At 36.3% G+C, this 143,688-nt stretch overlaps 2 protein-coding genes and 1 pseudogene across 7 annotated transcripts; 2 read left to right on the top strand and 1 right to left on the bottom strand.

Annotated features, from left to right (window-relative positions):
- Positions 1 to 31,610: 31,610 nt before the first annotated feature.
- Positions 31,611 to 36,505, bottom strand: FBXO48 (F-box protein 48). 5 transcript variants are annotated; one of them, XM_074332086.1, is made up of 4 exons: positions 36,381 to 36,484; positions 34,759 to 34,808; positions 34,010 to 34,351; positions 31,611 to 33,556 (listed from the first exon to the last, which is right to left on the bottom strand). In XM_074332086.1, exons 1-4 carry the CDS (start codon positions 36,436 to 36,438, stop codon positions 33,353 to 33,355), a joined length of 654 nt encoding a protein of 217 aa, XP_074188187.1. In that variant the 5' UTR covers positions 36,439 to 36,484; the 3' UTR covers positions 31,611 to 33,352. The 5 variants fall into 5 exon arrangements, with proteins under 5 accessions (XP_074188187.1, XP_074188188.1, XP_074188190.1 ...); XM_074332087.1 differs by lacking the exon at positions 36,381 to 36,484 and adding an exon at positions 36,002 to 36,374; XM_074332089.1 differs by lacking the exon at positions 36,381 to 36,484 and adding an exon at positions 35,373 to 35,987.
- A 194-nt stretch (positions 36,506 to 36,699) lies between these two features.
- APLF (aprataxin and PNKP like factor) lies at positions 36,700 to 119,085 on the top strand. 2 transcript variants are annotated; one of them, XM_074332091.1, is made up of 11 exons: positions 36,700 to 37,015; positions 49,296 to 49,367; positions 58,859 to 59,031; positions 63,672 to 63,819; positions 64,129 to 64,261; positions 72,061 to 72,242; positions 81,007 to 81,344; positions 87,920 to 88,045; positions 103,655 to 103,701; positions 103,951 to 103,985; positions 113,206 to 113,339. In XM_074332091.1, the coding sequence occupies exons 1-10, from the start codon at positions 36,920 to 36,922 to the stop codon at positions 103,956 to 103,958; spliced, it is 1,323 nt and encodes a 440-aa protein (XP_074188192.1). In that variant the 5' UTR covers positions 36,700 to 36,919; the 3' UTR covers positions 103,959 to 103,985; positions 113,206 to 113,339. The 2 variants fall into 2 exon arrangements, with proteins under 2 accessions (XP_074188192.1, XP_019573872.2); XM_019718313.2 differs by lacking the exon at positions 103,951 to 103,985 and having other exon boundaries at positions 113,206 to 119,085.
- On the top strand, positions 88,121 to 90,795 carry LOC109443124 (large ribosomal subunit protein eL31; annotated as a pseudogene).
- Positions 119,086 to 143,688: the final 24,603 nt, after the last annotated feature.

Here is a 143,688-nt window from a genome sequence, read left to right on the forward strand (position 1 = left end):
GAAAATGAGGTTAATAATATTACCCAAGAGCCCTGAGCTGGTTGCCCGAGGAAACGCAAACCCAGTTCTGCCTGGCTTCTGCATTCCACGTGCTTAAGTGCTCAGCTCTGTCCTGAACATATTTGGTTCTTACCATTTTTTTGGCTATCTATATTGTTGCCAAGGGAACGCCCTGCTTCCTGCACTCACTACTTATGCCCTATCAGCTGCAGCAGCATTTCCTGTTAGGCCACAGTCAGCTACAACACTGGGCATTTCTTTGTTAAAGGGAAACTTCTATGGGCAGATACAGCCTATGCAAATAGCTCTGCCCTGCGGATACTGGTTTGAGGATTCTGAGAATTTTCCTGATCTGATTAGCATATCTATATCTCTATGTGTGTGTGCACTAGTATATGTACTTAAAACATTTTAATCTAACTTTACTGATATTATTGGGTATATGCACAGGAAAAAAAACCTGTTGTGTGATCAAAGGTCACGTTTTGTCAATAATAAGAAAACAAACAACATCATAAAGGGGGGGGTATTGAAGAAAATGCATGGTTGATAAAAGAAAGCACATGAAAAGATGCTCAACATCATTAGTCATTAGGGACATATTTATTACGTGTTAAAAAGATACTGTTTTCAATATAGGGGATTGAATACAAGATACTCTTAAAAGTAATTTCATCTGCATCTTCTTACTATTTAAAATATGACTATTAGAAAATTTAAAATTACGCATGTGACTTGCATTTGTGGCTTGCATATTATTTTTATTGGATAACGTGGTTCCAGATAGTAGTTCCTCTATCAGTCTTAGTGGTTTCTAAAGTGAGGATGTTAAACATATGAGGCAGATCCTACACCCAACCTACAACGGATGTGTACTGTGAGCAAGAAATCAATGTTTGTTGTTTTCAGCCATTGGGGTTTGGGGTTGTTTGTTAATGCAGTATTCATACACTAACTATCCTGATGGGGATCGAAATGGAACTTCCTGGTTATCCTAACCTTTGAAATCTCCATCAATGTCTACTTTTCTTCTTTAGGTTCCTCATCTCTATGATCCACAACCAGACATGTCAGAATCTTTTATGATTTTCCTTGTCCTTCTAAATGGACTCTGGTCTAGTAGTAATTGACAAGGAGAATGGCAAATCCAATATCACTGTGTGGCTTTTTCTTTTTTTTGTCAGTGTCTTGACACACCAGGAAGATAACTTTTTGGTTGCCTTGTCTTTGGGTTAGTAAATGATGTCAAAATAAAGCCAGATGACTCACTGCCCCAGTTTGGTCATTTTTTTTTCTGTCACAGTGAGTGACCTAGTTGGAAAGGCAGTGCACTCTTTCTGTTATGCCTCCCTTCCTGTTTCTCTTGCTCTGTGGGCATCTCTACAAAATATCTGCATTAGTGTTTTACAAGAGAATTCTGACCACAGTGTGGAGAGTACTTAGAGCTGGGCATCCCTGGGAGAACAGTGGCAGCCAAGCCTGTTGTAATCCACGTGGTAGACGGCAGGATCACAGCAGTGAATGTGAGGCTGGTCAGAGTCCCTTTCAGTTAACAGCTGAACAAATATTTATAGAAGGTCCATCAGATGTCAGGAACTGTGCTAGGATGAGAAGTAGTTAAGCGCTACTCTCTGCCCTCAAAGAACCCCTAAACTGATGCTTCAACATCCTGTGATAACTAAGTGCTATAATGGGCAGATAAAGAAGGGGAATTGGACCGTTCAGTGAACGCTTCCTTAGAGGTAGTTACAACTGAGTGAAGCCTTGAAGGATGGATAGGATTTACCAGGCAGAGAGGTTTGAGGGCCAGTTTGAAACATATTTAGCAAAAATAACAAGAGAGAAGCGAATCTAAGATGATTTCCAGTCTAGGACTTAGTGACCTGGAAAATGATTGTTTCATTGATAAGTATAAGAAATACAAAAAGAACAGCCTAATTAGTGGAAATGGTGATGCATTTAGATAGACAAATACTAAATTTAAAGTTCTAGGTAGGAATCTAGAAGGGACTTCCCAGGAGCAGGTAGGGATCCAGGACTGGAGCAAAGAAGAAAGGTCAAAGTGGAGTTTTAGATTTAGAAGTCAGGAGCTTGTCTGTGGGTATTTGAAGTCATACTAATGGATCAGAATGACCAGGGTGAAGAAGAGCCCATGCATTCATTCACTCACTCATTCAGTATTTACTGGGAGCTCTTTACTTGTATGTGTTAATTGAAGAAAAGTGAGATCAACCTGGGTAAGTGCATACTTTAAAGACAAACAGAAGTATAGACTCTTCTTTCAAGAAATTTGACTGTGTGAGAAAAGAGATAAATAGCTGATAACTAGATGAGATAGGAAACCAAAATACTTTCTAAGGATGAGAGAAACTTTCTGGAGTTGAAAATTTAGTTGAATTTCACCTACACTTGAAAAAAAATCTTTTTGCTAATGAGAGAATTATAACTTAAAAATTTCAGTAGATTGTACACATAGCTGTTAATGTTAAAATTTGCAGAGATTTCAATCGCATCTATTAAGGTAATCATTCACTTCTATCTATTAGCTGATTGTTCTGCTCTGCAAATAATAGACTTAGGAGACTTATGCTTCAAAAGAAATTGATTGGACAAACTTTAATTGGCCATCTCCTGAGCTAGGTGTTTTGTAGGTGCAGAGAAGTCAAGACCCAATTATGTTCTCTGGGGCTTAGCATCTGTTTATAAAGATTAATGCCAGTGAACTGTATAGATGATCACTGTGATGAGATTATACTTCCATTTCTAGAAAATACCTTAGACAGTAAGAAAGTGAAAATGGTGAGGAAAGTCTAGAAAACTGGCTTGAGGCTCTGCTTGTGTTGAATAAATAACTGAAGAATTTGAGTTTTCCTTTTTTCCTTGTAGGCAATGGCTATTTGTTAATGGGGGCCTAGAGCCTGGTAGCTTGGAGGAAGGTGACTCAAGGGACAGGGAAATTAAACTGTAATTTATCTGTATAGGAGGTAATAGAGTGTCAGTAGTGAAAATAAGGACGAACACAATGATTTCAGAGGAGGAAACCACAGATGGTACTGATTGAATAAGATGGTGAGAGTTAAGGCATACTCAGAGAGGACTCTAGAATCTTGATCCTCTGAGAACGTTTCCTTAACAGAAAAAGGAAAGTCACAGAGTGAGGGTGGGTTCGGCATGTGAACTTGAAGGTAAAGAAAGAGAGTAGGGATCAGGTGGCTTTTTAAACTCATGGGCAAAGAAGTCAAAGCTGAAGTCCTAGGAGATGTGTTCACCGAAGAAGAATATGTAGAATTAAGAAATTAACACAGAATTAAGAAATTAAGAAATTAAGACAAGATCCAAGAATGGAGATCAACAGCAGGAAGAGGAGCCAGCAAATGGGTTTGTAAAGATGTGGTCTATAAGAGAAGACTCTCAGAAGCCTGAGGAGAAGTTATTTCTCCAGAAAAGGGAAGTGGTCAACAACGTCAAATGCATAAGAGGATAAGGAAGCTGAGGCCTCAAAAAGACAGTTGAGTTTTATTGGTAAAGGACTACCGTGACTTTCAAGGGAGCCCTTTCAGAAGGATGGTGAGGGTAAAAGTCATAGCACAGAGAAAATTGTGGGTGTAGTGAAAAGGGGAAGCAGTGGTTATAGGCTATTATTCATTCTAGAAGTTTGTAAGAGTGAATTATAGAGAATTGGTTTATAGCTTCTAGGAGTAATAGGGTAATTCATTCATTTATTTGCTCAATAGCTTCATATGTTTTGGAACCCACTAGGTGCTTGTTCACTGTTAGGTGAATAAGGCAAGTCAGATCCCCACTATTAAGGAGCTTGTATTCTAGCGTGGAAGGACAGTCTGTGAACAACGAAGACAACTTCAGACATTGAAAGTGCTATTGATGAAAATAAGGCGCAAAATAAACACATTGCAATCCAGGGTTCGAAAGAGAAAGCACATAGGTCCTGAGGTTGGATTGAGTGCCTCAAGGAACAAAAAGAAGGCCATTGTGTCTGGTACTTGACAGACTAAAACGAAAGTGATAGAAGATGTCAGCAAGACAGAGAAGAAGTTTGGGTCCTCAGATTTACAACTTTTGAATCTTCTTTGGCTTCTTTGTGAAGAATGGATCATAGAGGGCAAGAGTTGAAGCTTGGATATGTGATGGGAAGCTGCTGAATAATTCATGCAAGGGATGAGAGTGGCTTAGGCCAGTCTGGTAGCACTGGAAATGGAGAGAAGGGGTCCGATATAGGATTTGTTTTGCTGGTAGAATCATCAATTAAGACCTGCTGCATGACTTTGGGATAAGAGAGAAAGACAAGTGAAGGATGACTCTTAGGTTTTTTGACCTGAGTGACTGGATAAACACTGGAACCATTTGCTGCTATGGGAAGCCTGAGTGAGATGCAGATGTGGGGTGTAGGAGGGTGGTAGCAATCAGGGGTTTCGTTTTGCTATGTGTGACATATTTTGACTCATCCAAGTAGAGGCAGGGTTCAGAGGAGTGGTCAGAACCAAGTGAAAGATTGTTTTCTTAGTGTAGAACTGAATATTTGTAAATTGTAGATTGAGCATAGGAATACACTGGAGAGGAGAAGAAAGGAGGAAGATGATGAAGGAGGGTTTTGAAGGAGATGAAGAAAGATGGATGACTGGCCCAGACAGAGAGTTGCCATGGAAACCTAGCGGGACATCACTGATGTGAAAACGGAAATACAGATGTAGAAATAGAATTATTTTGCGGTTAAGAGGAAGAAAGACGGTAGGGCTTATGCTAAATGCCCTCTGCCATCTCTCTAAAGTAAGAGGTGAGGTCACCTTCTGAGGGGGATTTGGGTGAGAGGAATAGTTGGGATCTTGAGGAGAGAGGTTAGGAATAGATGTTTTGGAGACTCTGTTGAGAGCAGAGAGCATCAATCTCAGTGATGCAAGGAGTGAGAACAGTCCCTGACACTTTTCAGCAGTCCTTAGCAATCCAAAGGCAAGAACGAGAAATCCAGTGGCAATGACCTGGACACACAGGTTGGGCGGCAACTCTAGCAATAGATTAAGGATGTGTTGTTAGACTAGATTAAGGGCCTTAGTGTACTGAGTGGGGCTAAGGGGTTAGATTCCTGGCTCAGGTAAAATGCCAGGTGTGTTTGCTGCGGCACAGAGATGTGAAGGTGTTGCGGCTAAACGTGTGGTTCACATCCCAGCAGCAGCTGCATCCCCTGAGAGTCTGTTAGAAATACAGAAGCTGGGGTTCCGACTCAAATCTCTGAGTCAGAGTGTGCATTTTAACTAGATCCCCGGGTGGTGTTCTATGCATATTAAAATTTGTAATGAGTGGCTCTAGGGAATGAGGCGTTCAAAAGTTAAAACTTAAAAAAATAAAAACTGTGTATTTCTTCTGCTAAAGATCAGAGGATCTTACTTATACATTGGTTTAATATATTTTACTTTTTAATTTATCTTTATGTTTTCCTTATTTAAAGAAAAAGGTACACTTGTTTCAAAAGTGGAAAATACGCACATGTATAAAGAATAGACTACTGTCCAGCCACATTCATAGCGCCCTTTACAATATTATAAGGAACACAATAATGACTATGAGGGTCTCCCCGAAGTTTAGTTTCTCTCAGAGAGTTACCACTGCGAAGTAATTTAGTAGCAGTGCAGCTACTTCTTGGTTAGATGACCTTCAGCCAGTTACTTCACCTAGGCTCTGTTTCTTTATCAGCAAAATGGGTGTGCAAAGAATAATCTATAGTGTTAATGTTAGTATTACATTAAAAATTCACATAGATAACTTAGGGCAGTTCCTGGCATATAACACAAGCTCAAAAATATTATTATTATATATTAGGACTGTATCTGGGTGAGAAATCACTAAGCAAAGAAAACTTTGAACACAATGTCATAGCTGCTCCAGTTTGGAGGGCTTTGGGCCACTTCTGTATAGACTACTGTCTTGAAGGTACTCATCAGGCATGACAGATAGTTCAGGGGAAGAACCCTGGCGGACTGAGGAGGCACGATACATCCCTGATCTGAAGGGGCTGGTCAGGGAATGGAAGCCAAGACCTAGGCAAAGGGAACAAGACGGGAATTAGAAGCCACAGAGAAAAAGCCCAGGTACAGGAGTGGAGTACAAGGTTGTCCAATTCCACTTTTGGTGTTACATCTTTTCTCTTTGTTACATAAGTCCACAGCAGAAATGCAATTGCTTTTGCAGTATCACAGCTACAAATGAAATCCATAAAAACCAGGAAATAAATATCTGAGCTGCCCTCAACTGTCCCTGACTAGAGGTTAAGAAATGTGGAAATCCCCCACTTTCTGATGGTGGCTTGCCCGCAAATTTAAATGAGCCCTGATGAAACGTGATAAGTGTTCAGCATAATGACGTGTAAGGTTGTTTGCAATGTTTAATGTTTTTTTGTTTGTTTGTTTGTTTTTCTGGATTTTTCCCCTGTTCTTTTATTTGGGATGCATTTCTTTTGTTTCCTCATTTTGGCTGTCTCTCTGTGTTTGTTTCTTTGTATTAAATAGATCTGCTCTGTCTCCCAGTTTTGGCTGGGTGGTACAAGTTCTATGGGGCCCAATGGCATAGTCTCCCTGGTCACCTGAGCCGGTGCTCCAGGAGTGTCCCTTGTGAGGATTGTGTATGCTGTCCTGTTATAGATGAGCCTTTATTGCTATTGGTACACCAGTGGGTAGGATTAACCCTCAGGCTGACTGGCTGTGGGGTTTGGCCACGTCCACAGCTTATGGGCTGCTATGCGGGGGGCTTACCCCATTGAGTGGGATTTGCTCTAATGGGCTCTGGTGCCTGTTGAAACCACCCCTTTTGTATACCACTTCTGGGGCTAATTGGGCAGTGCTCGGCTATGGTCTGAAGCTAACCGCCAGGTATGTTGGTTCTGGGGCCTCTTGGGAGGGGCTCTGGTGCAGACTCAGGTCAGTCACTGCCTGTGACTGTTTGGGAAATATCTGGTAGAAGCTACAAAGCGATCCACAGTCATTCATTGACTGTGCTAAACCTAGAGGCACATGGGAGAGGCCACACTGAGAATGGAGGACGACTGCCAACAGTACCAAGCCTGGGGTAATTCCACAAAAAGTCAGGACACCTGGAGGCCTGCTCTCACCTGCCAAATCCCTTAAGGTTCAGCCCCTGATAAAGCCTTATGTGGTATGCGAGTTGGGTAAGGCAGGGTTTCAGGGAGTCACTAGAGTGGGAAGAGTTGTGGTCACAAGGTTAATGTAGATTCTGCTGTGGTGCCAGTTCTGAGCCTGGAGCGACTCAGCAAAAGTCTCAGAGCACACCAAGGCCAGTCGCTGCCTGCCTGGGACCTGTGGACTCTGATAGTTCTACAAGAAGTAGTGCAATGCAGGAGGGGCTGGCTGTTGGCAGAGAAAGTTGGGTGGGGCAGGATTCAGCTGAGTCAGCAGTGGGGAGCAGCAGAGCTCACCAGGCCAATCAGATTCAGATTTGGCCTGTGGGGGTGGGCTCAGCATAGGAAAAATGGCGCCCGACTGCCGGCTGCACAAAAGGTGCAAATTGCCGATTGTCCTCCAGTTCTCCCCCTTAAGCTGCACACCTCAGCCTGCCCCTTCGCATGTCTCTGAGTCCCCCAGAGTCACTGTCTTTCTGCTGGAGCCCACGGTGAGTGCCTATGAGCAAGTGAGTCTGTGTGCAGGGCCGTCTGGGTTTCTTGCAGCCTTCCATCCCACCCAAACGGTTGGAATCCACACTGTTTTTAACAGCCAGATGTTGTGGGGGCTCCTCTTCCAGGCTGGGGAGGCTGGTGTGGGGTTGGGGTCCCTTGCTCCTCTGGGGGGAACCTCTGCAGCTGAGATATCTATCCTGATTCTCAACCACCACAGGGAGGTTTGGGGCCCATTCCACGTCTCTGCCCCTCCTACCAGTCTCAACGTGCCTTCTTCTTTATATTTTTAGTTATAGGACTTATGTTTGGCTAGAATTCAGATGGTTCTCCAATTTGGTTGTTCTATAATTTAGTTGTGATTTTAATGTGTTTATGGAAGGATGCAGGCACAGTGTTTATCTACTCTGCCATTTTGGATCTCTCCCGAGTCAATTATTTTAACTCTAAACACCACCTGGGATGAAGGATTCTTGAAGCTTTAATCCTGCCTACCTCCCAAATCTCAGCCTCCTCTCTAACCATTCCCTTGCTTAAATATTGTGATGATCACTAACTAGTGAACTATAGGATGCCCTCGTTAGTCAAACACTGGTTATTTCAATCTGGTTGTACAGGAAATAAAACCTGTATAACACAAATGTTTTACTAAAGCAAAGCTTGTTTATTAAATTATGCCCCTCTCAAACATCCCTCCCACTAAATACCAATGTCTGTGGCCTCACATCACATGAGTGGATTGTTGGTCAGTATTCAAGATTCAAACTCAGGGCTGTTCTTCTGCCTCCTCCCAAAGGTGATGTGTGCTTGTATGAGGGGAGTGTGGTGTTTATGTAACATCATAGCAGTTGGGAGACGTATTTGATCTGTGTGGATTTTTATAAAAGCCTTTCCTGTATTTCAGAAAATGTCCTTACATATTCTACCCTTACGCTTCTCTAGTGTCTACTTAACTTTTAAGTGAATTCTATCTAGTCCTGCAGTTTTGGCTCAATTGAACATAAAAATCCTTTCTTCTCCCAATAAAACTTAACACTTACTAATGAAAACATCACCTTTCATACCTATTATCTCTAAAATGGGTATCAAAAGCCTCATTTGGAACCAAAAACTGAACATTTTTTGTTGTTGTTGTTGGGTTCTGCTCAGCCCCCTGAAGAGGCTGAGGGAGGAATAAAAATTGCCAGGAATAAAATGTACTTCTGATAATATTTCAAATTATTACCCTGTATGGATTAATTTCATAGATATTATACTGCATGGAAAAAACCAGCCCCCAAAGAATAAACTGTTTGATTCCATTTATGTGTGGTTTAAGATCAAATAAAATTAATGTTTAAAAAAGTCAAAATATCGATTACTTTTGGGGGCATGTTATATAATCTGGGAAATTGCAGGAGGGAATCTTACAGGATACTGGAATGTTCTATAACTTTGTCTGGGAGTTGTATATTACATGGAAGACAAATTTTTGATGTCTACATTTAAGGTTAGTGTGCTTTGTGAATTTAATTGTATATTGTCTTTCAATAAAAATTTATTGCATTAGCTTCCTATTGCCCTTGTAATAAATAACCACAAATTTGGTGTTAAAACAGCACAATTTTATTATTTTATAATTCTGGAGGTTAGAAGTCCAAAATGGGTCTCACTGGGCTAAAATTAAAGTGTTGGCAGGATGGTATTCTTTGCTGGAGGCTCTAGGGGAAAACCCTGTGTTTTGTTTTGTTTTGCTTGTTTGAGTTTCTAGAGGCTTTTCACGTTCTTTGGCTCAGATCCCCTTTCATTTTCAAACTTAACAGTGGCCGACCTGTTGATGCCATCTCTCTGGTGCTGAGTCTTCTGCCTCCCTCTCCCCCAGTATATACCCTGGTGATTATAGTAGACTCACCTGAATAATCCAGTATAACCCAGTATAAACTAAAATCCAATTTAAGGTTAGTGATTAGCAACCTTCATTCCCTCTTGCCACATAACCTAACACGTTTACAGGCTCCAGGGATTAAGATCTGAACATCTATTTTTTGGGGGGGCGGGGGGGATGAGGGGGTGGGGGGTGATTATCCTGCCTGTCACAATTATTCTGTTATATAGTTTCTTAATTTATAATTAAAGATTTCAAGATAAAGTCCCAACCAAAAGAATTTAAAAACTATTAACAAATAACATTTTGATCCCATTTTCAAGTGACATCTCCCCAAATGGGCTTTTCCTATGAGCAATTATTCCTGGATAAGAGGGTCCTCTTCCTCTAGTGCTCCATGATGATCCAACTTCCTGTCCTGGCCATTCTCTGAACTATAATAGAAAATTCAGCTATAAAGAATATAAAATACCTGCCCTATATTTAATTAATATCTTCAGTTATGTCTCAAATACTCAAAGATGTACATTCCCCTATAATTTAAGAAGCAAACAATAAAACAACATTAATTGGATTCATGTTTTCCCTTCCAATTATCTATCCTATTCTCCTCAGACTTTGAATAAGCTGTAGAGACCTTTACTTCCATGTCCTCACCTTTCATTATAAACTGTTCATACTTCAAACTGGCTTTCACGATTCTATCTATTCCAAAAGAGATGTCTTCAAAAGTCACCAGTGGCCTCAGAATTTTAAATCATTAGTTTTCAGTTCTCATTGGGAAGCATTTATTGAGTACTTACTAAGTGAAAGATATCGCGCAAAGCTATGTTTGGAAATAAAAGCATGGATATAAGAGAATACCTGCTCTCAAGTTGCTAATAATTTCTGCTGTATACATTAGATGTTTAGTTTTCAGATGTTTTTTGCTTATGTCCTGGAAGCCTGGATCAACCTGTGCTGTTCATAGGACAACACTGCTGTTATATGTTTCTGATGTCGGGTCTGAACCTGACAACTTCTGGACTGGATCTTAAAAATTAGTAGACATCTCAGGTCCTCCCTTAATCAGACCTGAAGTTCCGAGACTGAAAACAGCAGACCACATACTAAACTTCTCATTCCAGAGTGCTCTGGTTTTTACATTAGTGTCCAAATTTTATGCAGACAATACCTGGTATGGTTGTGCTGTGTGAGAAGGGTTGCATTATTGTGGTGTTTATTTTAGTCATTAAACGCCAAATGTGGTTTATCTGCTGTCAGTTTTGTCTTTAAATGGAAAGAAATGCTTAGTGGTGTTGATAATGAAAACTTTATTGATTTTTGTTTCATGATTATTAAATGCAAAGGGTGAATGGAATCTCTGAGAAAAAAAACCACTATGAAACAAGTTTCTGTGGAAAAAAAAAGGCAAAATGCATATCAAGAGAGGGGGAAATAAAAGATCAGTTGTGACTTTCATTAAAAGAAACACCAAGTCAACTCACCTCTCCAATAGTTTCATTTTTCTTTTGATGGAGAAGTACCTTTTCAGAAGCAACAATACGCCACCTTTGCCGCTGTCTACTTAAGCAACCGAGGAGGCTGGCTCTGTTAGGATCAGCTGGGGCCTTTGTTTTCTGGAAGTTCTGCACTTTGCCTGTTGTGCTGCTCTCCTGGTGAGATAGTCTAGCAAATATTATGCAGTGTTAATGAGCCAGTGTATGTGTGACATATTCTAAACTTTTAGACAATATTTGTACAAAACACTTTCTGGGTAGGACAAGGCACACAATTAAGGTGGTTTGTACTGCTTTTAATTTTAAATAAGGTCAACTAGTCAGTCCCCCTCTTTTTTTTTCAAGTGTGTTTTTCCAGGACCCATCAGCTCCAAGTCAAGCAGTTGTTTCAATCTAGTTGTGGAGGGCGCAGCTCACAGTGGCCCATGCAGGAATCAAACCAGAGCCTTGTTAAGAGCACTGCGCTCTAAACAACTGCCCTAACTGCCCCCCGCCTCCCCGCCCCCATCCTCATTTTCTTAACTGCTACGTAGGCTCTCTTATGTTTCCTTGGTAAAGCACTGCAATTATGACACTGGAGTTGATGGAGCACTAAACTACTGGTAATTTTGTAATCCTGTGCAATTTATAGGTAGAAAACCAACGTGAAGTTTTATCACAAAGAGGGCAGTGGAATGAAGGCTGAAAAAAATACAAAGGTTAGATTTGTTTTGTTTGTTTTTTTAAAGCAAAAGAGCTTATGATATAAAGATGGACGTTTTTAAGCAGAGAATGTGATATTGATTTTTCCAGGCATTATCATTGTGAAATTCAAGAACATGGGAGAAAAAAGAGAAACAAAATAGGGCACACACAGGGAACCGGAAATGAGAATGTTATTTGACTCTTCATTAGCAACATTGAAACTAGAAGACAACAGGTCAATGCCTTCAAAACTGAGAGCAATTTATTTTTTACCTAGAATTCTCTATTTGTCTTCCTTAGGCATTGCTCCTTGAATTCCTGACCATTCTGGACTTCCACAACTTGCTTCACCTAGATTCTTTTTGATATCTCTTCTTGCATGTACTGTAACTGACTTCTCTCTTCCTCTACTAAACCATTTCCCATTCCTCCACCCACTTTTTCTTTTCATACTGTGTTTCAATTATATACCTCCTAGTCACATTGAAGACGCAATTTGTGTTGCTGTTTCTTTTTCTTCTTGTTGTGTTGGGATAATCTGCAATTAGATATATAAAGGCCTTCTCCTTGCTCCCTTAAAATGGAAAGTTTCTTTCCCCTTGTTTTACCCATTCATTTAATCTTTCAACAAATATTATGGATTGCCTACTCGCAGCAAGCCTGAGAAAGTAAAAGTAAGCCCCTAATGATTTCTATTACAACTTCTTGACAATTCTAATTCCACCCTTTTCTTCCTGTGCAGGTAGATTACAAGGTCAAGTTTTTATTCTCAGGAAGGCAAAAGAATAAGTTGCATTCAAATTGTTAACACTGTCCTATTACCTGTACATTTTATACACATTCGTGTGTCTACCATTATGCATTCATGCATCGGTTCTAGGCGTTCTTGCTCTATATGGATCCTTCTTCAGGGCACTGGAAATTGGAAAATACCTTCACAGTTGATTCCTCCCCACATTCTCTCCAGCCTCACTCTTTATTTGCATTTGCCTGTGAATTTCTTGTCTTTGTCAAATGAGTCAGCAAAGATGTAACTGCTACCTTATTTGACTTGTTTCAATATATTTAATGTCATATTATAAAAAGGTGCCAAATATGCTGTTCCCAAGTCCGTGGTCTGTGGTGTGCACCCGTAAAGGTGTCTGTTTATCATTCCTACTCCATCTGGACACCCGGATGTTAGCTACAAATGCTACTTGCTTGAAGCCTTTGTATACTTTATCTTATAAAGCCTGAGGGTTTTTTCAAGCTGAAATTACTAAAATCAATAAAAGGATTAGTTAAAAAGTGAAGCCTCAAGATATGGGATATATAGTTTATTAAAGAGCTAATTTGGATAAATTATTTTTTTAAATGGAAGAAAATTTAAAGTAATATATAGGTATTGTTATTATCATGAGTCTTCTATTAATTAGTGTGCAAACAAAAGCTTATACAGCATATATTTTTAAATTAATTCAAATGAAGCCAGAAACTTCAGAAACAGTTGTTGCTGGAGGGTATGTAGAGAATAGGAAAGAATCTACACTAGAGCTTTGAAGAGAATGTGCTCATGTAGCCTTTTATATCTCATCAGATAAAAGTATGCGTGTGTGTGTGTGTGGTGGGGGGGCGGGGGGTTGCAAGACATTTGCCTTGTAGACTAAAACTATGTCCCTTCATCAAAGTTGGGGTTTCATGCTTCTCAGGAGAGTAATAATTATGTTGTATCTACTCATTGTGAAAATATCCAGGGCCAGTTGTTTTTCATTCATTTCATTTCTTTATTTACTATTTATTCAAAATATGTATTGATTAATCACCATATGCCAGGCACTGTTTTAGCTGCTGATCTTGTTGAGTTTATATTCTTGTTAAATGGATAAATCATAATGTGATAATTATTACATTAAAAAGTCACATAATAGGAATAAAAAGTTGCAGCTAGTGGTGCTCTTTAGCAAGGGTCGTCAGGGAAGTCTTTTCTAACAAGACGACATTGGAGCAGATGCCTTAAGGAAGAGAGTGAGCCATGTTAGTATCTGGAGGAAAAGCATACCAGACAGAGAAAACCGGGCAAAGGTCTTGAGGTGGGAGTGGGCTTGAGGAACATCAAGGATGCCAGTCTGGCAAAAGCAGAGAATGAATGGGAGATGGGGTGAAGGGAGAAAACGGGTGTAGGCAAGACCACAGTGGCAGTGGAATTCAGGTCATACAGGATCCTTTAAGGAAAGGCCACAAATAAGCAGAACTGTCCATGCAATGTGTCCTATAAGTTCTCAGGCATTTTCTCAACCCCTAAGCAACAATATTTCCAATTAGATGTCTGTATGCAGTAAATTGTATCTGTCAGTTTATTAGACAAATAAATAACCTCCACATTGTCAAAACCAGTGGTTCCAGAAGTCCTATTATTTGATCCATCAGTGGCCCCTGCTGTCATTGATCCCTTCTGCATCCTTAAAGCATTTCATTTACTTCCTAGTTTTCCCTCTACTTCATTTCTCAGTCTCTTTGGCTGGCTCCTCTTTGTCCTCTTCATCTCTGGGTGATGGAGTGTCTCAGGTCTCAATCCTGGGACCTCTTCTTTATCTCCTTAATCCTGTGTTGTGAAAAGTCTTGAACATTTTAATATAAACTGAGCAAAATTATCGTGCTCCTGCGATGATTGGTGTTAATGCTGGACCTGTTACAAAACTTAAGTCCAAAGATAAAATATTTTGTAAGGCGATAATACATACAAGTGTTCATTACAGAGTCCCCACGAATACTCGGTCCTTAAAATAAAATGTGAAAAACACTATGGCCTGTATCATGATGAACTAAATATGGTCCATTGCTTAATACCCAGACAGTTCTATGTTTCGCTTGATGTTGGCCACAATGTAGTAGCAGCAATTCAATGATCTAATTCTGCAAAATGTTTAAGAGCTGGCTTGAAATGTAAAAACGAAAAAACCCAACTTGTGTTATAACATTAAAAAAAAAAAATCCCTGCAACATTGGATCAAAGACTGGGTCATTTGGTTGACATTTGAACTCATCATACTGAATATAACCCTGCATGGACACTCATAGATGACATAAACATATCAGATAAGCTACTCCTTCCGAGTGAAATTGTGTCTTCAGGAAACTCAACTGGTAAATAATAATCTGACCTACTTTACTAAACCAAAGTCAGTTTCCAAAACTAGAAATCATAGCAAGTGTAACTGTGAAGCTAAGAACTAAATTTCACAAAGTTCCCTGATTTAAAACTTTATGAAAATCGACTACAACTATCCTTTTTACCATCTAACTGAATATTGATAGGGTGGAAATTGTTACAAGGGGAAGTTACTAAACTGCAGTTAAACAAGATAGCAAAAAGAAAATTATTTCAGAAGAGCAGAATTTTATAAATATCTTCAGTGGTTAGTCTAGATGTGAAAACCATGGTGCAAAGATTGTATCCATATTTGGAAGTACCTATATTTGTCATCAGCTGATTTCATTATGAATAAAAATAAATGCTTCTCTTACTTAGAGGACTTATGGCTTAATTCTGCACTCAAACTGTAACAAGAAATATAAACCAGACAGTGACATCTTAGTAAGGAAGAAAATGCATGAGATTTTAGTTCCAAATTAAAGGAGTAACCAATTAAAAAAGGAAAATTTAACAGAGGTGACTTTTATCTCATTTATTTTATTTTAGTTTTTTGATAGCAAAAGTAATACATTTATTTTATTTTTGAAAATTTTTATTAAATTTATTGGGGTGACATCGGTTAGTAAAAGTATATCAGTTTCAAGTGTACAATTTTTAATACATCACCTATCTATTTATTGCATTGTGTGTGTACCACCCAGAGTCAGTTCTCTTTCCCTCACTATATATTTGGCCCCTTCTAAGCCCCCGCCCCCCAACCTCCCCTCTGGTAACCACTAAACTGTTGTCTGTGTCTATAAGTTTTTATTTGTTTGTTTGTCTTGTTCGCTTATTGCTTTCAATTTTATATCCCACATAGGAGAGAAATCATATGGTTCTTGACATTTTCTGTCTGCCTTATTTCATTAGCATGATAATCTCAAAATCCATCCATGTTGCCGCAAATGGCAATATTTTATCTTTTCTTATGGCCTACAGAGGTGTTATTTAGAGAAAAGTATTATTGTACGTTTCCAAGTAAGGGACAATCTCTCTGGTTCACCCTGGGGAAGATTTGTTTCTATTACAGAAACAATGTGAGATGAGAATAAGGTGATACTGCTTTTCAACATTCTTTAAGAAGGCAATAAGCTTTAAACCCAATTAATGGTGAAAGAGAAAAGTTTTTTTCAGGATCTGAAAAAAAGTTTTTTTTCAGGATCTGTTTTCAGATCTGAAAACAGATCATAGAATTAATGTAAAGAAGAGACTCCCACCGGAATGGCTAGGGGAAGAGGCAAGAGCACAGAAAACAGTGGTGGTGGTGGAAACATGCCCATCCCAATTACGGGGTTTTGGGTAAAGGCAGAGAAAAAGAATCAGGAGGGAGACAAGTGTGTTGTAATTTTCCATCTTTGGGCCTTAGTGTGGAGAGTGGGAAGAGTCAGATACACTGAAAAGAGGGAGCTTTTCCTGCTCACAGTTTGAGATTCTGGGGGAGACTCATTTATTGAGGCTTCATGCAAATATGGGGTGAACCAGCACAGCCAAGAGAACTGTTGGGGACATGGCCAGGAAGAGAGTAGCTTCAACTGAGGCACCAAGCCTCTCTTGGTTTCATACTAAGAGCCTGGGGGTTTGTCATCATGCCTGTCATTGTAGGAGCAAGTTGCCCATAGCAGATATTGGAGGGAGACTGACTAGCTATGAGACTGCAAGGAGGACCTAGAAGAGATTCAGGTCTACAGCCAAGCAATGGTTAAGGGTCAGTCTCATTAGCATGAGGCTATAGAAAAGGCCGTGTATGCATCAGATGTAAGTCAGCAGTGGATGCCAATAGAAAGTCCCAGGAAAAAACCAGCTAACTATGCGTCAGCAGCCAGGACACCAGATGCCAGAAGAATAGATGTCACATGACTTCTTCTAGTACAAAATCATGTGAATCCCTTTGCCCCCAGGAGCTCTTCACCATTTTGAATGAGAATAGGTAGAAAGCAACAGAAATACAAGGTGATGAGCATTTTTCTTAGAAATCTGGTATTTAATAATATGTTGTATTATTGGATTGGTCTAAGGTTTGAAATGAATTGAATATTAAATCTTTCCCCTGCTAGAACCCAGAGGATGGGGGTTGCAAGAAACATTTGATCAGTTAATTATATCAGCTGAAATCAAATTACTCTTCAGAAACTCAAAACGGAATACAAAGGAAAGAGAATAAAAAAAGCTTACACACTAAACTCTCACACTAAAAGGATCTTTTAATAATTCCATGAAAAATGGACACAAATCCAATTTAAAAAACATGGAAGTAAGTTTGTAAAGAATGGGTTTAGCTCATTCTATAGTGGTTTTGGGGAAAATTATACACTATATGATTCCTTATAAAAGTAAGCCTGAGTTAAAGTTAAGGGTACTCCCTTTTCCTTCCTTTCTTTTCTTTCCTTTCATTCTCCCTTTTTTCCTTCCTTTGTTTAACAAATGTGTGTCAGGCTCAGTGCTAGGCACTGAGGATAACAGGGAATAAGACAAGCAGGATAGCACTTATGATGCTTAGACATTAGGAAAGGAGACAAAGGAAAAAACAGGTAAAAATATAGACAAGGTAAAATAATTGCAAAATGCAGTATGTCCTCTCTATCAAAGGAAACAGGATGTTGAAATGAGGACAGATGAGCATTTGGGTGGGGAACCTGCTATGGATATCACAGGCAAGGGAAGTGTTACTGAGGAATGCTACATGAAAGCCAAGACTTGAAAGTAGGTGATCAATTTGACCCAGGTTGCTCAGGAGTTTCCTGGTTTTAAAACTAAAAGCCCCATCACCCTGGGATCCCTCAGTCTCGGGTAAGCCAGAATGGTTGGTCACCCTACTTGAATGATGAGAAAGAATCGGCTTTGCACATCATAAAGGAACAGGCACTCCTGGAAGAGGGAATTGCATGTGGAAAGGTGGAGGTGGGAAGGAGCTTGGCATAGTCAGAGAAGGGTCAGTGCAGGGAGGAAGTTCTGGGAACAGGTGAGGAGGAAGAGCTAGACAGGGAGCAGGTCGTGAAGTGGAAGCTCTGGTAGAGTTCTGATTGATTGGAGGTACAATGGAAAGATATTGACAGGTTTTATGTAGGGAATGATATGATTTGATATTTTAAAAAATCACTTTAGCTGCTGTATGGAAAAAGGATAGAGGGGGATCCAGATTAGCAGCAAAGTTAGGATTATATGGAATTAGCCCAGGTGAGCAATGAAGCTGTCAAATATGGGACACATGGAATGACAGAACTTGCTGATCGATGTTTCATGGAGTTCTGGCTTGAGCAGAGGGATACATGGTAACTGGAAGAAGAAATACTTTCTGCCTAAATCTCCACTCTTTATATAGACTAGCGATATATGTCAGAGACCATAGATTTTAGAACATGTAATTTCTTACAAAGGGCACTCATTGCAGGATTTCAAATATGCAGCCTACATCAGTAGGAAGCTTAGCGCCGTGCAAAGGAGTTGTTATCCCCGAGTCTCTGGTATAACCCAGTTAATATCTATTTTTAGAGTAAAACACTGATAGAGACAGATGATCTGCCAAGCAGAGCGGGAGGGGTAAAAGCCCAGAGATGGCTACAAGGCAAAAAAGATCCAGTGTTCGTTCCTGTTTGTGGTGTGGGCTGCACCACAACTGTGTTACTTCTAGACCCATAAATCCTGCCTGCCATTATTGCTTGGGCATGAAAAAAAAGAAAAAAAAGTTTTTAAAAATTATGATGGACAAAAATATTCATTTAAAAAGAAACCATGTGCAGAAATTTAGGTTAAAAAATTTGACAAGGAACTATAACTACAAGGACTGAGCCAAGAATGATTCAGATCATAAAAGTAATAGATTTGGTTAAAAAAAAAGTTTAAAAGAGACCTAATGAAAAAGTTAAAGAAACACTGCTGAAGGGGAAAAATCAGGGCTAACTAAAAAAAGATGTAAAAAGAATAAAATTTACATTGTAAAGTAAAGAATAGATAGGGGGAAAAGTGAAATCTGTAGACCCCAAGATGTAGAAGGATGAAATCTGTCAAAGCTAAAATAAGCTGAAGGATAAATATAGAGAACAAAATAGAGAGGTGACAAAGACTAAAGGAGGAAGTGCACAAAATCAAAATGTTAAAACCTGTTAAAATTAAACTCCAAATCCTCAAGTATTTGTGGAATGAAGCTCTGGAAAAATAAGCTCTCGTTATTTATAAAGAAACAAAACTGACAAGTCACATGAATTACTAAGAGCAATCTCTGGGCTAAAGTAACTCCCATGGGTTGGGGGGCTCCAGAGAACTTCTTGAGGGCAGAGACGGCCTGAACTGCCAAGGTGTAGGATTTCTGAAGTGCCTCTTTAATGCAGGCCTAGTGGCAGGCCTATAGGTCAACAACAAGAAATCAGCTTGGAGCATCACCACTAACTAGTATTAATGTTTCTCCTGGCCTATCTTGGTTCCCATTTGTTACTGCACAAAACTGTGTAATACAGAAAATACCGGAGGGATTATATTTCTTGCATATGAATGTATTGTTCATGCCTTCTGCAACTTTAGCTACAAAAGAGATATACTTGAGGCTGAGATTGGTAGGGAAGACAGCCCAATCATTCAGAAGGCTTCCTCTGAGACAGTTTTCTCTTTTTTATGAAATACTTCCCCAGCTATAGTAAGGTTAAAAGCGATCCTTCTGGAACTCAGAATAGTCAAAACAATTTTTAAAAAGAACAAAGTTGGAGGATGCACACTTCCCGATTTCAACACTTAATACAAAGCTAGTGTAATCAAGACACGGGAGTCCTGGCATAAGAAGAGATAGATCAATGGACTAGAATTGAGAGTCCAGAAATGAACCCATATATATCTACGGTTAAGTGATTTTCAACAAGTGTGTCAAGATCATTCAATGGGGAAAGAAAAGTTTTTCAATAAATGGTGCCAGCACAACTAGAGAGCCACATACAAAATAATGAAGTTCCCTACCTCCCATCACATGCAAAAATTAACTTGAAATGAAATGTCCAGAATAGGTAAATCTCTGGAGATAGAAAGTGGATTAATAAATAGCTGAGGTAGTGGTGGGGTGATGGGGAGATGTGACATGACTGCTAATCTTCAAAACAGTTCCACGAGGTAGATTCTTTTGTAATCTTCATTTTACAGATGAAAATCTGAGGCACAGATAACTTGCCAACATAGTTAATATGGGGAAGTGGCAGGAATGGATTATCTCCAAGGGTTGGTGGGAGAATATCTTCTACGTAGTAACCACTCACCTTACGGTAGTTATTATTATCTATAGACATTGATCTTGAGTGGTAATGTTTTTTTTAAAGTTTATTGGGGAGACAATTGTTAGTAAAGTTACACAGATTTCAGGTGTACAATGCATTCATCTGTATTTCACATCGTGTGTTCACCACCCAGTCAGTTTTCTGAGTGGTGACTTTTGTATCACAAATATACTGTGCTTTAGTCAGGGTTATGATAGTAGGGTAAAAACGTAAGTCATGTTGAGCTAAAACTGTACATCATACTAGGGTACATTTTGCTTTCCATTTTGAGATGTAGATATTGTATACGTAATAAAGTTTGTAATCCAGGAGGTGAATTTCAAAGTTTACATGTGATAAGTTTATTTTTAAATGAAGTGGAATCTTGCATGTGAATTTTGATCGTCTTGCTCAACTCCCCAAGGCTCCTGGCTCACTCTTTCTGCGTACACACGTTTCAAAGGGAAATAATAAAAACGTAATTCTAGAAGTATTTTCACCCCTGGGTGAATTCCTTTTATTGTCTTTTCATATAAAGGATTAGATATTCACAAAGTTCATAAAAGGGTGAGAAATTTCTTTACATTTGAAGATTGTTAAACCATAAATGTCTAATTCTAAGCTTTTGGATCCAACAAACTCAGAGCTCACATCTGTTACTTCAGGAGAATATATTCACACTTACAGCCCAATGTAGTAAAATTACAGAATCAGAGGAGACACTGGGATGAAGATTTAAAGAACAAATCTGTGGAAAATGAAATAATACCCCTGTGGAAAAAATCATCGGCACAGAATAATTGGACATTCTATTTGGACAAAAGTGGAAAATTGAATTCATATGTTCTTAATTATGCTTTTGGAGATTAAGGAAAAAATCTATTGGGCAGTCAGGTCAGAACTGAAGGGCAGTGGGGATTAGGAATTTTCTTCATTGGAGTGTTATATTCCCTGGCATCTTCAATTTGTAGCTGTAGAGGCTGTTTTTCATTTTTGGGTTATAGTCTATGTTCTTTGTAGGAACTCAGTCCACTCTCAGTCCAACCCTCCCACCTGGAGGTGAAACTGATTAGTTTCAGTTCTGTAATTTGTAGCTAAAAGGGTTCAGACAAATTCTGACTTCTGAGATTTTCCAATCAGCAAACGGGGCTGGAATGAGGAACTCTCACACTCAAGCTCTTGGACAGAGACATTGCTCTCTCTGCTGGCAGCTGGTTAGCATGTACCAGGTCTCAAGGATGGTGTGGCAGAAACTGCTTCCCAGTGTTGGAGTCTCTCTTCTCCAAGCACAAGCTGTTTGACCTTGCTCAAGTTACTTTATATCTGCCAGCCTCAATTTTTGCATCTTTAAAATATTAATGTTAAAAATCTACCTTTTGAGACTGCTTGATAAGGTAAGTGGCTACATAAAAGGTACTTAATCAATGGAAGATGTAATTATTATCTGACAGTTTGGGGGAAGAAAGCCAGCCTGTTCAAGTTATTCAAGATTGCAAAATATGATCTTTAATATTGTTGGTTTTCTAGATGTGACAAAAGTTACGTATATGATGTCAACCTAAGAAGTTATTGTCATGGAGTATAATTTAAAACACTACTCAAAGACAAATGAAAATATTCCTTGGTCTTGGATACAGTAACTTGACTTCAGCAAGATGTAAATTATCCCTAATTTAACAGTACTCAAATACAATTTCAACAAGTATTTTTCCTGAAACTAGACAAATTGTTCCAAAGTGCACATGGGAAAATAAACACACATGCATATTTAGGAAAACCTGGGGGGAAAGAGGATCGATGAGGGTAGACAACCCTATTAAGTACCAATAAACTTTAAATCCTCTGTAATTAAAACAGTGTGGCATGAATAGATAGACAGATCTGAAACATAATTGAAAATTCAGAAATAGAACCATGTAATAAGAACATTTATTAATGAATAAAGTGGCATCTCAAATCATTGGGGAAAAGACATGTTGATAAAACAGTGTTAGCACACCTATACAACTATTTGAAATGATAATTTTGGATCCATAACATACATGACACTCCAGAAAAAACTCCAACTGGAAAAAATGAGCCATACAAGTTCTAGAAGAAAACTTAAGTAAATTTGTTTATAATCTTGCTGTGGGAAAACTTTAAAAATGCCCATCATCCAGATACAATAGCAGAAAAGATCAATTTGACTATATTAATAAAAAGAAGATTTGTGAAAAAAACACTGTAAGTAAAATCAAAAGACAAGTGGTAAACTGGGAAAAATATAAATGCAACACATATCCCCTATTTAGAAAGCACTCAAAAATTGAGAAAAGCAAAGATTCATACACACCAAAAAATATAAGCACCTTTAAATGTGTGAACATTATGACATGCAAATGAGACATGCAAAAGAGACATGCAAATTAAACTTACAATGAGAAAGTTCTTTCACTTTACTATATGTTTGAAAAGTTAAAATCATTGGAAAAAGCTACGTTAAGATATTTCTCACCGTCAGATTGGCAAGCATTCAAAAGCTTGAAGCACACTTTCTGTGATCAGTTGAATGACATTTGGATCTGAGCTGGATGTTAGACGATATCATTATTAAATAATAATTAAATTATTAAAGTTAAATTTCTTGGGTATGATTATGGGGCTGTGGTTATATAGGGGCATGTGCATGTTCTTATGAAACACATACTATGATATTTATGGATAAAATATCGTGAGGCCTGAAAGTCGACTTTCAAATACTTCAGCTCAGTAAAAGTGGTTTTGTTATAGACCAGTGGTTCTTAAAACCTTTTTGCTGTGACGTTTGTCTATAGTCGAATGGTATTTCCATGCCTCTGACTGCGGCGTTCGACTTTACCGTAACCAAGAGCTCAGTGTTCCAGAAAGAAAGTTTAGGAAAGCAGATGTCCATTTTTCTATATTTTTGTGTTTTTTCAAGAATGAAAAACAATAGGGAATTTTTGTACTTTAAAGTAATCATTTATTTTAATAAAATGTAGCACCTTAACTATATTTAGTTAAAATATAAATACTGTAATTATTTTCTGTGGATTTCTGGCACATTTTGGAGAACAAACTTGAAATCAATTAATGCACTGAAAAGGTTAACCAGGGATATTTGGCAATGTGTGGAGACATTTTGGTTCTCACAAAGGAGAGGGTGCTATCGACACCTAATTAGTAGAGGCTAGGGGAGCTGTTAAATACCCTACAAAGTACAGGACAGTCCCTTAAACAGCCCAAAATATCAATAGCGACAAGGTTTAGAAACCTGGTATAGACAGATCGAGATAAAGCAAATGTGGCTAAAGTTAACAACTGGGTAATGTAGGCGATTACATAACTATTCTGTTCTTTCAAGTTCTCTGTAAATTTGAAAATTTTCAAGACAAAACATTTAGGGAAAAAGTAAATTTAAAAATATATAATAAAAGGAGTTGAAGGAGAGAAAAAAGAAGCTGAACTGATAAAACAATAGGCCATACATGGAAAGAAAACAATGGTAAAATGTCTTTTTTATTATTATTGACTTATAAGAATAAAAACAGAAAATTCTGCCTAGTCTGTTTATTGGCAACAAAAGACACAGCCACCCCATTAAGTCGAGACACTTTCAAATGTCATTTTTAGAAAGCTTTGTTTATGATCTTATGTATTTTCTACCAGGCTTTTACTGTGTGATGATCAGACATAATTTTGTCATATTAAAACTAAAGCAAAATGAGCAAACTGGGAAACCAGCAGTTGTTTTCTTCCCCACAGGGCTCAGAAGACCCATAGTTCTGAAAAATAGGCCGCAGAAAATGGTTATTGAAAAAATTTCCTTGATAAATTCATGTTTATAGTAACATAGCATAACTGATACGGTTGCAAACTCCAGTTTTATCATCCATTATGCCCTGACTGCATAGGGATTGGGAGGTGTTGGAAAAGGCAAAATAGGTTTACTAAGAAAGTGGGTTTTATTTCAGGTAGGGCTGAATTATAAGAATGCTGAACTTTTACCAGACCTGACTCACATCCCTTGCTTTGTACTATGACCTTCTTTGGTCTTGTTCAATTTCTGCTTCTTTCTAGTCCTTACTCTTTCTTTCTTCTCCAGCACTGTTTTATTGTGCAGAGTAGTAATTGAATAGGTTAACATTTTTGTAACACTTTCCACCGTACTTGCCATCCCAGTAATTCTTGTTTCTCTGCAGCTCTCCATCTGTGAGGGCAGGTATCCAGAGCTTTGTGGAGATGGTGGATATAGCTAAGAATAAAGGAGTCAGAGCTCAGCTTGGAATTGCAAAAGGCTAAAAAAGGCATGGAAGAAACAAGTTTTCACCATCAGGCTTTCAATGCAAAGATCCATGCACCTGAGAAAGGAAAAGGTCTTCTGAATTCCAAAAGATTCACTTTAAATAATCTAGAACAGTGATTATTAAATGAACCACCATAAAATAGGAAGGATGCAAGACATGATTAAAATACAGCATTTCCACCCAAAAAGAGAATGAGATGTTTGCTAGTTGATGAAAAGAAGAGAACTGAGAAGACAAAAGAAGGGTTACATGGGGTGCCTCTGAGTGGGTCCTGCCCCCCAGACACGTTTGAGGATTTCATAGCAGAACATTCTTCATTCCTCCTGGAACATGTGAGAAGGAAGTCCTGTAACAGCACATGGCAACTGCTGCAGAGTAGAAATGGGCGTGCTGGAGGGTGTTTAGGCAGAGTGAGCCTGAGCAGAGACTTAACTTACAATGTCACCACTTGTCAGCAGCCCTTTTCTGGTCCATGAGGAGTGTGGGGTTGGGAGGGGGATGGGACACTCTGTAAGACTTAATCTTGCTTATTAGGTGATTGGATAAAGAAGATGTGGTACATACATACAATGGAATACTACTCTGCCATAAAAAGATGAAATACTGCCATTTATGACAACATGGATTGATTTTGAGATTATCATGTTAAGCAAAATAAGTCAAACAGAAAAAGCCAAGAACCATATGATTTCACTCATATGTGAGATATAAAACTGAAAGCAAAAAAGGAACAAGACAAACAAATAAAAACTCATAGACACAGACAAAATTTTAAGTGGTTACCAGAGAGTAAGGGGAGGGGAGGTAGAAGAGGGTAAAGGGAGTCAAATATGTGGGGCAGAAGGAGATTTGACTCTGGGTGAACACACAATACAAGATACAGATGATGAATTATAGAATTGTACACTTGACACCTATATAATTTTATTAACCAATGTCACCCCCATGAATGTAATTTAAAAAGTACTCCAGTTGTTAACTCAGGCTTAGCACATTGCTCAGTCTTTTGGGATTAGGGTTGCCATGTAAATTTGAATTTCAAATAAAACAATGAACTTTTTTTTTCAGACTAAGTATGTCCCCTGCAATATCTGGGACATACTTATACAAAAAATATGATTTGTTACCTAAAATTCAAATTTAACTGGGAATCCTGTATTTTTATTTGCTAAGTCTGGCCACCCTAATTGGAGTTCCTCCCTTCTTTTTCCTCTTTCCTTCCCCTTTCCTGGCATCCAGGCAGAGCAGGAAACCTAAGTAACAGCATAACGTCAGAAGTGAAGCCTGCAGCCCTCTATTCCTAACAGCCTTTCCTGAGCAGCCTCTTTCCAGTTTGGGCAGTAGCCACTCGTCTCAACTGCCTTTGTCCCTGTAATTTGCAGTCTATTCTCTTGGCAAGATCAGGACTCAGGGCATGTGGTCCTCCTGACTCTGGCCCACCTCAAGTCGCACTATCCTGGAGTGCCCTAACTCTGCAGCATCTTGTTTTTCTCCTGGTTTTGGCTGTCAATCCCACGGCTTCTGCTTTGGGGTCTGTTACCTTATTTCTCAACTATTTCTATAGCTCTCTCAAAGGGCATGGAAACTTTCTCAGACCTCCTGCATGTCCCACTGAGCTGAAAGAAACTTGGGGTTACCTCTCTCTCCATCCCTTTTAGAAGTCCAATTATGAATATATTAAACCTTTGCAAGACACCTCGTTTTATGGTGCTTTATTTTATTGCACTTCACAAATGTTGTGGTTTTTTTACAAATTGAAGGCAAGACCTTCCACCAGCAAAAAGATCACGACTAACTTTATTGCGACACTCGCTTTATTACGGTAGTCTGAAATTGAACCCACAGTATCTCCAAGGTATGCCTGTATTCTGAACTGTAGTCTCTAAATCCTTTTTAAAAAATTCTTTTTTCTCTCTGTGCTTCAGCTCCAGCATTTTTCTATTGTTCTCTTTCCCAGCTCACAAATGCTCTTTTCTGCAGTGTTCTAATCTGCTTAAACCTATGTATTGAGTTTTCTTTTCTGTTACTGTACTTTTTAGTTGTAGAATTTCCACTTAGTTCATTTTTAGCCTCTAATTTTCTGGTAAAATTCTCCATCTTTATCTGTTTCCTTCATCTTTTCCTACATTTACCTGGACACATTAATCATAGTTATTTTGAAGTCCTTGTCAGCAAACTGCACTGACTAAATCCTGGTGACTTTGTTTTTCTTTCAGTCATTTAGTTCTGTCTTTTAGCATGCCTGCTGGGTTTTTATTGGATGCAGACATTGTATAGGAAAAAGTGCAGAGGCTCCCGGTGATGTTATCTTCCTCTAGAGGTGATAAAAGCTCTGCTCTACACAAGGCAGAGGGATTTTTTTTTTTAGTTAATTTTCAAATAATTTTTCTACATCAGCATTTTATTTATTTTTAAACATTTTTTATTAGTTTAAGGTGCACAAAACAATGTAATAGTTAGACGTTTATCATTTATATCCCTCACACAGTGAAACCTCCCTTCCTTCATCCACTACCCTTCTGACATCGCACACAGCCATTACATTTCCACTAATGCTGTGAATGTAATCAATAATGTCAGGATTTTGTAGGGTATCCGATGTACACCTGTCTCATTAGAGAGACCACCTCAGGGATGATGTAGATGCCTGATCACTGCACTGTACACCTGAAACTGAAGCTGAAGAATAATGAATGTCAACTACTATATATATATACAAGAGGCAGAGGGATTTGTTCACCGTAGTCAAATTAGGGATTTAGCTGAATTGAGGCTGGTGCCCTCCAAGGGTTTCAACTGAGACCCTAGGTTCTTCACCTGGGCCCCTGCTTCTGGTGGGTGCTCAGTTCTAATCACTGTCTCCTCAGCAGAGTGAGACTATGTACAAACTCCACTCTGCTTCTCAGAGCCTCTCTGCTTAGTTTCCTAGCCTCCAATCCCTCAGAGCTTCAGAATTTGGCAAATGTCTTAGGAATACTAGCCTTGTGTCAGACTTAGTTCTCTACCTCTCCCTTCTGGTTGAGCCCTGAAGTCTTCAACATTGTCTCTCCAGCCCTCCCGAAACCACCACAGTTTTCCTGGATTCCCTTTCCCTCCTTCTGGACAAAGCCCAGATTCTCAGTTTTTTTGCATCACGCCTGGAATTGCCAAATGCTTCCAGGGAAAAGAAAACTACAGAATATCAGGTCATCGCTCCAGGTTCATCTTCTCCAGAATCTTGGTCCCTCTGGTCCTGGTGTGTCCACAGCAGTCCAATACCTTTAAGCAGATGTTTTCTGTTTTATGTATGGTTTTTCTACTTGTTCGAAGCAGTAGCATTGCTCTTATATATCCTTACTGTTTTTTTTCTATCAATTGCTGACAGAGGTGTGATTAAAATCTCCCACTGTGATTTTGAATTTCTCTACTTGTTTTTGTAAATTATGTGCATATTTTCATGCTATTAGATTAATATAAATTTGAAAAGCTATTTTAATTTTCATGGTGAATTGTGTCTTTCATTATTGTACAGTTTTAAAACATCTCTAGTAATGTGTTCTCCCTTAAAGTTAAATTTGTCTCATATTAATTAGATATGCCAACTTTTCTTTGGTTGGTGTTTGCATGGTATATAGTTTCCATTCTTTTACTTTAAACTTTTCTGTAGCCTTAAGTTTTGATGTGTACCTTATAAAATGAATATAGTTTTTTTTTTTAAATCCCTTTAACTTTTCATTGGAGCATTTAGTGTATTTATATGAAATGTTGTTACAGATACATTGGGTTGCAATTGCCCATCTTACTATTTATTTTCTATTTATTCTGCTTGTACTATATTGCTTTCTCTGTCTTTTCTTGTCTTCCCTGCATTATATTTTATTACTTCATTTTACCTTGGTTGTTGTATATTAGCTTGGTAGTTATATATTCCTTTACTATTCTTTCAGGGTTTACCATAGAGATTACTTCAGATACCTTTAACTTTTTGAAGTACATCATTAATTGGCTCTTTTTACCCTCTTCTCAGACAATGCAAGAACCTTGAATTTTAACTCCATTTATCCCCTCCCTACTTATATGCCATTGTTATCCTGTATTTTAATTCTCTCTCTGTGTTAAACCCCACAGATTTTATTACCTTCTACTTGATATTCATTGAGATTTGTCCACGTATTTACCACTTTTCTTGCTCTCTGTTCTTTCCTATACTCCAACCAGATGAAATCTGGGAACATATTCCTTTTACCTTTTAAATATATTGAGTTCAAGTTTGTTAATGAAGAACTCTCCTTGTTTTTGTTTTCCTGAGCATGTCTTTGCTTCACTTTCCTTCTTGAAAAGTATTTCCCCTGGGTACAGAATTCTAGGTTGTTAGCTTTCTTCCTTTGAAAGTTTCTTTAAAGATAACATTTTTGTATTTTGGGTTCCATTATTCTTGTTAAGAAATGATTCAATTTAATTATTGCTCATCCATAGGTAGTCTCTTCGTTTTCTTTGACTGCTTTCATTTTTCTGTCTTTACTTTTCAGCAAATTTAGCTGATATAGCTTAGTAATGTATCTTCTATATGTCATATTTGCAGGTTGTATGGCATCTTGAACCTGTGATTTGAGGCCTTTCATCATTAAAAAGTTATCAACCACCATCGCTTCAAAATTACTTCTGCCTCATTCTATTCTTCCTCATTTTCTTGGACTCTAATTACACATACATTAGACCTTGTCATTTTATTATTAATGTTTTCCCACTGTCGTCTCCTCTGTATTCTTCATTCTTTTTCTCTCTTTGCTTCATTCTGGATTATTTTTTTTTTGTATCCATCTTCAGACTAATGTTTTCCCCTTTCTTCAGCTGGGTTTAATCTGCTTTTAAACCCATCTATTAATTCCTTAATATATCATTTTATTTTTTAGTTGTAAAATTTCCATTTGGCTCTTTTTATTATTTCAGTTCTCCGCTGAAGTTCTCAACATGCCTCTTATTACACTGATAGCCTTAAGCTTTGTTATTTTGGAGACTTCATCTGATAATTCCAACTGTAGATCTTTTCTGTCATCTGTTTTTCTGTTTGTTTCTGTTCGTTTTTCTATTGTTGTTTTCTGTTCATGTTATCATGCTTTCTTGTGATAATATGTTTGTAGAGATAATGTAAAACCTGAAATGTTGATATCTTCTTCCAGGGAGGTTTTTTGTTTGTTTTTTGCATCTGGCAGGTGTCTAGGGCATTAGTATTTGGGGTTTCTCTCAACCCAGTTCCAAAGATTGAGATGTTTTTAAGGATTTTCTATGAAGTCTTATGTATTTCTAGGTCACTCCCATCCCCAGGGTGCAGCCTTGGGTCCCAAACGTCAAGAAGGGAGATTATTAGGGTTACCAGCTTGTCTTAGTGAGTCCTGGATTCCACTCACTGTCCTTGTAGCTTGAGAGGCTTAAATAGATTTCAAAATCTATTTAATCTCTTAGATGCTCTCACAGAAATTGGCAAATGCACCCATGCAAGGTTCACCTCAATCATGGGTTTACCTCTCAAGTTCTCTTTCTTTTCCCAGATGCCGATCCAATATTTCTTTACTATCTTGTTAGCTCTCTGATGCCTTCAAGTAGATTAATTATTTTTCTGAGGTTTTTTTAAGTTGTCCTAAGTAGGAAGGCTTGTCAGAATTATCTGTTCTGCCATTAGCAGAAATGTAAGTTCTATGCATTTAATATTAATTTCCCCCCGAGTTTCCAGACATTTGTAATGGAAGACCCTCCTTGTTAGTCTTAGTCCTTCTTGTTGCTTCAATGTAAGAACTAACTGTCAAAATTATAAAAGGCATTATACTGGTTAAAAGCTCGACTAGTTTCTGAAGTCAAAGAGATTTGGGTTTAAATTGTGGTTTAACATCTTTTTGAAATTTATTTAATTTTAGATTGCCTGGAAAAGAATTTGGAGATGATTTTCCTGTGTTCTTTGAAAGTGTAATTAATTGTGAAGATGAAAGAAAGTAATGTCTATAAAACATTTGGGATAGGGAAATACTCTAGAAAAGGTTGTTGAAAAAAGAAATCTTGGCTTTATGGAAAATTATCCTTCTCAGTGGAGAGATTTGATGATTACTACCTCAGTCAAATATTCAGACTTACCCTCTAACACAGTAGAGCAATCAGACATTATGTGCTTCTTAATGTAATGCAATAAGAAGTATATTATTACATCACCTATGTAGAATAATTGCTAACTATGTTTTAACTGAATCAAATCATGAAGAGACAATCAGACAAATCAATTACAGAACATCCCATACGATAACGAACTTGAATTCTAACAACAACAACAAAAAAGGCCATGTCCTGAAAAACAAAACCAAAGGCAGGGACACTTTTGCTTAAAAGAGATTAAAGGTACATAAAAAAATATAGACATGTAAATTTTGTTTGGATCCTGAATTGGAAAAAAATAAACTATAAATCAACTTTGTCTATTGTTGATCTACTTTCATCTATTTGATGTTTTTGGTCTTTCAACTCTAAATAAAAATGTGTCATTTTCAATCTTATGCATTATTTTTTCTAATCCATATCCTGATGTTACTCCTCATCTCATTTTTGTTAATATTATTAGGGCATTTGAAGTTTTGGAGAGAGATATTATATAATGTCAAAGCAATGATGAAATCAAAATGGTTAGGGTATGTTGTATTTTTCAAATTAGGCTTATATATGTGAATATTCTAAGGTCTAAAGTTTATATTCATATATATTTTATTGATTATTATGTACTGGTCTAAGATTAGGTTATAAACCAGAAACAATTAAAAAAGAAGTTTCTAACTTTATTTTTAAAAATAATAGAACTTGAATTGATTCAATATTAAAAAAAACACTGGAAATTCCATGATACTCTATTCCAATAATCTTGCCTCTTTTACAAACTGTGTATACTCAACATACTATTTTATCTATGAGTAAGAGCACTCCTTTCATGCTACTCCACCCACTCACGTGCTCAGATGCTAATGGTTTGGTCTGATAAATATACATTTAATTCTAAGCCTATACCATAAAATTTATCACTGAGTTCCAAAACTTTCCTTTCAGCGTAGACTGTGCTTTTAGTCCATAACTTATAATACAAAGAATTATTTTAATGCAATACTACTACATAAACCAAACTAAAGATTATTCATATAACTTGTAAAAGTAATTATTGAGGTGACCCAATAATTGCAGGTAATAAGTGATACTTTTGGGTTAAGTGCATTTTCAAATGTTTATTAAAAAAAATAAAACAAAACATTCCTACTTTCCTATTTTTCTCTTACAGCTTTTGAGAAGACTAGAACAATTATTCATATATTAGCATTAATATTAAGTATCCCCATGTAGCTTATAGGTTGTACATTGCATTTCAATACAATCTTACCTTAACCATTAGTAATACAGTAAATTATTTTGTTATTATATAGTCTGGGTAAAATTAAAATAAATAATGCACAAATAATTTAATAAATCTTTATAGAATACCTACTATGTTCCAGACTTTAGAAACACAAAAATAAATAGTCCTTGACATTAAGAAGCTCACAGTCTTAAAGGGGACACAGACAAGTAAAGCAGACAATTTAATGTAGTATGACAGCTTTGAGAGTGGTAGGTACAAAGAACTGCAGGAACCTTAAGGAGGCCACTTAACCCAGAACGGTAAAAGTTAGGGATGGTTTCCAGGTCAAGATGATGAGTTTTACAAAAAAGACTGCCAAGAAAAGAATTAATGTTGGTGAGAGGAAGAACATTCCTATAGAGGGGAGTGCCAAATAGTCCGGAGACTGGACTGCCTGATCTTTAAGGCTTCTTCCAACTCTAAGAAAATAGTAAGACACAATCAATCACCTGCTTGAGACTACAAAGGAAATTTGTAGAGAGCGGGGCATCTTTTTGATAGTTGCTTATTTATTAAATACTGGTTTCCTGGATTCTTATTTTTCATGCTATACAGCATAATTTAAGAAGAAAATCCCATACTAACTAAAATGTTTTGTTGACACTTTCTACTATAGTGCTGACCACAGATTCAGAATGAACAATCTGGTATAGTGAATACTACTATATCGTCTACTTTTAAGAAAAAGAGAACAAAAGCTAAAATAAAGGTTCCTGGAAAGCTATAAACTTTAATACAGTCAGGTTTTTAGGGTTCTCTAAAACAATATTTTTCTTTTGAATATAGGGAAAACAAAAAAGCTGTCCTTTTGGGTATCCTTCAGTAGGACACTAGATGGTGCTACGAGGCTGTCAGAAAGAAAGTGAGGTTTACTAAGAAAAATAGTGCAGTTCTGATGTAGTTAAGTGTTCTGAAAACTCTCCATATATTTTCAGTCCCTGAGAGCAATGCCAGGTCTATTGGCAAATAATGGGATCCTTAATCTCACAAATTTTAGCCCTATGGTCAGGTTAATTTGAAACTAAATCACAAATTTAGCACATTTTAAAATGGTTTCAATGTTTGACAATTCCATCTAATTCCACTGAAATGGAAATTTTAGTTATTTGAAATAGAAATTTATTATACATTTAAACATATTGTTATTAATTTCATTTAAATAAGTCTCCCCAGGAGCCTAGTTATACCTACAACTTAAAGAATCTCTAAGTTAATTTCTTCAAATGGGTTCCAAAATTTTTGAATTATCATTAAGCAGAAAATACCAATCAAACTCTCTTATTATTAAAGCACCACAATATATTAAAACATATACATGAAATAATACATTTTGGAATTACTCTATTAGCATTGTATTTCTTATATAAATAATATTTCATGATTTTTTCACATTACAGTAAAACCAGAAAAATACTTTTTTCTAAAGTGTCAAGTAAAAACAGACTTTACTTTTATAATATTTTCTACTTAGTTTTCTTTTAAATGTTAAATATTTAAAAAGGTGAACAAAAAAATGAATAAAGCTGTATCTTTTGCAATCTCAGAGTCATTTTAGTTTTAAACTCTCAAAGTTATGAGATCTGCTTGTGATTTTTCTGCATATCTTTTCAGTTCTGCTTCTAGAATTTCCCCCCATGTTTCTACATCCATCGGGTACATGATTTTTTCTGGTAGGCTAACAGGAGAACATATGTTGCTGTATCTTCCACTTAGCCATTCAAGTTTCACTTTACTCTTCTGGTAATTCCTCAGTAGTGTGTCCTGAAAGAGGTAAAACCATCATCGTCAAAGAATGTAGTAGGTGGTTGGTTAGTGAGTTTGCTTGAAACCAGAGAAGCTGATTGACAGGGCTAAAAAGATTAAGTATTTTGATATGCACATATACTAATAAATGTGTGTGTGTGTGCGTGTGTGTGTGTGTGTGTGTGTGTGTAGCACTAGAGTTTGCTGGGGTTTTGGATAATGTGGAGTGAAAAGAAGTAGCCACTATCCTTCTGATTAACAGACAAAAATGCCCAAATTTAGGATTTAAAAAATGTAAAAGATAGATAGTGTGTTTTGCAGGAACAGAATAATTCACCAAGTTCAAAAGCCAACACACTCTGTATGTCATTCTGTTTATGAAATCCTAACTCTTTCAAATAGAAGGTAGAGTTGGTTCAAACCTACCACCAGATTGTTAAGAACACTGCTGACCACAAAAAGGAAACTTACCCTCCAGGAAAAACCACTTTTTCGATCGTCATCTATTTCTCTTTTGCACACAACTCTCACAGCCAAGCAATGAGGCTCCCATAAGGAGTCATTGTCTCTTACTACGGAATTCCACCTCTTGCATGTCATTGAAGCCCTGCACAAACTCCGCATGTCCAGCTGACTGAAAATTTGTACGTAAAGCTCATCGGGTAGCTGTTCAAAAAACTTATTTTGATACTCTTTGTTTTCCTTCTCAGCATCCAAAGAGTTCAATCCTATGTCAGAAACTCTTGAATTATTGTTCCTCTTCAAGTTCTTCTGCATAGCTTGATGTTTTAGTAAATTATCCTCATATGTAACCTAAAATGCAGAGTTTAAACATACTTAGTCTCTTCAGGTAAGATTACAGAACCCACTTTCTGGGAATGATTTAAAGAACTTTAACTTTCTCTACTTGAGATTCTCAATCTGTAAAATGGGTCCAATGATACTCCTCTTGTGTGCTCTTGCAAGGATTAACAGGGGTAACATGTAAACCATCTACCCTCACATCCGAATTACACATTGGAGGCACCCAATGCATGTTACTTCTCTTCTTTTTAAACGTATTTTTAGTAAAAGGGTTTGTCTCTAAACATTAGCTTTTCCGCTCCCAAAGAACATTGTCTAAAAAAGAGAAGTGATTCTTCACAGACTATAATTTATCGAGTTTAGTAGAAATGACTATTGTGAAAACACATTTGACTCCAAATATTTATTGAAAATACCTTTGGAATGCAGACTGGTGCAGTCGTTATGGAAGGCAGTGTGGAGGTTCCTAAAAAAATTACGAATAGAATTACCATATGACCCAGCAATCCCTCTCCTGAATTCAATTCTATTAAACTCCTGAACACTTGGTGTCTGTGGGAGCTGATGCCTTGTCATTAAGTTCTTTATCTGCAATTTGTGATTTAATCATAAACCTGATGGACATTTAGTAGTTTATATAAGAATTGTGTATATATTTGTACCTAATGGGTAGATGCAAACCTTTGACATAAACACTATCTGAAATGGACAAGAGGTTGAGGTCAGTGTCATAATGACACAAAGTCTCAAATATTCTATTCAGTTATAAGATTAGCGTTTTAGAAATAGCCTCTTGAAGCTACCTACATACATAGTTAATTATGAACCAAGGATAATAGTCACTGAGAGCATCAAGCAACAGTAACTAAGAGCTATAAACAATGTTTATAATTCAAAAAGGTGTAGCATTTGACTAAAGATTTAAAGTCCCGTTTCAGCTAATTTACCTAAGGTACATGGTGTAGGCTTCTGAAATCAATGGAAAACATGGAGCTATTTTTGCACATAAAGATAGCTTATACTTACTTACAATCAGTTTATTCCATTTTGCACTTCCTAATAGGGAGTGGTGGTTTCGGAGGAGGAGCTTGAGATACAGCTGAAAACTTTTAACTTAGCTCAGGACAATTCCCCTCTCTAGATTAGCTCCTCAACCTGTATTTCTGGATTTGCCAAGACCAATTGCTCCCATTCATTTGGTTGTGCATGATCCAAATTAACTATGGCGGTTGGAACTTTAATGTCTGTCAGTGTTCATCAGAGGACTTCCTCTTGAGGTTTTGGGGGAGACAGCAAACTGTACAAACAAGTTCATGAGTCAACCGCAAGTTTTTGCCAGGCACCGCCCCTCTCTCATCATCAATACAAACCAAAGCCAAACTACCATATTCTTGAAAAGACTCCTTTTAGTAGAACGTTATTGTTTGTTTGTTACTACTCCCATGATCTCAGTGGGGAATAAAATTCGTCCTCTCCGTTACAGTTACTCCACAGAAGACAGATGAAGGCTTTCGAATCTAACAATCGGGGGTGCCTTGGTGAGGTTCCTAAAACCCCAGTGGGCATCTTTCTTCTTCTAAATCCAATTTTGCCTGGATGCCTGCAAAACTATCCCTCTTCTGTCTCTTTTTTAGGAACCAAGCCGCGCTGCCAAATTACCTCTAGTTAGGGAAGAGCTCGCCCCAGGTGTCACACGGAGGGAGGGATCCGGAGGTAGCTCAGACCTGACCGCGGGGAGGTCTGAGGAACCGGAGGCAGCTCGGACCTCCCGGCTCTCATGGGGCCCCTAACCTGTCCAGACCCCTCAGGTCGGAAAGAATGACCCCGAGTCCCATCTGAGCCACCCTTCTTGCGTGCGTCGCCCAGGCTGCAGCTGTCGGAGTTCAAAGAACACGGGGCACTGACAAATGAACAATAACAACTCTGAACACCGACTGTCATTTCAGGTCCGCGCCGCTGAGCAGAGGTTGCAAGGGCGCTGGGTCCGGGCCCCCGAGCTTGCCAGCCCGATGTCAGCGGGAAGGGAAGACCCTCCTACCTGCTGGGCTCTGGCAGCCTCTTCTCCGGCGATTTACATCCTCTGGCTTTTGAGTCATTCCACACACACAGTCCCTCTGATTCCACCCACCCTAGCCCCACCTCTTGTTGACTCAGATTTCGCGCAGGCGTAGAGAGCAGCGCGCATTTCCTTTTGGGTTTGGTAGTTTTACTAGGGGGCCTCAGCTCGGCAACGGAGGAGAAGGAAGGCGCTATGGACTACAAGGTCCGGCGTCCTCCAAGCCGGGAGGGCGGGGAGAATGGTGGGGGGTGGTCTTAACCGGGGCTTTTAAACATTAGTTTGCGGAAGTGTGATAGGGGAATCCCCGAGTGCGTCACGGGTCCGAGTGGAGGGGCGGGGCTGGGGAGCCGGTCGCTGGGGTTCCCTACTGCGCCGGGACTCCGCGAGCCCGAGCCGAATCTTTGCTCTCCTCCCCTTGTGTTTTTCCCGGGCGCCTTTGTAGGCCCCGCGCGTGGCCAGGGAAGGCGGAAACGGTTGCGGGGATCGTCTCCTTGCGAAGGGGCCTAAGCCTCGCCGCCATGTCCGGGGGCTTTGAGCTGCAGCCGCAGGACGGCGGACCCCGGCTGGCGCTGGCGCCCGGGGAGACGGTGATTGGCCGCGGGCCGCTGCTGGGAGTAAGTGTGGCAGGGGGCTGGGCAAGACCCGCAGAGCCGTGCAAGGCCCTTGCTGGCTCCTGAGGCCCAACTCCCCATCCTGGCCCGATTCCCCACCACGCCAGCCCTGCCTGTCTGGATTTTAGAAGTTTGGGGGCTACACGTTTTTCACTCAACTTGAATCAACTCACAAACGTTTCCTTATGTTGCTTTTACAAAGCAACTGATCAGTGTTATCATCATTATAATCTTACCCAGAGGTGGGCAAACTTGGCCCAAACCAGCCTGCTTTGGTATGGGCCCGAGTACGAAGAATGATTTTTAACTTTTAAAATGTAAAGGAAAACAACAACCTATTTGCCTTTCATGGAGAATAATTGCTCCACAGGCGGTGAATATTGTCCGTTGGCCTGACAAGCCACAATATTTACAGTAGTATCTGGCCCTTTACAGAAAAAGTTTGCCAACCTCTGATTTTATCTTTTATAGAATACTTTCTTTTAAGCTTTTGGCCTCTTTTGTCGGAATGCACGGCCTTACTTTTATTGTAATAGTCTTTTTGAGTCATATCAGTAGCTAACCCTTATGTAGTGTGTAGTAAAAACCATGAGTTAGGTCATTGTTCAGATGAGAAAATTGAGCTACAGATGGGTTATTTAAAGGGCACACATAAGCTTTTGGACACATAGTGCCACTAGGCTATGTATTTATTCTCTACCTTCTTTGGCATGTTTAGTAGGAGTTAGGAAGTTGGCCTGTTTAAGTTTGGAGTTTTATAGATCTGTCTATATATGTATATGTATATTGTTTTCTTGACATTCAGCATTTCTTTTTCAGTGCCCAGTTTGTGCAACACGTTTGTAGATCCTAGCACTGTGGGGCATGCAAATATGAATGAGACATGGGTCCCAGCCCTCTAGGAGTTTTCTCTTGGACTGTGGAGACAAATCTGTAGTGAGCTAATGACAGGGAGTAAGGAGTATGGACAATTTATTATCCTGGTTCACAGCAGTGTCTAAATGGAACCATTGGTGTTAACCTTGGGATCCTTCTCTAAGCAGGAAAAGGAGTGGGCATTCAAAGTTGTAATTAGGAAGTCAGTTCTAAAGAGGGGTGTGTGTGTGTGTGTGTGTGTGTGTGTGTGTGTACATATATGTATATGTAGTAAGGTTAATTAAGAAAGTTGAAGTATACCTGCTATTTATTTATTTTTTTTGCTGGGCAAGTAATTACTTAAATGTTTAAATAACATTATGATTTTTCTCCTGAACATTTGAAGGAACTGCCTGGGGCGGGGTGGGAGGCGGTTTGCTTTCTCCTCCCTTCCCTTTCTCTCTCTTTATCTAAGTTAGAAACTTAAGTATGTGCTTCATCTAGAAATCTTTTGACTGGTGACTAAAAAGTTTTGATTTGCTTAACAAATTGTATCACCAACACAGAGTACTATAGATCTGGTTAAAAGATCAACGTTGTAGGCTTATGTTTTATCAACATGCCAACAGGTTCTAGACCTTTTTATTATTTATAGCTTGATCTTTTGTGTTACAGGTTTGTTAGTGTGAGATGAGCCTATTGGGTTTCTGGTTTTGAAAATGGTAAGGACTAGAAAGTCAAGTATCTGGTCTGGATTTTGCTTTTCCTTTTCAAATAATCATTCAGTGATGAGATTCTATTGCCAAGTTTGGCAGATATTAGAAGTGGTTATGAACAATACCCTCCACACATTGAAGGAAAATTTTGAAGTGCAAACAAATCATCTTGAGGTTTTTAAGAATTTGGAGCTGACAGAGGTATGAGTTTCTTCTCTGCAGTGGTTAAACCCAACATGAGGGCGGTTTTTTCAAACAACAGCAATTTCAGTCAGGATTCTTTTTCTTTTCTTTCTTTTTTCTTTTTTTGGTAGGGTGAGAGAGAGCAAAGACTTAGTTCTAAGTGGGAAAACTCAGGAATTTCATTGTAAATTAGTATCCATCTGAAATGATTAATTATAATAAGGATGATTTTTGAGCTCTTACTTAACTAGCCATGTTTTTTGGAGACAAGTTTCACAAAACTATGGCCCCACAAGCATACAGGTTTATAATTTCAACATGTAAAACAGTCTTAGTGGTAAAACAATTTGACAAGGAGAATGTCTTTATGTCTTTACAATGGCAGGAAAACACTTATAGATAACAGAGCAGAGTGAGTTTAATTTTACTGTGCCCTTTGCTTTAGTGTGAGTCATCAGCAAACCCAAGGTCATTGTTTACTTACTAGGTTGTAATTCTGTCATGATCTGTACAATTAAAAGGGTTTACAGCAGGATGAATCTCCAGGGAATTATTATCCTGGGTGAAAACAGCCAATCCCAAAGGTTATGTATTATATGATTTCATTTACATGACATTATTGAAATGACAAAATTATAAAAATGGAGAACAGGCTAGTGGTTGCAGGGGCTAAGGAAGGGGGGAGGACAGCAGGAGGGAATTGGTATGGCTATAAAACAGCAACCAAGGGGATTTTTGTGGTGATGGAAATGTTTATAGCTCAACCTTACAATATCAATATTTGATTGTGATAGTTTTGCAAGTTGTTACTGCAGGAGGAAACTGGGTAAATGGTGTGAGAGATCTTTATTATCTATTTCAACTAGATGTGAATCTACAACTATCTTAAATAAATTTAATTAGAAAGAAGATTTTTACAATATAGCATCTCAAGCAACAGAGTACCTTTAGGCCAAACTATTGCTTTATGGTTTTTCTTTAATTAAAGCTGAAAAGTTATTATGCTCTTAAGTGAAAACTACAGTTTCTGATTTCAAATTGTCCTCATTCTGTTTTGGTAGCAGGGATTATATGACATTCCTTTATGAGCTATTTTCCTTGAAGGAACTAGGACAGTGCCAGGTGTCTATCTAGTATCTTCCTAAAGGCAGGTGCTGTTGAATCTACTGCTTTAACTAAAAAGAGAAGACGCCCTGTTAGGAGTGGGTTAGTGACGAGCTTTCATATGGACTCTTCAGGTGGCTTCAGGTCACCACTTGCTGTAAGTGTCCCACAAAGTTTGCGCAAAAAAAAAAAAAAAAAAAAAAATACATATATATATATATATATATATATATATAATTTTTCCCTCTAAATCAGTGTCTCCAAATTACCATCTGCCATGTACTACTTAACCTGAATATGCCATTTTTTCATATGCCTCCATACCTCTGTCCTAGCTCCTTTCTCTGGTAATTTGATTCTGTAGGTAATATCTGGATATCTCTATTTTTAAAAGACTATTTTGAATATCTGTATTTTGAAGACGATTCTGTTGCAAAACCAGAGTTAAAAACTACTTCTAGACACACTATGAAGAATGCCTGGCACAGAATAGGTCTTTAAGAAATGTCTGCTGAACTGGACAAAATAAGTAACCATTCAGACAATAGAATTACCGAAGTCCCAAGTGGGGATTTAAACCCAGTTTTGGTTTTCCTAAGCTCTGCTATGTTTTCACTCACTATGTTGTCTCTATCATAATATATTAATGTTGAGGATGATGTTCTCACATGTGTGTTGTGTGGGTTATGCGAGCAGCATTGCAAGACAAACAGGTTGGGTGAGTTGAAATTTCCGTGGCATGAAGTTAGTACAATGCATCATATTTGGCTAACAATTCAGCAACCTTGAATTAGGAGCTCAGAAGTATTGGATTTTACTTTTAGAAATCTGATCCATATTTCATCAGTATTGTGGATTAATAGGTGTCTGTGAGGTAGCTTGATAATCTTAGTACAATTTACACCATTATTCTTACGGGAAAGTATATTCACAGATTTCAAAAACCACTTCATGTCTAGTATATTAGTAACCTTTTCTTCTTTTTAAATTGGAGTCTGCCTGGAGAGCCTCTGGCTAAAATCAAGTTCATTTCTTCAAACTCATTCTTTCTTAATACCAGAAATTGGACTTTGGTACATTCCAAGTGTAGTAATAGACAACTTGTATCAACTAACTTTTGCTCTATTAAGGAATAGGACCAACTTAGTACTGTCTAATGTTATGGCAGAGTCTCAGTGTCGCTGATTTGAGCTTTGGAGTGTATGTTGGACCTGATACTGGTAAGCACTCTAGACAAGAACATTTTATGGTTTGTCGACTGATTAGCAGTAACCAGTCTCTATTCAATTCAGCTCTTAATTTTAGATTTTATTTACTTTACACACACACAAAGTTTGAGGAAATAATTTTATGCAAATTATGCCAAAAATAGATCCCATGCTTCTTTAGTTTGTGCATTTTCAAATAATACAGCCTCAAATCCCATACCAGATGATTTTCTGTTTTTCTCTACCATGAAAGTTCAAATTTGTCTATTTTTTATTTGTTGCCGATAAAGCAAACTAGATAATCTTGTGTGAAAGCACTATACATTGTATTACACAAGAAGATTTTTATTATCTTAGCCCTTGGTGTATTATGTAGTTTATACTGAAAAAACAAACAAACAAATCTTACCTCTTCTCTGAAAAAACAAACAAATCTTACCTCTTCTCTGTTTTTACATTTTTCAGTAAATATTATATATAGGCAAAAATGAAATGAAAGACACCATTCTGTTCTGTTTCGGAATCCAGTAGCTTTTCTGCTTTTCCTTTATTCAGGTTTGTTTTTTATTTTTAGAATTTTGGAAATAATAAATCGGTTAGAGACTTTGATTCAAAACCTTTAAACATTTTTGCTAAGAATGTCTTCATTTTGTTTGATGTCAATAAATGCCAAAAATAAATATTTGGCAAAGAAATCACAAACACTTCTTTTATGTTTTCATGTCTTTATCTTCTGGCACAAACTTCATGTCTTAAAAAATGGGGGAAAGATTTGAACATACATCATAATACATGGAACATTCAATTCAAACCCAGAAAATCCAAGATAAGGGATCCACACTGTGTCAATACAAAAGTGTTATAAAACAGAGAGCTCTGTCCCCATTCAAGAAACAATATGAAGAATTCAAGTAAAAGGGTATTTTTCTGTAGTGTCTGAAGAAAAACTGCTACTGTCTTACCTGCTGCTGACAAATATAGGAGTGATTTCACCATTATCTTTCAGCTTATGTATTCTTCAGGGTTTCTTTTCTGAATTCTATCCATGTGATACGAAATTCTTTTAATACTAAAGGAAGTTTTTGTTGTTGAGTGCTCAATGTAGTTAGCATTTGTGTTTAATATTCCTTCTGTAACTGGCCAAGCATCAATTAATTTGTTACTAGGTGTCCAGGATCAATATAACAGTTGTTAGAGTAATGGGTATTAATCATAATTATTTTTGGCTGCAAGTAACAGGAATGTGCTTATGGCAGCTTAATCAGATAGATTTGTTTCTTCTGTAATAGAGAATCTCGGGCCATCAGTCAGGGCTGGCACAGCTACTCAAGGAATGGGCTTTTCTGTGCTCCTCCATGGTCATCCTTTGCATGTGGCTCTCATGTCTGTAGTCATAAGAAGGCTATGTAACTTGAGATGTCACATTTACTCAGGAAGTTAAGAAAGGCAGAGGGCAAAAGGTGCGTGCCAGTTGAGCGCAGTCCTTTTTATCAGGAAGATGATAATCTTTCCAGAAGCTCTACTCTGTTTTGAATGTAGATGTTGTTGTTTTGTTCAGGTATAGTGAGGGCAACCAATCAGGAGATGATTGCCATGGGAAAGATAATTTATTCCTCACAGTTCCCGAGAGAGAAGGACATACCATGCAGGGTCACACCAGAGAACCCTGAGGTGGGAGAAGGCAGAAGGAAGAGAGGGCTAGAGGAACTGGTGGGAAAGCCTTTACTGTGGTTTTCTCAGGAATGCATGGGCAAGGCAAGGTGAGCAGGTTTAGGATGGTCTAGTTTGAATAATTTTGTTGTACTCTGATCTGTGGGGTCTTCCCCTGGTTGTCTGATGCCTAGCTCTTGGGTGATTAGGGCAATATAAGAGCCAGGTAAAGCCATGGGATTGAGGGTACGGTTTGGGATTGGTTAGTTTACACATGAAGGGTGTACTTGCAGGTGAGTCAGTTACTATCTCTGAGAATGGGGCAGAAGATACAGAAACTAGATTAATATATAGTCTCTCTTACATCCTTTGCTAGAACTGTGTTACCTGGCCATCCATAGCTACAAAGAATTCTTGGTAGTTGTATATTTTTTAACTGGGCACATTGTTACTCTAACAAACTGGAGTACTATCAGCAATGAAGAAGAAATGAATTAAGCAACTAGTAGCATTTGGCCCACAGTGGCACATGTGAAGATTTAGCATCTAAAAAGTATAGGTGTAGTTTAATGATGAGTTACAAATTCAAATACCTGCAGAGGCCAGGTGTGCAATAAAGGGTGAAGTGGTTTCAGAGGAAGATTATGGGGAGTGTTGGGGATTCTGGTGAGAGGGAGGGCACGTATATTCTTTAAAGTAAAAATGAAAAACAAAAACCAAAACACTGAATGATCAGTTTGTGGTGCCTAGTCTAAATCAAGGAAATTAAAAAAAAAATTATAACTAAATAGAGGCTCATTAATTTTACTGAAGAGACTATAAATAGAATTCTACTTCATTTTTGTTATTGAGCAGTCAGGTATACTACTTTTTCTAGATAAGTTGATAACTCTTTTAAGTACCAACACTTTTGAAATTTTAACATTTTTTCCTGAACTTTTCATTTTGAAAGATTTCAGACCTGCAGAAAAATTGAAAGAATAGTACAATGAACACATATGTATCCTTCACTTAGGATAACTAATGGTTAACATTTTGTTATATTTACTTTCTCTCTCTCTCTCTTTCTCTCTCTCTCTCTCTTTCTTTTCTCTTGAACCCATTTGAAAGTATACTGCATGCATTATGGCGCTTTATCCCTAAATATGTCAACACATATCACCTAAGAGCAAGGACATTTCTATAAATAGTAAATAAACAAGTACGTCTCCCCCCCACACACACACTCATTTATCACACTCAAGAAATTTGTAACTGCAATAAATTTTAATATTCCATATTCAGGTTTACCCAACATTTCCAATAATGTCCCTTTTAGCATTAAAAATATTTAGGATCCAATCAAATATGTCTTCTCTAGTCTAGACCTGTTTTGTCTTTCACGGCAGTGATGCTTTTAGAAGTCCAGGCCAGTTGTTTCATAGAATGCCCACAAGTTTGATTTGTCTGATTATTTCTGCCTAATTAGATCAAGTGAAACATTTTGGACGAGAGTATTCCATAGGTGACGTGAACTCAGAACAGCTTTTCAGGAGACCTAGCTATCAGTTTGTCCTGTTGCTGGTGATGGCGTTAGTGCAATTACTTGGGGAAGGTGGTGTCTGCCAAGCTTCCCCCACTGAACACGTCATTCCCTTTGTGAGTAATCTGCAGCGTGATGCTTTGAGACTTCATGAATCTTGTTTTGCATCAATCTTTCACCTGGATATTGATACCCACTGAGCCATTACTGAATCCACTATTATTTTGGTACTTACAAAATAGTAATTTTCTGGTTTCATCATTTCTTCTACATTAGCAGGCACTGTTTTATAAAGAAAGTCTTTTCCTCCTAGCCCTGGCCTCAGCCCCTTTCTTGAAATGAGTATGAACTCATGGATTATTTTTGTATTCAATGTGTTATATTCCATTATCATTATTCATGTTGATGCCCAACTTGTTCCCAATTTAGCTGGACCTCTGAACTACTGGATGTGAGATGTGTTTTCAGCATTTCCCATTAAGGTACGATTTCTTTTCTGCGAGAGATCGAATCTGTGTCCCACCGCCCCCAGGTTCTCACTCCCTCTATTCTCTTTTCCTCCTAGTTGCCCTCTGACTTTCTTTTCCAGCATAGGTCCTGAAGCTTGATCTCTCTGCATTTCGTGTTTCTTTCCCCTCTTACATGTAAATTAAAGTTTGTGGCAATCTGTTTCCTAGTGCTTTAGATCAAGCTGGGATTAGATGGTTTCATTTGTTTGATTTATTGATCTCTGATTTTTTTGGAGGATGTGTGGTATGATTAGAATTTAGGCGGCTACAGTTATTCTGTATGAAACTGGAATTCCTAGATTTTAACTATTTTTATGGCTAAGATGCAAAATGTCTGACTTTCGAATGAAGTTTTCATTTAAACCTGGTGACGCACGGTAACCGATAAGCAAACTTGGGTAAGCCATTAATTAGTACCTTTTGAAGGATGTTATGTCAGTTGTCCCTCCCTACTCTCAGTAGTCCCTAGCTGACATAGTCTTTTTGAATCCTTGGGTTTCTTTGCTTTTCTATAGCCTTTCTCTTTCCATTTGTAGACCAACATCAGTCATTCCCCTCCTCACCCATTGTTAATGCATTGCTTACTAAACCCTATCCACTTTATTCTCTACTGTGAATAGAGAATTAGAAATTTAGATAACACATCTTGTTATATGTGGATATGATATTAGGATAAACAGGACCAAATGAAAGCCTGCAGGCCTCTTGGAGCTTTATTTAGAGTTTGAATTTTCTCAGAATGTCTACTTGCTTATTAAATAGCCATTCTGTTTTATTTCCAGTTCTTCAGTATGTTCTAGTTCGGACAGTTAAGCTGCTGGTAGATAATCTAAAAAATGATGTTTTATGTAATGATAATGAGGGACACAGTGCAGGGCTTAGAGTAAAGGTGTCTCTAGAATCAGATTCTGTGGATTCAAATCTGGTTCCGCTGCTTATGGGTTACGTAATTTAAGGAGTTGCTTAACGTCTCTGCTCATTTAAGTAGTTGCTTAACATCACTGCACTGTCATTTCTCACCTATAAAAATGAAAAATGTCTTCACTGTTTTAATGAAATTTAAAAAGGAATTCATGATGAGTATAGAACAGTGGCTTGGTCTTGATAAGTAATTGCTGTTCCAGTTAATATATTAATAAGAATGTGTCGATACTTACTGTGCACAAGGAGCAGTGATCAGCTGTTAAATAAAGCAGGTCCTGAGACCTGTAGGATCACCTATTGTGACCCGCCCTCCACCTACCACCCGCCATTCTCACCCCATCCTGGAATTAAAATAAGCTTTAATGATAATCTTAAACGTTTAAGCTTTCCATCGAAAGCATAAATCATTTTTTAGCTTACTTATTATTTAGAGGTATGGTTTAAAAGGGACAATTATAGCTAAATGGCTGAGTGATGTTAATTTCAAAGACTTTAAAAACAATTATTTATTTTTGTTTTCAGTTACAGTTGACATTCAATATTATTTTGTATTAGTTTCAGGTGTCCAACATAGTGGTTAACATTTATATAATTTACGCAGTGATCCCCCAACTGGTCTAGTGACCACCTGGCACTATACATAGCTGTTGCAACATTATTGACTATATTGTCTATGCTGTACTTTACATCCCGTGACATCATACATACTTAATGGTTAGAAACTTGAAGCTTTCCTGCTAAGATCAAGAGCAAGGTAAGGCTGATCCCCACTCTCACCGCTCCTGTTCAGCATCATACTGGATGTCCGAGCTAAGACAAAAAAGGGAATAAAAGGTATGCAGACTGGGGAGGAAGAAATAAAACAGATGACTCTTAAAAACACTTTTTTGGTATTCTATATAGAGATGCACAGCTTGCAATGGAATTACACTGTTGTGGAATCATGTGACCACTAGAGGTCACATTATACTTTTATATTATTTAAAAAATTTTTTTTGCTAGTGTCACTGAAGTCTACTTCAAAGAAAGGCTAAGATAGGAAAAGTCCATTATTGCTTCCTGCAAAATGTATAGTTTGGAAGAAAAGAAAAAAGAAACCCACACCAGACTATCACAGGAACCATCATTATATGTCATGGTATTATATTTGACAGTCGATTACACCATTGGTTAGCAAATTGATTTGTGTTATTGAAGTTAACAATGAGATCTTAGTACCCAAGTTAGAAATAGAAACTTCTTACTCCAAGCCACAGAATAATTTGCATTGCTTGAAACTATGTCTGAATGATTGCATGTAGGTGTAGGGGCATATGAATATTTTTCTCACATTTTTTAAAAAAGTTAATAAGAATATAGGTTTGGAGTGCAACCTACTCAAACAGTAATCTACACAACTTACTTAAATCCTCTGGACTTTCCATTTCCAAATATGTAAAATGTGAATAGCTATAACAGTATTATGGTGAATCTCAACATTTTAAGTGAAAGTTCTATGCAAATAATTAAATCTATGCAAATGGTAAAGTGGGTTATCAGATACCTGCTGTTGTTTTTCATCCACTAAGGCACATTATGGGAAAGATTATAGGAACCTCTAAATTTCTATCCTTTTCTGATAGAATAGATTATTAGTTTATATTTACTTTTCTGAAATAGCTATTGTAGCTAATAGTAGATATATTTTAAATGGACTACATTTAAGCTACTTTGTTTTACAAAATGTCCTAAATAGTAATTTGTAACTGTGGAAAATTCATGTATGTGAAATTCATTCCACTGTGATGCTTAATGTTACTATTTTTATTTAGTCACAGCTTTAAGTGTGGAACTGCTCTCTGATTAAATAACATGAGTACTGATTCTTGGCAGTTTCACATTTTTGCAAGGTTTTACAGAACTAATGGGTGTAATTGAATTTAGGCATTGCTGTAGTCTGCTTTCACTTATTATTTTGGTCATGATATGGATAATATTAGAGTTGAAGTGATAGATGTTAAGGTAACCATGAGATGGATCAAATAATTATGGTGTTAAGTTGACGCTTAAAATGTTTTCATTATGTGTCAGCCACAAATTACAAAGCTAATCTTTTTTTTTACTAGTTTCAGGTGCACAAAACAATGTAATAGTTAGACATTTACACCCCTCGCGAAGTGATAATCCACCCAACCAACTACCTGTCTGACATCGTATATAGCTGTTACAATTCCATTGACTATATTCCCTATGCTGTACTCCTCATCCCGTGAGTCTCTATATACATATTTAATTATAGTTGACATTCAGTATTATTCATCTTCAGTTTCAGGTGTATAGCGCAGTGGTCAGGCATCTACACAGTCTATGAAGTGATCCCCCTAATAAGTCCAGTGCCCATCTGGCACCCTACATAATCTTTACACATTATTGATTATATTGCTCAAACTGTATTTCATATCTCTGTGGCTGTATTGTGGCTACTAATTTGTGCTTTCTAATCCCTTTACCTTCTCCCCCATCGTCCCCTCTCATCTAGCAACCATCAGGTTTTTCCCCCTATGTCTCTGAGTCTTCTATTTCTGTTTTGTTTGTTCGTTTATTCTGTTCTTTAGGTTCCACATATAATTGAGCTCATATGGTATTTGTCTTTATTCATTTGACTTATTTCACTTAGCGTAATATGCTCTAGTTCCATCCATGTCATTGCAAATGGTAAGATGTCATTCTTCTTTATGGCCGAGTAATACTCCATTGTATAAATGTACCACAGTTTCTTTATCCAGTCGTCTATTGATCAGCATTTCGGTTGTTTCCACGTCTCGGCTGTTGTGAACAGCACTGCAATGAACATAGGTAATCTTAACCATTATGTTTATAGCCATGCAGCGAGGGCTTGATTGGCAATTTTAGCATTTAAAATGTAAACAGTTTTTTAACTTTTGTATTTTAACATTTTAAAACTTTTTTTGTATGCAGAAATGATTATGAGCATAAGTAGAACACTGTGGGCTCAAACACAGGCAGCAAATATATATAAAGTAGATGATAATCTCCTCTTCACTGTAAATATTTGATTTTCACTACTCCTCCCACCTTCTTGTGTTAAGTAGGTGCTGACGGCTCAGCTGGCTCCGGAGCTCAGCTGAGGTCTGTCTGACTGGGGTCTGCCTGACCCTGAAACTTGTAGTCCTGCCTGTTACATTTACCAGACTGCTGCTTTTTAAAGCCTTTTTGTCATTATAACCTACATTATATTTCCGGCATTTGAAATGTTTTCTAATAAGTACATATTATATAGAATTTTTTTCTCATTTTATGAATTTTATGGCTAAGAATCCCCACTATATGTCTGTCTTGAAACCATCATGTAAAGTTTTGGGATCTCTTAGATTCCAAGCTTGAGTCTCTGCTCTGACATTTATTTTTCTACAACTTTGGGCAGGTCCCTTAATCTCTGAGTTGTTTTGTTTTTTGTTCAGTGAGGACCGTCATTTTAATACATAGTTGGTGAATGAATAATTTATTTCATATCTAGCCTACTAATTTCAGAAACATTGTTATGGTTTTGTTGTTGTTATTGTTTTTCAGGGAGGTGGCTGTGTTTGAAATTCTTGTTTTTTTCTACTATAGATAACAGACAAGAGAGTGTCCAGAAGACATGCCATTCTTGAGGTGGTGGGTGGTCAGCTTCGAATCAAACCGGTAAATATGTTATTAATGATTTTTAAAAACTTTTTGTCTCTCACCTTTTCAGCTCCTGATTAGAGGGGCTTATTTTCTAAGTTTATGAAAATGGGGAATTAATTCAAAATATATCTTTCTTATTGCCAGGAGATAATTGCGATATAAAAATCAAACTATTTAAACTACCTATTTTCTCACAGGGCAGTGTTATGTTTACATAGTTAGAATTTTCATGAATGATGACTACCAGTTCATGCACACATTATGATTTTGTTCATGACTGGATATTACAAATAAGATCATATAAAAAGCCCATAACTTTGTATTGGTTGGTTTTTTGGGGTCGTGACTAAAGTGACTTAAGTGCTATAGAGTTGTATTTTTTTTAAAGTTTATTGGGATGACAATGGTTAGTAAAGTTACATAGGTTTCAGGTGTACAACTCTGTAACACATCATCTATATATTACATTGTGTGTTCACCACCCAGAGTCAGTTCTGTTTCCATTACCATTTTTAACAAATTACTAATTTGTGTAGAGTTGAATATTTCTAAAATTTAGACCTTGTTCTAGGATTTAAAAATTTTTAATTTGAAAGTTCTTGTCAAGGGCTAGAATTTTAACTGCTTGCGTCGTAGTATAAATGCTGCTGTAGGGACAGCAGTTTCTGAGAACATGCTATGTGATTATGTCTGTTCATTTGCAGAATCTGTTGTGTAGGAGAATAAAATATGTGTATGAGAATTTTGTGTAGGAGAATATTGTGTAGGAGAATGAAATATGTCCATTCATTTTGGACTAGATGTTGTGGTACAATTATTATGGAATGAAATCCATTAATCTATAACATTTAAAAACCTATATGTATTTTCATCTTACGTGTACAACTGCCTGTTGTATTAGTTCTTTCTTTTCTATAGAGAGTCCTTGTATTATCCTATGTTGAACAGCTCCCAAATTTGAGAAATATCCTTTAATTCTAGTATTGGGAAAATTTTTGAATAAAGCTGAATTCACACCATCTCAACCTTGAAAAAATACTTCCAAAAAGGTTTGTATCTCATTCTGCGTTGTCTTAGTGTCTTGAAAAGTGCTAATATCTGAGTAAGCACTCCTGTGGGACCCCCTTTATTCACCATCAGTTATTCATCTCTATTCATCCAACTATCATATTCTTCATAGTGAGACTTACTAGACTATAAGCTCCTTGAGTATAAGAACCCTGACTAATCTTCATATCTCTAGTATCTAGCATAATGCCTGTCACATAGTAGGTAGGTACTTAATGTTTGTTGAATTCATGAGTAAATGCTGCAGGGAGAACTATATGTGGCATTTCTAGGAGTGGGGATATCATAGATTTTTATAAAATTATGTTATTTTCCAGTACTTAAATATCTAACACCATTTCAATGAACAGTTATGGCCTAAAATAAAGAAGTTTGATTTTGTTGTTAGTGAAGCATGTTAAGGTAAAGAATATAGGGATCCTAAATTCCTATCCTGCTTTTTCTGATTGAGCATATCATTAATCATTAGTTTATATTTACTTTTTTTTCAAAATAGCAGTTATGGCCAGTAATACACCTGGCTCCCCAAGTAGAAGACCCATTGACTTAATACTTAACTCTCTACATTATTTAGATTTACAGCTCTATAATTCATATTAATGAAATGAGGAACTTACAGCGAGTGCTTAATTTTTTGACAAGTATAACATTTAAATAGTCCTTGATGATTGGATTTCTAGTCATTTTTGATACCAAAGCTGAGAAACCTCCTGCAGTAAGTTTATAGACCTTTCTAGATTTGTATTGTTAGTATTCAAATCCCATTGTGTTTGTAGATACCACAGAAAATAGTTGTAAACTTTGGGTGGAAGCTTAAATGATATAGCCACTTTGGAAAAGAGCTTGGCATTATTTCCTGAAGATGAAGGCATGCATTCCTTACGAGACAGACCCGCCCCCCCGCTCCCCCCTGCACACTCCAAGAGATATGTACAGGAACACGAATAGCAAAATTGTTTATATAATAGCAAAAAACTAGAAGCAACATAAATTTCCATCAATGGTGGAATTTATAAATATATTGTGATATATTCATTTAATGAAATATACTATAACAGTGAAGATAAATTACAGTGAAAACATGAAAAAACATGGGTTAAAATTAGGAACTAATACTGAATGATAAGCAAGCGTTGGAAGAATATATACAATATGGCTCTACTTATATAAAATTTAAAATCCTACAAAAATATAATATATTCAGGATCATAAACATAGGTGGTAAAACCATAAAGAAAATCAAGGAAGCGATAAACATAGCAATCAGGATAATAATTACCTCTGAGGAAACTGAGAAGAAAATGGGATAGAGAAAGGCTCACAGGGGACATCAAAGGTAACACTTTTTCTCTTAAACTGGGTGGTGGGTTCTTATATAATATCTTACATGTATTATGTCTTTAAAAATTATTATAGGACATTTATGACATGAAAAATGTGCAAAGAATAGCACAATGTACAACAGTTACTTCTGTAATGCCAAATTACCAGACATTGGAAGACATGGAAAAGCATATTTACTTTTAAGGAAATGTACAACCCTAGTACAAGAATTTGACTACTATTTTAGAAAAATATCTAATTTGGTGTTGAATTTTATTTCAGTAATTATATTCACATTATATTAGTGGAAATAAAGCTGCTTCTTGGAGTTGGTGATATATGTACAGGTCTTTTGCTCTATGCAATGCTTGACTTCTTGTTTATATTAATATCATTTTAATAAAGTGCGTATTCCCTTGAAATAGATTTATTTATTTATTCATCTACTTAATGTAGCTGCACCCACAAGGTACATTTTAGATAAATTTTAAAACTGACTTTAATTTTCACTAGAAGTTTTAAGGTCTTGAAAATAATGAGAATGAGATGAACATTTATTTGATGTGCGAAAGCAAGTTATATATACAATTATAATAAATTGTTGAGAGAAATTTTAGCTTAAAAACATTGTAAAATTATATAAGTGAATATAGCAAATATTTTGTTATGATCACTTCTGTATGCTGTATACTCCACTCCCCTGTTTTCCTTCAGTGTAGGAAGCTAATCAAATAAAAAAGTAGCTTTGACTATAATGGATGAATGCGATTAGGACAAATACTGATTAGTACTTTTAAAATGGATGAATTTGTCTTTTCCCCCTCTAATTTCCCTTCAAAAAAAGTCTCTAGCTCAGTAGTTCTTGGAAATAGTGCATGAAGAGAAAATGTTAGCTTTTTGTGTGTCATTTAAATTTAATCTGCAGTCATAACAGCAGGGAGAAAATTCATTGTGAAGGCAAAATGATAATATTTTCTGTAAATGACTGTATCGCCAGTGGTTAGTTATGTCCTCAGGCTGAATTCATAGCTGTAATGCTTTTATTTTATTTTAATAAAAACTTACTCTTTTTGGTTCTTGGTGATTGAGGGAGTTCTTATATAGCTACATATAAATTGTAAAAGATATATTTTTTTGTTCATTTGGTATTGATCCTCAAAATATATGTTTGGGTGACTGTGTTTTTTCTATTGCACAATAAAATTCCTGAATTGTGATTATTTTTATTCCCATGAAATTATGACTTTACTTATAAAATAGCTATAAAATACTGCACTAGCTTTCCTACAACTTTTGTTAGAAAAAGGACAGAGAGAATGCTTTCTGAATTAGAAAGAAAAAACACCGAAAATAAGAGGAACTTCATTTTTGGGTACACATCAATCTTTTTAAAATATTTAATAACTCCAAGAGAAAGCTATAGAAAATTGATTTTTATTTTAATTCCACTTCTTCATAGATAATGCATCCTTTATACCACTTCTTATTATAAATTATAACATAATTTATTTAGATTCACATCTGTAATCCCATGTATATGTTAAAAGGCTCACATCAACGATATGCCTCTCTTATAGACAGCTCATATTTTTTATTCACTGTGGGTTTGGGTTTGCTAGTATTTTGCCTGCCCTTGTCTGCTTTTAAAATCAAAATTAAACTAGCCTTATTAAAGGAATTTGAGAGCCTTCCATCTTTTTTGTCTTGAAAGAGTTTGAATATTCAAAAAAATCTTTAAATCTATTTAGGTCTGGTTTTGTGTGAGATTAGAAAGATTTTTAACTATTGATTCTATTCTGAAAATACAGGTCAAATTCAATCTGCTTTTCTTTTTATAATCAAATACATTTTAAACAAGCCACACACACGTAGGCATATCTGGTGGTTTTTGTTTTGTTTTGTTTTGTTTTTTTAAGTCTGGTGTGTAGTCTTTAAGATAATTGTCAATTTTGGCCATATTTTCAAATCTATTTGCATGAAGTATCTATAGTATTATTTTTCAAAAGTTTTGTTTTAGATGTAATGCTTTCATTGTTTCTATTCCAATTTTTTGTGTGTGTATGTCTTCTCCCTTTTTGTTTATTAATATTGCTAGATTTTTGTCTACTTTATAATTCTTTTTAAAAACTATCTTTGGGATTTCATGTGTGTATGGCTTTTTAGTTTAATGTATATAGTTTGACATAGATTTTTAAAAACTTATTTAATAAGTAATATTTAGCTCTAAGTTGTAGGATCAAACATTATATTTCTTGGAATGTCATTTTTGCACTTAGTTCTGAGATCCCCTGTGTGAATCATTTTAGGACAAGAAAAAGATGATCATGGACCACACATACTGTGGCTGGATTTGCTGAATGCTTGATATTTAACCACCTAAAATCTAAATGTCAGGTGCTTTCACCTGAGGAATAAATGCTCAGACGGAACATTTCTTTCACATTGTGTTAGTGATACCTCTTTAAAGAAATGTAGTTAGTTTCCTTTTTAAAGGAAACTGTTCTACTGTTAGAATTTTTGCCTTGCGTTTAACAACTTAGTCTTTGTAAATTTAGTACTATGCCATTATTTAATGTTGTTTATACAGTCATCAGAGTTTCTCAAATATTCATGAATAAGAACATGGTCTTAGCCTATAAGAGGCAAACCTCATTTAAAGAACATTTAGGGTTCTGGCAGAAGCTAATGTACATTCTTGTTTTGACTCTTGTCCCTCCCATTACCCAACATTCCTGACTCTGGGGACTGGAATACTCAAGGAAGGGGAGGCTTCGCTTAAAAGGCTGAGGAGTATTTCCTGCCACTCCCTTCTTGCCAGCATAGTTTCTGATGAGAAATCAGCTGACAGTCTTATGGGGGCTCCCTTGTAGGTAACTAACTGCTTTTCTCTTGCTGCTTTTAAGATTCTCTTTTTGTATTTAACCTTTGGCATTTTAATTATGATGTGTCTTGGTGTGGGCCTCTTTGGGTTCATCTTGTTTGGGACTCTGAACTTCCTGGGCTTGTATGTCTGTGTCCTTCACCACAAGTGATGAAAAGCAGCAACATACAACCAAGATTGCTCTACCCAGACCCAGCAAGGCTTTTATTCATAATTGAAGGACAGATAAGGAGTTTCCCAGACAAGAAAAAGCTGAATGAGTTCATCACCACCAAACCAGTATTACAAAGAATCTTAGAGGGACTTCTTTAAGATGGGAGGGGGGTAAAGGATGGGTGAAAGGGGAAGGGATTAAGAAGTACTGATTGGTTGTTACACAGTAGCCATGGGGATGTAGGGTATAGCATAAGGAATATAGTCAATAATATTGTAATAACTAGGTATGGTGCTGGATAGGTACTAGATTTATCAGGATGATAGATGGGAATGGGGTTGGGGCAGGGTGAAAAAGGTGAAGGCATTAAGAAATACAAATTGGTAGTTAATACAGTATGGGGAATATAATCAACAATGGTGTAAAGATCATGTAAGGTGCCAGGTGGGCACTGGATTTATCAGGGGGATCATGTCATAGACTGTGTAGATGCCTGACCAGTGGGCTATACACCTGAAGAGCTGAAGTAGAGTAATATTGAATGTCAATTATAACTAAATATATAGGTATATATAGTCACGGGATGTGGAGTACAACAGAGGGAAGATAGTCAATGCTACTGTAACAGCTATATAAGATGTCAGAAGGGTAGTAGCTTGGGGGGTGGGTTATCACTTTATGAGGGGTTTACGTTGTGTTATACACCTGAAACTAATCAAAAATAAATTAAAAAAAGAATTATTTGATACATTGAAAAAAAAAAAAGGCTGAGGAGTTAACAGATACCTATTTCCTAGCCCAGCGGTGTGCACAAGCTGGGAAAGTGGTGGTGCTTTGTCATGCCTTCTTGTGCTCTAAGGTGCTTTGTCATGCTTTCTTGTGCTCTAAGGTGCTTTGTCATGCCTTCTTGTGCTCTAAACCTCTAGCCATGAGCCAGGGAGCCACTTTGGAAGGTAAACTAGGGGGAACTGATAGCATAATGAAAGGGTTTTAAACATTACGTTTAAATTATAACTTGAATGAAAGAAACAAACATTCACAACTCTGTTTGAGGAATATGGTGTGGCACTGCATCTCCATTTTTACAGTCTTGTATATATAGTTTGTAAAATGACTCTGACCGGTAAAATAATTGCCTACCAAATTTGTATAGCCGCTGTTTTTAATTCTTACTTCTACCTTTATCTCTCAGTTTTATTGTACCGCTTTCTCTTAACACTGATGGAAAGGAAATAGAAATGTTTTCAATTGCAGATATACCTTATGGCCAGATCCTCGTGAAATGAAATTGCCAGGACTAGGTAGATTATATTTATTCTAGCTTTTGAATTTGTCTTTAAAAAAAAATGGGCATGTAGGTAACAACTCTTACTTTTCTGGCAGCTTTTGTTTTAATGCCCCCTGTTCTATATTAGTAGCCCCCTCTCCAATTTGGTTAAACATACTGTTTGGACAGTTCAGCTTCCAAAATGTAGTTACTTTCTTTTTACAAATTGAGCTAAATAGTTTCTAGGTTCCTTTCCCCAAATTCCAGTTTTGTAATTAGTTTAAAAGTATAGTGTTATGATTTGATGAAATGAAGTCAGTTGAAGTGACAGAGTTATTTGTGTGATGTTTTTTGGGGGGATTTTGGAAGCCAGTAAGCTTATATGCCCAGATGCTTACCGGAGATTTTTAGAAGATGAAAATGGTTGTTGTTTAAAAATTTAGTTTACCTAATTGTATAGATCATATACATAACTTTTTAAAAAATCACGCAACCCAGTATCTTATAGAGAATGGAATTAAAATGATTTTCGGGGTGAACCTATTTAAGTGACTCAACAGGCAGTGTTTTTAGTAAATACATTACATTTTAAGCCTCACTTCTTATAGTAAACTCTTTGGAACCATTCCTGAGATAATTTACTGATCTCTGACAGCTGAAATATTATTGATTCTTTCTGCTATTAGAGACTTCTCTGTTAGGTACAGGGACCCGTACCCATGGGCCTGACGGTCTAGTGGTGATTTATCAGATGATTATAGGTAATGTTTGAACTGATAGGGACTGGTTCAAAATGTTCAGACAGAGGTATGGTGGGATAAGACCTCTCAGGCTGGAGTAAATCAAAGACCGTTTTGAGACCTCCTTGATTGGGCCAAAGATAGTGTGTGAAGATTTGGGGATATGAAGGTGGGAGATAAGGTTGGAAACCACTGTTAAATTTATGAAGAACCTTCACTGCTGTGTTTTGCTTATATTGCGGCATTATCAGAGGCTTTACACAGATAAATGTGAATGAATAACTTGGAAAGCAGTGAGGTGAATGAAGACAGGGTGCCTTGATGTGATATTAGCCTAAACAAGTAATGCAAGCAGTGGGTATGAGCTTGAACTAGGGAGTGACTGTGCAAATGGTAAAGAGAAATGGGTTCAAGGGATACTTCAGAAGTAAATGATCTGGGACTTGACGTTTGGATGGAATGGGAGAACATTGTAGATGTTCAGTAAGTGTTTGTAGATATTTTGGTGAGTTTTAATATTGAATACAAATTAAATCAGAATATACTACATTTACCCCTGAAAACCCTATTCATTTTCTGTAGAAATAGACTTTTTAAAAATATACAAACAATTGGAAAATAAATTGTAATGCAAAGTAACCTTCCTGTAATGCGAAGTTAGTAATATTGTTTGCTTCATGTTTTATAACAGTATTCTAGACTTGTTTATTTATTACTTAGTTTATATTCTATAAAGGCTTTAGATTTTTAAAAAGTGAAAGTGAGTATATTTAGTAAAAATTTTAACCAAATTTCCTAATGAAGAGAAATTTGTTGAGGGTGAATAAAGAAAAGTGCTGTTACATTTCTAGAATTTCAAAATACATTAAAAATAGGCTTATATAAACTTCCTTAATTTATCTATAGTAAATATTTTTTACAGTAAGAACAGAAGTTTTTACCTACTGCATTTATACTGAATTCTAGTCTTTTCAAACTCAGGGTAAATAAAATATACTTTAATACCTACAGGTATTTTCAAAGGTTAGGATGAGAAAAGGTTTTAATGTATGAAAATATGTTGTATCTCAAGATAGTTTAATGAAGTATAAATAGAAAAACTGGAAGTGTTCAGCATATGTCCAATCCCAGGGTTGTAATTATCTTGCTATACTGGAGAGGTTGCTGAGGTCTCTAGAAAGTCTCATTTAAACTGATGAAGTGGATGGATGGATGGTAGGGGGAGTTGCTCTATGTAAGATTCTATTAAAAAAAAACAAAGATCCGCATTAATGTAGATTGCTTTCGTATACACTAAAGCATATTTATTTTAAACATTTAATCATATTGATAACAAAAAGTCTATTTGACCTTGGGAAATGGCCACTTTCAGCTTTATTCTAGATAGAATTTTGAAGGTGTCTTTCAGTAGGTCTTAGTTTTGGAGGCAACTTCATTATCTTTAACACAGAAGCAATCAGTGGCAAACATAGTTCAAAATAGTAGATACTGTAATAGCTTTGACATTAAGATATATTTACTACTTGCAATTTGAATATGGATGATGATCTTCATAGTGAGAATTTCATTCAAAGTAAGATTCCTCTGTGAGGAGCTGAAAAAAGCTATGTTGTTTGCTTGAGAAATTTGACCAAAATCCCCCTTCTCATAGTTTCTCAGTTTTTAATCATAGTAAGAAATTATTAGGGGAAAATAAGTAGAAAAGAAGGTAACCATTTCCAGCGGATTAAGGAATTTTGGATATCAAAGTTGGGAGACTCAGTTTCCGTCCTGAGAATTATTTTTCATGTTTACCTTTTCAGTTATCTCAAGCAAAACAGAAGTATCTTTTACCAGTTAATTGATAACTTGGCTTTTTGATTCCTAGAGAAATGGGTGGTATATTACAGTTTTTGTCCCCTTTTATATATATAGATAATAATTACGGTATTTGTAAGTACCAGATTTATTAGACTTTTAAGTCTCATTTATACCTAAATTGTTGTTATATTAAAATTTTGTATCAGCTCATATTTAGTTGTATTTTTGTCATAATTTTGAGTTACAACATCGCTGTATTTCTATATTTGTTAGATACACACAAATCCATGTTTTTATCAGTCACCTGAGAAGAGCCAGCTCTTACCATTGAAGACAAATCTATGGCACTGGTTGAATCCTGGAGATAGTTTTTCTCTGTTAATTGACAAATACATTTTCCGTGTTTTCTCTACATATTCTGAAATGGAATCGGGATGTACTTTAAGGTAAGAGTGCCTGATGAAATGAGATTAAATAATGGTATTTGTAACCTAACACCTCAGCCATCCACAAACGGTTCAGTAGAAACCATTATAGTATTAAACTGTATTGGCGATATAGGAGTTACATAGTGTGTGTGTGTGTGTGTGTGTGTGTGTGTGTGTGTGTTTCTAGAAAACATTTGACTTTGGAAACTTATGCCTCAATAGTGATTGTCCTCATATGTGGTGCCTTTTACCATTGTGTTCAGAATGTATTTTCCATCTAACAGTAACCAGGATAGTCAACTTGAAACTGGATACATTTTCTTAATTTTTTTTTTAACTTTAAAAATTTTATTAAGGTATTAACCTCTGGGTTAGACTACATTTGTATAACTTCTCTTTCTTATGAAAAATAACAGAAATGATGGAGTAGTTAAAGTGAAGAAATGAGGTATTACAATAAACATCTGGTGTAAAGTTAAAATGAATATTCTGTTGAGGCAGTCATTAGCAGATGATTTGCTTTTGTTTCAACTTTTAAAATATGGAACACATATGTGTAAACTGGACCTATAAAAGTAGATGGACAAAATTATACAGAGTATGCTCACTAATTGCACTGACATTAAATTGAAATATCGAGAAAAATATCCCAATATTTTGAAATTGAAAACACATTCCTAAATAACTCATTGGTCCAAGGGAAATGATAAGAACAATTAGAAAACATTTTGAACAGAATAATACTGAAAACATAACATAAAAATTTGTGAGATGCAACTAAAGTCGTCCTTAGAGGAAAATTCATAATAAATGACTATATTAGAAGATAAAGCTATAAAACCAATGATCTATGTTTCTGCATTAAAAAGATAGACAGGAACAAATTAACCCCAAAGTAGCTAGAAAAAAGGAAATAATAAGAATTGAGACTAGAAATCAATTAAACAGGTAAATAAAATTAACAAAACCAAAAGTTGTTTCTTTGAAAAGATTAATAAAATTGGGAAAACCTTACCAAGGCTTGCCAAGAAAAGAAAAAAGCTAGAAAACACAAATTATTATCAGGAATAGAAGAGGAGATATCACTACTGATCCTACAGACCTTAAAAGAATAATGAAGAAGTATTTAAAACTTTATGCCAGTAAATTTGACAGCCTAAATGAAAACATAATTTAACAAAACTGATACACCGAGAAACAGAAAATCTGATGAATCCTATATCCATTAAAGAAATTGAGTTCACAATTTAAGAATTTTCCATAAGTACCTTCACTAGTGAATTCTCTTCAACTTTCAAGGAAGAATACCAATATTACACCTTTTTGCCCAAAACAGAAGAGGCTACACTTCCTTACTCATTTTATAAAGCTTCTATAATTCTGATACCAAAATCAGACAAGAACATTACAAGAAAATATATACCCTTACAACAGAATATTTACATATCAAATCCAGCAGTCTGTAAAAAAGATAATACACTTTGACCATGTGGAATTTGTCCAAAAAATGCAAGGTCTATTTATCGTATAAAAATCAATCAATGCAATTCACTATAAGAGATTAAAGAACTATCATTTCAGTAGATGAATAAAAATAATTTTGACAAAATTCAACACCTGATCATAATAAAAAAGAAGGAAGCTTCCTTCCTATAAAAATCTTACACTTAGTAGTGAAATATTATAAGTTCTTCCCCTAAGACTGAGAACAAAACAAAGATGTATGTTTACACAGCTTTTATTTATCATTTATTTGAGGTCCTAACCAGTCCATTAAGGCAAGTAAAATAAATCAAATGGATCATAGTAAAAAGAAGTAGTGAAACTGTTTTTGTTTGCAGATGACATGATTGAATATTTAGAAAATCCTGAGGACTCTACCAAAGAAGCAAAACACAAAACAGTACCTACTGTATGATTACATTTAAATTACATTAAATAAACAGACGATACAGATGGAAATCCAATCAATGGTTATTTGCAGGGGGATTAACTAGGAAGGGGCACACAGGAACTTTTTGTGGTGATGGACATATTCTGTGAATTGAATATGGTGGTTACATGGCTATATGTATTTGTCAAATCATGCACTCTAGGTCTGCATTTTAGAATATATAAATTACATCTAAAATTTTGAAAATAGTAAATGGAAATAAATTGTGTTAGGAAATTGTTTTTTGATTTGGTTAAATGAACTCGATAACCATGGCTTGCCATTTTAAAGTACAAATATTCCTCTTATAACACATGTATAAAGAATGCTATTTTTTAACTAGCTGCTAAAATGAGAAATACAGATAACTAATTTTTTTGTTATAATAAGTTTCCATAGTAGAAGTATGCACTTTTTTCAAAAATCAGGGAAATACACATTTCTACAAAACAAAATATGGTCATTACCTGATAACTTATTTATATTATATGTCAATTTAAATTTAATTTATATCTGTCCAAATTAGCTTGTCCCCTTGGTGTGAAAGATCAGTGTTGTACCTTAAATCAGATTGTGGATTAGTAAATTTTGAATTTTTTTAGTGTTGATAAAACTGAAAATACCACCCACTTTAACAGCATTGTATTTTTTCAGGCTATTAGTTATGAATAATATTATCTGCTATATTGTTGCTATCAAGCTAAATGTGTTGAAAGAGGTAGTAAATATTTTACATATGTTTTGGTAATTGTTTGTGTGCCTACGAGGTTGGACAATTAAGTTTGTGAACTTACCCTAGAAAAAGTGCTACATACCTCACTACTGAATATCACTACGGTCACCTTCAAAGTACTCCCCTTGGGAAGCTATGTACCGATGCCCGCACCTAGTCCACCCTTCGAAGCAATTTTGGAATGCTTTTTCTGGAATAGCCATCAGAGTTGTCATCGTATTACCCTTGATGTCCTGAATGTCATCCAAATGTCTTCCTTTCAATATTTCCTTTCTCTTTGGGTAAAGAAAGAAGTCATTGGGGGCCAGATCAGGTGAGTAGGGAGGGTGTTCCAATACAGTTATTTGTTTACTGGCTAAAAACTCCCTCACAGACAGTGCAGTGTGAGCTGGTGCCTTGTCGTGATGCAAGAGCCATGAATTGTTGGTGAAAAGTTCAGGTTGTCTAACTTTTTCACGCAGCCTTTTCAGCACATCCAAATAGTAAACTTGGTTATCTGTTTGTCCAGTTGGTACAAATTCATAATGAAAATCCCTCTGATATTAAAAAAAAAGGTTAGCAACATTGTTGCAACAAGTTCACGAACTTAATTGTCAGACCTTGTAGTTTAGAGTAACCAAATTAATTGTTTTTATATTAAAAAATTAAATGTTCTGTTTTCAGCTTGGTGTGTAAAATTTCCTTCAGTGTGTTGATTTCACTCTCAGTTCTTTTTCAGTTTGTGATTTAAGAGTTTCCAGATAGTTCCATGATAATGGAATGATTTCTGATGTGCAGTAATCATTTTCATTTTTTTTACTTTGATCCTTATTACTCATGTAGTAACAATAGTTGAAAGACCATTTGCCTAAAGATCAGGTTACCTATAATAGCTATTATTAATTGAAGATGTTTATCACATTTGCATCATTCAATATATGATTCAAAGCATATAGCCTTCCCTTTTAAGCATTTTGGCAATATTACATTAATTTAAGAATGTTTTTACTTTCGTTTGTTAAACATTCAACATTTGAATAGGCAGAATAAAAATGAAACCTGAAATACTGAATACTTTCTTAAAAGGGGCTATGCATTAAAATATATGTTGTCAACCTTTCTCTGTAAAGGACTAACCAGATTGTAATTATTTTGGTTTTGCAGGGCATGTGAACTATGCCCTAATAACTCAAATCTGTTCTTCTAGTGCAAAAGCAACCGTAGACTATGTAAACAAATGCACATGGCTGTGTTTCAGTAACACTTTCTTTATGAAAACAGGTATCAGATTGGATTTTGACTAAGTGTTGTAGTCTGTTGATACCTGTATTATAGTAAAAGCTAAGTTACATAACAGAATTACCCCAAAATGCAGTACTTAAACAAGGTAGAATTTATTTTTCTGTGGCATAATAGTCTAGAGTTGTAGGTGTGCTCTCCTTCATAATGTATCTAAGCTAGTGGAGTAGCTCTGTCATCCTCAACATACAGCTTCCAAATGAGCTGCATCATTGGTGTTTCCAGTTGGTGGGAAGGAAATGAAGAAGAGGATCTGAGACAAGTATCTTGCACATATCACTTCCATTTACACCCCCCCTGAAAAAGATTAGGTATGTGGCTACACTGAGTTGTAAGAAAGGCTGGGAAATGTGGTCTCCAGCCAGGTAGGTAGACAGACACTGTTACATATGCTTACTGATCAGTGCCATTCCAACATGGCTGTCTGTTACGCCAATAACATCCACTTAGCCTCTGATGGTTAAATGCTAACCACTTGGCTCGTACAATCTAGAATCCTGTCATCCATTGATAAGAAGGAGCTCTGTTTTTCTGCAGCTTCTCCTACCACCAACACTGACCTGTAGAGGCAGCTTTTGTTCTGCTAAGTCTGAGAGAAGGAGCAAAACTTAATAGTTAGATGTACTTAAGAAAATCACATTTATAATGACATGGTAGGCAACAGAGGTTCTGGATTTAAATGATTAATAAGTGAATTTTGATTTTATTTTATAGAAATAGTCAAATGCTTGATGAAGATCACCTATTGACTAAAACACCAGAATCTTCCTTGGTGAATTTGCCTGATGAGACAACTGGTGCCCCACAGCTGTCAAGAAGCACAGAAATAACGATGACCCAGACTTCTACCATGAATAGTGCGGTGAGAAATTTAGTATCTCCTACATCTATAACATGTTCCTTAAGTTATTTTAAGGAGAGATAAGAAAACTGAAATTAGACATTTCTTGACAATACTTTTAGTATTTACCTGCTTTTGCTATTTTTAAGTTAAGCTCTAGAGAATATCACATCTTCAACTAACAGATAATGAATTTCTTTGTTTGAGAAATTTGACTCAGTCCAAAGTTGCAAATGTATTTTTTCATGGTAGTTTGCTGCAAAGTAAATAATTTTATAATTTCTTTAAGGATGCATGATTATTTTTAGTAATTAATAGGTGTCTTTTTAGACTTTCCTAGGTGAATGCACAGACTTCACTAAGCAGCAGTCAAACACTGCCCAGAGGAAAAGAATCCTTCCAGCGTGGATGTTAACAGAAAATCTAAGTGATCAAAAACTGTCAGCACCAGTCAGCAGTGGAAGTAGGTTTTATTTCAAGAAAACATTAAGCAGTATTTGAAAGCTTTTTTGAACAAATGGAGATAGAGTAAATAATACTGTAAGCGTATAATGTAGCCTAATATTTTTTTAGATATGTACATGAAGTCTAATTAAAAACGTAAGCTATTATTTTATGCCATTTATCAAAAATCCTGCTAATGTTTTGATTTAACAAGTGCTATTTACCTATGTGTTAGACTTACATTAACATAGATTTTCAAACAAACCTGTTGTTTTTATGTCTAAGATAAAAGGCCAGCATAGTAAGGGCTTTATAAATTCATTAAATTAAATTAAAAAGTGCCAGGCATACAATGGTATGTGCTGAAGGATTTAAAGAAGAAGTGTCCCTTGTGTTAGTATATATAGCTCACTGTCATGGCGGATATCACTATGATTTATGCTATCTGTGGGTATTCCTATTGATTCAAGATTGTTAAAATGTTTCTTGCATTGTCTTATAGTATAGTCAGCATTTTATTTGTAACTTTTCAGTCATCTTAGGTTCAGTTTCTATTGACTGCTTGTTTTCTTTTATATAGGTTATATTTTCCTGTTTATTGTTTTGTCTAGTGACTTTCTATTGGATATTGGATGTCATAAAAGGCATATTGTAGAGACTTTTGATTTTATGTTCCTCTGAATAAATATTTTTGTTCTAATAGACAATTAATAGGCAATATTCTTCTAATAGGCAGTTAATTCAGGCCCCAAACTCTGTTTCCCCTGTGTGGATAGCAGCTGCAGTCTATGATTAGTTCTTTCAGCTTCTAGCTGCTGATTTTCTCTGGTTTCTGGGGCTTTCCCCCATGCATGTGTAGTTTAGTAATCAGCCGAAGATTTGGGTTGATTTTATGTGTAAATTTTGGTTCTTGGCTCTCTGAGGCTTTCTTCCTTCCAGGATTTTATCCCTGACTGTCCACCTGCTCCATGAGCCTCGAATTCTGTCCTCTGACCAGTTAAGCCAGTAAGGCTGCAGCTTTCTGCCACGTCCAAAGTGGGGATACTCTCAGGAAAAAAGCCACAAATTCACGAACTCCACAGTTTGGAGTTAATTTTTCTAGCTTAGACTCTTCTCCAGTCCTGCCTTTTGGGTCATTCTCTAGTGCCTTCAAGTAGTTATTGTTTCTAATATTCAGCATTGTGGTCACAGAAGTCTTCTAAAGTTTTTGGTCAAGTATGTTATGGATAGAATATTCCTCATTTAATGCTAGTTTGGATCAGAGTGATCTCATGGGAAAAAGAGGTTGTATATTATATGTTGAGGTAGATGTGATTTCATCTGGAGAATTTTCATATCTAAACCTGAAATTTCCTGGTAAGAGTTTTATTCCATTACAATGGTTTTTAATCCCCTTTCCCATCGTTAACTGTTTAATATATTTTTATCAGTGATATTTCTCATTTAATGTGCTAATTCCCAATTTGCAGACAGGTGATAGCAAATGGGGGAAGTGGAGAGGGGGCAACCACTTTCCCCCAGTCGAACAATTTCTCTAATATAGAAAGAATAACTTTACTTGACTAAAATTGGACCGATGCAAACTACCTCCCTGCCAAAAGAAGTCCGTTTGTTTCACAGTTTCATGCTGTGATTGCTTCTGTGCTACCACTATTACATTACTTACAGTAGTCCAAAATATGTTTTGCTTCAAATTATAAATAGCTATTAACTTTCACTTGATAAATGTACCACATAAAACATGAAGCACATTTTTAGGTACTTCACCTTGAACATACAGTGAGAGTAATTTGACATTGATTTGGACAGGAACATTATATAGAAAACAATGTACTTAAAATGTGAAAGCTTCAAAATTAGAAAAGTCTTTGGATTCAGGTATACTTTTTGCTATAAATTTAGACTTTGGGGCAGTACCCGTAAGAGCAAAGTTACCTTGCTTAATTCCTTTAAAGACAGGTAGATTTAGAAGTAAATTAGTATTTGAATCCAGCTAATTAAAGATTGGAATAATTCAACTTTTTCTGCTAGGTAGTTCTTATTTTATTGTTATTATTTTGTTTGTTTAAATGATATATTATCCAGGTCAATAGACCAATGCTGGTGATTTTTAAAAATCAATTTCCAGGACGCATTTTAGGCTCATTTAGATGTTAAGTTACTTTCTTACGTCTTTTGTAGCCTTTATACAATACTGTGTTCATTGACATTTATTTAATTATCTGAAACCAACTTGATATTTTGGAACCTTCTGGGTCATTTAAGTACAGGACAGATAGCGTTAATTGATATTAAAATACTTAACCAAGATCACATAATAAATGCCAGAACTGTAATTGAGACCTAGCTCTGCCTGACTTGAGCCTATGCTCTGAACCATGTCACCATACAGCCACCTAAATTCTCTCTCTCTCTCTCTCTCTCTCTCTCTCTCTCTCTCGTGTGTGTGTGTGTGTGTGTGTGTTTTAATATGCCCTTATGTTCTCTCCTAGATCTTTTCTCAGTTTAATTCCTGGTTTAATCCTTAGATAGCCTGTGATCAGGCTATCCTTTCTGTTTTACATGGGTATAGTTCCAGTTTGTTTTATTTTCTGGGTCCCCAGTTACTAGCTTGGATGTTTTCATGAGTTTCTTAGACCTGGACTAAAATTTTCTTCACGTCCCTTAGTGATCAGAAAGTCAGTATATTTGGTCGAAGGCTATCAGAGCCTCCCCTTGCTTGACACCCATTTATCCGTGTTCCCTCAGCCTTCTAGGCCCAGGACAAGTCATAACTCTTAGATTATGACACTCTTGCTAGGTTTTAAAAGGAACTTTTATGTTTCCACTGGTATCATGCTACTCTGTAGTACTTTTCTTTCCCCATCTTTTAACTCTCCAACATGGAGTCATGAAAAGTAGCAGATGCTGATAAAGACTGAAGTAGTAAGTAATCCCCAATCTATTTGGTTTGCATTTAATTTTGTACTGTGATTATTTTCTGTATGACAACTCAATGTATATCATAAATATTGAACTGACTTTGTTTAATTTGACTATAGTTCAAAATTTACTAAAAGTGCTAGTTATTCTGTATATTTACTTTATTTCTAGCCATGCTGCTAAAATATCTAATTAATTCTAATAGTTTTTTCAGCTTCTTGGATTTTCTAGTTGTGCAGTCATATCTACAGAATTATGATACTTTTGGCTCTTCTGATCTATATACTGGTTTTTAAATTTATTGTCTTATTTCAGGGGCCAGACAATAAATGAAATGAATGAATGAAATGAAATTAATTTCATTTCAATGAAATGAAAAATGGGTAAAACTGGCATCTGTGTCCTGCTCCTGATTTTCATAGGAATCCTGTTAGTATTTCAGCATTTAATAGAATTGTTATTCAATTCTGATACTCTTATCATATTTAGGATATTTTATTTTTACTTCTTTTAATAAATGTTGAATTCTTTGAAAATTTTTTTGATATAGAGTCTTGCATTTTCATGTGTTAATGTAATTAATTATGTTGGTAGATTTCCTAATGTACCATGATTATATTCCTGGAATAAACAGCTGGAATAAGTTCAGTTTTATCATAATGCCTTATTATTTTTATACTCTATTAGATTAGATTTGCTAATACTTAGTTTAAAATGTTTGTATCTATATTCACAAGTGTGGTTAGTTTTCTCCATGTGTGCCATCTATGTCAGATTTTGGCAGTAGAGTTAGGTCATCATTGTACATAAAGTAACTTAGGAGGTTTTCATATATATGCTCAAAGACAGTTTGAATAACTGTGTCTTTACAGAACTTTCCCATATCACAATTTGGGTGTGGTGCCTGCTCTTAGTAGTTAATAGTTCTGGCATAGGAAAAGTAAATTAGACCAATAAAAAGGAATGAAATACCTAGAAACAGATCAGAATAACATACATTTAATATATAAAAATTATCAGTTCAAATTGATGTGGAAAGGATGCATTATTATTATAAATGATGTTGGGAAAATTAGCTTTCAATTTGGAAGAAAATAATGATAGAACACTAACTCAGACCATATTCATAAATACATTTCTATTGAATTAATATTTTTAATGTAAAAAATTAAAACTATGAAGTCATTTGAAGAAAATATGGGGAAAATATTTTTATTACTTCTGGGAGGCTTTCTTAAGATGATAGTGAACGTAGAACAAAAAGGGAAAAATTGACAGATCTATCTATATTAAAAATGGAAAAAAATATTTGTATGCAAGAGACACTGTAAACAAATTAAGAGGCAAATACACTGGCAAACGATATGCTGGGAGATATTGTCTGCCATACTTACAAAATAGATAGAAGGTTTTTAATAATTGCCTACTTACCATGTTTCCCCGAAAATAAGACCTAGCCAGGCAATCAACTAATGTGTCTTTTGGAGCAAAAATTAATATAAGACCCAGTCTTATTTTACTGTAATACCAGCTATAATATAATATAATATAATATAATATAATATAATATAATATAATATAATATAATATAATATAATATAATATAATATAATATAATATAATATAATATAATTAATATAATATAATGTAATATAATATATAATACCTGGTCTTATATTAATTTTTGCTCCAAAAGATGCATCAGAGCTGATTGTCTGGCTAGGTCTTATTTTCGGGGAAACACAGTAGTAACAAAAAAGAAGGTAAAAACTCAGTAGAAATTTTGAGCATTGTATATACATACTACAGATGAAGAAATACAAATAGCCAATAAATATATGACTTATATCAGATAGGAAAATGTAAAATGACACCATTTTTTTGTTTTAAGATCATCAAAATCAAAGCAGTTGATAGTAACCAATGCTAACAGAAATGGGTATCATTAAACATACCATGTTTCCCTGAAAATAAGACCTAACCAGAAAATAAGCCCTAGCGTGATTTTTCAGTATGACATCCCCTGAACATAAGCCCTAATGTGTCTTTTGGAGTAAAAATTAATGTAAGACCCAGTCTTATTTTGGGGGAAACATGGTAGTTGGTAGAAGTATAAGTTGGTATAGCCTTTTAAAGTTATTTGCCAGTACCTGTTAAATTTTTAAATACACAGCACATTTTGATATAGAAATTCTAATTTTAGGTATTTAACCCACAGAAATAATAGCATTTATACTTTTAGCCCTGTGTGTGTTTCATATGTATCTTTGTAGATATATTTGCTTAGGCTTAGGAAAAAGTTGAGAAGAATATACATCAAATTATTAATATAACTTAGAAGTGGTTCCTTTGGAGGTTAAAATTGGATGGATGTAATTTTAATGACGTATATGCATATAGTTGAGCTATCATTCATATAGCTTATTAGTATAATAACTCATATAAGTAAATGCAATTAGTAATGTTAAGATAAATAAACTGATTTGTTTTAATAGTTAATTTCTTTTATATTTCTATCTTTAACTGTACCTATCCTGGATTATTTTATACACTCTTTGTGTAAAACCTTTTAACAACAATATCAAAATGGCTTATTTCAATGCAAAAGAAATTAACTCTGGTCCCTAGAAGGAATATTTGTAGTAGAGAATTTGGAATTTTAAAGAATTGAATATTTTAAATATATGTATTTTTAATTTTAGAATTTTATTTACATATTAACACTTGGAATGTGGCAGACTGCCACTTGGACAGAGAAGCTGTGTCTTATTTAACTTACATTTTTTAGATAAACATAGTAAGCACTACCATAGTTGGTTATTTCCCTTGGCTTGACTAATTCATAACTGTTGTAGCATTTGGTCATTTGTTTTACCAAACTGTACAGTCCTATTTCTGATAGTTTCTAAAATGATATGGAATGCTTTCTAATTTAGATTCAAAATAAATATTTAAATAATTTAGGTAAAGTTTAGTTATTAGGTAGTTTATAAGTTTATTTTGATAAATACATTATATTTATATTGGTTTAACTAATGCTCCTGTTTAGTAATATGGACAGTAGTCTATTAATATTTCTTTTCTGAACTTAATGGAGTGTTTTTTTAGGCCACTTGAATATCCTTTAGAACAACTCTGAGCAAACTATAGCCCATGAGCTCACAGCCTGTTTCTGTAAATAAAATTTTATTTTATTTACAAAATGGTCCCAAAGGAGCTCACTGATAAACAAAAGCAAAGGAGAGTGGAAGTTTGCCAAGACCTTTTGAAGAGGCAAGATGATGTTTTGGGCTGTGTTATCACTGGTGATGAAACATGGGTGTACCAATATGACCCTGAAACAAAATGTCAAAATGCACAATTCTCCATAAAGTCAGCCAATTCTCCATGACCAACAAAGTTCCATCAGTCCAAATCAAGAGTCAAAACGATGTTGCTAACCTTTTTTAATATCAAAGTGATTATTCATTATGAATTTGTACCAACTGGCCAAATAGTTAACCAAGTTTACTATTTGGAACTGCTGAAAAGTCTGCATGAAAAAGACAAAAATGACCTGAACTTTTGCCAACAATTCATCGCTCTTGCCTCACGACAAGGCAGCAGCTCACATGGCACTGTATGTGAGGGAGTTTTTAGCCAGTAAACAAATAACTGTATTGGAATACCCTCCCTACTCACCTGATCTGGCCCCCAATGACTTCTTTCTTTGCCTGAAGATAAAGGAAATATTGAAAGGAATACATTTTGATGACATTCAGGACATGTAAGGGTAATCTGATGACAGCTCTGATGGCCATTTCAGATATAGAGTTCCAAAATTGCTTTGAAGGGTGGGCTAGGCCCTGGCATTGGTGCATAGCTTCCCAAGGGGAGGACTTCAAAGGTGACCGTAGTTATATTCAACAGTGAGGTATATAGCACTTTTTCTAGGATGAGTTCACGAACTTAATTGTCATACCAACGTATATCAGGCTCTCAGGGGAATCTTTGACAAATTCGGTTCATGTTCACAATTCACTTAGTCAAACATATTTATTGAGCACCAGTTTTGCATTCTAAGTACTCAAGACAGAAGGGGGGAAACAGTGAACAAGGTACATAAAGTTTCTGTCCTCAGCAAGCCATCATATGAGTGTAGAGGAGAGAACTAGCCATGAAGATTTTCATCTGAAAATAATAGATCTTTCTTCTTTTCTGATTAGACAGTTCATGAATTTGTTAACGAAATATGAGACTGAGCTGTTTCCTAAGTATATTGAACCTTGCGAAGTAAGACATGTCAGCCTAGATTGAGGCCTAGTTTCTTTATCGGTGAAGTTTATGGAGGTCACTCTCCCTTTTGGGTAATTTTGGGTTCTTAATCTGTATTTAAGGTAACTTAAGTTGAATTCCTCACTGTGGATGTTAAGAGCTCCATAAGTATATATAAAATTCATTGGATAGCTATAGGTCAGATTTTTCTGTTAGAGAAATTCAATGCTAAAATTAAAACAATATGATAGCTAACATATATCAGGTACTCTCCTAGAGAGTTTATATATCTTACCTCATTTATTCCTCCTAATAACTCCATGAGTTATTATTATAATTCCCCTTTTCCAGATGACAATACCAAAGTTCAGAGAGGTGAGGTGCAACAGTTAAAGGGGGAAGTCATCCCATTAGCAGCGTCTTGGCCTGGCTGACACAGGGCTGGAGCTCTTGGTTATTGTTCTGCTTAATACTCTTTGAGATTTGCAAATAAGTGTTTTCAAGTTGGCATTAACATAAATGGAACTTTAATTTTACCCTTTTGTCTTTTTCTTTCTTCACTTTTTATTTTTTTGGCGGTATGGATTATTGACATTTGACAGGAGACAATTTTCTTCTCCTCTTTCTTTGTGTGTGTTTTAGATAATAATGTAATCCAGGAAAGTCAAGAAGGAATCTGCAAAGGTAAAACCCAAGGAAACATAACGCAGCGAGGAAGAAAGCGACTAATTTCACCAGGAAGCCCAGAAAGGACATCAGCAGAGCAAGACACAGGAAAAAAGTGCAAAAATGCTCATCAGGAAGAATCTATTATTTCATCCAAGGTGATTTTTTTAAAAACTCATTGTCTGATTGCTTTCTTCATCAAGTGTTCTAGATAGGAATTAATTTTATATTATATACAGAAAGGAAAAACCAAAATTGCTTTATATTAATGTTTCTGAAGTTTATGAAGATGAAAAATAGCCCAGGTTTTTTTTGTTTGTTTGTTTGTTTTTTTGGCTTATTGAAACTAGTCTTTAATAGAGTATTTGCATTGTAGAAAACCAAGCTATTTAATTTAGATATTTTCAAACTGGGAAAAAAGTGGAGACCACTCGACTCTGGTTATAATTGGCACCTCCATTCTAAAAACTTTGTTTCTTCTATTTTATTGACCATTCGCAAACACCTTTAACCACCTTTTTCTCGATAACTGTGAAGAGAAGAACAACTAATGGGCCCATTCTTAATAGTCTGTTGCAGGATTACTTCAGGGCTAACACAGTATTTATAAACCTTCTCTTTCAGGTTTTGGTAACTCACTAAAATGGTTTGGATGATTTATGCATTCTTTAACATTGGGTACTTAAAGAAAATGAGGCCCATATTAGATGCATTTGAAAAGAGAGAGAAGAAAATAAGAGGTAGGCCCAGGGCAGAAAGGCCAAGTATTCTTCCTCTTGGTAGAGGAAGAGGTGCATTAGATGACAGTTTTCACGATCCTGTAGACCTAGGGCTGACCTCCATGGGTCACCATCATTTTAGTCTCTAGGAGAGCCAAAGGAGTAGAATTGGTTTTAGAAGAGTGTGCACTGGAATGATTGAAAGGCTAGAAGCTTGTCAGAGGGTGAAATGTACTCCCCTCACTTTATAGTACTCCCCTCACTCCTGCTTCCTCTCACGTTAGAGCAAATCCAGCTTCTCACTGGGTCCTTCCGTCCAGCTAGAGAAGTGAGATCTAATGACTATAGGCTCAATTCCTTATGGAGTCAAGTTTAATAAATGAAAACAAAATGTTTTCTGACTCATGTATTGGCCATAAAAACTTATTAAGGTAAAACTTGTTTACTTTGAGCCCTAACATGCTCTACTCTCTGAATATATTAATACGACTGCCTTTTTTCCCCCAAGAAGGAGGTTTTTTTTTTCAGAAGAAAATCTATAGTATTCATGTTTTACTATGTTTATTTAAACCCATAAAGTTTGGTAATCACAAGTACAACTTGCAGGAGCATCTTAATTGGTAGAGTATATGAGAGGAGCAGTAAACAGATCCAAAATAATATGAAGTATTTGATATTTTGATGACATCAAGGGAGTATTCAGCCAGGTTCTAGGAATGCCTGAGCTCTACTTGGCCAATTGCTTTTCCTTGTCTTAGGGTTTCTGAGGGAGGTTCACCTCTCATAGCACAGGAAAAATGCCTCAAGGTTTTCCTAACCCTTTTTCATAACCTTTTCATAACCCTTTATGCAGCGCTCTCTGGTAAAGCTGGGCCAGAAATAATGACTTATACTGAGATGCAAACAGGCCTTTCCAAACCCTACCCTCCATTCCCCACCCAGTTTCAGTCTTAACACTGGCTTGCAGCTGGTCCCGAAGGGATGTCTACAGTGCAGAACAGGTGGAGGGAAAGTTAAAAATGAGTGAAAACAAGAGGCTGGGCCCACCTATTTAGTTTAATGGTAGGAGGTTGGCAATTACAAGGGACCAAGAACAGTTCGGCCAGGCCTGCAGAGTGGACTTGGGTCAATTTACTTAGAAAAAATCAGTCACATTCACTGGGAAAGAGTGAGGAAAGAAGTGGAAAGAAAGGGCAGGTACCACCTTACCCACACTGGGTCCTACTCCTGAGATTCTGACTCAGTTGGTCTATGTGGCCTGTGTGTCAGTATGATTTTAAATAAACTCTGTCAATTGTAATGTTCACTCAAAGTTGAGACCTACTGACGTACCATCATTCAACACCTTAAAGGAAACTGAGGTCCAAGATCACATTGCTAGAGGCCTTGGGCCTCAAACATAGGTCTTTTCATTTGGAGCACAATGGATTTTTCTACCATGAGTATTGTGTCTACACAATATGTTCTGTCTGCAAGAGTTTTGTGACTCTAGTAACTTCTGATAATGCCGATAATTCCTCTGAAATAGTCCATTTTTCATCAGTTCTCTTATGTCTTTTTGCAACTACTTACTAGTTACGTAATTGTCTAATTTGAGGGTGAAAGTGAGGGTGCTTAAATCTATTAAATTTAAAGAAAAGGATGGTGTGCTCTGTACACAATCTAGTTAGGACTCTATTGTAAATGACAGAAGGAAGCGCTAACTGAAACAACTTAAGAAAATAGTGCTGTAAAGCATATCAACTGACTACTGCTGGGAAACAAGCTACCTCAACACTCCGTGGCATAACACAACAATCGTTTATTATTTCTTATGATTCTGTGGGTTTGCTGGGCTCAGCTAGGCAGTTCTTTTATGACACTGTTTTGTTGTCAGCTGGGCTGCATTCATCTGGGAGCTTAGCTGAGGCTGGAGCATCCAACGGGGCTTCATTCACCTGAATGGTGCCTCAGCAAGGATTGATGGACTGGCTGGGAGCTGGCTGGGCCTCCCTCTGTCCACTTAACCATTAAGTAGTCCAAACTGAGAATCTTTACCTGATAGCTGGATCTCAAGAGAGTACAAGTAGAAGCTTCCAGGTGTCTTCACTGGAACTGGTATGTTATCATTTCTGCTGCATTCTTTTGGTCAGAGCAAGTTACCATGTCAGTGTAGATTCAAGGGATGGGGAATATACCCCACTTGACTGATGAAGCGATTTGTGTATAAAGGAATGGGAGGGAGTGTTGGCAGCCATCTTAATGACTATCTACCACAAAAAGATGCAGGAATAATTCAGTTTCCAGAATGGAAGGAAAAAACAGCAGGAACTATAGATAACAGGGACCAGCTGGTACCAGGGACTTGATCAAAATCAGGCTGGTCTATGGTTTTCCCATTTTTGCCTCGTGAATCATTCTTCACTACTATTGGCAGGCTTTTTTCACGTGGCATACTACATGGTCACAGCTCCAGGCTCGGCTCGTGTCATCCAGTTTTCTAAATTAAGAGAAAAAAAACAAGAGTTTCTCTATGGTTGCTTCAGTGTTAAATTCTAGGGAGTTGGATTATGGAATCTACACTTCAACCATTCACAGTGGTCAGAAAGATGAGGTAGTATTATTATGCCTTTCTGAGTCATGTGTCTATTCATTATGAGATGAATGGAGGAAGGAAGTCTAGGAAGAAATAAACAGTAGGCACTCCAGGACTTTTTTGGATACTATAGTTAGATTTGGGTAAATTCAGAGAGGAGGAAAAGAACTATAGTTTTCTTAGGTTGGTCAAGATCAACCTAACATATGAGGAGGCTTGGAATGGTGGGGAACATTGGGGTACACCATAAGCGGGGGAGTGGGAAGATGCTTATTTAACCTCTTTCGAAGAAGGTTTTTGAGTTGGGTGTTGAAAGATGGCTGGGGTGGCAGATTAGCAAGGTGGGTTGGAGAGGAGGAGCACTGTCCCTGAGGGCATAGTGTGAGCAGAGGCACAGAGGCAGGAAAGCGTGTGTGGTCCATAAAAGTACATCTCCATGGGACGTCTTGTGCATGCATGCGGGGCTGTGTGTGTGGCTATGGATGGGCAAGATAAGGGGAGGAAGCTACTGAACAAGTCACAATGGTGCTTGAAAACTAGCTTAAATAAGAAATGAGGACTGTATTTTATGTCTTTAGAACTTTTGGAAGGGTTTTGAGTGAGAGTCATGTGGTTAGGAGTGTGTAGCCGCGATATGTAAGATGCAGGCAGAGCCTGCCCAACAAGCTATCACAGGAGGCCACAGGGAATGAAGATCTGAACTAGAATGGTAGCATTGGGACCAGAAAGAAGCAGAGAAATGTGAGAGACACTTCGGAGACAGAATTACCAAAACTGATGACTAACAGAATATGGAGGAAGAGGTATTGAGAATGTTCTTAACAGAGCAGGGGGGAAGCAGTAGATGTGGCAGTTGGGCAAGGGAAGGGAAAGGAAGGGGCAGGAGGGACTTGTTTGGTTTGAGGCAATGGTGGCATATCTATGAAAGCTGTCTCATAGAAATGAAAGTCTGTCTCACAGCGGGGATAAAAATCAGGGATAGAGAGTTCTGTTACATCCATATCATTTAGAAGCAAACTTGCAAACATTTCATTCAGAGTATATGGAGTATACTGAAGTGGATGCTTTGGCAATGAGAGCCATTTCCAGCTATTCTGCCCGCTCTGTCCTGTATATGCAGCTTCCCCTGGTGGTAATAATTGCTGAAGCAAATAAGCTGGCTATTAAGTATCTCATTTCTCTACATACAGATGCCTGCTGTGGAGTCTCTCATTTACCCTCATGGAGGTAGCAGGGGAGATGAAGATTATAACTCTTATTTATACAGCTTTCTCTTAATGAAGGCTGTATCCCCCAGAGCTCCTCAGTATGGGATTACTACATCAAAGAATCTTACACCCTTTGCTCCTGATTGGCCATTTGGGTTAGTACCATTTATAGCACAGCTCTGATCAGTCCCATAGAAACATCTTTTCATTCGTCATTCATTCATTCAATAAGCATTCATTAAGCAAATAGTAGCAATATAGTGGCATTAATTATGCTGTTAACAGCAACAACACCTAGAAAACAAGCAACTATTTAGTGAGTTCTTATCCTGGGCTAGATCCAACACTAAGATATACTTATTTCATTTACTTTTTAGAAAATGCTGGTGATGCGGTTGTTTATATCCCTGGTTTATGGATCAGAAAACCTGAGGTTCTGAGAGTTTAAATCAACTTGTTCAAGGTCAAAAGTTAAGAGATGGCAAAGCTGAGATTCAAAATCTGATTTTGTATTTCAAAGATTATTCTAATAATCATTACACTAAACAGTCTTTCTGTTACATGCAAGGCAGTGTGCTAGAATCTGGGATTAAAAGATGAATAAGACAGGTTTGTGAGGGACATGATTCAAATCATAGAATAATGTCACCACATTGGCTTTTATGGGAGCTTTGAGGAAGACTACCTAAGCCAGCTGGACGATTCCAAGGGAAGGGTTCCTAAAAGAAGTGATCTGAGCTGAATTTTAACAGAAGAGCAGTAGGCATGACCAGGTGCAGAAGAGGTAGAGGTAGGAGTCCATTCCAGGTGGGTGGGCCAGCAGGTCTAAGAGCAGAGGGGATACACATAGTATACTGGGAACTACTGTTCTTAGAATGCTTGGTGCACCGTCAGGCAGCAGTGTTAGATGAGGGTGAAGCCATCAGTGGGGACTAGTTCCTGGAGGGAGGACCTTGAAATGTTCTCAGCTACATAAATAATCCTGGCAGCTCTTCAGAGGAGAGATTGGAAGAAAACAAAGTAAAGTATAGGGGCATGAGGGAGAAGATTAGGGCATCCACATAGTCAAGAAATAAAGAGAATCTGACCCGGGGCAGTAGTATTAAGGACGATGCAAAGGCATTGGATGAGAGACATATTTAGGAAGCAAAACTGCAGGATTTATTGCTTGGATCTAGGGAAAGTGAGGGAAAAATAGACTTTTTAGGTTGTGGCTAGAATGAATGGCTAAATTGTGTTGACCGAACATATGATTCAGAATACAGAGGGAGGATTTCAGTTTTGACATTTTGAGTTTGAGGTGCCTGCAATATTGGGGAAGAAATATCTAGCTAGGGGTGGAATGCTATATGAGTTTGAAGCTCGAGAGTGTATTTGGGGCCAAGTTTAGGATTTTCTGGTCTTTAGTGTGTGGGTGCTAATGGGATTGATCCAGGACTTTTAAGACAATTTATTAACATAGACATTATTCCAAGGGCAGCTTGGAAACAACAGATTACCTCACTGAACTCATATTGGGGGAAATTCTTTATCCTGTCCCTTGTAGTTCCTAAGAAGTTCATATGGTTGAGGGATGAGGGAGGGCTTGTTGGTCAAGTTAGACGATTTCAATAGCCTTAATATAGTACATTCCAGCTGCCTCCAAGCACCAAGGTCACCTTCCGCTAGCTCCATGCTTCTTGATCCCTGAGGTCTCTAGCATGTATTTTTATAGTGTAAGGGATCTGGCCTTTCTATAATGAATCTCTAGTCTCCCGCACTTCATTCTTCACATTTTCAGCTACTCTAAGAAATAAGAAATGTGGATACTTATAAAATACGGAGCTCTCTGCCTTTCCCCTACTTCTTCTAAGTACAGAGCACCTTCCATCTTTCCTGTTCCCTCACTTGCCAGTTCAGTGACTTGTTCTGGCTTATGAGCTTTGTAATTGGCACAGTAAAAATTGATATCTCAGCAAACTTATAAAGATTGCTGCATGTAATAGATTTGGGTGATCATTTATAAATAACTGAAACCATGAATGTCAAATTCTTTAATGCCAAGGGTCTACTGAATATCAATATGTCATGGAGTTCCATGAAGAGCATATGAATTCCAGCTTTTGTGTCTCTTAAAATGTATTTGAGTACCCCGATCCATATATTGGTATCTGTGACTTTATCATTTTTTTCTCTCAGAATAAATTAATATGTGAAAAGCATGCCTTGATATTAAAAAAAAACCAAATCCTTATTTGCATTTCATAGAAGTAGTGGGAGTTGAAATATGATGCCAACCATTTCATATTTTGTATTTTATTTCATTTTCTTTGGTTTGTTTTTCATTTATTAAATGGCGAAATAATACATGCTTGTTATTAAAAAATATTCAGAAGCATGAAGAGTAAAAAGTGAAAATCTTAATTTGCCTCATCCTCCAAGCCTATTGTCCTAATAATGTTTTGATTTGTATCCTTCTAAACCTTTTTGTTTGGATTTACACAAGTAAGGACACAAATAGATATGTAGGGAATATTTTTTAAAAGCTAAATGGAATTATAGTATATATAGTGTTCTTGTTTAATTTCATTTATATATATGTATATATATACATACATATATACACACATACATTATATTTATATACTGATATATCTACCTCTTTCTTTTCAACCTCTGCATAGTGTTTCATGGTAAGAATGTATTCTAATTTATTTAACTGCTTCCCTAGCCATGTCCTTTCTTTCCCCCTATATGTGTGAAGGATGTTGAGTGGGATATGTACTTCTATTGTCCCCAAACTGTTGTTGGGGGCCACAGCTGGGGACAGAAATACTAAGCATAAGTTTCGTGTTTGAAAGGAGCCCCCAGCAGTAAGAGCCAGACCTTTTCCTGTGGGTTTTTTATTGAAAGTATGAGAAGTGTTTCCTGTCCCATCCCCAGGCTTTGTACAAAGAGAACTGAGAGACAAGAAGGTTTTAAGATGTGGCAGAGTGCTATGTTTGGGGGGAGAAGTTATTTTTTCCCTTTCTAAAATCAAGAGAAGAGAGGAGCTCTAAGAGAATTACTTGTGAGACTGGCATTTAATTGGACATCAGCTTAGCCAGTGGATTTGCTGACCTGCCCTATGGGTATGTGAACAGGGAAAAAGAAAACTGGTGAGAGTTAACCCAGGCGGGGGTACTGCCATGTGAGGAGGTGGGTCAGGATTGCCCCATTCCTATCCTAGCGTTCCAGTCGCTGGCATGTGTCGGTCCTATAGCAGAGGGAGATGAAATTGGGGTGTGGTCGAGCAGCTTGGGAGAAAAGTGTGTGTTTTAGAGGACTGTGCTATAAATGCCACCAGCTGAGGGCCAGCTCTAAGAGGTAGCCACATGGTTGCTTTTCCTATAGGTTATTTATAACTACACAAGAAACATAAGACCTAGGTTCCTTTTGCAAGATCTTTGGTCAGTTTGGATAGTATTTTAAAGTTTCTTAAAAAAAAAGAAAAAAAAAGAAAAACACTTAAGTAATTAGTCCAAAAGAAGCCATGTTAATATCTTCTCAAGAAATTAGAGCTGTTGGATATTAAGTAGTAGCCAAAACCAGCTTTTTCCAGATGGCAGCCAGCATACATGAGTCCTTAGGTATCAATGGGGGTGAGCATCACATGTCTCTGCTCTGTGGTCATCACTTCCTGGAAATGGTTTCCACAAGGACTGGAGTTTATCTGAGCAGTGTTTGTATGTCACAGGAAGTGTAAGTAATTAAAAGGTCATTGGACAAGACTACATTTACTCTTTGTGCCGGTGTTAAGTACAAATTAAAACGTTTCTACAGTGCTAATGAGAGTAGTTACTTGGTTCAAAACAGCTCTAATTGGTTAAACTGAAACTTTTATTCAGATCATGTCAAAGGAATCATGTTTATTTTCTGAGTTGGTCATAGCATAGCTTCATGTAAATTTTTCTGTGAGGAAGGAGCAATTTTATCATTCAGCTATAGGGAAAATCATGATTATAGGTAGAAATAAAGTATTGCAGTAACTTACAAGAAATTATTAGGACAATGCATATGAAGAGTGTGACACATTGTTGAACAGGAAATTTAAGAACTTAGTAGGTTTTTGGGGGAAGATTACATTAAAGTGAAAGCAAGTGTATTCTCTTATGTTTCACTTGTTATTTCATATGATTTTTTTTCACTGAATGTTTGACATGATTGTAACAAGTTTGATACAACTCTAAATTTCTTTTCTTATAACTACGTATTGTTTTAAAGTTATTCAACTAAAGATATAGAAAATAGTATTTTAATAACTTTAAATGTAAATCTTAAAGTTTTTAAGATTTACATATTGCACGAATCTTGTAGTTTCATGCCTTTATGCTTAAACTTACATACTTCTTTTAAAACATGTTTCATTTATTTCCGTTTTTTCTTCTGATTTGTCTCACAGGAAATGCCACAGTCATTTCCTGCAATCACAACAAGTGACACAGAGGTGAATAATATGAAGACTAATACACAGAGAAACAAAATCCCAACAGAGGGACTTAGTGAGTTTTCTGAACATAAAATCATCACTAAAGGAACTCCAGATAAAGAAGAGGCAGTGAGCTATTCTGAGAGTTGTGCAAGTGCCCAAGGAAAGTCCTTCCACGCTGAGTCTCAAGGAGCTCGTCCTGAGCCCAGCTCTGATCCCTCAGTTGCAGCGGCAACTGATTCAGTTCCACAAGGTTCTGAAGAAAACAAGGTCAAGAGGACATCATGCATTTATGGGGCAAACTGCTACAGGTAAAATGAAATGACAGGTAGCATATAATTATATTATTTCAATGGCATGTGACTATGTAGATCTATGCTATCCTGTATTAAAAGCCTCATAAAACACATTGACCTAAAGGTTAGCAGCTTTATCATGTATCTACTGGTTTGCACTCTCTCAGTATGCATTACTGCAAATCCTGCTAGAGGCTTTTAAGAATTAAACGTTTCAGATGTAGACACGCTGATTAATGCAAGGCTTGGAACTGGGGACTCTAGACTTGAAAATTGAATCACTCAGACTTAAATACCTGCTTATTTAGTGTCTCATTTAGATATTAGAAAGCTAGCTTTATGAATAGTTGTTGTATGTATTGTAACTATCAAAACAATTTTAGGTTGTGTTTAGGCATATTATATTTGTGCATTTTCCTTTATATTTTTCTAATGATGCTTTTGAATCACCATGATGCCTTCTAAAACAACTGAATATATATTTCCTGGATTGATTGGTTACTTCTATACATACTTCATTTGATTGCGTTGTGCTCTTTTTTCTAATTTTGTATTTTGTGAATTCAAATCGTAATCCCTTAGTTTTAGGCTATAGTTTCATCTATAATGTTTACACTAGAATGTTTATAATTATGCATTCCTATTTCAGAAGTATTTCTTTGCCATTCCAACTTGTGAAACCACATATCTTACTAACACATTTGAGCAGAGTTTGTTGTCTTTTATTCAATATTGTATTTATGTCACATATTCTGTTAGCTTCACATTCATATTCTCTCTCTTTAAAATGCTTTGCCATTTGAATAATAACATTTTTCAACTGTTATAACTTATGTATTAATCAGAATTTTATCTACTTATAATGACCTTAATTCCACATGTGGAACATAATTGGGAAACTTGTAGAATAGAAGTATATAAACCTTATATGAGTTTGGATTCTAAAAAAATCCTGTTTGGTATTTGTATCAGTTCACTAGGGCCGTCATAACAAAATGCCACACAGACTGGGTGGCTTATACAACAGAAATGTACTATTTCACAGCACTGGAGGCTGGAAGTCCAAGATCAAGGTGTTGACAGGTTTAGTTTCTCCTGAGCCCTCTCTCCTTGGCTTGCAGGTGGCCTCATTGTGTCCTCACATGGCCTTTTCTCTGTACACGCACATCCCTGGCGTCTTCCCCCGTCTTATAAGGACACCAGTCATATTGGATGAAGTCCCTGCCCTTATAACCTCATTTAATCTGAATTATCTCTTTAAAGGCTCTGTCTCCAAATGTAGTCACATTAGGGGTTAGGGCTTCAACATATGAGTTTGGAGTGGGGGGGACATAATTCAGTCCATAACAGTATTCGACACGAGCATTTGTCTTTGTTAAATGTGATTGAATGCTTTAGCAAGAGCCTGATGAATTTGTTTATATTTGATGCTGATCCATGTTAGTTAATGATTCAAAATCAGTCATAGCTTATGGATAGTTATTTTAATTTTTCAATAATTGTGATATGCATAATGAGCACTAAGAAATATTACTGCTGAAATCTGGAAAACAAAATATATATTTGTAACAAAGGGCAGAAAATAACATATATTGAGTTCTTGTTATATGTGTACATCATAATCATTTAAATGTATTTCTTCTCCAGCCCCGATGCCACTGCTTTACTTCATGCCATGGTCTCGCTGAGACAAATGAATAATCTAAATCTCCACTTTCCCTCACATTCATATTCCTCATTATTGCCTGAGCGATCTGGCTAAGAAAATAAAAACACAGATTAAAAAAAGAGAGAGAGAGAGAGAGAGAGAAATTCTGACAGTATTTGCTTTCCTGTACAGAATCTTTTAGTGGCTGAAGCCTGGGTTTCTTAGCATCGCCCAGAAGACCCTGAACTGCCACTGATTCTTTGGATGCGTCATGCTCTTTTATGTCCTTTGGAAACACTGTTCCCCTTTCCTCGCCCCTGCCCTGCTTAAAGATCTTGCCTACATTCAACTCCTTTCCAAATCCTTTTCTGACATGCCCATTCTTCCCAAATTACTCATCCTCTATTCTGTGTGACATTTTTCCTCATCCAGTTTCTAATATTTGACATTAAATCTAATATTTAATATCTATTTATTGATTTTTATTTATTTATTTATATGTTCTGTCTCTGTGTATAGAAAATTATTCCTTAAGGGTAGTGTTATTTAATCCCTTGATGTCATGCTATTGACTCCCAAATCTATGGCCTAGCACAGATTTCTTTACTGAATTTTAGATCTAGATAGTCGCCACTGTATCCACAAGCATTTCAAATTCAACCTGTCTAAAGCAATGGCATCTTACTTCAATCCTTTGTGAAATGAAATAACAGCAAAATCGTATTTAACTTTGTTTGTTGGAACTGTTGCTTTCAAAATACAGCCTTTGAAAACTCTACTCTTTTGGGGGTCATTTCGTTTTTCTGTTGAATAGCATAGAGTCCCATTAGTAAATTGGTTTTAAAAATTGGGCAGAAGTTGAAATGTCTCTTACTAGCATATAAGAAATGTATACTTTAATTTAAACTTGTGGCTTTTTATCTATATAAGGTCATATAAATTATCTAAGAGTTAGTAGTGTATAAAATAAGGTTTTCACTTCTGGTACAGGTGAAGTATCTGGTTGAAGACCAAACTTCCCACTGAAAACAGCTAGGAAAGGTGAACACTCATGTTTGAAAACAGCCAAGGCAGCCGGGACTTTGAGGCTTCTTTTCTTCTTCTTGTGACATTTGCCAATTATTTTAGTGTTTCAAGCTGAGGGTTAAAAGGCCAAACAGAGCTTTGGGCAGTCTCATGGGACTTAGGCAACAAAAATGGAGTACAGTATTTGCCAAGCAGGAGAATCCCTGTATGGAAGCATAGACATTCAGGATGGAAAACATGAGCATACGTATAAACTAGTATTGACTACGTAAAGCAGTAATAATTTTTGCTTTGTGTAAAATATATGTGAAATTAAAATATATGAAAATAACTGAACTGTTTGGGGATTAAAGCAAGTAAAATTTGACTACATTATATAAGTGGAATCACACAGTATTTGTCATTTTGTGATGGCTTATTTCACTTAGTATAAGGTCCTTAAGGTTCATCCATGTTGTAGCATGTGTCAGAATTTCCTTCCTTTTTAAAGACTGAATAATATTCCATTGTATGTATATTGTACAATGTTTTATTTATTCATCTGTCAATGGACACTTGGGTTTCTTCCATCTCTTCACTGTTGTGAATGATGCTGCTATGAACATGGTTGTGTAACTAACTCTGAGATCTTGCTTTCAGTTCTTTTGGATATAGGCAGGAGTTGAATTGCTGGATAATATAATAATTCTATTTTTAATTTTTTGAGGAACCACTCTTTTCCATAGAGACTGTACTATTTTACATTCCCTCCAACATGCACAAAGGTTCCAGTTGCTCCACATCCTCACCAACACTTGTTAGTTTCTGTTTTTTTGTTTTGTTTTGGTTTTTTTTGGTGGTAGCCATCCTAATGGTGTGAAGTATGATATACTATTATGTTTTTTATTTGCATTTCTCTAGTAATTAGTTATGTTGAGCTTCTTTCATAGGCTTGTTGGCCATTTGTATATTTTCTTTGGAGAACTTTCTTTTAAAGTCCTATTCCCATTCTAGAATTGGTTATTTATTTTTTGGTCATTGAATTGGAGGAGTTCTGAATATTAACCCCTTATTAAATGATTTGCAAATATGTTCTCCCATTATGTAGATTGCCTTTTCACTCTGTTAATTGTGTCCTAGATACACAGATATTTTTTATTTCTTTTTTAAAAATGATTTATTTAAAGAATTATTACCTTTTAATTCATGGGACATTTGGGCTACTTATTTAAATATGAGGACATTTAAACAGAATTTAAGAATGAAATTGAAAGGACCTTCATTTCTTTAATCTTCACAAATTTTATTAAATTTATTGGGGTGACATTGGTTAATAAGATTATAGAGGTTCCAAGTGTACAATTCTATAATACATCACCTGTATATTGCATTGTGTGTTCTGTCACCATATATCTGATCCCCTTTACCTTATTCTATATCCCTTCCATCTCCCTCTGGTAACCACCATGCTGTTGTCTTGTCTGTGAAAGCCAAGTCTGTCACCATATATCTGATCCCCTTTACCTTATTCTATATCCCTTCCATCTCCCTCTGGTAACCACCATGCTGTTGTCTGTGTATATGAGTTTTTGCTTTTTTTATTTGTCTTGTTTGTTCATTTGTTGCTTTCAGTTTTATATTCTACTTGTGAGTGAAATCATATGGTTCTTGACTTTTTCTGTCTGACTTTTTCACTTAGCATGATATTCTCAAGATCCATCCATGCTGTCACAAATGGCCGAATTTCATCTTTTCTTTTGACTGAGTAATATTCTATTGTATATATGTACCACATCTTCTTTATCCAATTGTCTGTTTCCAGATCACGGCTACCATTTAATTCTGATGTAGTCCAATTTATCTAGTTTTACTTTTGCTGCCTTTGCATTTGACAAGAAATCTTTGCCAAATGCAATGTCGTCATAAAGCTCCTCCCCCACACAGACACCATTTATTTCTAAGAGTTTTATATTTGAGGTCGTACATTTAGGTTTTCATCCATTTTGAGTTAATTTTTTATATAGTAAAAGAGAAGGCTCCAACTTTATTCTTATGCATGTGAACGTCTAATTTTCTCAACCATCTTTGTTGAAAAAACTGTCCTTTCTCCCATTGAATGGTCTTGGCATCATTGTTGAAAATCATTTGACCATGTATGCAAGGGTTTATATCTGGGCTCTCTCTTCTCTTCCATGTGTTTATATGCCTGTCTTCATGCAATACCACACTGTTTTGATAACTGTAGTTTTATAAGTTTTGAAATAAGGAAGTGTGAGACCTCCAGCTTTGTTCTTCATTTTCAAGATTGTTTGCCTATTTGGGTCCCTTGAGAGTCCATATGAATTTTAGGATGTATTTTTCTGTGTCTGCAAAAAATGTCATTGGGATTTTGATAGGAATTTCATCAAATCTGTAGATTGCTTTGGGTAGTATTGACATCTTAACAATATTAAGTCTTCCATTCCATGAACATGGGATATCTTTCTATTTCTTTGTATCTTTTTAAATAGAAATTAAACCAGTGTACATGTCTTTCATCTCCTTGATTAAGTTTATCCCTAAATATTTTATTTTAAAATGTTATTATAAGTGATGTTGTTTTTAAATTTTTCTTCTGGTATTGTTTATTATGAGAGTATAGAAACAACTGTTTTTTGTGTTTTAATTTTGTATATTGCAACTTTGCTGAGTTGGTGTATTACTTCTAACTATTTTTTTGTGGAATCTTTAGCATTTTATGCATATGTAGAAAATGAATAGATATGTACACCAAAAGCAGAATGTTCATAGCAGTATTATTTATAAAAGCCAATTAACTTGAATGCACCCAAAGGTCTATGAATAGTAGAATGGACAAATAAATTGTAGCAGCTTCATGCAGTGGAATTTTACACAATAATGAAAATATAGTACTGCTACATGCAACAACATGGAGTAATCACACAAACATTAAAAGTCATTCTCAAAGTATATATTATATATTTCCAGGCAAAACTAATATGTTGTTTTATAAAGTTGCTTCTCAAAGTATGGTCCAGAGACCCCTGAGAAGTTCTGGTCTCCAGGAAGCTTTTAGGAAATCTATTAGGTCAAAACCATTTTCATATAATATTAAGACTTTGTGTGTGTGTGTGCGTATTCCACTCTCATCCTCTTACAAGTGTACAGCATAATTTCCCAGAGGCTACATGATCCGTGTTAGTGTTAAGGATCGAATGTAGAAACAGATATGAGAATCCACATGTCCTCCATTAAGCCAGACATTAAAGAAATTTCCAAAGTTTAAAACAGCGTCATCACAATTTTTTGGGAGATAGAATTATTTGTGTTAAGATATGTTATTTATGATAATATGTAAAGGGTTTATTATTTTTGAATATTTAAAAAGTTTTCTCATTTTTTATTTCTAACCGGTTAAATAACCCACATAAGTAAGCCCTCTGGAGTTTTAGTAGTTCTTTTTTTTAAGACCGAAATGTTTGAGAAACATTATTTCCTATGATAGTATAGTGGTTACCTTTGGGTTTAATGATTGGAAGAAGACCTGTGGAGGCTTCTAGAATGTTGGTAATGGACTGCTTTTTGTCTTAGCAAAAGGCACATAGGTGTGTTCATGTTATTCAAAGTCTTTAAAAGCTGTGTATGCATATGTGTGTGTATGTGTAACACACACATATAAAATACTAGTTGCAAATTAATCATTGACATTCGTGACCTACCATATGTCATTAGAAATTTATTTTGTTACCATGGAAGTTCTTTACTGACTATGTCAAAACCTTATTTTTAACAATGTAGCACACTAGTTCACATTCTGGAATAATCAGATGTATTGCTTGGTTTCCTGCCATATCTTATTAATTTTTTTTAGTATATCTAGAAATCTCGTAGATCCTATTAATTATTTTTTCTGACAGTATATTTATCACCCTCATAGGAAGAATCCTGTCCATTTTCAACACTTCAGTCACCCTGGTGATAGTGATTATGGAGGTTCACAAGACATGTGTCGAGATGAGACTGACGACAGGCCTGAATGTCCTTATGGATCATCTTGTTATAGGTATATAAACCAGAAACATTTGATTGCGCTCCCTTTCTCTTTAATCTCTGTAATTTATTCATTTATGCATGTAGTTTCTCATCTCGTCTTTAATGTCTAGTTTTTCAACTTGTATAGGTAATAGGTTTTAATTTTGTTAATAGGTAGGATTCTAATTTTTTTTTAAAGATAATTCTAAATTGTTGAGGTTATTAATCTTATAAATGCCTGAAATTGTTCCTCATTTCTAACTTTCTAAAATGCAAATCATATAATTTAAAAGCTGTCGATGCTACCCCATCATGCATTCTATCCAGACTCCTTACGGTGACAGATTTAAATTCAGGATGTTATCTCTGCCTCCTGCAACTCCTACCATTCCACCATTCTTGCCAACATATGAAACTGAACCCTGAAAGAAAAGTAAGAGTGCTTCTCTCTGTTTCTGTAGCATCTTGTGCCCATTTGTGCCATGGAGAGTAAAATTTATCTATGAGATTGTGTTTGTTTCTTAAATGGAACATCTCCTCTAGACAGTAAATTTCTTGACTGCAAGAACTCTTTCATTCTTGTGTAATATCTGCAACTTTGTTTGATGCATGAATGAATTTGAAATAAATCAAACTACCAAAGAAAGAAGTAATGAGTCTACTCTCAGAGAGCTTTAATTCCAGACAGCCATCTTTCTGAAATAATTTTGGAATGCAGGTTACTGAATCTCCTGGACTATTTGAAGTTGTTGCTATTTCTATAACTGTGGTTTTTAATAAAGCGGCAGAATAAGACTCTAGGCTAGAAAGAAAAATGAAAAAGCTTATGCTGTATCATTTTAAAAATAAGGGTTCCGACGCTGCTTTCCCTCTCCCACAATACCTCGCGCTCTTTCTTTCCAACCTGGGCCCGGCAGGATGGCTCCCGCAAAGAAGGGTGGCGAGAAAAAGAAGGGCCGTTCTGCTATCAACGAGGTAGTGACCAGAGAGTGTACCATCAACATTCACAAGCACATCCATGGAGTGGGTTTCAAGAAGCATGCCCCACGGGCACTCAAAGAGATCTGGAAATTTGCCATGAAGGAGATGGGAACCCCAGATGTGCGCATTGACACCAGACTCAACAAAGCTGTCTGGGCCAAAGGAATAAGGAATGTCCCATACTGCATCCGGTTGCGGTTGTCCAGGAAGCATAATGAGGATGAAGATTCACCAAACAAGCTCTATACATTGGTTACCTACGTACCTGTCACCACTTTCAAAAATCTACAGACAGTTAATGTGGATGAGAACTAACTGCTGATCATCAAATAAAGTTACAAAACTGCAAAAAAAAAAAAAAAAGAAAAGAAAAATAAGTGTTCCATTCCAGCAGAACATCATGCAGATAATAATAAAAAGACATTTTCATCAGCTATGTCAATAAACTTGAAAATTTAGGAGAAATGAACAAATTTCTAGGAAATACAATTTTTAGAAACAAATACAAGAAAAAAAGAAAACAGAAGAATCGTTTAACATTAGAGATATTGAATACATAATTAAAAGCCTTCTACTAAAGAAATTCTAAGCCTGTTTGGTTTTAATGGCTAATTCTACCAAACATTTAAAGAAGAAATACTCAATTTTTAAACAAAGTATTTCAGAAAAATTACAAGAGGATATATTTGCCAACTCATTTTATGAGACCAGAATAATCTTGATAGTAAAACCCAGCTAGAATAATGTACGAATAAAAAATTACAGGAAAAACTACTTTTGAACTTAGATATAAATATCCTTAAAAAAACACACACAAAAAAGGTTAGTTAAGTGAATTAAGCAATTTGAAAAAAAATATAACATGACCAAAATGGGCTTGTTCAAGGAATGCATGTTTTGTTTAATATAAAAAAATTATGTGATTTACCACATATCAGAATAAGTAGAAAATCATATAATCATTTCAATAAATGATTTTAAAAACTGACAAAATTCATTCATTTATGATAAAAACTCATTTCAAAGTAGGAATAGAAAGAAACTTTTTAAATATAAACTTCTTTAATATCTACAAAAAGCTTACAGCAAACATCATACTTAGAAGTGAGACACTAAAATTTTTCTTTCTGATGTCAGAAATAAAATAATATTTCTTCCCTTAATTCTGTCAGTTTTACTTAGAAATTGAAAACTCACTCAGAGATGTTCCCTTTTTCCATGTCTTGACTCCCCTCTGGTTTCTGCTTTTGGTAGTAATCCATTGCCTTAAGATTATTGCTTTTAATATTTTTTACAGGGTATAATTCTTTCCTGTGGGAGGTTTGGTCTGATAAGATTTCTTCTGTCATTACCAGAAGTGGAACTTTTACTTTGTGTGATATAATATTGCTGCTTCAATTTTCGTTGGTTAGTGTTTGTGTGATATTTTTCCGCCTTTTAGTTTCAACCTTTGTCCTTATATTTAAAGCATGTCTCTTACAAATAGCATATTATTTGTGCCTTGCTCTTATTTTTGATCCACTCTGATAGTCTCTGCCTTTTAGGTGGAATGCTTAGTCTAATTACATTTAATACAATTACTGATATATTTGAGTTTAATTTTACCTTTTGTTGTTTTCTATTTGTCCCGCACATTCTTTGTTCCTTTATTCTTCTTTTCCCGACTTCTTTTGGATTAGTCAAGTGTTTTTCAGTCCATTTTTTTCTCCTGCATCAACATTTTAGTTATATATTTTTTTCATTAGTTACATTAGATTTTAATAGACATCACTGACTTATTACATTCTACCTTACAGTTGCTACTTTCACCATTTCCCAATCTTACATTAGTATAACTCCATTGACTTCCTCTTCTGCTTTTTTAAAAAAAGTATCATCATCATATATTTTTACCTCTACACATGTTAACTTATAAGGCATTATTATTAATTTCTTAACTATTAAGCATCAGCATTTTTTCATATTTACTGGCATATTTATCATTTTTGGTATACTTCATTTTTTTCCTGTAATTTTTTCCTTTCATCTAGAATTATTTTCTTTTAGTTTTAACTTCTTTTGGTATTTCATGTATTAAAAATCTCCTGGAAAAGAATTCTTTCACCTTTTGTGTGTCTGAAAACGTTAGTTAGTTTTTTTAAAAAAAAAATGTTTTTACTTGGTAGAGAATTCTTGGCAAGCTTGGCAAGTTTTGTTTCCTTTCATCCCTTTAAAGATGTCATTCAACTGACTCCTTCATTCATAGTTTATGTAGAAAACACATTACCTGTTTTAATGTTGCTCTTTTGTAATTAACGTGCCTTTTCTTTGGCCACTTTTAAGATTTTTATCATTGCTTTTACTTTCAGCAGTTTAACACATGCCTAGGTGTTTTTTTCTTTATATTCATCCTATTTTGGGTTCACTGGGCTTTTTTGGAGGTTGATATCTTGTCTGTTTGGGAAAATTGCTTGGTTATTATCTCATCAGACATTGCTTCTTCCCTGGTCTGTCTCTTCTCTTCTTTTACTTTAGTTAAACACACATTAAAATTTTGACCATGTCCTACATATCTCTTCTGCATTGTTTTGTTCTTTCCATTCTTTTTTTCTTCTGTGCTTCAGAATGGGTATTTGCTATTGACTTGTCTTAGAGTTTACTAATCCTCTCTTCTCTTGAGTCTAGATTGCTGTTAAACCTAAAGAGGTTGTAATTTCAGAAACTGCACTTTTCAATTCCAGAATATCCATAATTCTTTTTTTTAGTTTCTAATTTTGGTGAAATTATCCATCTTTTCATTCACATTTCCCATTTTCTTACTTTTTTAAATGTATTTGTGTTAGGTATTTTAAAATTTGTATTTGCTAACCAACATTTCTGAAGCAGTTTCTTTTGTTTTGGTTATTGATCACATTTTTCTGTCTCTTCATGTCTAAGTAATTTTTTTCTTACAATACTAATATTGTTTACAAAAAGAACTGTAGGGATTATAGATATTAACTTCCCAGTGAGGGTACCCCCTCTGTTTGGCAGACAGGAGCGAGTCATCTCTGTCTAGAGAGATATTTAGATAGATAATGGCTAGGTTGATGTTTTAATAAAACTTGGTCTACCTTTGGTTTGTCTCTGTTCCTTTGACATGGCATTTCTAGACTTCTGATAGAAAGGAAGGTCTCTGTGTTCTTAGTTCTGGTTCTTCTGTCTGGATATTTTGAGCATGGCCGATCACCCATGCATCTTAAATTCTGGCACGTTTCTTGAGGGAGACCAATTATGTGTTTGTTACAGATCTTTTCCCTGTAGTGGGACTTTGTCGCTGAAACACTACATGAGTTGGAGGTTTCACTTTGCCATTTTGAAGTTTCAGACCCAGAACCTTAAGCCTCTCTGAGCTCCCAGGAACTCAGCAAATATTTCTTGGGAAAAATCAGTGTTGTCTTTGGGGTTCCTTTAGTTTCTAAACTGTTGTGACAATCCCACGAGACCATGAAAAGCCCTACTAGTTTCTCTTTTTTTAAATAGTGTTCGTTTACTTGGTTCAGGTCTTATCCTAGACCCACACCAAGAATGGACAAAGGCCTCCAAGGAAGAAAAGAGCCAGTGACTTTCAGCTCCCCTAAGAAGGGCTTTTTGCTCCATGGAATTTTAGATAATCTAAAATTTTCATGCTCCCATAATTCTCTCATAGAAATAATTTTTATAATTTTTCAAGTTTTTTCTAGTTATTAAAATGGGTATTCGTCTGCCATGATGTCCTACATTTTTCCTAGAAGCAAAATCCAAATATGCCTAATCTTGAGAAGAATAAAAACAAAATATAAAGCCTCGCTAAGAATAATGTTGTCAAAAATTGCTGCCTTCATTTCATCAATCTCTTGAAAAGAAAACAGAGTAGGGAGTAGTCAAGAGAAATTACTCCAAGGTAGATGACTCACATGTAGTAATAGAGACTTTCATGTCTATATCTGAATATATTTGTATATATCTATAGTGTATTTTTCTTTTTTATCTCTTGAGCTGTTTGGTGTTCTGGTTCTACTTAAAGATAAAATACTATGATTTTTTTCATTGTTAATTTTAATTATAGTTAAGAGAGATTCTTGGAGAATATTAGATACGATTGCTTACTCTTATTACTGTTTTACAAATAAGGGAATGGAAACTAAGAAAGGTTAAATGAGTTTCCTAGGACTCCAAAGCTGGCGAGATCAAAACCAAATCTTCTCCTAACTCTAGCCCAGCAGTTCTCTGTGGCATGGCCCTACTCCACCACTGTTAGTTATGGCTTTCAAAAGTATTGATAGTGGTTGCCTTTTTAGCCAAATGGCAAAATAATATTTTGGAGTTTAAAAAAATTCTAGGTAATGTACTTTGATTGAAGGACTTGTGAATTTTTCAGATCAACAAGGTAATAGAAGCTCCAGTTGCAGAAGCATGCTATATATTTATATGCCCTTTCTTGTCACATGATCATTATTAGTTAGGCAAAAAAACCTGATGTAGTAGATTTTTTGGGTATCATTGCCAAAAACTGATGTTATATTATGATCAACTCACTTTTAGCAATCTTGATTTGTAAGAACATATTTTTAGTTATGTATTGTTTCGTGCTATTAAAGATAATTAAAGAAGACAATTTAAGTGATACAAACTTTATTTAACACTTCATTGAGAGGTCGGCCAGTAAAGGAACATGCATGGTCAGGCAAGCTAACAAAGTTTTTATTGTAAGAGAGAAAAGTATATCGGACTGAGCAAAGATCGCTACAGTCCGGGCTGCATGCCTAAAGGAGACCTGCAGCCTGAAGGAGGGGGTGAGGAGAGTTTTATAGAGGCTGTGCTGGCAGGGTAGCAGTGTCTGAACAGAAAATGCTGACTACCTGTAAGCCAGTAGCTGTTTTGTGGCGTTTTCTGTTATCGCAAGTTTGGCTCTGTCTGCAGGTGCAGGCCAACAGACATCTTGTTGTTTTCTTGCAGACACGGCTCTGTCTGTAAGTCAAGGTCTCTGAGACCTAACACTCAAAGACCTAACATTAAGTCAAGGTCTCTAACATTCAGAGACCTAACATTCATAATGCAGACAGTCTCCATTCAGAGAAGTGCAAAATGAGACAGAAGACAGGAAGCTTTTATAAGATAAGGAATAAAAAACAGGGAAGAGAAAATAGAAGACATCTGGCTAGCAGTGGCCATATAGTCAATCTTGTTTGGAGTGAGAAGGAACAAGGAAGTAAGTAGAGCCCAGAGTACACTTGACATTTGGAGATTGGCTGACTGGATACACTGTGTTTCGGGTCAAGCAGCGGATTTACAGGGTTGTGAAAGTTATTTTTGTGGTTGCTGACATGGCACCCCAGGCAAGAGAGGCTCCATTTTGGGCCTAGATACTTATTTCAACATTGCTAGAATATGAGCCTATTGTAGCAGAATGATAAAGTGCTCTGATTTATTTTGCTTAAAAGAAAGTTTTTAATGTAAGTTCATGCCAGATTTTTTCCCTATAGCCACTGAAAAAAATATTGAAGTCTCACAGATCATAAAATAACTCACAAAAATCAGCCAGAAATTGTTATATTCAAAAAATAAAAATTATGTATATATATTCCAGAAGTAGGGTTGTGATAAGCCTGTTTTTCATGATGGTTGACACATTTAGAAGGGAGATGAAATTTATGAGTGAAAACATCTTGGTTTGCTTTTTATCCTTAAAATTGTGCCTTCACAAAACAGGATAAGAATTATTTTTAATTAAAAAAATTATTCTCTCAGGTGAAATACTTTGTCCAGTTTTAATTGTTTTGCTACCCAGTCTTACCTTATAGTCCTGTGAATGTTGCAAATCACTTTCTCTTTTTGATGTGTCTAGGTAATCTCAAATGTTGTATAACACATTAAGTAATATTAGTCTTATACTATGTCATCTATCTAACTTTATATGTATTATATTGTATTTCCAAGAATTGTCATCTATGGTCAAAATTTTATTACTATAGAGCAACTATGAAAACACAAAACTGTACATATATGGGTATATTTCAATTTAAACCATTCCATCCTTTGAATAAAACAGAGTAAAACATAAGTAACAAAGAAAAAACATATGAATTATATATTAAATACATGCTATAGTAAAATTAAAGATTTCCATAGCCCATATAATATAGGAGGTTGATGTTTAGAAAAGGACATTTAATTATTAAATTTTATTTTTTTCTAGGCTGCAGGCATTATTAACATTTTATCTGACATTATACATTTTCAAATCTAACAAAATTAAATCAACTTGAAAAAATGATAAACGAACTAGTTGATGTTGTCGTTTTAAGTAGCTTGTCCATTTAACTAATTTATTCTCTGTGCCCTGTATGCTGCAGTCAGAAGACCAGCTCAGTTTAATGCATTTGATTAGCTTAAGGTACTTGTCTGAACTAGAACATTAGGTACTTAATGTCCAGTATAATCTAGTGATGGTTGTGCCTGCCTCTAACTCATTTGCTTCCTGTGGTGCATAATAGGATTTTATGCGGTACATTATTTCTGTTCTTGCTTGTTAAATTAAGCACTAAACTTAGAATACATATACACTACAATGAATGGAATCTATTTTCCACCAGTTTAGTGTAAAAATGTAAAGTCAAATTCACATACATTGCCTTGGATTTAGAAAACCTTAGGCAGGCATGTATTATGCTAATGAAAATGTTAGTGCCTTTATGTTTTTCAGAAGCCAGTGCTCTAGTTTTATTTTTTAATTGTAAGACCTTCTAAGAGGGATGAGTTAAGGAAGTATGTCAGTCATCAACTATAAGTGCTTTCATCGTAATGTATCTGCAGCATGATCTGTATAGTGTGAAAGAGCAGTGTTTTGCCACAAGCGTAATTCATTTTTTTAAAATGCGTATTTACTAGTAAGTAAATTCTTTATCTTTTGTGATTTGCTGATTCAGATTTATAGCTATGATCTAAAAGTTTTTGCTATTTCACTTTTATTTTTGTAAAGCATTCCAAGTTATTGCAATATTATTAGTTGATAATATATGCAGGTGTACCCTTAAAACTACAAGATCCTGATTTTTAGAAGCCACTTAATAAAAAAATAGAAACATGTATTTAGTGCAAATCCGTATTATATTATTTGAGGCAAAATAAGTAGGTTTTAATGGGGAAACTCTAGTTGCCTGGTAGTCAAGATTTCCAGGTCAAGTTATATGAGGCTATCAATCATTTTATTTGTAATTAAGAATAATCAAAATTGATAATATCTTAATGCATTTTATAGGATCTGTATATAGAAGAAATAACCGATCATCATTTGCCATACTTACAGTTCTTTAATCATGTGTAAGAATATGGTCTTAAAAGAAAGTATTAGGTTTGTGCAAAAGTAATTGCAGTTTAAAAGGTTAAAAATAATTGCAAAAACTGCATATGTTGATCACTTGCTACATAGTTTTACATAAGAGATGGCTATAATTTTATTTATCAATTGCAGTTAAAATTCAATACTAGTTTATATTAGTTTCAGGTGTACAGCTTAGTGGTTAGACATTTATATAATTTACAATTTATGTAGTTTATATAATTTAATTGATCCCCCCAATTAGTCTAGTACACACCTGGCACTATACATAGTTATTACGATATTATTGACTATATTCCCTGTGCTGTACTTTACACCCCCATGTATATTTTGTACCTACCAATTTGTACTTAATTCCTTTACCTTTTTCATTCATTGGCTATAAAAGTTTTCAGGGGCCGGCCCAGTGGCTCAGCCGGTTAGAGCTCCATGCTCCTAACTCTGAAGGCTGCCGGTTCGATTCCTACATGGGCCAGTGGGCGCTCAACCACAAGGTTGCCTGTTCAACTCCTCGAGTCCCGCAAGGGATGGTGGTCTCCGCCCCCTGCAACTAAGATTGAACACAGCACCTTGAGCTGAGCTGCCTCTCGGATGGCTCAGTTGGTTGGAGCACAGGCTCTCAACCACAAGGCTGCCAGTTCAGTTCCTCGAGTCCCTCAAGGGATGGTGGGCAGCGCCCCCTGCAACTAAGATTGAGCATGGCACCTTGAGCTGAGCTGCAGCTGAGCTCCTGGATGACTCGGTTGGAGTGTGTCCTCTCAACCACAAGGTTGCTGGTTCGACTCCCGCAAGGGATGGTGGGCTGTGCCCCCTGCAACTAGAAACCACAACTGGACCTGGAGCTGAGCTGTGCCCTCCACAACTAAGATTGCAAGGACAACAACACTTGGAAAAAAGGCCTGGAAGTGCACACTGTTCCCCAATAAAAGTCCTGTTCCCCTGCCCCAATTAAAAAACAAAACAAAAAAAACAATTCTTTAAAAAAATAAAAGTTTTTAAACCTTCATTTAGAAATAGTAGTAACAACATCAGTTACATTCATGTAGACTTGACAATGTACTGGGATGCCTTCTGTGGGTTTTTTCTCCTTTATTTGATGCATATGCCTTCATTTTAATAATAAATTTGTTTTCTTTGTTATATTTAGTGTTAATTGCACACACATAAGAATTTTCACATTTCTTTTGGCATAGATAGTAACTAATAATGATTTTTCAATGAACAAATTGTCTACTTTTTATTATTTTATGCTGGTTTACTCTTTCATTATTTAATAAAGACCATATTTGTTAATTCTTTATTTCTCCTAAATTTTGAGACTTAGATATTTGATAACATAGGACTCATGTTTTTGCTTTAGGTTTTAAAATAAGTGTTGAATTTCAAAAATGCAAGGTAAATTATTTTGGAACGGAAACAAAGCTATAGTATGATCACCTATTCACTGAGTAAATATTGAATATTTAACATGCTAGTCACTATTTTAGAAGCTAGTGTAAAACAGTATTTCAGGCTCATTTAGTATTTCGAGTGTTAAGTTTCAGTATTAAGTTACCAAATCTTTGGAAGTAAAAATAGAAATTATTATTCTGTTCTTGCTGTTGCTTACTTAATCTTTAGTTGGCTCTTTATGATGGAGAGATAGTGTTTAAATCAGCAGACTTAAGTTCTAGTTCTAGTTATGCTAATTCTGTGGCATTATTTTGAATGTCATTTGATTTTCCTGAGCTTTATAGTTCCTCATGAAAACATGGAAAACAATCATTTGTGCTCAGGGGGCTCCACTCAGTGGAGAAATCCAGAGCAGAGTGTAATCTATTCATACTCATAAAGTCAGATGAGTTACATTCCTGGCTACTCTTCCTTAGCTTTCTGTTCTGCCTCCTTTTCTTTTTCCCTACGTGTTAATACTGCAGAGCTGCAGGGCTCAGTTCTCTGACCTCTTCCCTTCTCTATTCTTTTTCTCTAGTTCAGCTAACTCAATTTAGTGGCTCCAGACTCACATGTTCAAATGCCTCCACTTGGTTGTAAAATAGGTAGTTCAAAATTAATCACATCTGAAACAAAACCCCGGTTTTTTATCGGGAAAACAACTCTTTCCCAAGTGTTCTCTGCCTTTGTCAATGACTTCACTTTACACATAGTGTTTAGGCACCAAACCCCAAAGCACCCTTGATTCTTCCTTCTCTTTCCTTCACATCACTCATTCAGTTCTTGCCATTTCAACCTTTAAAATATGTTAGGAACCTAACCACTTCTTACTTCCTCTGCCTCTATCATCTTAGTTATAACCACTATCATATCTTTCCTGGAGCACTGCAGTGGCTTCTTAACTGATATCCCATCTTTTTCTCTTGCTCTTCTGTAGTTTATTTTCCACACAGCAACCAGAGTAATTGTCTAAAAACAAGTCATATACTGTTGTTTTCTGCAGCTTCCCACAAAACTCTTTATTATGTCTTACAAGTTCTTCTCTGACTTGATTTCCTACTATATTCCTTCTCACTCATTCCCCTCGAGCTATACAAATCTTGCTGTGTTTTTCCAAATGCCCTAGCTTGTTTCTACTCAGCCTTAGCAAATTTAAAGACATTTTTTATTTCCTCAAGTGTTCTTCCTTCAAATATGTATTGTTATTCATATATCTCTATCATTAAAATCAGAAATGTTTTGGAAAATGTATATTTTAAAATATAACAGCTCACAAAAGCCTGGTGTGGTTGTGGATGTATAACTCTATGTCTGGAACCCAAAGATTACTATTAATAATTAACAACCATGCAAAAACAGCCCAAAACCCAGAAAGGATTTTGAAGCCTGCTGAGTTACAGAAAATGCCATTTGTGAGTTGTGCCAAAGGTTGATGTAAATCTTTTATGAATTAACTCTGAGTAAGTATTTCCATTCATTATTAGGAAAAAGGCCTGGGTGGAATTTGGCATTGTCCTTGAAAATTATTTCAAATGTTCATATGCCCCCAAATAACCATACAGTATTGCCATTTAGCCTTAACCCAGGATTATATGAAAAAGACATTTGCCTTGTTACGAAATAACTGAGTTTTGAAAATGGTATATGTATGGGCAAATGTTAGAAAATATTCTATAAATGTGTAAAGTATGATTGGGGAAATATTCAACCATAATAATTGCATGTATTATTGAAGGCAAAACTTCAGCTATTTAGTATTAATTGGCAATTACTTTTACTGGCACAGTTTACAGACATTGTTGGCTATCTTGAAGTAAAATTGATTTCTATTTCTATAAAAACAGCTGACACTTGTAAAATGCATAATAGCCCACAAATATTTATATACATTACTTCACTCAACCCTTGGAACAACCCTGGGTGAAGTAGGATCTTACTGATGAGGAAATGGAGACTTGGTTCACAGGACTTGCCCGGAATCACTTAAGCAGTAAACAGTATAGTTTGAATTCAGGCATAGCTCTTCTGATCCCAAAACCAGAGCCCCTTCCACAGCATAATGCTGGTCATCTAAAGTTTGAAAAGCCAGATAAGAACAGGTCCAAGACACAGTTGCATCCGTCTCTTTTGCATTTGTGAAGGACTCTGTTCCTTTTCGACCTGAGTGATTGCTTGCCTAGAGAGCTAAGTGTCTTAAAATGCTGGGCAGACAGTGTCTCAGGAACCTGACTGCACTGGAGTCTGCTTAAATATGATCGTCAGATTTTCATTGTTTCCTGGGGGAGTAATATGAATTGTTAATGGCAGGAAATTCTAACTTATTTTAGTCTTAGGTTTGTGTAAAAAAGATTCAGTGAGTACTTTGATTATTAACCTTATAGGTTGTGAATACACAGCAATCTCAGCACATGACATTCTTTTTAACCTAATAAGAATAGGCCAAAAAAAAGTATTAACATTAACTCAAGAAAACTCATTATCAGTCTGGAAATTAGGAAAAAAACTGTTTTCTGTATTCCCACCAATGAGAATTTTAAACTTTGGCTTGTATTGCAAAGGATTCTTGCCAAGTTCTTTTCAACAATTGTTTTCTTAAGAAATAATAGGTAGCAAAAACAAATATATTTTTTGTATTAAATAGAAAAATGTAAAATATTTCATCATTTGGAAACTCATGTAAAAGCTTAATTTAGAAAAGTTTTTTGAAGGAAAAGGGTGATTACAAAATAGATAAATTTATGAAAAATATAGTTGAATGTCACCTTGTGAAATGTACTCTTAAAGGTGATAGAAAAGATATTAACAAGTGTGAGAAAAACCCCATGCCCTCCAGCAGCTCACTTGACAGGTGATAAAGAATACACACACACACACACACACACACACACACATATCTGTGTTGAAAATTTAGGTGACAATACAAGAAATTATGGGGTATGTACCAAATGTAGATATAGACAATAGGTTCTAGAGATACTTCCCCAGGATTATCAGAGTTGCCTTCCTGAAGGAGCATAATATTCTTAGCATGAAGGCTGTGAGCAAGTGCCTATCAATGGGAAAGAACCAAACACTACTCCCAGAGAGCAGAAATGAAGGGTTGGGCTGAAGATCAAGGTTGGGACTACGATTATGGTGGACCTGGAAGGAGAGGATAATTTAAGAAATTAACATTCAGAATGCTTTTTCTTTTTCACATTTAAATTGCTGTGTAAGCAAAACATGTCTACAATTTGTTTTTGAGTGCGTGCTTTTGCATGGGATACATTATCTTTTCTGTTTCAGCTCATTTTCTTATTAAAAGTCCATTTATTATTCTGTGAGTTATATTTATCACCAACAACACAGACTAAAATATATTTGAAAATATCCCTAATAGGAAACTTCTGAATCTGTCACATAGGTTATTTTCTTCTTTATTTTCAATGAAATATGAAAACTTGTGATATTAATATTTTTATTTCAAAATGGACGTTGGGTCTCTAAGTTAAGTGTTGAAAAGCATCAATTCAACTAGTTTCTTCAGGTCTACATTGCAGTCTCACACCTGTCTTTTTATGAAAATGGCAGAGCCTCAAAGAAATAAATTTTCTCCCTCTAAGGTGGAGGAAAATGTGCACATGGAGTGAAAACCTTTTCCTTTCCTCAGTATAAAATTTCATAATACATTTTTGTGCTCTTCCTTTACAGAATATACGAATGTAAAGCTGTTTTCCTATTCCTTTGTTCTGAAATGGTTTGCCTCTCCCTCTGTAATATGTGTTTAGAGGGTGTCAATGGGGTATGTGAGTGCAGTTGTGGATGTGTTTCAAGATGAGAGAGAACAGGAAGACACACCTTCTACAACTTAGGATTCAACCAGTATGTCCACAGCCACCAGCCTATTTTCTGATACCTCGTCTTAACTTGGCATTTTTAAAAAGTTACTCTCCCTTTCAATCTCTCTAGCCTGACAATTGACCTGATGTCAGCAGTCTTTTGCCAGTTATTGTGTACATAAACTGTACTTTTCTCTGTTAAGTGCCATTGTTCCATTTCTGTACTTGTTTTTAAAGCCTGGCATTTAGTTACTTTGAGAGTTTCTAAAGTGGCTTTTGAAGGAGATTCCAGTATCAAACAATTTAAGACCATATTTAACTTTTTAATAATCCTGTTCTGTTAAGGGCAAAGCAGGAAAAGATAGGACTGCTTGGTACCTGAAGCAAACATATATTAAAAAGAAGGTGAAAAGCCTTTAAATCTCAAATGACTTTAGATATATAATAATAATAATTATGAGGCACCTGTGTAGAATGTTAACACTTGAAGAATCTCAGGGAAGGTATATGGCATTTCAGTGTGCTTATCTTACCATTTTTCAGTAGGTTTGAATTGTTCTCAAAATAAAAGGTCAACAGTGTACTATATCACAATTAAAAAAAAAAGATTTTTAAAATTCCCAAAACAATCTCAAATGACCAGCAGTCTTTTTCTACATTACTGATGAAGAATACCTTTGGTATTAATGTGCCTCGTTTTTCTGTTCCACCTCCCCTGATGTCCAGCATTCATTGTACTTTATAAAGACTGAATTAAACAGGCCACTAACCTGCACCAGCAAATTCATTAAAGAAATGCTGTCCCATAAATCATCACTGCAACTTTGTTCATTTGTACCTCTCTTCATCACGTTTAAGTTGTCCAGTTTGTTTCTCTCAACTTTGAAGTTTCTTTTCCATCAAAAGGTCAAACTTGGGTTGATTACCCCAAACACATAATCTTTTGTAGCATCTGTTTTCCACTTTTCAAAACTGTTGAGTTATGACCCTAATTAACTGTGTAGTTACACTCTTGTACAGTGTTTAATGCTCATATTGTAGAAAAAGTTACGAATAAAGACGAGATACTGGCAATAAGAATTGTCACTGATATCTGACACAAGGCCTGGCATGTAAGAAGTTCCCCGTGACTATTTCTGAAACAACTGATGAATGAATCAATGGCTAACATTAATTACTTATCACCTTCCATGCCCTCAGACTAAGAACTTATTGTGTGCTCATGCGTCCTCACAACAGCTTTACATGAATTGTACACCTCAGTACCTATGTATTGTCAGTGTACCCCAGCTCTCCTTTGTCAGTCTCCTAAGAGAGAGGACCATGATCAACCAATTGCTGCGCTGGATGTTTGCTGCCTACGCAGCTTTGCATTATCTAGAGAATGTCTTGTATATATGGTGTACCCGAATATTTGTGTAACTACTATAATAAAATAATAGAAGGAATCATACATAAAATCAAAAGATTCAATTGGTAGTTTCTGTTTGACTTTGTAATTTGTTATATAAATTTCTCAACGCAAACTGACTTTCCTATTTTTCCATAATAATGGGTGTTCTTTGAAAAGGCATGATGCTTTTATCTTTGGATTCAAGAAGAGGCTTAAAGTATCATTTTAAACATTACACACAACACGCAACACATACATATTTGATATTTTGTGTTACATATTATATATACTGTTTTACATTGTAATTTCATATATGTAATACATAACATTGACATTTTAGAAAAAATATATTTCAGTTTAGAATATGATATATTTTATTTGTCTTATACTGTTTTTCACTAGAGATAATTCATGAGGGAAGAACTTTGTCTGGTTCACCACTCTTATCTTTTCATCTAGAAATATGCCTGGCATGGAGTAGACAATCAGTAAATGTTGAAATTATAAAGCAAATTCTTCGTACAGCATGGTTACTATAGGTAGCAAACAAATAAAATCAAAGTTTTCTAATAAGAGGCTAATTTTATGTGTAGGTTAATGAATTTTCTAGTTTAATTAAAAAGTCATTAAGTTTTTTAGTGATTGGAAAACTAGATTTTATTCTTTTTTTTTTTTCAGGAAGAATCCTCAGCATAAGATAGAATATAAACATAGTACACTTCCAGGTAAGTAATTTTACTTTAGGAAACTTAAAATGCAACTTTCAAATGAATCTCCTGTTAAACCTTGACACAGTTTGCAGTTACTGTGATTTTTTTTTTTTAAATCTCTTTTGTGAATTTGTTGAATTCTGATGCTAATGATTTTTCTTAGATTAAAAAAATGTAAAATTTTGTATAGCAAATGTTTTCTACAATCATTGTCTAACAATATATATTTGTTCTTGTATCTGTTAACAGTTCTTTTCTTTGTAGGTACCTGAAAACAAAATTTCAAATTGGTCTAAATGGTAAAGAGAATTTATTGATTTCTATAACTAAAAAGTCCAGAAGTACAGCTGGGTTTAGACAAGGTTTATGCTTTGGCCTATTACTATTGTCAATAATGTCACCAGTGATCCAGTTTTCTTCCATCACTCTATCTGTAGCAGGGCCATTATTAGCCTGAGACTGGCTTCTCCCCCACCAAGGGACTGTGTGCATCCTTATTCAGCTGGCACAATAAGCACCCATGTTTACATCGAAGGAGAGAGAGAGACAATGAAAAACTTTGACTCTCACTATTCCTAGGAAAAATCATGAAATTCACTTTTTTTACTGGCGTAGATCACATTCTTTCTCTTGAGCCAATCACTATGGCCACTGGTTAGTTTGTAGCAGCACTGGAACCAGTGTAGTCACCTCCTTCAGAACCACAAGGATTCCCAATAGAAAGTGAAGTTTTAGGGGAAGGAGAAGGAGGCGATATAGACACCAGAGATGCAACTATCAACTGTCCATTGGTTCTATTTACATTTATCTGTTTTACTTTGTTTCTCTTGTTTACAAACTCTAATATTTTCCCATCTTAACAAATTCTGGCTTCTTTGTATCATTTATATAATGCAGAGGCCAATTTAACACACAATATTCTGCCCACAGAGTAAGAGGATAAAATGCACACTACCCTGGCTATGCCCACATACATTTGCATGTGTATAAACACAACCAACCTGTAACCAAGCGATAAAAAGAATTAATTTCACCACTGGGAATTCTATGTCATAGTTCTGATTGAAATACACTTTAGTGCTTTAGTACTCCAGGCACTAATGTACTCATTTTGTGTGAGCTAATATGGTATGGAGGTTATGTTACATGCTATACTTTCTTTACTGGGACTGTATCTAAAAATGTAGCATTAGACACAGTGCTTAAATTAACTTCCTTTCCAGCAATAATACAATAATATTGATTAAAACTGTATTTTATCGACAAAGGTTAGCATTGTTCCATGAAAGAGCATTTGACACATTGTGTATCTTTACAGATTGGGAGCCATTTTCCTAAATATTATTAATATGCATCATATGGTATAGTTAAAAATAATCTGAATTTTCTTTGAAAAGTCTCTTTGAATTATCATTGAAGTATCTTCTGAATGAAGGACTTATTTTTAGAACAATAGCTTTTTTATTTTGTTGGAAAGACAGCCTTTAAAAAAGTATAGATATTTTTAAGTAACAGTTTGGCTTTATATTTTATATGTACTTTCAAGGGTTGTTGTGTGGAAATATGATCAGAGCATCTCTTTCTATTCTAAAACCTATAAATTAAGGTATATGGAGTATTTAAAATATTAAGTGTTGAAGTCTCATTATTTTCAATTTAGCAGTATCTGACACAGAATTCTAACATCCTTGTTTTTCTTATTTCCCAAATCCTTAGTTTAACATTACCCAAGCTCTTGATCTCACTTATGTAATGGTTTATTTACTCACACACTCATTATTTATTTATTATATGTCTAACATGTGAGCAGAGTTGCAGAGAGACATGAAAACCAGCTCTGACTCTCCAAGGTTTGATGAGATGCTCTCAAACCCTGGAGGAAGGAGAAGGAGTACCGTATTCTGGGGGTTAGCAGGGTAGGCTCGATGCGGGAATTTTAAGTTAAATTGGTCTTTATGGTGGTAGGATTTCAGTCATCTTTGTTTCTTAGCTTGTGGTGGGTGGGTATAGGGCATCCAGACCAAGTGAATAATAGATCAATCAAGGACATCAAGGTAGAAAATAGTAAATTGGGTTTGGAGTTAGCAAGTGGATGGGTTTAACTGACACGGAGTCTCTGTAGTGACTTTGGATGATACTAAACGATGTATTGAGGCCAGATTATAGGAGCTCTGGAAAGCTAGACCGAAGCTGTGGATGCATGGGCAATAATGGTGAGCTAGTATTTTACCAAAATGAAGCTGGTGATGATGAGCAGTCTGAATTAGAGTGAGGGGAACCTTGTAGAGATTAGTTATGTAGTTGAATAAAGGGCCAGAGAGGTAGGCCACCATGAGAGTGGAAAGGTAGGATTGGATACAAGTGAATTTTGAAGAAAGAATCAATGATTTACCAACTGGTTATGATGTGGGGGCTGGGATGAGGTCCAGGAAGTAGGGATGACTCAGGATTATAGTACAAATTATCAGGAGACTGGGGATGACATTTACGCATAATAGAGATCAGAGGAAGGACTACGTAGGGTTTTTTTGTTTTTTAATTTAAATGTTGAATTTGAGGGGGGGTATCATAACTACATGAGACAATACAATTTAATATAGTACTATATACCATATACCAAATACTATAGTATTTTGTTGTATAAAGTAACTGCATTAAACTCTTACTCTTTAATTTCTAATTTGTAACATTCCTAAAACATGTCAGTCTATAAGGTTCTTCTACATATGTAACAATTTATGTAGTGTAGTGTGTTGTGCTTTTGTAGGTTTCATTGCTGTCATCTGTTAAGCTTTTTGTATATCTAATTAGTTTTAAAATTCACTAACTTTCTACACTTTTTCTGAGTGCTGTGATTTTGGCGCAAGATATTGAACACAAGAGTAATGAGAGCCAGGAAAATTTTATTTTATACTTTCTTAGTTATGCCTTACCTGTTGACAGCATTTAAAAGAAATTATCACCAGTATTTTATCACCTGATTGTTGGAGTCATTCTTTCTAGCTTTTATTCTCAGTGATCAGTACCATTCATGACTGGAAATTTAGGATGTTATACTGATAGCTATTTTAATATTTCTCTAGTTTTGGAATTGTATGCACACATGTGTATATATATATATATATATATATATATATATATATATATATATATTTTCCTCCTACAGAAGTAGAAACCAAAAGCTCTAGAAACCAAGCTATTAAGGAAGGTTAGTGGAACATAAATGAAATTCGATAAACTGCTGCTTACTGTGGGGAAAACTGAGAGATTTTAGAACATGAGACAGACTAGTCAATGGTATTTTTAAAAAGAAACAAACTTCATGTATACTACAGTAGATCAGTATTACACAAACTGCTTTCCCAAAGCTAAAATATGAATATCCATCTAGTAGCTTGGTACATTAGAAAGATGAGTATTTAGTAGTAAAATGAAGCATTTAAAAAATGTTTATTCTTGTAGTATGTAGTCAATTTTTATCTTTAGAGATATTGGGCTAAATTTCTTTCTTGCATAATGAAACTTAACACCCTAATTAGTCCTACCTAAGATTTACTAGGAAAGAAAGTAAAACCTGAGGAATTATTGATGTTAAGCTATAAATCTGCTATGAGGCCTCTGCCATTTTAGATTCTAACATCAGACAACTATTTGGAAAAACCAGCAATGTAGAAAGATCTTTTCTTCATGTGAAAATCAGCATTTCTTTCCACATGCATGTGACACAGTGTACACATTAGTAGTTCTGCCTGCTTTGTTCCTGGGATATGAATTGTAAAAGGAAATGTTAGATACAAATTTCAGAATTGTCATTCCGATATTTCAAATTCCTTTGCATAAATAGAAAAGTCAGAAAATACCACATCCTAACACCAAATAGTTAATAATAACATGTTGTTTTAAACATGTTAAAGAGTTTGCTCTTTTTTCTAAAGGTTATTTTTCATTATTGTGGTTGTCCATTGCTATCCATCAATTAAAAAAATCACTCACAGCTTATTTCTCCTGTGCTGCTTTCAAGTCGTCAAGCTGTCAACATCTCCCACATTTCATACTACTTCACCGATTTGAAGAGAAAATGAAAATTCCTGCGTTGGCCTTAAAAGTAGAACTTTGGAGTCAGAAAGGATCTGTGAGGTCATTTAATCATTCCATGATCCCTTGATTCATAGATAAAAAGAAAAATTCCATTAAGTGACTTGTTCACTGTCATGGGCTCCTTTATGACACAGATCTTTGAACTTCTCCCCCTTGAATCTAACCTCTTCTTTTAAACCATACAGTTGTTGTTTTTTAAGACTTTTTGTTGGGTGAGGGGGATGGACAACCACGTAAAAACAGAAACATATAAGCATTCCAGGTGAAGAGAGAGGAAAAAAAATGATTTCTTCCAAGCTCATCTTGATTTGGAAAAAGCAAGCTCACTTTTGATTTCTGGGACACACTCTACAATTATATTTCAAACAAGCTAGTGGTAATATAAGAAAATGCTACATATAGGCTCTTATTTTTTTTTTAATGGCATTACTCTATTTAATTCTATGGAAATCTATTGGAAGCCATAACTACAAAAAGTAAAACTACAAAAAAATTATTTTTTGTTTTTTCTTTTAAAAACTTTTATTTAAGTGTGTTTTTCCAGGACTCACCAGTTCCAAGTCAAGTAGTTGTTTCAATCTAGTTGTGGAGGGCGCAGCTCACAGTGGCCCATGTGGGGATCGAACTGGCAACCTTGTTGTTAAAGAGCACAGCGCTCTAACCAACTGAGCGAACTGGCCGCCCCTATTTTTTGCTTTTGATTAAAAAAATTAAGCAGCCACGTCTATGTCTCCTTTTATTATATTTGTGCTTTAATAAGCTTTTCACCAACCATGGCATTCTCTGTACAATACTGGGGTCTTGGCTTGGGATCCCCTGGGATACGACTCCCTATGACTGAGTTGCCTGGCACTCTAACCAACAAGCTTCCTTGTATGAGAAGCTTCCTGTGAAATTTTTGTATAGCAAACAGTGTTATTATAGCAAGGTTTATGTGAACTTTATGTGAACTTTACTAGTTTCATCACTTTGAATCCAGATATTCAGATACAATGCTGTGTGCTTCAGCTTTCTCAGAGAATACATACGTGGGTTTTTTTCTTGCTTTGTGTTCTTAGTATCCCCTTTGCATAAAAAAATATTGATTGTTATGGTAAAGATAGGCATTTTATTCCTACATTAGGTGCTAGTCATATTTATTTCAGAACCCTCCTTCCAGGGATTGCCCCATGATTCAGGAAATCATGTAATAATTTAATTTAGATCAACAAGTGCACTGATTCAGAGCATGTCCAAGTAAGGAAAGTTTCATTCTCTCTATGGCCCAGTTACACTGAAAGGCAGAAACTGTTACTTGTCTGAAAACACCTTCAGCAATTTAAAAAAAAAGGAAACTCCCACCTAGATGGCATTTGTATTGTGGAATACTTAAAATCACTAAATTGAATTTGTTGCAAGAGGGCCCATTAATTAATTGATTCCACAAAGGTAATCATACATCAGCATTTAAAACACTGTTAAGAAATGTCAATGTTGTACCACTAACAAAGGACGTAGAGCTGAATTCTAGAGCTGACTTTGACCTTGTCAGGACTTTGACTCTTCAAGTGTTTTCACTTAAAGCACAGTTAAATTACTTGTTCATGTGAAATAAAGTGGATGGAATTTGACTATAAGCTATATCAAGTTTTACTATGGATAGTTTTGTTAGATCCTGAACCTCCTGTTAAAATGTGTAAATGTAAACATCAAATGTAAATGATGATTTGATAGATATAAACAATTTTGGGGGGAAAGCAATAGTATTCTTCTGAGTAACGCAGCCTTTTTGTTTCAACAAAGCAAACCCTGTCCAGTAAGTTGCTGTCAAGATTTCCAGGACTCATTGAGCCTTCAAGCCCCTTCAATTTAGCAAGATTTCAATAAAAGTTTTTCATGTAATTCATTATATTGACAGACTAGTGATTAAAAGTGTAGATTATAATAAGAAGGGTATTTATAAAACTAAAGGTGTTCATCAGTTGATTTGCAAATAGTTCATTTGTTCATGTATTCATACGTATTCAACTATATATTATACATAAAGTGCCTTCTACATCAAAAAGTGCCTTCTGCATTTGGTGCTGTTGTAGGAGCTGAGGATACAACAGAGACAAAGCCCTACTCTTGCAGAATTTTACAAAGGTGGGCAGTGCACATGTAAACAATCATATGTCATGTAGTGATAATTGCTGAGAAGAAAAATAAAGCTGTGTAAGAGAACAGACGGCAAGGGTGTGTGTGTGTGTGTGTGTGTGTGTGTGTGTGTGTGTGGTGGCGGTGGTGTGTCATTTCAGAAACACTAGTAAAGAAGGACTGTGTAATAACTGGACATGAGAGCAGAGCCCTGAAGGAGAGAGCAAGCCAGGTGATTATCTGAGGGAAGAGTATGCCAGGTGATGGGAATAGTGACTGTAAAAGTCCTGGAGACGTTCATGTGTGGACTATTCAAGGAGCAGCAAAGAGAGGGTAAAATTGGAACAAAGAGAGTGAGTACAGAGCAGCAGATGAGAGCAGAAAAGCTAGCAGTGGCCCAATTGTGAAGGGTCTTGGAGGCCAAGTTCTCCAAGTAAGGACTTCAGTTCTTATTCAGAGTGATGTGGAAAGCTGTTGGAAGGTTTTCTGGCTTCTTTGTGGAGAATAGGCAAGAGTGGAAACAGAGAAACTAGTTAAGAGCATATTAGAATGGGCCAGGAAGATGACGATGGTATTGGGACCAAGATTTTGGAATGGATGTGGTGGATATATTTGGATGGTAGAGCCAGTAGGATCTCTTGACATATTGGATATTGGGTTTTCACTGGGGGATGTTCAAGGATGACTCAAGAAGTCATATACTCAAGACCGCTAAGAGAATGATTAGATTTTGGTGAAGCACCTCAAGAGTTGTGTTCTGGAAATGTTAGGTTTCAGATGCCTGTTAGTCATCCAAGTAGAGATAATACATAGGCAGTCAGATAAATGAGAGTCTGGAATTCAGGCAATGGTCAGGGCTTAAGGTTAAATTTGGAGATTTAGGGTATAAGACTGAATGGAACCACCTAAGAAATGTGTTAGAGAAGACGTCCCAGCCTGAAAATTCGGCACTTCAAACTTTAGAGGTTGGGAAGATGAAGATATCCAGCAAAGGAGACTGAGAAGGGACAGCCAATAAAGTAGGAGAAGAACCTGAAATTGTTTCAGTTTTATATATATTTTTCTTGTAAATCTGATAATTTCTGAATCTGAAAGGAAATTCTTTGAGATGTCATTAGTTATATATATGAGATACTTCCAAGAGCAAAATGGGCAAAAACAGAGACACTGGTATTTTTTCCTCTTCACTCCCCTCCCCATCTGCAAATTACCCTCTAAATGTTTTTAAAATGTATTTCATCATAAAAGTTATATGAGGAATTAAGATTAGCTAGACATCATGCATAAAACATGCCCTCAAGGTACTTGACAGAGATAAGAAATGTATACCAATAAATACAGTGCAAGATTTCTCTTAAGGAATTGATAGGCTTCTTGCACTAATGAGAATTATGCAAATTATTAGGTGGCCCCTTTTTAGCCTTGGCTACCAAGAAACTTGGGGAGAAATTTGATGCTCAATTTATAACAATTATGTTAAAAATTGAGATTGACATATTTATATTTTGCTTTTTATGTTCTTAGTTTTTCTACTTTTATTTGTATTATTTTCTTAAATTACCTCTGTTATTATTATAAGGTGTCTCAAATCCTCTCTGGAATGAGCAGTGATATTAAGAAAAATATAAATATCTGGGCTATGGGAGTTAAGAGGACAGATAAATTACTTCCTTTGTCATCATTTTCATTTTTTCCCCATCAAATTCCTTGACTTTCATTTAAGTTATATCTATCTTTTACATGTGTACATTTTAGGAAGAAGTTAATTAAAGCATATACAAAAGTATGGACATTAATATTTTTAACCCATGCATTTGCTCTTTATCACAGGGATTGTCCTCTGCCTTTCACAAGATTTTCAGATAGAATCTTCCTACTTGTTTCTTAAGTGTTCCACATAATCCCAGAGTCTCTCACAGCCTTATTTTAAACCAACTCTGTTGCTCACTGTGGAAAGAATATAAAACAGAGTGGGATGAGGGGAGAAATGGATTTGGAGACTGAAGAATTTTTGTATTATGATATTAATTGGAAATCTATAAATTCTAATGGCTGTTACCATAGTAATCCTACTTTTATTGAAACATGAACTGTAGAATATAACAGATTTAAAAACTAAACTTTCCAAAGTATGTAAACTTGTATCATCTCATTTGATCACAATCCTAGAGTGTCAATTACATTGTACTAGGTTTGCTGTAATAACAAACAGTCTTCAAATTTCAGTGCCTTACAACAGAAATGAGATGTATTTGTCCTTCACGTTACAGCTGCATGTTGGCTGTGCTCCTGTCCCATGTGTTAGTCTCATCTTGGAATCCAGGCTGATTGTGTTCACATCTAGGACACATTGTTCTCACAGCAGAGGGGAAATAACAATAGCAGAACCACAGAAAGCCTCCGAAAGCTTCTCCTTGGAAGGGGCACACAACACTTCCACACATTTTTTTGGGCCAAGACTGTTGGAGTGGGGAAATATAATCATCACAAGGAGGGGCAGTGAATAACTGGGATAAAAGTACATTCTGCCGTCCCGGAAAGGAGCCTGAATATGATGATGATATTATGAAGGGACCATTATTATGAATCTCACAGGACATTTTAGTCTTAGGAGCCTCATGGTAGGAAATGTAAGAATAATAACTAACAAATGGTCATTTTAGTCCCCTTTCTAGAAATTTATAGTGGTTAGCTATGTACCATGTTTCCCTGAAAATAAGACCTTGCCAGACAATCAGCTCTAATGCGTCTTTTGGAACAAAAATTAATATAAGACCCGGTATTATAGTAAAATAAGACCGGGTATTATATTGTATCATATTATACCCGGTATTACATTATATTATGTTATATTATATTATACCTGGTCTTATATTTTATAAGACCTGGTCTTACAGTAAATTAAGACCAAGTCTTGTATTAATTTTTGCTCCAAAAGACGCATTAGAGATGATTGTCTGCTAGGTCTCATTTTCAGAGAAACACGGGATTAAGTGAAATTAATTCTTCTTGATGGAGAAAGACTTTTTTTTTAAAGAAATATATATTTTTTAATTTTATTGGGGAATATTGGGGAACAGTGTGTTTCTCTAGGGCCCATCAGCTCCAAGTGATCGTCCTTCAATCTAGTTGTGGAGGGAGGGTGCAGCGCACTGACCCATGTGGGACTAGAACTGGCAACGCTGTTGTTCAGAGCTCACACTCAAACCAACTAAGCCATCAGTCACCCTGAGAAAGACATTATACAGTTTTTCTCCCAGGTTGAGTGGCAATTGATGTACTGTGTACCTAACTTCTGTTTTTTAGTGAGAAGCATTTTAGATGAAGACAGTGATAATGCTGCAGAACCCAGTACGTATGACATGAATGACAGCTTTCTAGATGATGAGGAGGAAGAATATGAGCCAACAGATGAAGATTCTGACTGGGAGCCGGGCAAGGAGGACCAAGAGAAGGAAGATGTGGAAGAGCTTTTGAAAGAAGCAAAAAAGTTTATGAAAAGAAAAAAGTAACTATTTTCTGCAATAATATATGACTCACATGTACTTGTTCTTTATGGGAAAAAAAATGTGTTGGTTATAAAAAAGTAAAAAGCCATAGGTTGCACAAAACTTTGGTCTTTTTTTTCCCCTTTTTTCCAAAGATTCTGTATTTATAGAATACGATGCAAGTATAACCAGGCAAACAACATCATGGATGAAAAAGCATGCCTCTTTTCATAGCTATTGAAACAGTTCTTCAGCAGAACCAGGATTTAAAAAATAACAGCCATCATATAATAGCTATTATTTTTCTAGTACCCTTGATGCAAACTTGACAATTTCACTTACTACTTTTGTTCTTTGAAACTTGGGGAATTTAGTACCAAATGGATAATGAAAATAGATTCAATAAGACTATAGAAGAGAAATGCTCAACACACAGGGATTATTATTTTGTGACCTACATCTGTAATTTATGTCTGAGTTTAAAGGTGGAAAACCTTAGAGAATTTGACAGTTTCTTTTTCAAACATAAGTCCTGCCTGATTATATTAACTCTCAATGTGCTGTCTTTACATTAAGAATATAAAAATGATTTTTAACCATAATTTTCTCAAATAACCTTAGTTCTTTTGTCCTCAGATGAAAGTGGCAAATTGTCTGCCAATGTTCAAGATTCTGGCCTTTTATTTCAAAAGAAACTCCTTATTCTTCAATTTTATGAAGTATATCTTTGTTGCTCTGTTCTTAAACTACTTTAGACCCTGTTATACTCTTGATTTAGGTGACTTAGAATTTTTGAAATATAGTTTAGAATCTTTAATAATAGTTGGGTGTATATACACAGGGCAGTAGGTATAGTATTAAAATAATAAATCAGGAAACCAAAAGTGTCCGTTAAACACTAATATTTTCTATTATAAGAGAACCGAAAATTTTATATCTTAAAAGGGCAACACAGATTTATAATTGTTTCCTTAGTGTTTTTCAATATCTTTCCAAGTAATTGCATATTCAAATTTACTTAAACTGAGGCAGGATAAGAGAAATACTTCTCTAGACTATTATTGCGTATTATTCTTACTTTGCCTCTGTTATTTGAGAACTCATTTTCCTCTTCTAATGTTCCTTTAGTCTCGGGGGCTTGATAAACCTGTGAAAAAAATCTTCAAATTTACTCTCATCTTTGCACTGACTTAATCCATAAAGTGTTCCTTATCGACTTATATATATATATCCCAAAGGAATTGGAAACGTGCCACATAAAAATCTTGTACACAGTATCCATAGAAACATTATTTATAACAGTCAAAAAGTAGAAACACCTAAATGTCCCATCAACTGATAGAAGGATTTAAAAAAAATGTATATCTCTAAAATGGAATATTTTTGGCCATAAATGAATACTGAAGGATTGAAACATGCTACAACGTGGGTAAACCTTGAAAACATTATGCTAAATAAAAGAACCCAGACACAAAAAAGCCACATATTGTATAAACTCATTTATATGACATATCTAAACTAGACAAATCCATAGAGACAGAAAGTAGATTACAGGTTGCAGGAGGGTAGAGCAGGAGGAGATAGGGAGTGACTGCTTATGGGTGTAGGGTTTCTTTATGAAGTGATGTAAATTTTCTAAAATTAATGGTAGTAGTTGAACAACTCTGTAAATGTACTAAAAACCCACTGAATTGTACACTTCCAAAGGGTGAATTTTATGGTATATGAATTAAATATCTCAATAAAGCTATTTTTAAAATAGAATGTAAAGGTGACCGTAGTCTTTTAGAAAGAAAAAAAGTATTTAATTTCAGAATATATTCTTGGTAGTAATGTGATAGCTCATGGTAGCTGTTTTTGTAAGGATACCTTGATGTGCCTTTTGTAATCATCCTGTAGACATGTTCGAGTATAAGTAATGTATAAATATATAACCTAATTAACTAAAGTGTAATGAAAATTTGCCCCCTGTAATTGGACTATATTTATTTTAATGTTTTTTAATTTTTTAATTACAGTTGACATACAATATTACATTAGTTTCAGTGGTACAACATAGTGATTAGACATTTATATAACTTATGAAGTGATCACCCTGATAAATCCAGTACCCATCTGACACCATACATAGTTTTACAATATTATTGACTATATTCCCTATCCTATTCTTTATATCCCTGTGACTATTTTGTAACTACCAATTTATATTCCTTAATCCCTTTGCCCTTTTCACTCATTCCCTCCAAAATGTTCTCTGTATCTATGAGTTTGTTTTGTTTGTTTATTTTGTCCTGTGGCTTCCACATATAAGTGAAATCACATCGCATTTATCTTTCTCTGACTTATTCCAATCAGCATAAATACCCTCTAGGTCCATCCATGTTGTTGCAGATGGCAAGATTTCATTCTTTTGTATAGCTGACTAATATTCCATTGTATATATGTACCAACTCTTCTTTATCCATTCATCCATTGATGGACACCCAGGCTGCCTCCACATCTTGGCTATTGTAGGCAATGCTGCAATGAATATATGGATGCAATAGTGTTTTGGGTTTCTTCAGATAAATACCCAGGAGTGGGATTACTGAGTCCTTCTTTGTCTTTTGTTATAGCCTTTGTTTTAAAGTCAATTTTGTCTGGTATAAGTATTGCTACCTCAGCTTTTTGTTGTTGTTTCCATTTCCATGAAATGTATTTTTTCATCCCTTTACTTTTAGTCTCTATGTGTCTTTTGATCTGAAGTGAATCTCTTGTAGACAGCATATGTAAGGGTCTTGTTTTCTTATCCATTCATCTGCTCTATGTCTTTTGATTAGAACATTTAATCCATTTCCATTGAAACTAATTGTTGATAGATATGGAGCTATTGCCATTTTATTATTCATAATTTTGACTTTTTTCCCTCATCTTAAAGAAATCCCTGTAACATTCCTTGTAATACTAGTTTGGTGATGGTGAACTCCTTTAGCTTTTTCTTGTATGGGAAGTTCTTTATCTGTCCTTCAATTTTAAATGATAGCCTTGCTGGGTAGAGTAATCTTGGTTGTAGGTCCTTGCTTTTCATCACTTTGAATATTTTGTGTCAATCCCTTCTGGCCTGCCAAGTTTCTGTTGAGAAGTCAGCTGATAATTTCATGGGAGCTCCCCTGTAAGTTACTAGTTGCCTTTCTCTTGTTGCTTTTAGGATTCTCTCTTTGTCTTTAACCTTTGCCATTTTAATTATAATGTGTCTTGGTGTAGGCCTGTTTGGGCTCATCTTATTTGGGGCTCTCTGCTCTTCCTGGGCTTGTACGTCGATTTCCTTTACCAGGTTAGGAAAGTTTTCAGTCATTATTTCTTCAAATACGTTCTCAATCTCCTGCTTTCTCTCTTCTCCTTTTGGTACCCCTATGATGTGAATGTTGTTATGCTTGATGTTGTCCCAGGGGTCTCTTAAACAACCCTCATATTTTTTTAATTCTTTTTTCTTTTTGCTGTTCTGATTGGGTGTTTCCTGCTGCCTTGTCTTCCAAATCACTGATTCAGTCCTCTGCTTTATCTAGTCTGCTGATGATTCCTTCTAGTGCATTCTTCATTTCAGTTACTGTATTCTTCACTTCTAACTGGTTCTTTTTTATGGTCTCTGTGTCCTTTTTTATGCTTGCTGTCTCTTTGTTGAAGTTCTCACTAAGTTCCCCTAACATACTTATAATCACTGTTTTCAACTCTGTATCTGGTTAGGTTGCCTCCATTTTGTTTAGTTCTTTTTCTGGAGTTTTCTTCTGTTCTTTCACTTGGGACTCATTTCTGTGTTTCCTCATTTTGGCTGCCTCTCTGTGTTTGTTTCTATGTATTAAGTAGATCTGCTATGTCTCCCAGTCTTGGCCAGGTGGCCTTATGTAGTAGGTGTCCTGTTGGGCCCAGTGACACAGTCTCCATGGTCACCTGCTCTGGGTGCTCCAGGAGTGTCCCTTATGTGGGTTTCATGTGCCCTCCTGTTATATTGAGCCTTGGTTGCTATTGGCACGTCATTGGGTGGAATTGACTTAAGCTGACTGGCTATGGGGTTTGGCCAAGTCCACAGCTTACATGCTGCTGTTCAGGGGGCTTACTCCACTGAGTGGGATTCGCCCCAGCACTCTCTGGTGCCCGCTGAGACCACCCTTTGTGTGTGACACTTGTGGGGCTAATTGGGCAGTGCTCTGCTGTGATCTGAAGCCAACCTCCACCTATGTTGGTTTTGGGGCCTTTTGGGAGGGGCTCTTGTGCAGGCCCAGGTCACCCACTGACTGTGACTGTTCGGGGACCACATAGTGGGAGCTACAAAGCAATTTGTGGTTGTTGGCTACCTGTGCTAAACCCAGAGGTGCGTGGGAGAAGACACATTATGAACCGAGGACGTTTGCCACCAGTACCAGGCCCCTGGTAACTCTGCAAAAAGCCAGGAAACCCTAAGGCCTGCTGCCACCTGCTGGTTCCATTAAGGTTCAGCTGCTGATAGAGTCTCGTGCAATATGCATATTGGCTGAGACAGGTTTGGGGAGTCATTAGAGTGGGAAGAGTTGTGGTCACCAGGTTAATGTAAATTCTGGTTTGGTGCCAGTGCTGAGCCTGGAGCTACTCAGCAAAAGTCTCAAAGCACACTAAGGCCAGTTGCTGCCAATGGAGGCCTGCCAGACTCTGATAGTTTTCCAAGAAAGAGTGCAATGTGGCTGGCTGCTTGATGAGAAAGTGCCTTCAGCTGGGGTAGTTGGGTTGGGCATGGTCCCAGTGAGTCAGCAGGGTGGAGCCCCGGAACTCACTAGGCCAATCAGATTCAGATTTGGCCTGTGGGGGAGGGCTCAACACAGGAAAGATGGCGCCTGCCTGCCAGCTGCATGGGAGAAGGACCTCACACAGGGAAAATGCTGACTGTCCTCCAGCCCTCCTTCCGCAGCCACATAACTCAATCTGCACTCCTCATATGTCTCTGACACCCCCAGAGTTACTGTCCCTTCGCTGGAGCCCAAGGTGAGTACCTGGGAGAGAGTCTGTGCACAGGCCATTTAAGAGGATGTCTGGGTTTCCCGTAGCCTTCCGTCTGGGACAGTCAGAATCCCCACTGTTTTTCACAGCTAAATGTTGTGGGGGCTCCTCTTCCCAATGTCAGTACTCTGGGCTGAGGAGCCCCACTCCTCCCGGGGGGGAGCATCCGCGGCCAAGATATCCCTCCTGATTCTCAACTGCCACATGGAGGTTTGGGTTTTGTTCCATGTCTCTACCCCTCCTGCCAGTCTCAACATGGCTTCTTTATATTTTTAGTCATAGGACTTCTGCTCAGCTAGACTTCAGATGGTTCTGCAGGTTTATTGTTCTATAATGTAGTTGTAATTTTAATGTGTTCACGGAAGGATGCAGGCGCAATGTTTATTTACTCTGCCATCTTGGAGCTCTACTCCCGTCTTGCTGCATATTGAAATACAGTCTCGATGTTGTGGAAAAGCCTTTGTGTGATTGAGTTGCAAGCTGAACTGGTAGATTTTTCCATGGGACACAATTTTTACTTGAAAGAATGACTGGCAGACATTGTATAGTTATTCAAACTTGAGTATTTGTCAGACATTTTTTGAAAAATGAACTAAGTGAGCCTATTTTTCTCGAGGAAGACAATCAACAGTATTTACGGTAATTGTAAAATTTGAGCTTTGAAGCAAAAATTAAAATTTTGAAAAACTTATATCAGTCTCTGTGGGCTCAATAGCTTCCCAAAACTTAAAAAACTGTTCTGATGATATTGTCGGTGATATAATGAAATGTGTGACTATTTAGAAGATCTGCAAAACTCAGCAAGCCAACAATTTCCAAATGACCAGCATATATTACAAAATTAGGCATAGGTAAAATATCCATTCAAAGCTTAAGATAAATCAATGGAACTTAATGTAACAGAGTCTCTAAGTTTATTAACATAGTTTCAGATTACGCATGGCAACTAACCTTTCAGAAGCTGCCACGTGTCTAATTTTGGTGACATAACAAAAATAATATCCATAATTATCTGAAAAGCCTATTCAAATACACCTTCATTTTCCATCTACATATCTGTGTAAGTCCTAATTTTCTCCATATACTTCAAGCATAACAGCATATGAGAGCAGACATGAGAATCCATCTGTCTTCTACTTAACCAGCCATTAAAGAGATTAACAAAAATGTAAAACAGTGCCAATCTTCTCACTAAATTAAAATAATTTTTCATAAAATATATTATTTGTGTTAATGTACAATGAGTTTATTGTTATTTTTAAATGAGTTAGCAAATAAATACTTCAAAGTTTTCAATAATAATTTCCAAACCAGTAAATATCTATAAATATGACCTTCATAAACAAACGCTCTTTAGTGTCCTCAATATTTTTTAAGAGTGAAAGGAGTCCTAAGGCTCAAAATTTTGAGAACCACTCACTTAGATCACTATACCACTCAGGCTAGTTATGGTGGGATAACCCCAAAATCTCAGTGCCTTAACACAGGGGATGTTTTCTTATGCCAAGATTTCCTGTGTTAGATGACTCTCTAGGGCACTGTCTTTCATGTGGCAACTCGCCTTCCAGGCTCTCAGAGTTTCTATCATCCTGTAGCTGCACTATCTAGAATATGAGCCCTTAATCCTGATTGCAAGGGTAATAGAGCAAATGGAGGGTTATGTGCTGCTAACTAAATGCTTCTGACTGGGAGTGACACTCATCACTCCTGCTCACAGCCCATTGGCCAGATGTAGTCACATGGCCTTGCCTACTGAAAGGGGCCTGGGAAGTACAGTTTTAGGTACCCAGAAAAGATGAGAACCAGACACAGTGAACACTAGTAATGTCTACCATGATTATAAAGGAATGACTGCTATATAGAGAAAAGAGAGTTGAGGACCAGATCTTGGGTGTCACCATTTAAGGGGTACGAGGATAACATTCATCAGGAATTAGAAGGAGGAGAGGGATGTCAGGAACTGGCTGTGTCGCAGAAGCTAAGAGTGAGTGTTAAAAGAGGAGTTGTTACAGATGGTTTCAAGCCTAAGTACTGAGATGAGATTTTCGCTTCCTATTTCATGAAAATAATTGAAGCTGTTAGATGAAAACTTCCACAAACTCTCACATGCATATACCCACCTACCAGCTATTCTATATCTTCTCCCCTGGTATTATAGATATATTGTCTATGCTCTTATTTAAAGCCAATTCCCCAAATCTAATCACCTCTTACATTCTCAAAGATAGAACACTGGTAATTTCTCCCTTGCTCCCTCATCTCATCAGTTTTTTCTGATATACTGAATCATTCAAATCACTGTATAAACTTAGTATTTCTTCCATCCTAAAAACAAATGAAAAGCTTCTCTGGACTTTACTCCTCCCTACAACTTTACTATCCCATATCTGTTCTCCCCTTAATGGCAAAATTCCCCAAAAGTATTAGCTATACTTGTGGTCACCAATGCCCCTTCCTTAAACTCTTTCAGATCAACCCTTTCTTAACACCTCTCCATCAAAACAGCTTTGGTCAAGACCATCGATGATCACTCTGCTAAATCCTATGGTCAATTCTCAGCTCTCATTCTTCTTGACCTTTCTGTAACATTGGAAACAATCGGTCACTCCTACCTCCTTGAAACACTTCCTTCATTTTACTTCTAGGAAATTGGAATATCTTGAGTTTTCTCCACCTACTCCCAGTGTCCATTGCTGGATATTTCTTTTGCCTGTGAGCTCTTACTGTTATAGTGCCCTGCAGTAGAGTCCTTGGTCTTCATTTTCTTATTTACATGCATTTTGATGACTTCGTGCATCTTGTGGCTTTTTTCTATATTTGGATAACGCCTAAATTTGTATCTCAAGCCCAGACCTTTTCCCTAAGTTCCAGCTTATATATCCCAACTGCTTACTCAACATCTCCACATGAATGTGTGACAGACATCTCAAATTTTACATGTTCAATACCGAATTTTAATTACCCTCTTCTCCCCCCCCTCCGCCCCAAAACCCTTCCTCTCCCAATCAGCATAAAAAACTTGATAGTATTCTTGACTTCCCACTTTCTCCCACATTCAGCAAAATCTTTATGGTTCTACTTTTAAAATAGATCTAGAATACTATCAATACTATCAACATTTTTTTGGACTCTCTACTTCTGTCTTTGGTCCCTACAGTTTATTCAGAACACAGCAGTCAGAGTAATCCTGTTAAACTTTAAGTCAAGTTATGTTACATCTTTGCCCCAAATCCTCCAGTGTTGCTCAGAGGAATCACAGTCTTCATTAAGTCCCGTCCAGGCCCTCCAGGAGCAGTCCTCTCATCTGTTACTCTTCCTCTCACTTTCTCTGCTCCAGCCATACTGGCCGCCTTATTGTTCCTCATACACATTCCTGTCTATGGCTTGTGCCCTGGCCATCCATTCTGCCTGGAATGTTCTTTCCCACATTTGCATGGATACTCACCTCCTTCAAGATTGTGTCCAAATACCTAAGACCCATTACCCTATTTAAGATTTCAACTCTCTATCCCCTCCATCTCCACATATCCACTGCTGATTCCCTATACCCAGCTCCATTTTTCCATAACATTTTTTTTTTCAGTTAATTTTTATTGGCAGGTCTTAAGAGTGCAAAATAATAACAAATCTGGAGGGATGGGAAAGGAGGGGGTCATGGCTCCTTTCCCCCAAGTGAGGGCCCTGCAACCAAGCTCCTGGGGCTGGAGCACTGGACTTGATTGTGGCCACTTGGGGTCCAGTCCCCTCTGAAAAACAGTCTCCCAGCTAGAGAGCTTCCTCACAACAAGGGGAGTAGGGGTCACCCCAGGCTGCTTGGCTCCTGCCCACTGCCCACCTCCACAGCTTAACGTAGGGTGTTAGGAGTCTGGGCTAAACCTAACGCTCTCCAAACCCAGGTATCTGCTTCATGTCTCAGTTTCCTTCCTCCTAGAGATTAGGCAGGTTGGACCATCATGCCCCGCTAGTGACCTAGCCTGACCCAATGTGAGTAGTTCCCACAGCATACCGCTGTTTAGCCATTTCATAACATTTCTTAACATACTATGTAATTTATCTATATTTAGTTTTGTTTCTCATTCCATTAGAATGTAATCAGGGCAGGGATTTTGCCCATTTCCTTCACTGCTAAATATTCAGTACCACGAATAGTATCTAGAACATAACTGGTGTTCAATACATATTTGTTGAATGAGTAAATGACTTTGGACATTCGTGATCATGACAAAAAGAGTAGAGCAGTGGATAAGAAAAACCACCTGGTTTTTCTCTCCTGTCTCTCCTTTACTATGCCCCCACACACAACACTTTTCTTGTGATACTTCTGGTCACCAATTTAACTCAGTTCTAACACTGTCTACTTGGATACAGGCTCAGTTCCCACATGTTAAGAGCTTAGTACCACAAGACTGCCCCCACCCTACTTCAAGTACTAACTGAAAGTAGTGAGTCCCCAGGTTATCCACAAATTCTGTACAATCTGGCTACAAATTGGAGGTTCCCCACACCCCCACCTCACATTCCATTAATTTGCTAAAATGGCTCACAGAACTCAGGGCAACACATTTACCAGTTTATGAAAGGATATTATAAAGGACACAGAAGCATAGTCAGATGCAAAGATACATGAGACAGGGTTTGGGACGCTCTTGAGAGCAGAAGCTTCTGTTCCCGTAGAATTGGGACATGTCACGCTCCCAATGTGAATGTGTTTGCCAACCCGGTAGCTCTCTAAAACCCCGTAGCATTGGGAATTTATGGAGGCTTCCTCACATAGCATCATCAAGTATTAACTCCATTTCCAGCCCCTCTCCCCTCTGTGGAAGATGGGGGATGAGGCTGAAAATTCCAAGCTTCTAATCATGGCTTGGTCTTTCTGGTGACCAGCCCCCACCCAGGAGTCAACCAGGAGCGCATGCAGAGTCACCTCAATAGAACAAAAGATGCTCCTAGTGCTCTTATCAATTAGGAATTTATAAGGGTTTTAAGAGCCTTGTGTCGGGGTGGGGTCAAGGATCAAGTATTAGAACAAGAGATGCTCCTACTGCTCCTGTCACTTAGGGAATTACAAGAATTTTAGGAGCTCTGTGCCAGGAACTGTGGTCAGAGACCAATATATATATTTTCTATTATCTCACAAGTAGCATAGGCAAAAACAAGATTTCAGGGTTTTCAGTTAGAAATGGTGGAGAGGAAATAAAGGTATTGATTGCAATCACGCCGGAGAACTTGCAGATGAACCAAAGTTTGTCTTGTGTAGTATTGTTTTCACAATCAGAACACAGAAGATGTTTCAGACAAGAAGAAAGAATCTGTGAAGTTAAAGATCCAGAATGCTGTGAAAGTTAAATGGATATTTGTACTTCTGTTAACATTTTTAATTTAACTAAATTTATTAGAACAGTGGTTTTCAAATTAGGTGCTCATCAGAGTCCCCTGTGAAGCTCTTTAAACACTGGGCTGCATCACTGACCTACTCCTACTACATCAGAATCTCTCAAATGGGGCATTGATTTTAAAACCAACGCCACGACTGTTTCCCAGGCACAACTTTAGTTGAGAACTACTGGTCTAGAGGAACTAGAGTATAAGTAACTTTATTAGAGTTTTTGAAGAATCTATTTAAACAGAAGTACCACTTTGCCTACTAATTATAACCCCAAAACACTATATTTTCTGGTATCAAGGAAGAGATGCTATTGAAGGAGAGCTGGGAAAACAGGCAGTGTACGGCCACTTTTCATGCATCTCTGATGAGCAGTTAGTCCAACTTCAGCACCGAGAATCAAGCCGAATGTGAAGCATCTCAAAGGAAAATTAGTCATTCTGAAACTTGGGATTAAACTGAAAGATTTCCATTTTTCATGAAGCACACGATAGGAAGCCATAAATAGAACTACCTGGTACTCTTTGAAATCATCAAATTATAAGTGCAGTGCTTCCATCGGCATCCTCCATTATTTTTGAGATTTTTAATCTTCATTAAGTGTGGGCTCAGCAGCTCACCATGGCACCAACTATGTTTAAACTGTCAGGGAACTTCCTAAGATGAGGTGCTATGGATCGCATGGTATATTTGGAACCCACAATGAAGATTTCCTATGGTGTGGTGAGGTTAGAAATTAACCAAAGGGTAGGAAAAATAAATCTAACCAATGTGGAATTTTGAACTATTTTGAGCAGATTAAAAGCATCCTTCTAAAAAAAAAAAAAAAGAAAAGAAATAGGTTGAAATCGTAAACAATTTAGAAATAAGCAACAGTGAAAGCAGTATGTTACATATCAAATAAGATGTACTTGAAGGAGGACAATACTATATAGTCTGAAATGTGTATATTAGGAAAAAGATTACAAACAAATGAAAAAAGTATTTCAGTCAAGAAGCTAGAAAAAAGGAAAATAGGGCAGAATTAATAAAGTAAAATCTTGAAATAACATTTTAAAAAGCAGTAGACTTGATCAACAAGCTACAAAAATAGATTCTTTGATATCATTGATAAAATAGATACTTGGGGAAAAAAAGACAAGTGTTAGAAATGACCATGATTAGAACTATAAATACAGACATAAGGCAATATGTACAACCTTATGCCAATAACTTTGTAGGTCTAGATAAATGTATGACTTTTTATAAAAATACAATTTATAAAAATTTCCTTTTAAATAACTTTTAAAAATCTGAAAGATCAATAGCTATAGAGGAAATGGAAAGTACTCAAAGATATGCTCCAATGTATTAAAACTTTAAAAGACATGAGACCCTGGCATAAATGGAGATGTACACCATATTTTTAGACAGAAAAATGCAGTGTTGAAATACATGTTAATTAGCTTGATTGTGGTAATCATTTCACAATGCATACATATATCAAAATCTCACATTGTATTCCCTAAATATATACAGTTTTATTTATCAACCATACCTCCATAAGGTAGAAAAAAGAGGAAGACAAATTCTCCCTAAATTAATCTATAAATTCAGTGCAATCCCAATAAAAATTTCAAATGGATTCTTTATAGTTTTACAATCTAAAGTTTTTACAAGTTTACAATTCTAAATTTCATTTTAAAGAAAAATGCACTAGGCAAATCAATAATTTTTGAACAATAAAAATAACAAGTTATTGTTGACTGCCTCATTAAATGACTACCTCATTAAAATGTGCATATCAAAAAATACAGCTGCATATGCTTTAAAACAATTATGGTATTGATGCAGGAAAAGACAAACAGGTGAATAATGCATAATAGAGACTCCAGAAACAGACCCAGGTATATGTATGTATGTGTATGTATATATATATATATATGAATTTAATTACCTATAAAAGTGTAATTTTAAACCCACTGGGACATGTTAAAGAATAACGAAATTATACATTTGCCTCAGATTCTGAGAAATAAAATTCAGATGAATTAAAAAATATACCTGAGGTATATAAAATATTGGAAGGAAACATAATATTTCCCTAACCTAGGCACTTCTAAGCAAAATTCATACCCCAGATTCTATAAAGAAAAAAAAATTATGTAGAAAAATATTTTTCTATAGAAAAAATCTATAAAGAACATATTTCACTCATAAAAATTAAGAAATTTTGTTTTACTAGAACAATAGACTAAGAAAATATTTGCAGCACATGTGATGTATACACATAGAAAGCTCCTACAAACAACACAAAAGGAAAATGGATAAGACATAAACAGGCAATTCACATAAGATAACTTGGACATAAAAACATGTTCAGCCTCAATAGTACACGGAGGTACAAATTAAAATGATGAAATAGTCCTTGACCATCAGTTTTTTAATCTAAAATATTGACAAAGTTCAGTGAGAACAAGGAAGTGTTAATTGATCAAGTCTTTCTGGAAGACAATTTAGCCATAACTATAAATATTTAATGTGCATGCCCTTTGACTCAGCTGTTCTATTGCAGGAGACTATTCTACACAAACATTTGTGTGTGAGTATAGAGATGACTATACCAAGAAGTCCACTGAAGCTCTGTCTGTAATTAAAGGAAAAAGAAAAACAAAGAAAGAAACAAACAAAAGGAAAAGAACCCACATTTCTAGCAATAGGGAAGTGGTTAAACAAATTATGTGGCAGTCATATTATGGAATGAGGTTGACTTATGTAGCAATATGGAAAACTCTCCAAGAAATGCTTTTTTTTTTTTTTAAAGAAGCTCATTGAATAATGAGCTCAGTGTGTTTCCATTTATACAAAAAGGAGTACCTCTGTCTATTTTTTTACATTTGAATAGAAAGAGACCAGGATACAGATAAATGTTCACAGTACTTACCTAGGGGAATGCAAATGGATGTGGGGGGGAGGGGGAGTAAAGGTGGACTGTCAAATTCAATCTACATACTAATGTATTGCCTGAATCTTGATAACAAGAATGTATGCAAGTACCACCTGTGTCAAAAAGAAAAAAACACAAAATCATTGCTGAGGATACCAGTGGAGGCTGGCAGTGAGACAGCAGTGCAGTCTCTAGATAAAGTCCTCAGACACTTGGTAAACAATCCTTGCATTATTCCTGATGCTATCAATAACATTTCTGTCAAAAAAACTATTTTAGTGACTAGGACTAAATGTTCCCCCAATGCTAATGGTCCCTGGGGTTTTTACCAAAACATAAAACAAAAAACAATTAAGTTTTAGAAACATAGGAGGTTTTATGGATTCAAACCATACCTCATGCCATGGGTATTAAGCACTGAATGCCCTAGTCCAGACCTGATGGAGAGAGAGGTTTTAGAAAACAAAGAACCGAACTTCCCCAATTCCCTCCAAATTCCAGGCATTTACCCAAATAAAACCCTGTAAGGCCCTGTTGGGTGGGGGAGTTTGGGGAAATGGGAGGGAATGGAACATTCTAAGACCGGAAGTAATCTTCTCCCCTTCTCCTGGGGTCCCTCAGCATTCTACAGTGTTCAGCCTCCATCATAAGCACTGAATGATCCAAGCTGTGCTGGATGTCTCAGAGTTTCGACTCCTCCAATGTGTCAGCATCATTCGGTGAGCAGGTGAACATCCGGATCATTGATATTCTCTGTAGTAAAGCAGGGCAAGGTGGAAAGCCAGGAGGTTTTCATCCGATGGTTCTGCCCCCTGGATAAGGAAAGGCAGATTGAGAAATATGAGCTAATTATGGCTCTGAACAATCCCCACTCTACCCCAGTGCTCAAGTGGGAAGTCCAGAATCTTCCGGTCAATGCCAGCTTAAGGAAAGCATAGCACTGGCATTCATCCCTTTTGTTTTGGAAGAGAAATTTAGTGTTCCAAAACTGAGATTAAGCAAACTGTGTGCCCAGCACTCTTGCCCAGCATTACATGCTGGAGAAATTGACCTTCCTTTGATGGTGTTGATAACTAAGTGCTAATTGGCAAGAGATAAAATCTGCCCCAGGTCAATCCGCCTGTTGTTTTCTTCTTACTAGATACAGCACTTGTTATTTCCAGTTCATGTTTGACATCTCAAGATAGCACTAATCATCCATGCCTAAATAACAACCATGCCATCTGATAAAGAGATGGTCCTTTTATGACTTAGCAGGTTTACTGGTGTGTGAAATAAACAAGTGTCTGGAATTAGCAGTCTGGATATTTATGAAAACATTCCCTAGTCAAGGATATATGTTTGTTCTCCCCCCAATTTTTTTTTTTTGAAATGGGCACTCTGCTTATCGCCCCCCTAAACCAGTAAAAAGCATAAGCACTTCACCTGAGACATTTTCCTTTAACAAAACAGAGATTCTCCTATCAGAATGACTGTAAAGTTAATGAAATTCCTGTATATCCACTCAACACACCATCTGGACAATGACAGACACCCTCAGTGCATTTTTTTATTAGTTTCAGGTGCACAAAACAATGTAATAACAAATGTAATAGTTAGACATTTATTGTTTCTTTCCCTCACACAGTGACAACCCCCCTACCCCATCCACTATCCCTCTGACATTGCACACAGCCATTGCATTTCCACTCTCTATTCCTAATGCTGTACTCCGCTTCTTGTAACTATATATATAAAATTGTAGTTGACATTCATTATTGTTCCCCTCTCAGGGATGATGTAGATGCCTGATCACTGCACTGTACACCTGAACCTCAGTGCATTTTTAAAGAGCTTTTGAAGTTTCCTTGGTGGAGACGGCCCTGGGATAACTCTTTCTCTCTGAGAACATGCCCCTTCGTGGTGGTCTCCGGGGCAACATCTGGCTCCATGATGCTACGTCTCTGACCTCATCCAGGGTGAACCCAGACCTCATGCAGGCCATGATGTGCTCCTTCCGAGGAATCTGTACAGTATGAGGACACACAGGAGTTGGAGCTGGGGCACTTGGCTCTGCAGCACCCTGGAGAGCAGGTCCCCAAACCCCCACTGCTGGGGCTTCAGAGCTGTCTCGGTTCATTGACAGGTCAACCTTTCCTTTCATTGAACTACCCCAGGATCTGTTTTTATTTTCCTTGAGCTAGCCAGGATTGATCTCTGTTGCATCCAGCAAAAAGGAAAAAGAAAAACTTTTAAATATTATACTAAATATTAAACTATGATAAGGCTAGGTAATGAACACTACATTATTAATTTAATTAAGGAACTTTTAGTTGTTAATTGTTATGATTTTTCTTTTCCTGTTGTCTCACTAATTAAGGAAGCAGACTGAGGTAGGAATGATGAAAAGTAAGTGTTTATCTTTTAAGACATCTGACATAATGCAGTAACATGAACTTCTGGCATTTTGCCGAGTAATGAGTTTCAAAATTCATTCTGGTTTATAGGCATGATTTCAATGCTTCCTGTGGGGACAGAGCCAGGAGTGCAGTTTCCAGGCTCTCGGCCTCATGTGGAAAGGTGCTGGCTCAGGTAGTAAATGGCCGTCAACTCTGATCGAATGGCCATCAGCTGTGGGTAGTTGGCCATCAGCTGTAACCAGTGAGCCATTGGCCACTAATATAACTGCCGTGGCTACACTAGCAGCGAATGATGGTGGCTGGCAAGCGCGGATAGCAGTTAGCAAGTGAGGTTGGTTGGTTGACAGAGAAGAGGTCGGCAGGTTGCGGATCGCGTGGCTCCTGCTTCCTGTGTCTCCAACCCAGCCGCCAGCGAGAATATAGTGGTATGACGCCCCTATCAATGGCTCCATTGGTCTTCCTCTTTGGTCTCACCATGTCCTGCGTTCTTGTGCGGGGAGCGGGAGCTGAGACCCCGCATGACACCCTGCATGACACTTCCTAAGCTTAAATATGTATAGGGACTTCTTAAAGCAAAAAAAATATTGTGGATCTTCAGATCCTAGTGTGGAGTGCTGCACCAGCATTTATTTAGCTTATTTGTAGAGATTTAAACTGCAACAGTTGAGAATGAAAAAAGAAACAAAACTAATGACTAATTCGTTATGAAACATTAAATAAATACAAATCTATGAGCACATAGAGATACCAATAGTACTACTAAGTTTTTAAAGCAAAAGTAATAAAAACTCATTTTTACTAACTCAGTTTACTGGAAATTTTAAAGAAATATATATCCTGCCTTTGGGGAAGGAACTGTATTTCATCTTCAGTATATGAGGGAAACGTTTTTACAGGAGAATGCCAGCTAATAAATGGAGAAAGAATGAAAGAGTGAGGACATCCTCATTTTCTAACCTCACAATGTAGTAATTTATTCAGGCAAAGATCAAGAGACCCTGAAAAATATCATCTCACAGATAATTTACAAATGAGAAAGCATAATTTTCAATGGAGAGATCAGGTGTGACCCAATAGTGGGATGGCCTGATATTATATGTTTCAATATTCTAAAAAGATAAATGGGGACCACTCTAGACTTAAAAAAAAATAAAGAATCATAACTACCACATGCAATACATGAATTTTGATTAGATCCTTCAAAAATGCTATAAAAGATATTTTTAAGACTATTGGAGAAATTTGAATGTGACCTGAATATTGGATGATATTAGGACATTATTGTTAATTTCTTGGGCTGTGATAATAATATTTTGATTCTGAGGGATAATATTCTTAATTGTAGGAGATACAAGCTGATGTATTTATAGCTGAAGTAGCATAATATTTTTATCTTCTTTTCAAGTGGTTTTGTTTATACACACATAAACATACAGATAATGGAAATATGGCAAAAGTATAAATAAATGTTGAATTTAGGTGGTTAAGTATCCAGGTGTTCATTATACTATTATTTTAACTTTTCTGTGTGTTTGAAAAATTTCTTTAAAAATCTTAGAACAACATAAAGGAAAAGAAAACATGGTGTGATTTCTTAAATTACAAAAGAAGGTGATGCATAGCTGTATCTTAGTTAATCTGAAAACAAAAGAATCTTAAGTTAAAAATATTGATTATTTCAAGTTGACCTCATTCTTTTAAATTTTTAATTTTGTTTGTATTTTAGAGTGCATATAATATATTGATATAGTGGTGCACATAAATGCTTGATATAAAGAAATATGCAAGATCAAAATTTCTTGCTCCTTCAGTGTGCAATCAACAATACTTGGAGACCACCTCCATGCCTACAATGTCTCATCTTTCCAGGTCAACTTTTTTTATTTATTTATTTTTGTTTGGGAATATTGCAGAACTGTGTATTTCCAGGACCCATCAACTCCAAGTCAAGTCATTGTTTTCAATCTAGTTGTAGAGGGCGCAGCTCGCTGGCCCATGTGGGAATCGAACCGGCGACGTTGGTGTTATGAGCACTGCGCTCTAACCAACTGAGCCAACTGGCCGCCCCCAGGTCAACTTTTGAACTGCTATCAAGGCCGGTAGAATAACGCAGGAGGGTTATTGTAAACCAGAGAGAACTTAAGCCGAGTGATCAATTAGGAAGGATTTGTTGGGAGAGGGGCTTCAGTCATGATTGGTAGGCTCTCACTTAAGCATCAGAAGTTGTAAGTATGGCTGCACCAAGATTAAGCAAGTCCAACCTTGGAGAGAACTGTCTAAACTGCATTTCTCTGCCTTCAAAGACATTCAATTTGCCCCAGTGGAAATTCAGAGTCTATGTATTGTGATTGAAGGACATTTTCCTTTCCCCAGTGGAAATTGTAACAATTTCTATAGCTGGGCTCCCTCAGGCTCTGGCTGCAGTGTTCCCCAGAACCAAGACTCACAGGAACACAACACTACAATCTTGTTGGGGCAACCAGTACATTGTGTTAGCAAGCAGATTTATCCTCACTGTCCTCACAATGTCCCCTAACTTATACTTCCTACAATGAGGAGGACAGTGTGGTATTGGAAGGGCACTGGCACTGGGGCAAGATTGGATAATGCTGTACTGGAGGTCCCTGCGACCTGTGTGAGGTAAGCTTTGCTGTTACATTGCTGATCTCTGTGTGGTTATTTGGGAAATAAATTCTCTCAAGTGGCCACCAGCGGGTAGACTGTTTTCTCACATGAGTCCCAGATACCAGGTACCCAGACTACTGAGAATGGAGTTCTGTTTCTGGTCTAGGACAGAAATGAACAAATTAGGGGACAAGGGGAAAGAAAGGACCAGGGAATTGCCTGGAGGTCAGATGTTATTCCCCTCCTAAAATATCCTCAATGGAGCTCCATAGCCAACATCAGCCTTTCCCACATGGTATACTGATTCTATAGGATGTTTATAGGTGAGACTTAAAAAGGAGTAGTGATAAAGTAAGTTTATAAATTGCTGGATTAAATCGATTTCCCACTCTGAGACATGTCATAGCTTTGCATAAGCAAATTTGTACTGTGAATCTTCCAAATTGTATTTACTATTTCTGAAACTTAACATAAACATTTTTGTGTGTGTGTGTTATTTTCTGGAGCATTCTAGGAAGTCTGGACTATGTATTCACTCCTTCAGTCAACAAATATAGCTTAGTAGCTATAACTGGGGCAGACGTTGTTCTTGGCACTGAAGATGCAGAGATGAATAAGACAATGTTTTTTCCCAAATGAAGCTTATATTGTGATAACAGCAAATAAGCCAACAAAATGGAAACTATTAGTATGGTAGCAGTGTAATAAGTGCTATAAAAATAAAGCAGGGAAAAGAGACAGAGAGTATGGGGTGGGGGCTTGCGGTGGGTCTGAGTTGTGAGGCTATTTTAGGTCAGTGGTTGGAGAAGGAATCCCGCAGGAGTGGTATTTGAATAGAGACCTGAGTGAAATAAGGCAGTGGCCACGTGATGATTTAGGGGAAGTGTATGCTCAACAGAGGTAACAAGTACAAAAGCCGTGGAGCAGGAAGGAGCTGGAGGAGTTCCAGAAACATCAAGAAAGAGTTGCCTAAAGTAGAATAAGCAAGGTGGGGAGAAGGGGCAGGAGATAGGAGGGGTAAGAGACCTCTCTCTTTAGTAGAGGTAGGCCAGATCCCGTAGGCCCAGATTATGGGACTATGCAGAGAAGAGTGAGTGTTTGGGGGATTTTGCAGATAATAGACTCTGATTTACAGAGGGCAAGCATTTGGGGTTGGGAAGGAGTGAGAAACGGAGTCAGATTTGTATACATATTGAACACATAGGTGTAAGATAGATGAGGAATGAATGACCTGGCATCTTGGACTTGAGTGAGGCAAAAGGGGAGTGAGGCATAATGGGATAAATGTGATAGAAAATAGTTATCTCTAATTGCAACCTCTGACTTGGATTGGTCTATGGGCAGCTGAGGCTTGTGGTGTCCTGAAGGAGGGGAGAAGAAAGTAGCACCAGGGGCATTCACAGCTCTTTGGGGCTCCTTTATTTCTAACTGCGGGCCCTGTCCCAGCAGGGAAAAGGTGGTCATACTAGGGGTGTCACGGGGGTCTATTTTCCATGACGATGGGGACTGTGTTCTCTTTGTCTCACTTAATGCTTAGTCCATGCTGTATAAATAGCTGATTCTCAGTAAATGTTTGTTCCAGTGAATTGAATTTAGATCTTGTGACTTTCAGAAAATGAATACTCTAGAAGAGAAAGCGACTCACACTATAGCACACAGAATCCAAGTCTGTATCAGCTGAGAGAAAGACAAATCTATAACACAAGAATTCTTATCAACATTTCTATCACAACCATTAATAGCATTAATAACACCAAATTATTAAATGTTAAAAGACTTCAAATGAAAATAAGGAAGACCCTGAATGCATATTGATGAAAGATATGATTACGTATGTGCTGATATATAAGTTTAATATATATAATACTAAACTTAAAAATAAAAAATAAGACCTTTGGTGTTTGGTGTTAGGTGTGCATTTGTTTCTATTTTAGAATTATGTCATTCCTATCTAATTCAGTGTAACTCAAAAAAGTCATTTCTTCTCTGTGGCCATCATTATGCTGAAAAAAATTTAAAATTATTGAAAATGTGATTAATAATGCCTTTTAAGTAGTTTCTTGAATTGATGACAGGTTAGCTAATATTGCTAAAAGTTTTTATGTAGCTCATTAACTCCCTGTCAGACATTAACCTCAAAAAGCATTTCTTTCATCATTGTGAGTGGAGAATATGTATTGGATGAAAGCAGTAAAGATTATAACTTAATCATTATAAGTTAATTTTATCACTGGAAGGAGCTTTAGAATTTATTGAGAAGCAATGTGGGCTGTGGAAGAACGTTGACTATAATTTGAGTCAATAATGGATTGCTTCCTCTCTTATGACCCCATGTGTAAAGGCCTATCAAAATGTACAGAACATTCATCAGTAGCTGGGCAATAACTTAATGTTAAAGAAATGTTGGTATATAAAGATCAAAGAATATTGACATTTTATAATATACTTAAAATTTCATTTTTGAAAAATCAGAGAAAGACAGCAGAAATCACAACATAAAAATCACCCACAACCACCCTCTTCCTCAGATTTTCACCAGTAATTTTGTTTTGAGAAGTCTATTCCCATTTTGTAATTGGAAAATTAAAGATTAGAGAGTTTAAGTGAATTCTTCAAAGTTACAGAGAAAAAAAATAGTAGCACCAGTGGTTCTACGAGGGGCTGGCAGGTGATTTAGGCCTTTTCTTCATTCAACGTCAATAGCTCAAGTACTCCCGTCCATCCTGTCAAGTCCTGTCCACCTTTTGAAGCGCCCCTGATTGGTAGTGGTGGGTTCACAGAACCTGTTCGCTTGATGCCTCACCAGTTCTCTCACACCTAAACTTATAAACAAAACAGTGCCAAGAGGTCCGACTTTGATCTCATGCTTTGAATTTGCTTCAAGGCACTTTAGAATGTGGATAATCAATGGCAAATTAATACAATTATTAGCCCTAATGAAAATCTATTGCCTTAGTGAACTAAGGTCTTGTTTGCTAGATTTGTTATTTAAAGCAAAGAGATAAATCAGTAAGAGAATAAAATAAATGCCAACTTGGCCTCATGCTTTTAGTGATAAAGTATTTCCGAAAGAGGAGTTCCAGATTAAAGATACAAGGTCCTTGTCATACTAATTTCAGCTGATTTCCTGAGTATAATGTTTTCCTGCCTCTGTCATTGCAAGTGACTGACAGCTAGCTTAATAATTAAATTCAGGCAGTGTTTACTTTTCTTGACCTTTACTGAGAAATGAGTTTTCGAGCTCTGGACATGAATAGAGTGCTTTAATTTGGGGAAATTAATGGGTTTGCATCATCCCCAGCAGCCCACAGATCTGATTACCTGTGTTATTTCTACATTCCACTTCACCTCAAACTTCAAGAGGATGGCTGGTAGTTGAAGCCACTCTGTAATTAATTCCCAGCTTTGGCTCGCTGCACACATGTCACCCCAAAAGAGGAAATGTTTGTATCTGATTGAGTGAGTGAAGGCTCTAGCTTCTCTCCAGAGTCTCCAAAATCTATCTGAAGCCCTAGATTTTTCATATTCTGTTAAGGTCTTTGTTCATGCGGCTCAGATGAACAGATACTTTTCTCAAGCTGTAGCCTTGATTTTCCTGTGGTTCTGGACTGCACTTTCCTTCTTTCTGTTTCCTTGTGTGTTCTCCAGTGCCCTCTACTGGGGCGACAGGTTGATGCAGCAGCAAAGAGCCCTCAGACCTGGGTGAGCTTCAGGTTTTCATCTGTAAAATGGGGATAGCAATACCCATCTTGTAGATGTGTTGAAAGGAGGAGGAGAACTCACGTATGCAATGTACTCGGCAAGTGCTTGGCTCACGCTGTGGTCGGCACTGGATACATGTAACTGCTGTTGTGATTTTCTTAGATATCCAAAGTCATCTTTATAATCCTTATTTCTCCTACTGTCTGTCTGGACTTTGCATATTTCCCTATTTTTATTTTTATTTTTAAAATCCCAACATACTTTTCTCAAATCCTTCAAAGAGAATTAGTTTCTTGAAAGAAAATTTTCCCTCATTGTCAGCATTAGTTTGGCTATTCCAGAATATCCTGGGGTTCTTTCTTTGTCTGGTTGATACCTACCTTGGAATTTCTCCACTCCTCTCCTTGGATGCCACCTCCAAGAATTCAGCTAGCTCTAAGGAGGCAACCTTATCTGTAAACGAAAAGTTGGACTCCATCTATAAGAACTCTTCTGAACTGAGTCTAAGGACAAGTAAGGACAAGCCCATAAGCCCCAGAGACCTATGTATGTCTGTGAAGGGGAGGCACAGGATGTTTAGACATGTTACATATAGCCAGGGTGACCATAATTTACTGCCAAACTGGGACACTTCTGAAAGTGAAAGGGGACATTAAAATTGTTTTGTAAGTAAGTAATATTAACAATATTTATTAACCAACAAATTGGTTTTATTGTATTGGCAGACCTGCATAGGAGTTTTATTTAAAACTAAGGAAGAACCTGAACAACATATAGACCAATTAGACCTAACAGACATATACAGAGCACTCCACCCAACAATAATAGGATACACATTTTTATCAAGTACACGTGGAAAATTCTCTAGAATTGACCACATGTTAGACTACAAAACAAGTCTTAATAAATTTAAAGACATTGAAATCATATAAAGTATGTTTTCCAATCACAATAGACTGAAACTGGAAATAAATAGGATAAGAAAAACAAAAATCTATACATATATGGAAATTAAACAACACAATCTTAAATAACCAAAGGATAAAAAAGAAATCAAAAGGGAAATAGAAAATATATTGACACAAATAAAAAACAAAATATATGTATGGGACACAGCAAAAGCAGTGCTAAGAGTGAAATTTATAGCTATTAACACGTTAAAAAAGAAGAAAGATCTCAAATCAGTAATCTACCTTTATACCTTAAGGAACTAGAAACAAAGAACAAACTAGACCCAAAGCTAGCAGAAGAAAGAAAATAATAAAACTAGAGAAGAGATAAATGAAATGGAGAATAGAAAAACAATAGAGAAAATCAACAAAATCAAAACTTAGTTCTTTGAAAAAGACTTAACTAAGAAAAAAACTAAGGAAAAAAAGAGGGAAGACATTACAGCTGATTTTATAGAAATAAAAGGATCATAACAGAATACTATGAACAATTTTACAGCAACAAACTGGATAACCTAGATGAAATGCACAAATTTCTAGAAACATTAAACCTACCAAGAGTGAATCATGAAGAAATAGAAAATCTGAACAGACCTATAATTATTAAGGAGATTGAATCAGTAATGAAAAGCCTCCCAACAAAGGAAAGCCCAGCACCAGATGGCTTCACTGGTGAATTCTATTTAGCATAGTACTGGAAGTCCTAGACAGAGCAATCAGGCAAGAAAAAGAAATAAAAAAAACATCCAAGTTGTAAAATCTTCTCTGCAGATGACATGATTTTATATGTAGAAAACCTTAAAGTTCCCACAAAAAAACCAACTGTTAGAACTATGAAACAAATTCAGCAAAGTTGCAGGATACAAAAATTAGTTACATTTCTATACACTAATAATGAACAATCTAAAAAGGAAATTAAAAACAATTCCATAGGAATTCCATTTTTACAATAGCATTGAAAAGAATAAAATACTTTGAAATAAGCTTAACCAAGGAGGTGAAAGACTTATACACTGAAAATTACAAAATGTTTTTGACAAAAATTAAAAACACAAATAAATGGAAAGACATCCCATGTTCATGGATTGGAACTTGATCTTAACATCTTACCCAGGGCAATCTACAGATTTAATACAATCCCTATCAAAAGCCCAATGGCAATTTATTTAGAAATAGAAAAATCCATTCTAAAAGTGATATGGAATCTCAAGGAATCCTGAATAGCTAAAACAACCTTGAAAAAGAACAAAGTTGGATGTCTCACATTTCCTGATTTCAAATCTTACTATAAAGTTACAGTAATCATAATTGTAGTACTAGTATAAAGACATGTATAGACAAGAAATATACCCTTGCAAAATGGTCAAATGATTTTCAGCAAGGGTGCCAAGACCATTCAATAGGGAAAGCATAGTCCTTCAACAAATGTTGTTGGGAAAACTGAATATCCACATGCAAAATAATGAAATTGGACCATTACCTTACACCATATACAAACATTAACTCAAAATGGATCAAAGATCTAAATGTAAGACCTAAAACTGTAAAACTCTTAGAATCCAACATAGAAGAAAACGTCATGATATTGGATTTGTCAATATTTTCCTGGATATGACACCTAAATACAAAAACAAAAGTAAAAATAGACAAATTAGGCTACATCAAAATTTAAAACTTCTGTGTATCAAAGGACATAATCAACAGAGTAAAAAGGCAACCTATAAAAAGGGGGAAAATATTTGCCAATTATATACCTAATAAAGAGCTAATAATACTCAGAATTATAACAAAAACCTCTATAATTTTATGACAAACTAAATAATCTGGTTGAAATATGTGCAAAGGACTTGAATAGATGTTTCTCCAAAGAAGATACTCAACATCGCTAATCACTTTAGGTGCTGAAGTACTTCAAAGTTTCAAAGTTGTCATTTTAAGCTGTTAGGTTTGGATAATTTTTATTTAGCAATCGATAAGTCATCTAATTCATGTTGAATTGCATTCCTTTAACCAACTCCCCAACCTTATTCTGTTTCCAGTGCTGCCCAGGAAGCTAACCCAGAAAGAATAGGTGATTCATAGAGATCAGTGTATTCAAGATCCCATGAGAGTTCTCATTTTAAATTTGTAAATGGAAATGTTGACTTTATTCTTCAGTCTCACATGCTTGACTCGCTGTCCACTCCTAACAGATGGATAAATCCTCATTTGGCCACAAACTCAGGTTGCTAAGCCTGTGAGCCTGCAGGCTACACCTTGAGCAGTTTTGAATACAGAAAGTTAATGATTGCCCTGTGAAGGTAAGACAGCCTTCAGGCCATTCTTTTGGAGAACATACCTGCTTTTACACACAAAATTCCTCAACATGGCTCCCTGGGAGTACGGGGAATCCTGAAGACCCTAACTCACATGGGACTTTGAATCCACAGAGCCTCATGACTCATCTCTGTTTTAAGTTTCAATGGAAGCTGAGTGAAATTGAGGCAGTGGTGGTTAAAGGAACACAAATATTTATAGGTGTATTAATTATTGATTGCTGCATAAAAATTACCCCAAACAACAAACACTTATTTCTCACTCAATTTCTATGGGTCAGAAATCTAAGCATAGCTTAGCTGGGGACCTCTGGGTTAGGATCTCTCACAAGACTGCAATCAAAGTGTCACATGGGGCTGTGGTTATCTCAGCACTCAACTGGGGAGGATCCACTTCCAAGCTCATTCACGTGACTGGTTGCAGGCCTTAGGTCCTCACTAGCTATTGGCCAGAGACATCAGTTTCTTGCCACATGAGCCCTTCCATAGGGCAGCTCACAACATGGCAACTTGCTGGGTCTAGGTCAAATGAGAGAGCATTAGAGTGTGCCCAAGAGGGAGCCAGAGTCTTTTAAAACCAATCCCAGAAGTGACATATCATCACTTTTGACATATTCTGTTTGTTAGAAGTGAGACACTAGGACCAGCCCATGCTCAAGGGGAGAGAATACACAGGGCACAAATACTAGGAGGCAAGGGTCTTGGGGTCATCTTAGGAGCTGCCTACCACAACCGTCCTTGTTCCTTTTCAAAACTGTCATGGCTATTCTTGCAGATGAACTTTAGCGTCAGTTTGTCAAATTCAATAAGAAATTCTATTCAGATTTTTAATTGAATGCACTAAATTTATAATTTAATTTGTGGACTGCTAACATATTTATAAAATTCAGTCTCATCCAGAAACATACCATCTCCTCTATGTATTTGGTTCTTTTTTTATGTCATTCAGTATTATAGTTTTCATAAAAGGCCTTGTATATTTCTTGTCACTTTTATTTTTAAGTACTTCATCATTATTGTTGCTTTTGTGAATGGAATATACTTTTCCTTTATATTTTCTAATTGGTCACTGCCAATGCTATGAATAAAATAACTTAATTTTCCTGTACTAATCTTTTATCAGACCAAACTAATGCACTGTCTTATTAGTTTTAATATTTATTTCAATATGTTTTGAGAGACTTTCCAGTTAGACAATGATATCGTCTGCAAACTATGGCAGCTATATTTATTATTTTCCAATATTTGCATTTCATTTATTTTCTTGTTGCATTAAATTACCTAGAACTCCCAGAACAGTATTGAATAGTGGAAATGACAAGCAGTATTCTTATCTTGTTCCTGATTTTAATGGTATTGCTTCTAATGTTTCACCATGAAGAATGGGACTTGCTGCAATTATAGAAAAAAAGATTGCAAAGCCAGAACTTTGCAAACGAAACTTATGTTCTTTATCTAAAGAAATTGCATGGAAGAAGATATGAAAGAAACAAACACAATAATTCACTCCTTTATACTTAAAATCATAGGATCTCTTTTTCATAAGAGTATAGCCTAAGAACTCTCAAGAATTGCTGGGTAAGCAAGGAAGGAAGAGGTCTCATGACATGAAGTAGGGGAGATTAGACCCATGACACCCAAAAAGGAAGATGAAAGTGGGTCTTGTGTCATTAATTTAGACAACTTCAAAGTCCATTTGAAAAGGACATTGATAACACACATGGTATTTATCCAGGAAAATATTTGGGAAGGTACCAAGCCTCTTTTCCAGGGGAGTAAAACATTGAAGACCTATGAAGAAATCACAAAGTTGGTCCAGAGAAGAAAAATATTAAGTAGTGATTTGCTGAGATGTTAACATTTAGAATATACGATATAAAGTTTTATTGATTTATTGAGTCTGCTTTCTTCTGTGCAAGAGATTTCTAGTTAAATAAGTTTACTTTTATTCGTAGCTTATGAAGAATTTTAAAAAGAAAGAATGGATTTAAATTTATCAAACTTTTTAGTGTCTAGTAAGTATACTTCTTCACTATTCACCTATTAATGTATCAAATTACATAATAGATATTTCTAATGTTGAACCATGCTTGTATTTCTGGAATAAATCCTAGTCATGATTCTCTTGCTACATCTAATTTTGCTAATATTTATTAAAGGTTTTTGATTTTTGTTTATAAGGCTGATGGGCAAATATTTGAGGATATTTCCATCTGTTCCTCAGTTGTTCAATAGACTTTTTGCATAAACCTGGGTAGGGTACCTTTTTGGTGCTCCTTTTTCATTTATCTATAATCGCTGTGATTGCTACCTCTTCTTGAGTCAATTTTTGTAATTTTTATAAAATGATCAATTTCATCAAGTTTATAAAATTTTACTTTCATATTTTAAAAAATATCCTGTATATCTCTTTATTGATTGCTAAAGCTATCCTCTAGCACTTATCTGTTCATTCCTTCAGAGAATTCATGCCTTTGAAACTTTGCCTTGGTAATGGTAAATGAAGTTTATGGGTGATTTGAATGTGTATGATTGTTAAATTGTTTTTTGTTTTCCCAGCACTAACTGATTAATTACTTTATTCTGTTTGCTTTGGCTGCTTTCCCAAATAACTGACCACTAAAAAGGTAGTATGAAATAGGAAAATGTACAAATATCAAGACTCCAAAATTCCCACCCTGGTTCCAGAATTTACAAGCTTTGTAGACAAATACCTACCATGCCATGAACTATCCACTCCTCTCAAAGTGAGAATCATTACAACAGGGGCCAGGTGGGGAAGGTAAGCCACAATGATGTTTGGTCTCTAGTCTTCTTCTGGTTCAAGGAGGACAAGTATAAAAAGCACTGTTGTGGATTGAACTGTGCCACCCCCTCCCCACCAATCAAATCCATATGTTGAAGTCCTAATTCCCGGTACCTCAGGAGGTGACCTTATTGGGAAATAGGATCATTACAGATGTAATTACTTAAGATGAAGTCATACTGGAGTGGAATGAACCCCTAATCCAGTATGACTGATGTCTTTATAAAAAGATTCCATGCCTTGTTAAAAAATTGAGGCACAGACAAACACACAGGGAGAATGCCATGTGAAAATGAGGGGAGAAATTGGGTTAATGCTTCTACAACAAGGATTGCCAGTAATCTACAAGAAGTAAGAAGAGACATGGAATGGATTCTTCCTCATAGCTCTCAGCAAGAACTAACTATAACTACAGCTTGATCTTGGATGTCTAGCCTCCAAAACTCTAAGACAATAAATTTCTGGGTTTTTTAAAGTCACTCAGTTTGTGGTATGTTGTTACAAGCAGCCCAAGCAAACTAATGCAGGCTCTGAGCTAGATGGTATCTCTAGGGGTATCTCTAAATACTCCAACATTTCATGATTCTAGTCTTTGCAAATCATTACAGGCTGTGTTAATCCGCCTTTGCTGCAGTAATGGTGCATTACTAACAACTCCAAAACTCAATAGCTTAAATCACAAACATTTATGTTCCACTCTTGGTCTATGGCTGGGGTTCTGCTTAATGCTACTGAGCTGGGCCAGACTTGGCTCCAGCAAGTGGGGAAGATCCAGGTCTGCGCTATCATTTTGGGAGCAAGGCTAAAGGAGTAGCAACTTCTGAGACATGTCATTCTCAGGAGAAAGACAGGAGATCAGGAAGTCAAGCCAAACCATGCAAGTGGTGATATAGAGTATATTCATTTACATTCCACTGGCCAAAGTAAGTCATCTGACCAAGCCCAAAGTTGGGGAGGAGGCGTGGGGCTAGTGGAGTTAGGAAAGTATATGTGACCTAGAGGTGAGTAGAAATAAGTAATTACTAACAAATAATAGTCTACTGCATAGACCCTATGGCTTAAAAGGAGCTTTCTTTTTGGCAAACATGTATGTACATTGAATAAAAAATTGATCATATTTATAATAATCAAAATCTAGCAGAAGTTTTCTGAACAATCACATTGCTTTTGGGCAGTGTTAGATAAGCTATTCTTTTTCCTGAAATGCCCTCCCTACCGAGATCTCCCTTTTCCTCCTTTCAAGGTCTGCATTGCCTGACACGGGGCTTTGCATACATCAAGCAGTCAATAAGTGTTTGTTGTTACATTTATTGTTGAATTTAACCTTTTCTTCTTGATGTGACTGACTTGTGAAAAATGCTGCCTTTCACAGAGCAGGCATTTTAAAAATGACTGAATTGACTTGAGGACAGGAAAAAGGACAGCTCTTTGAATATAGCTGTTGATGGAGATTTGGGCAGCCTCGTCTGATTCAAAGATTACAAACAAAAAACATAATGCCTTTTCTGACGCTTTTAAGAGCCAGTAACTTAGTCCCAAATTAATTAAGGCAAACATTTTTTTATTCACTACATCTCTTTTGCGCTTAATTAATTATTTCACTATTTTTATTTGGTATCTTTCTAGGAATGACAAGAAAATCTTACCACATTTTAGTCTCTTGCTAAGTAGAACTTCCAGGGGTGAACCCAGCCTTGAGTGTAATGAAAATGTTGCTCAGGTGATTCTGATGCACAACTCGTATTAAAAATCATCTTTATAAAGATAACACAATAAAACCTTAAGAAGTTCCTTAATCCCCTCAAACAAACCTGAGAGTTGAAAGGTCATGTTCAGTCTTTTATCTTGCCCTGTTCTCCAAATTAGTGCTTCATTTGCCTCACCAGAATGGAAAGGGCATACATTTCAAGTTCTGGAAACATAAATTTGAACCCCAGCTCTGCCATTTAGTACCTGTGTGACTTTAGAACATTACTAAATGATTTTTTTCCCCATGTAAATTAGAATTAATGATAGGACCTGCCTCAGAAAGTTGTTGTGAGGATTAAGTGAGTAAGGTATATACAGTGTTGGCACATGGTAGGTTCTCAATGAACATTTGCTCCCTTCTTTGCGAGGGTATGGAGTCTAGACCCAAGAATGACTGGGTCACAGAGATGACGGAGCACTGCAGGAAAACCTGGATTCT

Source organism: Rhinolophus sinicus, linkage group LG05 (assembly GCF_036562045.2).
Source record: "Rhinolophus sinicus isolate RSC01 linkage group LG05, ASM3656204v1, whole genome shotgun sequence".
NCBI lineage: Eukaryota > Metazoa > Chordata > Mammalia > Chiroptera > Rhinolophidae > Rhinolophus > Rhinolophus sinicus.

Coding starts and splice junctions, on each gene's coding strand:
- APLF (XM_019718313.2), top strand. CDS start 36,920: ATGTCCGGGGGCTTTGAGCTGCAGCCGCAGGACGGCGGACCCCGGCTG. Junction 49,368..58,858: donor GTCAGCTTCGAATCAAACCG/GTAAATATGTTA, acceptor TATATTTGTTAG/ATACACACAAATCCATGTTT. Junction 63,820..64,128: donor CTTCTACCATGAATAGTGCG/GTGAGAAATTTA, acceptor GTGTCTTTTTAG/ACTTTCCTAGGTGAATGCAC.
- FBXO48 (XM_074332086.1), bottom strand. CDS start 36,438: ATGACTCAAAAGCCAGAGGATGTAAATCGCCGGAGAAGAGGCTGCCAG. Junction 34,809..36,380: donor AGGCTGCCAGAGCCCAGCAG/GTAGGAGGGTCT, acceptor TAATTTTTTTAG/GAACCTCCACACTGCCTTCC. Junction 33,557..34,009: donor AAAGTGGTTTTTCCTGGAGG/GTAAGTTTCCTT, acceptor TACCTCTTTCAG/GACACACTACTGAGGAATTA.